The sequence below is a fragment of the Nuphar pumila genome, chromosome 7, assembly GCF_984573655.1.
Source record: "Nuphar pumila chromosome 7, dmNupPumi1.hap1.1, whole genome shotgun sequence".
NCBI lineage: Eukaryota > Viridiplantae > Streptophyta > Magnoliopsida > Nymphaeales > Nymphaeaceae > Nuphar > Nuphar pumila.
In genome coordinates, this window is record NC_143255.1 from 28,184,323 (window position 1) to 28,301,825 (window position 117,503).

General features: G+C 38.6%; 1 protein-coding gene, 1 long non-coding RNA gene and 1 pseudogene across 4 annotated transcripts; 1 reads left to right on the plus strand and 2 right to left on the minus strand.

Annotated features, from left to right (window-relative positions):
- Positions 1–2,989: 2,989 nt before the first annotated feature.
- Positions 2,990–59,820, minus strand: LOC149831660 (protein SWOLLEN 1-like). 3 transcript variants are annotated; one of them, XM_090014053.1, is made up of 4 exons: positions 59,406–59,820; positions 58,502–58,801; positions 10,585–10,687; positions 2,990–3,271 (listed from the first exon to the last, which is right to left on the minus strand). In XM_090014053.1, exons 1-3 carry the CDS (start codon positions 59,805–59,807, stop codon positions 10,664–10,666), a joined length of 726 nt encoding a protein of 241 aa, XP_089870179.1. In that variant the 5' UTR covers positions 59,808–59,820; the 3' UTR covers positions 2,990–3,271; positions 10,585–10,663. The 3 variants fall into 3 exon arrangements, with proteins under 3 accessions (XP_089870179.1, XP_089870178.1, XP_089870177.1); XM_090014052.1 differs by lacking the exon at positions 2,990–3,271 and adding an exon at positions 10,172–10,486; XM_090014051.1 differs by lacking the exon at positions 2,990–3,271 and adding an exon at positions 10,172–10,498.
- A 34,915-nt stretch (positions 59,821–94,735) lies between these two features.
- Positions 94,736–97,009, plus strand: LOC149831661 (BIIDXI-like protein At5g11420 pseudogene; annotated as a pseudogene).
- A 10,265-nt stretch (positions 97,010–107,274) lies between these two features.
- On the minus strand, positions 107,275–108,456 carry LOC149831662 (uncharacterized). Its single transcript, XR_016433045.1, has 2 exons — positions 108,285–108,456; positions 107,275–107,462 (listed from the first exon to the last, which is right to left on the minus strand). It is a non-coding gene; the product is annotated as an uncharacterized LOC149831662 (long non-coding RNA).
- Between the last annotated feature and the right edge of the window lie 9,047 nt (positions 108,457–117,503).

The window sequence follows — 117,503 nt, forward strand, 5'->3', positions numbered from 1 at the left end:
AATATGGACCGGAATTCCGATGCAAAATATATACTCTCATACTGAGTTGAGACAGAATAAATGAGCTGAGATGCAAGCTTTTTTTTTTCATGTTTACATAGAGAAACCGCCACCAGAGGCTCAGCCGTGTCGCTCTGCCTGCCGTTCTTACTATCGCCGCTAGGTGAGCTTACCTCTTGCCTTCAAAGAGTCATCACCACAAGGAATGACGTTCGTGAGATTCGAACCTAGACCGCTTGCCTAGTAGCCTAAGCCCCAATCCCACAATGCCAAAACACCAAACCAAACTTGATGGTTGCATCAAATATTATTCGATTATGAATTTGTCATATGTGCAGAGGAATAGGATCTTGAGAGGCGTCCTAATTCGACCTGTTTTACCTTTTTCACAGGAGAGTCAGTAGTTTTTTTTTTTTGCTAGGGTAGGAAAAACACCCCTCACCAACCACAAATTGGCAAGCCTCTGATTGGTAAACTCTGGAGCCTGACATTTTCAAGGAATACACTCAGCTTTGACCTTGCAGCAAGGGATGCCCCTGATGGGTTTCATACTCGCGAGATCCCATCAACTTGGTGATGTTCACAAGTTGCCCCTACCAGATGAGCCAAGCCTCTTGTAGGCAATGTCTATGGGTTTTACCCATTTTCAGGGCATCCATCACTGACTGCACAGTGAGATCACACTTAGACCTGGATCTATAACCAGATTCGCTCTTCAAAAGTTGGATCGTGTGAGTTAAGCTTGCTCTGACCCATTTTCACACCTAAACGGTTGCCCATTTCAAAATCCTTGTCTTGGAACATATCTGGGTTGGGCGATGCATAGCCAGTTGCAAAATATTCGGGTGTAACATGTTTGGATCTGGATTCAGTTTCACACCTGGATAGCCTAAACCTCTCGGATCAAATTAGCTATTTTCCCTCTTTGATTATATACATTTGCATGTAAAATGGATGATAGCATAGGCCCGGGGGGCAGGGGTCCTAGCTTTGGAGTTTTAGGCTGTCAGCACGACGACCATAGGTATGGCAGGCTGAGTCAGCACTACTAGGTCTTCGTGCCAGTTGCAGGTTTTTTTGAGTTATAAATTCAAAAAAAAACTCAAATGAATGAAGATCCATTCGGGCTTGGAGAAATTCCACTTCTGACATAAAATTCTAAAATGGGGTCCAACTCGGCAAACTATGCTTGCACCACCTAACTGATTGCCAAAGTGGTTTAAGTTGAGAGCATGGATAGGCAGGACCAGGTTTACAACAAAGATCCAATTGGATCTCTCTCTCTCTCTCTGACACACATACTCGCGTGTAAATCCAGTTAGCTATTCAAATATAAAAATTATAAGAACGGATCAGGCTCATAGCAAAACTGTCCAAAACGTCTTTTTTTATCAAAATTTTCAAAAGTAAAAAGCAAATGCCATAATGTCTTCTTAAAAAAACCAGGTTTTTTTTAATGGGAAGAGAAACCACCTTCAGGATCAGCGACCTAGTCACGCTGGCTCAGCCTGCCGTACTTACAGTCACCTTCCGATGGTGCAAAACTATGGCACAACCCTTGTCTCAAGGGAGTCGTCCGGCTTCGAGTGAGCAAGGGCTTATCCCTTGCCCTCATTAATGCAAAGGGTTTGACACTCATGAGAATGAAACCCTGACCACCCGTCTAAGTGGCCAAAGCCCGCTCCAGTGCGCCAAACCCCTTGGAGCTTCCAAAAAATCAGTTAAAACACTATGTTTTGATAGAAAAAAATTTAGAATGCACAAATTTATGGTGAAAGTTAATTTTTCCAAAAGGTCAATTAAATATTCAATTTTATTGGACCCCAGTTTTGAATTGCATCTGGATTTTTAATTTGAATCACATAGTTCCAATATCCTAACTTGACTAGTGTCGTGTTTGCAATACCCATCAATATAAATCCCCAGGTCTACCACCGGGGGCTCCACTTGTTTGGTAGGAGCAGCTAGTACACACGACCTTGTGTTGGGACGTTGCAGGTTCAAAAAAACCCCATGATATAGTTGTATAACTGGCAGGGGTCTGCCTAACCCCTGCTTTGTCTTTTGAAAAAAAAAAAAAAAAAAACCAGGTCCCCTTTTTTAATAGAGACTACAACAGCTTCAACCTTGTGGCAAGAAACGCAAGCTCAGACTACCGCTGGTGTCACACGGTGTGGCCAACGGGGTGGTTGTGACAGTGTAGAGTGGTTGTGGAGCCCCACCCAGGGTTTTTCTTCGCTTGGGCGAGAGTTTCTCGTTATATAAAAAAAAAATGAAACGCACACTCAGCTTTCAAGCTCATGATGCCCCTTCAACTCAGGACGTCACAAATCGCTCCCTGACCAAATGAACAGAGCCCTCTTGGGCTTTTTTTTTTTATCTCGTTCATATAAAATTAAAACCGAATTGAACTCCCCAAACTTAAATTTGTTTTTTCTGACTCATTCTCTTAAGCTCTGTTTAGGAGCAGAGTAGGAGAGGAGAGAAGATGGAGTGATGGGAGTGGAGAACGGAAGGGTGATGATGAGGCTGGAGTTGTTGAGATGCAATTGAAAAGAGGTCTTATCCACTCTCATCACCACTCCCGCACCTAAACAGAGCCTAAAGTTGCTTTTTCACTTCGCCCTTTGTAATGCAAAAGTTTTTCAATCATACTTCATTATTTAAAGATTTTTGTTGTTTCACACAGCGACAAAGGTGGTCAGACCATTTTAACTTACCAAGCCCACAAAAATACCTTTACCAAACCCAACCAAACAAAGGTCAGATCAGTAAGATTCCGGACCTAAACCAACATGGTTGACACCCCTAATTGCCTTATGTAGTGCAGAGGGTCGACTCATGAGCTACATCACAAATACTGCCGACGCTTTGAACTTCGTTGAAAGAAATTAACAAGACGATAATAAATCCTAAATATTTCTTGATGAACTTCAATTTCAAATATCTGTTAAAAATTGGTCTTACAGATAGCATAAAAAGGAAAAAATATGGAATAATAAGACACAAAATGAGTCTTCTATCTATTTGTTGGATTTTCAGGGAATTGTTCTCTACTGATCCACTCACAGTAATAGCAACTTTGGGTCAAAGCCCTAACACTTGGCCATTAAGAAATAGACAGCGTGGTTCATATCACCAAATGTCCAAACACCTTGTACTGTGGTAGAACCATCTGAGATGAAAAAGGATCTCCACATGTTCAACATATCTTTTATTGGTTTTAAGTAGCAGCTTTAGTAGAGAACCAGTCTGCTTCCATGAAGATGATCTGCATTTAGGTCATGCACTACATTTCTCTGTCTTAGATGTGTGAAAATGTCTAAAAGGAGACAATGTATATAAAACACCAAATCCACGAAGGGATGTGTGCACACAAGCACAATAAGAACACCCACAAGTGCACAAAGGCACGAATACACATGCACAAAGGCATACAAATATTAACTTTGTATTGAAAAATAAGAGAGAGCTTTTTGGAAAAGCTTAACCAAATACAAAGGGGAAGTCCCCAATTTATACACAACAAGAGCCAAGGAGGGGCTCCAATATGAACGTTGGAGCCCCTCCAACGGCTAGAAAACTAACCATTGGAGGGGCCCCAATCTATAGTTGTGGGCCCCTCTTGGTTAAAGAGAAAGAAAGAAAAAGAATAAAAAGAAAAAGGAAAAAGAAGAAAAAAATATTACAAACATATTCATAAGGTGAATATGCGTAAAAAAAGGAAAAAGACAAGTATACCCTTATCGGGTATTACATCAATTAATATATATATATAGGTGTACATATTTTAACACCCCCCCTCAAGCTTACAGTGTGATGACCGAAAGTTGGACAAGGAGAAAATGAAATCGATAACATAGCGCCTTGGTGAAGAAATCAGCCAATTGATATTCTGATGTCACGTAAGGCAGAACAATGGTCATCTTCAGATATTCTTCTCTGACATAATGACAGTTCATCTTGATATGTTTTGTTCGCTCATGAAAAGTATGATTTTTTGCAATATATATAGCATTCTTGTTATCACAGCACAACTTTGTAGATTCTTGAACATGAACTCCCATATCTTCTAGTAATTGTCGAATCCAGACAATCTCCATAGTGGTGATTGTCATTGCACGATACTCAACTTCTGTAGATGATAGAGACATCTTTTGTTGTTTCTTGTATCTCCATGAAACCAGTGATTCACCTAAAAAATGCAAAAATCAATGGTGGAATGACGGTTATTTGGATCACCTCCCCAATCAGAGTCAGTATGAGCAATTAATTTTAAATCAAAAAATAAAGATAGAAATATTTCCTTATTTATGAAATCTTTCACATATCTGACAATTCAAAGAACAACACTCATGTGAACGGATGTAGGAGCATGTTGAAATTGGCTTGCAACATGTACAGCATGAGAAATATTTTGTCTTGTAATGCTAAGATACATTAGTGAGCCAATAAGTCGCCTGTAAGGTGTTGAATTTTCTATAAGAATTTCATCATCAATTTTCATTGTTGTTTCAACTATTTCAAGAGTATCAGAAACTTTATCATCTGAAATACTTGACCTGTCAATAACTTCGCAAGCAAGCTTAGTTTGAGACAAAAAATGTTTTCCTAGAGAGTATGCAACTTCAATGCCCAAAAAATATGTCAGAAATCTCAAATCTGACAATTCAAATTTTTCAGTTAAGGTAACCTTAATTCTCTTGGTATCTATAGTGTCATCCCCTGTGATTAACATATCATCAACATATAATAACAAGATAACAGATCATGCACTAGATTTCTTAACAAATAGCGCAGTATCAATGTAACATGAAACAAACCCATTTTCGATCATTATACTGGTAAACTGATCATACCAAACCTTGGGAGCTTGTTTTAAACCATAGAGAGCTTTGAGTAGACATAGAGTTTTGCCCTTTGGCACATTCATTCATGGAGGTGGTTCTATATAAACTTCTTCATGTAGGTCTCTATTTAAGAATGCATTTTTTACATCCATTTGGTATATATTTCATTTTTTAATGGATGTTATAGTAATTAGACACCTAACGATAACCATTCGTGCTACAGGGGCAAAGGTTTCAACGTAGTCAATACCATATTCTTGCCCATACCCTTTGGCGATAAGACGAGCTTTATATCTCTCAAGAGACCCATCGCTTTAAGTTTTAACTTTGAAAACCCACCTACAACCTATGATTTTCTTTCCTTTAGGTAAATCTTGGAATTCCCAAGTTTGGCTTTTCTAAGGGCTGTAAGTTCATTTTTCATTGTGTCCTTTTATTCCACCATTTTCTTGGCTTCTTCGAAACTCTTAGGTTCTTCGTATGAATTAATGGCACTAAGACATGTCCTCTGTTTAGGTGAGAAGGATTCATAAGAAATAAATCTAGAAGGGTTTTGTCTAGTTCTATCAGTCCTTCGAGGAGGGTTTGAGGATGATTTACTAGACTCACTAAAATTTTCAATCGCACTTTTGAAATTGTTTTTATCTCTGTGAGTATAAGTGATTGGGCCATTAGATGTTTCTTCTTCTAGAGAACGATCAATGGATTGAGAGAAGGGGTTGTGAGTTTCATCTATTTTCTCGTGATCACTAAGGTCATTAATTATGGATTCATCATCGCTAGAGACATCATCATCTCTAGAGAGTAACTCAAACAAGAACGAATAATCAGTATTCTCCTCATGAGTTTTACTTTCTTCAAAACCACTGATGTTTTCTAGAAATGTTACACTCCTAGAAACATATAGTTTATTATTTTTAACATCATAGCATCTAAAACCCTTCTGGGTCTCGAAATATCCAGGAAAGGCACAAAGAATGGCTTTGGGTGAGAGTTTGTCATTTTTATCAGTGAAGACAAAACATTTAGACCCAAATATCCTTAATCTATTGTAATCGGGTTCTTTTTGGTATAAGATTTCAAATGGAGAAATTTTATCTAAATTTTTTGAAGGAAGACAATTTATGAGATACACTGAAGCAAGAGCTGCCTCGGCCCAAAATTTTTTAGGAATGTTTTGGAAAATTAGTAAAGTTCTAGTTGTTTCAATGATATGCTTATGTTTTCTCTCGGCTAGGCCATTTTGTTGAGGTGTTTTGGACAAGATCTTTGGTGAATAATTTCATTTATTTCAAGATAACTTTTGAAATCATTTGAGAAGTATTCTCCTCCGGAATCGGTTCTAAAAATCTTTAAACTTCCATTAAATTGATTTTTAATCATTGAATGATATGTTTTGAAAGTCATAAAGACTTCATGCTTATGCTTGAGAAAATATATCCAACAAAATCTAGAATAATCATCCACAAAAATGACATAATAAGAGAAACCCCTTTTAGATACAATGGGTGCCGGTCTTCATACATCCGAATGCACAATTTGAAAAGGTTTGGTTGTAAATATAAATCTTTGACAAAAAAGTAAGCTTCTCATTTTTCCAAGAATGCAATCATTACATGTGAAATCATCTTTACATAGATCTTTAATAAAGCGCAAATATGAGAGCTTGATAATATTGGGATACCCAAGACGTTTATGCCAAACATTTATATCTTTATGTTGGGCAACATTATAAAAAGAGGTTTTTGAAATTTGAAGAAATTTAATGTAGTAAAGATCTCATTTTCTAGAGTCTTCCTCATTCAACTTCTCGGATCGGCGATCCTGTATCCAACATTTATTTGAGGAGAATTTGATATCACACCCATGGTCTGATAGTTGAGAGACTGAAAGTAAGTTTAAATTTAATTTAGGTAAAAATCTAACTTTAGGGATAGAAAAGTTTTGACTTTCAAAATTTTTGAAAACTTTGATTTCAAGAAAAGCACCATTGGCGGTTGAAACGTATGCGAGAGATCGCACAAAAAAAATTGAAGACATGTGAAATGAGGCACCCGAATTTAAAAGCCAAACAACCTTACCGAGAAGAGAGAAGGTTGACATGGCGGCAACGGAGGTAGACCCTTTGAGAAGAGGTTGGAGGGCTTCCATGATTTGACTTAATGATAGAGATCCATTGTTGGATGTGGATGGTGCTTCCTCTTGTTGTGGTTGAAATGTTGTGGACATAGCCACCATTTTCTTCTATTTTGGATAAACCGGTTTAATGTCCTTTTTGCAAAAATGGCAAATGATTTTGCTATAATCTTCTCTTTGAAATCTTCTATTTTGACTTTCATCATTTCTTGCTCCTTGATTTTGAGATTTGAAGTGTAGAGGTTTATATGTCTTCAAATTGTTCTCCTGTCTAGATACAACATAAACTCCTTCATTTTCATCTTTAAAAGGAACAACCAACACACTTTGATTGGTTTTGTTCATTCCCAATATAGTTTATTTTCCACTTAATTTTGCAATAATATCTTCCAGAGGTGGAGATGTACAGGAGGATAAAAGAGAGGATCTGGTTTGCTCAAGTTTGGGTCTTAACCCGTTCAAAAAGTTGAAAAAATGGTCATCTTCTAATTGCTTGTGTCTCAATTCAATAGCTTCTCCACTTCATTTAGGTTCCTGGAGTGCAAGTTCATCCCAAATGGATGAAAGTTCTCCGAAATACTCCCTAATAGACATTTTCCCTTATTGAAGGGTTAATGCCTTCTTTTGAATGTAGTATTTATGGGATAGATCCCTTGAAGTATACATTCTTTCAAGGTAATCTCATACTTGAAATGCCTTTTTAAATTTTAAAATGTTGGCATTTATCCTTATTTCAACCGTTGAAAAGATCCATGAAAGAATATTTTAATTCTTCATGTTTTTTATTGTATTCCTCAAGTGCTTTCTCTCTTTCTTCTCCCTCAAGAACCTTAATCTCACCTTTTTCAAAGGTGGTGATTTTTTATTTGGGTTCGACCATCGTGCCTTTGACATACCCCCAAAGGCCTTTTCCCTTAATGTGAGCTTCCATATTTTCGACCCAAACATGATAGTTGGACCCATTAAGTTTAAAATCAAGAGAGAAATGAGAAATTTTTTCTCCCATATGAAAGCTTCTAAAGGAGAGAGAGCCTCTAAAGTTTAGGAAATATTCCACCACACTTGCAAGAGGCTTGATACTCCAAGAGATCAAGAGAGATGAGTGAGCATGTTCTCCGAGGCACGATTGAGATGATGAAGATAACCAAGTTTTTCTTCTATAAACCTCGCTCTGATACCATGTGAAAATGTCTACAAAGAGACAATGTATATAAAACACCAAATTCACGAAGGGACGTGTGCACACAAGCACAATAAGAACACCCACAAGTGCACAAAGGCATGAATACACATGCACAAAGGCATACAAATATTAACTTTGTATTGAAAAATAAGAGAGCTTTTTGGAAAAGCTTAACCAAATACAAAGGGGAAGTCCCCTATTTATACACAACAAGAGCCAAGGAGGGGCTCTCCAACGGCCCAACGTCTATAGTTGTGGGACCCTCTTGGTTAAAGAGAAAGAAAGAAAAAGAATAAAAAGAAAAAGGGAAAAGAAGAAAAGAAAAAAAATATTACAAACATATTTATAAGGTGAATATGCGTAAAAAGAGGGAAAAGATAACTATACCCTTATCGGGTATTACATCAATTAATCATGATATATATATATATATATAGGTGTACATATTTTAACAAGATGATCATTCCACATGCTTCTAAGCCCCGGAGACCATAGGCTACGAATACGTAGATATTTTTCTTTAACAAACTGGGCCCAAAGGGAGTTATTGGAGAGAAGACAAACCGATAAGCCTGATTGGCTTTGTTGATATCAAGTCGCCTCAAACCAACCCCTTTTCAATCGGGGTTTACATAAAATATCCCATCAAATAAGATGAAGATGATGTTTATGATCACTTCCATTCAGAAAAAATTGGCAAAAAATGTGTTCCACTTCCTGCAAAACAGAGTTAGGAATCTTGAACTCTAAGAGACAATGAATAGGAAGGCTTTGAAGGACATGACGAACAAGGCATAAACGGCCAGAATAAGATAAGGTCCTTGACTTCCAACTTGCAAGCTTACTGTCAACCTTAACAAGGATGTCTTGGCTTATTTACTTGGGGAGTAGACTGTCAACCTTAACAAGGATGTCTTGGCAAATTTACTTAGTGAGTAGACCAGTGAAGAAGGTAGCCCCAGGCAACGAATGGGAAAGATCCAATGCCCTATCCCAACATCCCGCTAATCTGGCCAACTTGATACTGATGCAAATGGATGGAAATAACTAGAGATTTGGTAGGGTTAACATGCATCCCAACCACTCTCTCAAATTCTGCAAAGATATCTCATAAAATAGCTATGGATTTCAGATGAGATTTAAACACAAATAATGCATCATCAGCGAAGAACAAAGATGAGATGGAGATCGACCACTGAGGGAACTTAGGAACAAGAATATCTCCCATCCTCACAGCTGTAGATATTCTACGATACAATATTTTCATAACCACAACAAAAAGGTAAGGAGATAGGGGGTCACCTTGACTAAGACCTCTAGAACTATGGAACCAATCTCCTGGAGATCCATTAAGTAAAACAGAAAAGGAAGCTGAGACACACAATATAATAAGGTTGATCCAATATTCACTAATATATATATATATGTTATCATATATATGTATGTATATAATATATATAATGTACATATACATTATATATACTTATTTTTGAATTATTTGTTATTGTGATAGGAAATACCCTTTAGAGGTATTTTGGTCATTTTGACCTTGTAATAGGATCTGACCATTAGGGGCATATATTTATTTTTCTGTATTTTTAATTTATTTTTATTGAAATTAGGATTTGAGTCAAGGCCCAAGGGCATATTTGTTCTTGACGTCCCAACGGCTACAAGGGAGCCTCTCACTCCCCTCACTCCCTTCAGTTGTATAAATATAGGGATCTTTCCCCTTTGTAATCTATGCATTTTATTGATAATAATATTTTATATTTTTAAGATTGTTGTTTAGACCTTAGTGGCCCTTTGTGCTTGAACCCATTTTGGGTTGTGAGAGTGAACCATATTGGGTTGTGATTTATGAGATTGCTCTCATTTCATTACATGGTATCATAGACTTGGTGATTCGACCCTTGAAGGCTTTCTTTGCTCGTGGGAACGTGAGCTCGTGAAGTTCTTTGGAGCATCATTCTACTTTTCTTTTCCTCTCTTTCTCTCTTGTGGCTTCACCATGGAAGATGGTCAAGAAACCGTTGTTTTAATTCCAGTGAAACTAAATGACTCCAACTATGTGATGTGGGCATCAATTGTCTTAACACTTCCATGTTTGTGACAATATGTGCAAAGAATATTTTTTATAAAGAGTACCTGCTCATTAGATCCAAACAACATAAATTAGTGGACTTCAGGTCGGATTCAGTTATCAATTTGCAGTTGGACTCGGACGCAGTTTGACTTATTTCTTATTCAAGTTCGAATCGAAACCCAACTACGATTAGTTGGATTTAGTAATACCCACAGCCGAATTGAATCCAATCTGTTTGCATCCCTAAAACATATCAAAGAAACTTAATATGAGCAGAAGAACCAAAAGGTTCAGATTTGAACCAAAAGCATGGAGAGAAGAAAATATACCTGATTAAATATTAAGAAATAAGATTAGGCTGCTGATAAGAATTGGAAGCCTGAATCCCATATTTGATCAAATTGTAATTCAGATGTCAGCAAACACAAGTACCTATCCAAAAAAAGAAAAAAAAAATCACCGAGCATATAATGCATCTCACTATGGAAGATCGAAATTTGGAAGTCGTTAGCAAATGTGAACATGATGCAAGAAAAACTACTGTAAGTACCAGAAGAAGCATCCCAGCGTCACAAGACAAAAAAACTAGTTCTGCAAGTGTGAATAAGAAATCTCTATTCATTTTGTGCAAGTAAAAAATCATCAAATACAATTATACATTTGAATGGGACTGTGCACCAAAGAGATGCACAATAATTTGGAACAGTCCCCACAAAAAGAGAAAAACAGAACTTTTGTTCTTGCACTAGGAAAGGAGGACCCAAACAGAAAGCAATGTGAAAGACAGTTCTAACACTGGATCAAGCACTTTACAATGTTCAACTAGACAATCACAAGTGCAAAGCAAAATATGGACTACACTTGATCTTTTCTTGTTTTAGGTTCCAATGTACACCTGAATGATGGTAATGATTCAGCAGAATTCTTGTTTAACATCAAACTGGGAAAGAACCATAGTTCAGAGTAAAAAGAAATAGAAAATAACCAAAACCAATAATATCAAACAACCTTGCATCTATGTCACATGGGTGCGGGTGCGACACGGGTGCAGCACAATTTTAAAATTTTTGGACACGGGGACTCGGCAAAAAATATATATATATAATTTTATTTTATTTTATTTTTAAAATGCCACGTCACAGTCTGTGTGTCTGTGCACAGTCACAGACTGTGATTGTGCACAATCACAGACTGTGACTGTGCATAGTCCATAGCTCTGTGACTGTGCGACTGTGCACAGTCACATAGTCACAGACTGTGCACAATCTGTGACTGTGCACAGTCACAGTCTGTGCTGTGACTGCAGCACTGTCACAGTACTGTGCCTCTTTTTATATATATATATTTTTAAATAAAAAATATAAAAAATTGGTTTTTTAGAGACATTTTTGGACTCAATCAAAGTTGACCGAGTCCAAAATGTGGACGGACTCGGCCTGGACTCGTTGACCGAGTCCGACTCGGCGTTGACCGAGTCCGGGCCGAGTCCGAAGCCTCACTCGAGTCCGCACCCGTGTCGGGGCGTGTCGACTCGGGTGCGGCACCTCCTTAGCCGAGTCCGTGTGACATAGCTTTGCATTTGGTAAAGGATCATGCATGAAACTACAATCAGTAAGAAGTCCTCGACACAAACAATTTTTGTGCTCAGAAGAATATGACTACCAGAGGTAACATCATTGTTTTGTCTAGTAGACAAGACATCAACATCAACCAATTCCCACATCTTCACTAATGTCAATTAGGGGCTGTTTGGTTAGACCCAGTTATCCAGATAAAGGGGATATTAGAAAAATCAAAACATAGAATTTTTTTTCTTGGTGTATGGCTAGCATAATAGGATAAAGAAAAACCAGGTTTGTTTAAAAACCCTGAAAAAGGAAAATCCAACCTGGATTTATGGAAACTGGCAAATTTTTCAAATTTTTTTTATCTTAAATCGCAGGCATGACCCACTGTGCAGATGTGCCTATACCCTAGTCCTGCCACCATAGTCCATACTGATATACCTCTCTCTCTCTCTCTCTCTCTCTCTCTCTCTCTCTCTCTCTCAGGGAAACCGGAAATCTCACCAGAGAATGGAGGGCAGCCAGAAAATGAGGTCTACGACATCAATAACGTGCCAGAGAATGCCGAGTACACATTAATGCCAATATAATTCTGGTCAATGATCTATGATTCTTCCTCTTTCAAAGTTAGTTTTAGGATTCTTCATCACCATCTCATTTGCAATGAGTTTAGAATGAAAAAAATGGGGTTTTCTAGTAGTTGGATGAAATGAAGAGTAGGCTCAAGGAGATCGAAGGTGGAGCTGGCGCTCTTCATAAGATGCAAGCAAGAGTGGAGTGGACAAATAAACTTTAATTTAACAAAGGTCATTTCTTTGAATGCTACAAAAAGTTGTATGCAGAATGAGAAGTTGTCTATTACCTGTTTGATGAAAAGTCTGAAAGAGATGCCAATTGCATCTCACAAGATAGTATATAAATTTTTTTGTATTCATTTTGACTACTGGTTTTATTGTTGTCTATTTCTTTTCTTTGTGCTTAAATTCTCAACTACCTGATTATACCCAGCTCAAACAAAAAGATTTAACATGGCTCTAGCCCTACAATATTGTGAAGTATGGTTTTAGGTTTCTTCTATGTTACAGCCACGAGATGTCCTTTGAGTGACATGTCATGGCATACAATTTATTGGCAGTCCCAAGCAAATGTCAAGAAGTTGAAAAACCAAACAAACATGCAAAAACTGGAAGCTGGATAATTCTTCCAGAATTTGAAGTACATCCAAACACTATACTTTTTAAGAAGTAAAAAGATCAAGTTTCTAAAAAACTGTATAAATATGAAACCAGAAAATTGGTTTTCTGGATTTGCAACCAAACAGGCCCTTAGTGACGTATTTTTCACAGAAGTTATACATAAACATTTACTATTTTACTTGCAAAATAAATGAAATAACTAGGTATTAGGGAATAAATGACTTAGTCCCTTTGACAAAAATAGTATTTTGCCGACATTAGTAAGGCATCTCCAATTGATATACTACAATTACCCAGGATGTATGACAGGGCCAAACCAAAACTAATGTTAGAACTACATGTATAGAAATGGTGTGATTTTTAAATGTGAAAGTATGCATGTCCCCTATGCTAAATTTGTACATTTGCACATGTTTAGGTAAAATTTCATCATTTTCTATTTGTTATTCTGACATTGTCATTTCAAACTTTTCTGTTGATATAGTCCTTTGACTAGGAACAGGGGGTTTGTAAGTGATTTGGGTTCAATTGTAAGAGTGTTTCACTAAATCAGTATATCTACTAAATTTAAATAGATATTCTAGCAAGAATACCAATCTTTTACCTAGACTGCTTGCCCCAACATGGTATAAGAACTAGGTGTTATAAACGAGCCAAACGAGCTGAGCATGGACTATTTGGGCTTGGATCGTTAAGGTGGTACACCCCTGCTTGGGCTCGGCTCATGAGCTTGCCACGAGCCAAGCCGTGTCCAAACTCATTATGAGCCAAGCTTCATGAGTTGATCATGAGTTGGCTCGTTTTCTGAAAATAAAAGTTTTCTAAGTGTTCGTTAAAGCTTGATAATATATAAAATATGTATACAATATATAATATATACATATATATTAAAATGAGCCAATAGGAGTCGAGCTTGCCATACTCCTGCTTGGCTCATTTAAATGAGCTGGCTTGTACCTCGTATTCCGGAGCTCAATTTCCAGGCTGAGGTGCAAGGAACAACGAACTGCTTGTCTCATTTTCCAGAGCTAATAAGAATCCAGGACTTCAGCTACATCTCAAGTTTCATCTTCTCAAATGTTATACGTTGTGAATCAACATTTTTGAGGTTTGCCTGGTTCAGTATTTTCAAACTGAGCTTCTGCATGTCCATGACTGTTCAGATTGCTTTTGTTACCAACTTAAAGATTTTGCAGACATGAACTGGGCATGTTATTTTTAATTTTCATATTTCAGTTATGACTAGCCCTAGACTGAATTTTTACATTTCTTGATTAGATTGACTCATATCAACTATCTTACACTTGCTAAAGCCATTTTTATTAGTCTAAGCTAAAGGCATCAAATACCATGTTTTAATGGATAACAAATAATTGGTGCATTATAGATGGATGAACATGAACCTGGGTCAAATAGGGCACCTGAGGCATATAAGGTTGACATGAACCCAATTAGATCAAGAAGATAACAAAAAAAATCAGAGTCAATTTTTTCAAAGTTTTGAGTTCTATTTTTCAATACCCAATGCAAACAATATTAGATTCAGATTGGTGCATTAGTACCTAATCAAACATGATCTGAGCATTTGATAGTGTTACACCTAGTCATCCTTATCTTGAACCTTAGTTCAAAGAGAGGTAGCTGGTCAGGCTAAGTGACAACAAGGCATACAAAGGAGCTTATTGAACTGGATGAGTATATTCATGGACTCAGTTATCCTCTTCTGGAAAACAACTGTAGGAGGCGGAGGCACTGTAAGATCTAAATTCTAACCATAACTGACATGACATGACATATCAAGCAAGATGCACATCCAAGAGAAAAATCAGCATTTGTTTGGCTGAGAAATTTCATCTTATATCAGTAAATTAAGTATAACAGCCATTCACGCCCTACTCACATTTGCTGCAATTAGCTACCAATGATTCTTAGCAGTTGAATGTTAAAAGATGATACTCGAGGAGTTTAAGAGGAAGTATGAATTCAACTACCCTTCTAGTACTAATCATACACTCTATGAAGCTTGCAAGCTACAAGCACTTTATAGTCTTAAACATGTTCCCAGAGCTTGGTCTATGAAGTTCAATTTAATAGTTACTCTTCTTGGAATCAACATAACCATTCTTATCAAAGCTGAGTCGGATTCAAAACATTTCTGAAATTACTTCATTGTTAAACATAAATAATATAGTCATTAATTAAGCACAATCTTGTTAACCCCCATTCATACTAATTGTTAGAACCAGCCTATCTATTTCTTCCGGAAGAACGGGGCAGGCCACATTGTCTGTAAAGAGCATCATGCCACTGTTAAAATATGTGTATGAGTACACATATATGTATGTTGAAATATAATCCTTAAATGTACATATATATATATATATATATATATATATATATATATATATTTTCTTCTTAAAATACCCTCAAGGGTATTTCTGTAATTTGTCATTTTACGCATATTCCAATTGGAATATGCATTGTAATATTTTTCTTTTTCTTTTTTTATTTTTTCTTTTTCGTACCATATTGGGGGCCTCCCAATAGAGACGTTGGGAGCCCCCAACGGTCACAAATGTGACCGTTGGGGGCTCTCCAACGTCTCCTTTGGGAGCCCCCAAGGTGGTCCCTTTAAGGCTTATAAATAGGGGTGTTTCCCCCTTGTGTAGAACTCTCCTTGGAGGAGCATTTGCTCCATTGTATAGGGTTTTTACCCTCTTCTTACTTTTTCTTCAATAATATTCAACTTATGACTTTAAGTCATATTTACCCCTTTTATGGGTTTATGTATTAGCACATGATGTGCTTGTGTTGTTCCATTGAGTGGGTTTATTCACACTTCATGTGCATGTGTATGGGTTCATTATTGAACCTAATATATTCCAAGTCACTTTCTAACATAGTATCAGAGCAAGGTTGAGATCGAGTTGCTCTTTGGTGCATCGAGAAGCGTGGTATTCAAGAATTTTTTAAAGAAAAATGGTGAAGTATTCATCTCTCTCTCTTTTCTTTCTTAAAGTTATTCGGTATGCATTATATTTCTTTAAGTATTGTATGAAGAGTTTAATATGTTTTTTTTATGTGTACTCTTTATCATTATGTCTTTTTATAAATTTGAGTTACTTGATACTCTATTGAATCTTTTTCGTATACATACTTTTTTGTATGTTTTTCTTTGAAATTTTTTAAAATGATAACTTGTTTGGCGAAAAATTAGATATATGATGGCTCAAAACTTAATGGGTCGGTAAAAATTTATGACCATTGGAGCCTTGAATTTATGTTTTAAACCTAACTTTGTTTATAAAATACCTTTTATATATGGTAAGTCTTTAAAGAAAGGTATGTTAAGATTAAAATGTTTGTGAGATGTAGTTTTTCAAAAAATGCTTGACATATATGAAAAATTCCTTAATAAGTTTTGATTCACTTACCTAATGTGTCTTTTTTGTATGAGCAACATTTAATTAAGAAAGTTTTTTTTTTATATAATTCCGGTTGAATTAAGTTTTAAAATAGTCTTATGGAATATGGTGATTTTCTTTGCATCTTTATACTCTTAAAAGATTTTTCAATTTGATTTAAAGAGCTTGTCTCATTATAAAATTTATGGTCTTCACTAATGTTTGTTGCAAATTTATTACATTAGGAGTTGGTAATAATCTATTAAGTCATGTTTTTTGATAAAACTTAAGAGCTTTTGAATTTTTCCTTAATAAATGTTTAATTTTATAGATTTATGCCATAGTACAATCTTACTTTATCATAAGGTTTTTTAATAAATCTATTATTCTTCTTTGTTGGGATTTCTCTCACTTTAGTGGAGTTTCCCCCTTCTTTGGGAATTTTGTGTGTTTTTTGAGCTCTCTTTAAGGAGCCTTTCGGTCCTTATAATCTTCTTGTGAGTATATACTCTTTTATGAAGATTTCATGGTTGTTGTGAGAAGATTGTTTGTGAGTATCTTTTCCCTTGCATAATATCCTTCGAAGATTCATTAATACTTGTAACCCTTTGTGGATCTTTTGAGATTGGTTGTGAGCATCATTTTTTAAGTTACAATAGTGGATTTCATAAGATTTTCAAACTTCACCATCGTTATGAATGCCTATATTGGCCTAAGTTTGTTATTTGCTCATTCAAGATTATTGTCATTTAAAAATCTTGCATTGCATAAAAGTGCATCTATTATCATTTGGTGTGCATTTTATTGCACTTTATATCTATCATAGTTGAGGCTTGTTTTTGACTTTTTGATTATTCCAAATCGGTTCTTACGCATGATGTTGCTTAATATCTCATAATTGTGTTAGTTGCATAATAAGTCTTTTTTGTATAAATAACTTCTTTTGAAGATTAAGCATAATTCGTATTTATGCAAAATTATTGTTATAATGTATATTATTGTGATTGATTATATTGGACCTTTGATTCAATTTTTAATCGGTCCTCTTTTTTTTGAAAAATGATTCTTAAAGTGTTTATTGCCTTTTTGTGGCATTTATATTTGTCCATCACATGTTTTTTAATGTATCATTGTTTTGGCCTTATTATTGTTATATTAGAGATGTTTGTTGAGGTGAGTTATGGGCACCTTGTGTTATATCATTCTAGATTGTCCACTTGCCATATTATAGATGGTTGTTGAGGTGAGTTATGGGCACCTTGGGACTCTAAAATGATTTGTTATATGATCTCTAAATTATGTGTGTGTCACTCATTTTTTCTCTTTTAGCCATTAATCTAATGGATTCTCTCATTTATATGTAAATGTGATGGATATATGGTGTTTGAAACCTTAAATGTTTTAAGGTATATTAAAATCAAGGTTTTGGGGATTATTGCCCAACCTTTTATTGTTTATGAATCATATGAGTGCATTTGCACATTTATGTTTTGTGCTTTTGTGCACAAGTGTTCTTGGTGTGTGTATATTCACACATTTATTCCAAAATGATATTGTTATGGGTATTCTTTTTGAAGAATATTATTTCAAGGTTTTATTTATATGTTTTTCATTACAAGTTTTATTGCATCAAAAGTTTTTTTCTTTTATGCCCCTTATCTAAGTGTCATCATATGTAGACAAGAATTTTATTACACCTTCGTGTGTTGGTAGCCCTTTGTTGGCTTTTGCTCTCTTGGTCTAGTAGCTGAACACACTTGTCTTGAGTGTTTTTATATGTAGACAAGGCACGTTGATTCACACCATGGTGTGTGATTTTAGCCTATGTTGGCATTTGTGTCATTGTTCTAGTCGCTGAGATGTATGCCCATGGTTGGCTTATTTCACTCATTTCAAGTGTCATCTTATGTAGACAAGAGATGTATTGTGTTTTAGCCCATGGTTGGCTTGTTACTCTTGTTCTAGTAGCTGAACATACTTGGTTTTGAGTGTATTTTTACATAGACAAGAGATGCTTTTGGTCCATGTTGGCGTGTATTCTCTTGTTCTTGTCGTAGATGTACTCATTTCAAGTATTATTATATGTAGACAAGAGGTTCTTTTGCACACCTTTGTGTGTGTCTTGGGCCTTTAATAGCATTATATTTATATTCTTGATCTAGTAGCTTATACACTTGATTTATGGGTTTTGGAGGACTAATGAGGTAGTTGCTGGTAATGAATGAACTATTGTTGAAATTTGCAAAATTTCATTCATGACTTGTGTTTTAAGATATTCAAGTGAATCATATCTTTGATATGCATATTTTAAAATCAAATTGATTTTTTGGTATTTAATCTATATATTAAGTGCTTATGGTTTTTTGGCCACTTCTGTATGCAATATGTGTTTTTTGTCAATTGAGTGAGATTTTCCTAAATGGGTAAGATTCTCTACTCAAATAACACTCGTCGTTTTGCCTCGTAAATGGATTTAAAACCTTCTGAACTCTTGTGTTTATTTTGTCTAAAGTATGCTTGGAGACTTCGTTTCTCTTGTTTGACACTTCATTACATGTTTAGAGCATGTTCATTAATGATTCCTTTAAGTATTAATTCATTTCATGATAGTATATGCATATGCTCTTTATGGCATTTTAGGCTCTCATTCAATAAAGCATATGTAACTTATGCCTCTTCGTAGGATTTCTGTGGTGTCCCTTAGGGGATCATTGTGTTATTCCCCATTATGGGGTTATGTTTGTCCAATGTTGGACCTTATGAATGCATTATGCATTCTTGCAATTCATTTCCGCATAATTTAGCTTTCGCTCACTCTTTAACATGATGTATGATTTTGAAACTTTGGTTTTCTAAATTTAATTTTTATGCTAAAATAATTATCCTATCATGTGCTTCAAATTTCTATGCATAAGTTATATTTTTGCACCATTGTTTTGCGGATGTGTCATCCGATATGGTTTCAATTAATCTTGTTAGAAATGTTCCACTTGAGTAAAGTGTAAAGATATGTTTTACTTGTTTCTTTGTTGTTATTCCACGGGATCTTGGAGATAGGATAAAAGGAAGTGCCCTGGATGAATCGGGACATATGTTCACCATTAGAAGGCAATTGAAGAAAGGCATTTACAAGTTTCAATAGCATCCTTACCGAAGCCTCTTGGAGTCTTGCGCCTTTTTCAACCTTTCCGTTTCCCCGCAAAGTTTGAGGGGGGTGTTAAAATATGTGTATGAGTACACATATATGTATGTTGAAATATAATCCTTAAATGTACATATATATATATATATATATATATATATATATATATATATATATATATTCTTCCTAAAATACCCTTAAGGGTATTTCTGTAATTTGTCATTTTACGCATATTCCAATTGGAATATGCATTGTAATATTTTTCTTTTTGTTTTTTATTTTTTCTTTTTCGTACCATATTGGGGGCCTCCCAATAGAGACGTTGGGAGCCCCCAACGGTCACAAATGTGACCGTTGGGGGCTCTCCAATGTCTCCTTTGGGTGCCCCCAAGGTGGTCCCTTTAAGGCTTATAAATAGGGGTGTTTCCCCCTTGTGTAGAACTCTCCTTGGAGGAGCATTTGCTCCATTGTATAGGGTTTTTACCCTCTTCTTCATTTTTCTTCAATAATATTCAACTTATGACTTTAAGTCATATTTACCCCTTTTATGGGTTTATGTATTAGCACATGATGTGCTTGTGTTGTTCTATTGAGTGGGTTTATTCACACTTCATGTGCATGTGTATGGGTTCATTATTGAACCTAATATATTCAAAGTCACTTTCTAACAGCCACCTGGTACGGTTGGGATGTACGGTTACTATTTCGACACTTTCATGGTACTCCAATTTTTACGTTATATACAGTGATCAACACCTTTTTTTAGGAGAGAACCATGGGCTTTGGCTTGACCCCTACTGTTAAATTGTAATATGCAATTGCCTCTTTTGTATATATATATATATATATATATATATATATATATATATATATATATATATATATATATATATATATATATATATATATATATATATATATATATATATAAACACCCGATAGGGGTATAACAGTCTTTTTACACATATTCTTTTTTGAGAATATGTTTGTAATTTGTCTTTCCTTTTTATTATTTTTCTGGGTTTTTTTTTTATTTTCCTTTTTTTATTTTTTTCATATTGGCCATGGGGAAGCCCACAACATATACGTTGGAGCCCCCTCCAACGGTTAGATTTATAAGCGTTGGAGGGGCTCCAACATATATGTTGGAGCCCCCCCATGACGCGTTGGAGGGGCTCCAACATATATGTTGGAGCCCCCGCATGACTCCTTCATTGTATAAATAGGGGTCATCCCCCTTTAGATGAAATAAGCTTTTTGTAAAGCTTTCTTTGGTGATTCAATAAAGTGTTTTTTATGCCTTTGTGCATGTGTATCCGTGCCTTTGTGCACTTGTGAATGTTCTCCTTGTGCCTTTGTGTACACTTATCATATCAAGAATATTGTGCTTTTTTTGCACATATTTTTCTCTATAGACATTTTCACATGGTATCAGAGCAAGGTGCTTAAAGAAAGAGGATCGTGTGGTTCTTCACATTACCGGGTGCCTCAAAAGATGTGCCTTTAATTTTTTTTGGTGATTGGCGTGAAGATCTCTTTGCAATCCAATTTGTGAGAAGTATATTACAACAAGTAAGCTCTAAGAACTTATTGTGGTACGTATCTTTATCTCTCTTCTCTTTTCTCTCTTCTCACAACAATAACAACAACAACAACTACGCCTTCATCCCAAAACAATTGGGGTCGGCGATATGAACCAACAAAGAAAATCATTATGGGTCTTCCACATGAATCCTTCTCCTCCATTCATTTCTATCCAATGCCATGTCCTCGGTGAGGTTCAAAGCATTCATATCCTTTCTTATCACCTCCATCCATGTCTTCCTAGGCCTACCCCGACCTCTTTTAACTAATATATTTTCCCATTTCTCCATCCTTCTAACTGGAGCATCATTAGGCCTTCGTCGAATATGTCCAAACCACCGTAAACGATTCTCTCTCATCTTATTTTCAATGGGTGCAACACCTACCTTCTTATGTATCTCCTCGTTCTGAATCTTATCTTTTATTGTATTTCCACACATCCATCTCAGCATACGCATCTCAGCTACACTCATTTTTTGAATATGATGTCTCTTGACAGCCCAACATTCCGTACTATATAGTAAAGAGAGCCTAATAATCATCCTATAAAACTTTCCCTTCAACCGCAATGGCATTCTACGATCGCACAACACTCCAGTTGCACTCTTCCATTTCATACACCCAACCTTTATCCTATGATTTACATCTCCATCAATTTTTTTCATACTTTTGAATGATAGATCCCAAATATTTGAAACAATCATCCACCGGTATTTCGTGCTCACCAAGCTTCACTACACTCCCATCACTACTTCATTGCTTACTAAATTGACATTCCATGTATTCTGTCTTACTCTTACTCAACTTAAAACCTCTTGCTTCCAATGTTTGTCTCCATAATTCTAACTTAGCATTAACCCCAGCTCTAGACTCATCAATCAAAACAATATCATCAGCAAACAACATACACCACGGCACATTTTCTTGAATTGATCTCGTAGGCTCATCCATCACTATAGCAAATAGGAAAGGGCTTAAAGCAGATCCTTGATGTAACCCAACCATTATAGGAAAATTGGTTGTCACCCCTCCACAAGTGCGGACATTGATTACTACTCTTTCATACATATCTTTAATTATACTAATGTACTTGAGAGAAACACCTTTCTTCATCATTGTCCACCAGAGAACGTCCCTAGGTACTCTATCGTAAGCCTTCTCCAAATCAATAAAAACCATATGCAAATCTTTGTTCCTCTCTCTATTTCTCTCAATAAGTTGTCTAAGAAGATGTATAGCTTCCATAGTTGATCTTCCAGGCATAAAACCAAATTGATTCTCCGATATCATGACAATCTTCTTCAACCTAGACTCAATCACCCTCTCCCAAAGTTTCATAGTATGACTCATGAGTTTTATACCACGATAGTTTGTGCAATCTTGTATGTCACCCTTATTCTTATATAGAGGCACCAAAGTACTCTTCCTCCACTCATTAGGCATCTTATTTGTCAGCCAAATCTTGTTAAAAAGATTTGTCAATCATTCTAAACCTTTCTCTCCCAAGCATTTCCAAGTCTCGATAGGTATACCATCTGGGCCAACTGCCCTTCTTGATTTCATTTTCTTCAAAGCCTCTGCAATTTCTTTCTTTTGAATCTTGCGAATGAAATCATGATTCATCTTATGAAAAGGAATTGAAAAGTCTCCAAAATCCTGAGCATGACTTTCATTAAATAGCTTATCAAAATAATCTTTCCATCTCTCCTTAATCTCCTCATCTTTGACTAAAACCCTTTGCGTTTCATCTTTGATACATCTAACCATACCCAGATCCCTCGATTTCTTATCTCTCATCTTTGCAAGCCTATAAATATCCTTCTCACCCTCTTTGGTATCCAACTTGTCATAAACCTCCTTATATACCTTATCCCTCGCGTTCCAAACTACTTTTTTAGCTTCCTTCTTTGCTATCATATACTTCTCCAAATTCTCATTATCACGATTTTTACTTAGATTTCTATAACACTCTCTTTTAACCTTAATAGCTAATTTGACATCCTCGTTCCACCACAATGTATCCTTACCTAGCGGTGCACCGCCTTTAGACTCACCCAATACCTCCTTAGTCACCTTTTTCATGCCACCCGCTATCTTATTCCACAGATTCTGAATCCTCCTCGAGACACCAATCAACTTCCTTAACTACCCGCTCTACAAACATTCCTTGTTTAGCTTCTTTCAGTGTCCACCACTTAATTCTAGGATCTATCATATGTCTATCCCTTTTGCGGTATTGTCTAATTCTAAGATCTAAAATTAAGACTCTATGTTGTGTAGCTATACTTTCTCCTGGTATAACCTTACAATCGATGCAACAACCCCTATTTCTCTTTCTAAGTAGGAAAAAAATCTATCTGACTCGTATTAACCCCACTTTTAAATGTTACTAGGTGAGACTCCCTTTTCCTAAACCAAGTGTTTGCTAAGATCATATCATAGGACAAACCAAAATCTAAAATCCTTTCTCCACTTTCGTTTCTTTCTCCTATACCATAGCCTCCATGGATACTCTCAAATCCATCCCTACTAATGCCTACATGCCCATTAAGGTCACCGCCGATGAAAAGCCTTTCTCCATAAGATATCCCTTGTACTACTCCATCTAAATCTTCCCAAAATTGACGCTTAATGAAATCATCTAAACCTACTTGAGGTGTATAAACACTAATAATATTAATAATATTTGTACCTAATACTAATTTAATAAGTAAAATCCTATCACCCTTCCTACAGACCTCAACTACATTATCTATAAACTCACGACTCATAACAATCCCTACTCCATTCATATTTATTCCTGTATACCAAATCTTATATCCCCAAGGTTCTATCACTTTTGCTTTCTCACCTACCCATTTGGTCTCTTGTAGACATAAAATATCAATCTTTCTCCTACACATAACATCTACTAACTCTACCAACTTACCAGTTAAAGATCTCTTCTCTCTTCTCAAATGGGTGAAAAAGATACACATTTTTCTCTTGGCTTTAAACTTAATGGCTCAAACTATTACGTTTGGGCTGACAACATGGAAGCCCATATCAAAGGAAAAAGGTTTTGGGGTCATGTTCAAGGCTCAATTCTGAAACCGAAGCCAAAAATCATCTTGGTAGAGAGAGGAGAGATTGTGATTCTTAAAGGAGAAGAGAGAACTAAAGCTCTTGAAGAATATAGCAAGAGACATGAGGAGTGGAAAATGAAAAATTTTAAGATCTTATCATGGATTTTTTCATCCGTTGAAACTAGAATCAACGCGAACATTATAAAGTTCAAGAAGACATCTCAAGCATGGGAATACCTTGAAAAAATGTATACCTCAAGGGACTGTTAGAAAGTGACTTTGAATACTTTAGGTTCGATAATGAACCCATACACATGCACATTAAGTGCGAATATACTCATTCAAGGGAACAACACAAGCACATCATGTGCTAATACATAAACCCATAAAAGGGGTAAATATGACATAAAGTCATAAGTTGAATATTATTGAAGAAATAAGAAGAAGAGGGTAAAGAACCCTATACAATGGAGCATAAGCTCCTCCAAGGAGTAAAGAAATATAAGGGGGAGACCCCTATTTATAACACAAGAGAGGAGCCACAAAGGGGGCTCCCAAAGGAGTCGTTGGGAGCCCCCAACGGTCACATTTGTGACCGTTGGGGGCTCCCCAATGACTCTTTGGGGAGCCTCCCTAGGTGGCGCAACCCCAAAAAAAAGGAGAAAAATAAAAAAAGAAAATATAAAATTAAATTACAAACATATTCCGAATGGAATATGCGTAAAACTGTGAAATGTCTAAACTACCCCTATGCCTATAAATAGAGAAATATATATTTTATATATATAATTAGGATAATGCATATGCATATATACAATATATGAATATGTATTATCCTATATATATATATATAAAATATATATAATATTACAAAGGTTGAATGATACATTTTAACACCTCCCCTCAAACTTTGCGTGGGGGAACAAAAAGATTGAAGAAAGCAAGAGGAATAATCTCAAGGCTTCAAGAGCCTTCAGTCCGAATGCCATTGAAAATGCAAATGTCTTCCTCCAACGTCTTTAACGATGAGCACCTTCCATGATCTATCCAAGGTACTTTCTTTTTCACTTATCTTCAAGATCTTGTGGAACAACAACAAAGAACAAGTAAAAAATATCTTTGCACTTTACTCAAATGGAACATTCCTAACAAGGTGCAAAATTATATTTATGCAAGATCACATGATAAAATAATTACTTTAGCATGAGGAAAATTTAGAAAAATCAAGATTTCAAAATCATATATCATGTTAAATGGTGAGCGGAAGCAAATTATGCGAAAATGAATTGCAAGAATGCATAATGCATTCATAAGGTCCAACATTGAACAAACATAACCCCATAATAGGGAATAACACAATGGTCCTCTAAGGGACACCACAGTAAGCCTACGAAGAAACATAAGTTACATATGTTTTATTGAATGAGATCCTAAAAGGCCATAAAGAGCATATGCATATATTATCATGAAATGAATTAATACTTAAAGGAATCATTAATAAACATGCTTCAAACATGTAATGAAGTGCCAAACAAGAGAAATGAAGTCTCCAAGCATACTTTAGACAAAATAAACACAAGAGTTCACAAGGTTTTAAATCCATTTACGAGGCAAAACGAAGAGTGTTATTTGAGTAGAGAATCTTACCCATTTAGGAAAATCTCACTCAATTGACAAAAACACATTTTGCATACAAAAGTAGCCAAAGAACCATAAGCACTTAATATATAGATTAAATGCCAAAAAATCAACTTGATTTTAAAATATGCATATCAAAAATATGATTCACTTGAATATCTTAAAATACAAGTCATGAATGAAATTTTGCAAATTTCAACAATAGTTCATCCATTACAAACCACTACCTCATTAGTCCTCCAAAACCCATAAATCAAGTGTATAAGCTACTAGATCAAGAATATAAATATAATGCCATTAAAGGCCAAAGACACACACAAAGGTGTGCAAAAGAACCTATTGTCTACATATAATAATACTTGAAATGAGTGCATCTACGACAAGAACAAAAGAATACACGCCAACATGGACCAAAAGCATCTCTTGTCTACGTAAAAATATACTCAAAACCAAGTATGTTCAGCTACTAGAACAAGAGTAACAAGCCAACCATGGGCTAAAACACAATACATCTCTTGTCTACATAAGATGGCACTTGAAATGAGTGAAATAAGCCAACCATGGGCATACATCTCAGCGATTAGAATAAGGACACAAACGCCAACATGGACTAAAATCACACACCATGGTGTGAATCAACGTGCCTTGTCTACATAAAATAACACTCAAGACAAGTGTGTTCAACTACTAGACTGTTATCATCGCAAAATTTTTACTTTTTGCGATTCAAACTGACCTTTGAAAAAGATTTTGAAAATAACTCGCCTCCGTTTTTAAAATGCAGGATAATTCCGAAGAGTGGGACTCGCCTGTCGGTACGAGATTCAACCATTCCTGTCGCCTTTACCAGGGGTAATTGAACCAAGGATCAATCAAATGCTTTGCTTTGTTCAACTTGCCTAAACCATATTCTAATTCCTAAATGCACAAAGAATCAGGCATGTGCTATGATATTTCTGAAAATGCATATTTGAAAACATGATGTTTGCTTTGAATAACTGAAGTACTTGGAAAGGATATCACATGGAAAATCGTGAATTAGGGTCGCGATGCTGTATTTGAGAAAGTGAAAATCGATTTCTGAAGTATTCAAGAGATTTTTGTGAAAATCGATTTTGAGAAATGTGAAATAACTTTGAAAAACTTGATTTCTTTGAATTCAAACTTTGAAATTGAAAATATAACTTAGAAAATCGAATTTGGAACTTGGGAAATACTTAAAATATCATTGGCAAATCCATATTTTGAGAAAATCGATTTTTGAATAAGACTTAAAAAATTTTTGAGAAAATGAACTTCTTTGAATTGAGATTTTAATTGGAATTGGAAAATGCATGAAATGAATGAATATGGATTTGAGGAATTGAGAAATACTTTTTGTATTTTTGAGAAATGCAGTGCATTTTTGAAGTTAGCCTAAGAGTGTAGGCTGAATGTGGCTAATACGAAGATTACAAATCTAGGTATCATTCGTATTCTGACTATGGCCATAAATACAAATTCCACCAAGTTTGTCAACTCCATAAGAGCTAGTGCATGTGCCATTCATGTAGACCATAGTGAATTTATAAAGAATGTGCATGAATTGGGCATACATTGCAGTTATATATCAAAGTTTAAAACTATATGCAATGCATCCTATTCTATGCAGAAATTGAAATTCTTATTCCAAATTTAATTACAATTTACATCACTAATCAAATTTAAATGTATAAAAATAAAGTCTTCAATGTCTCTGCAAAACTAAAAAACTTGTTAGTGAAGATATGTTGGCTTTTCTAGGTTTATCCAGCAATATCTGGAAATTGCTGGATTTTGCTAGATATAAGCCTTTTTGCCATGATTCCCTTAAACCAAAATGATAAGATATGAAATAAGATTGAATAAATAAAGAAGATAAGATATAAAATTTCGAAATTGGGGTCAAAATGACCAAAATACCCCTAATAACAAGACTATGGCCTTGAATTTAGGGTTTTCAGAAAGATATTTGGTAAAAATGCAAGTTTTGAAATTCAAATGAAGATAAATCAAACTAAATACGATATGACATGATTAAAAATATAAAAATTAGGGTTAGGTATTTCGAAATTGAGGTCAAATGACCAAATTACCCCTGATAGCAAGACTATGGCCTTGAAATCAGGGTTTTTCAGAAAATATTTTGGTAAAAACTTGGGTTTTATGCACTAAATGAAGTCAAATAATCATCAAATTAAACCTAAAGCATCCTAATATGATTATGAACATGATTAAACCCTAAAAATACATGCTTATGCACGAAAATCCAAGAATATCACAAATTTTGTGATTTTTGCAGTGTTTTGGAATTCTTCGGGTGCCCTGTTTTGCAATTGAAGCCATTCAAACATCAAACGGATTCTAAAAATCCTCAAAATCGGTAGCTGCACTTTTTATAACCCTAATATAAAATTAAAATTATAAAAATATTTTTTTGGCATTAAATTAATCCGAAAATAGCATCAAACCCTAAAAATATGCTATTTTTGACCTAGTTCACCAACCAGTCTCAGTCCAAGACCCAAACCAGGGGCCAAACCTCCATGAAAATATATGAAATTTTACATAGACCAAATATACAGGAAAACAGAACTTTTCTTTTTTACAGATCTAAAAAATCACTTGGGATCAGAGAGATCCTCTTCCGACAATCTGGACTTGAATATTGCAAACCACACATGAGTTAAAACAGACACTGTAGATTAAAAATTTTGGGATAAATATCAATACTATTCCAAAATATCTGAGATTTTAGAAGTGCAAAGTTGACAAAAAAATAACAATACTCATTTTTTACAGATCATGAATCGGATCTGTGGTTTGGGATTTATAAACAACACAAGTCTGATTAGGGTTTTGGTAAACCCTAACGAGTTTTAAATTGAAAATCAGATTTTCTGTCAGAGTAAAAATACTAAACAGAGATCAAAAAATCTCAAAATTTCACAGTAGATAGATCTAATCAATATGAATCCATGGCACTTTACGGATTTCAAATCGAATATCGGATGAGAAAAATATCATCACAGCAAGTCACCCTCCTGATTTTAACACCGATTTTAAAGTTTTAAAAACCCGACCTGATGTCTGATTTTTTTGACAGGGTTTCCGAATTCAAAAACCTCTAATTTTTTTACAGTAGTTCAATCACATATGCATTCATCATATATAAAAAAATCATAAATAAACAACAAGGATTTAAATCCGAAACAGCATGCTCTTTTCTGTTCTAAACTAAAAACACACAGAAATCTAAGAAACTTGAGAAAATATGCATTAACTAATGAAAAACAATAAAATAAACCATAAAACAGTAAATAAAAATTATTTCTATGCTAGAAAACGTATAATAAACATGAATAAACAGAGAAATAAATAAAAAATTAGGAATCAATGGTTGGAATTTGCTTTCACCTTTGAAATCATGGATTTAACCCATTTAACGGGTAAATCTCACGTTTCGTCGGTTAAGAACATGAAAAACGTACCTCTCATCGATTCTAATGGATTAGAATCCTTGAAATCACCCTCAAACTGAGTTAGATCATCTTCTTGGGTCGATTTTTGGGTTCTTGAATGAAATCCATGGTTAAATCCATGAACACAAGAGTTTCCATGGTGAAATTTATTGAAAAATCATAAAAACTAATAAAATAATATTAAATAAACTCACCTTGGGGTTGCAGCTGCAATGGAGAAAGGTGGAGGTGCTGGAGATGAGAGAGAGGCCACGAAAATTTGAGAGAAAAGGAGCTCCTTTGGACCTCTTGAAGTCCCCTATTTATAGGTTTTCAAAACCTCCTTAATTAGGGTTAATTAAGAGGTTTTTCATTTTTTCAGGACTCTTTCTAATAAATCCACTAAGGGCAACGATTTTTTGGAGAATTATAGCCTAGGTGGGACTCTAATTAATCCCCAATTAGCCCCTAACTAAACCTAGAAAACCCCCAAATGTGATGCCACTTGGCATCTTTCACATTTGGGTTTTTAAAAACATTTAAAAACACTAGTTTTAAAAACTAATTTTCAAAATGAGTTTTCAAAATGGTTTTGACTTTTCTAAACCTCTAACACTAACTAGGACAATGACTAACCCTAGTCTATCCCTGACTTGCTCGAATATGGCGCCACCCCGAGTGGGCCCTACTTGAGTTTAAAAAAAAAATGATTTTAAAACTTGAAATTGAGAAAGTTTTCAAAAGATTTTCAAAAGATTTTCAAAAGTAAACTTTGAAATTAAAATTTTTGAAATGGCATAGGGTCCTAACTGGGTCAGGACTCCTCTGGATATGGTACCAACTGAGTGGGCCCACATCGAGTTTTGCAAATTTTGAAATAAACACTGAAAATACCTTTGAAAAGGGGTTAAAATCAATAGTTGAAATTCAAAGTTTTGAAAATAGAGTTCTAAGCAAACTGGAACTCTGGGCTAGAGTCCTGGATTTATAGGACTCTGAGATTTTGGGTTTTAAAAGCCAAATGAAGGAGTTCTGAAAAGATTTTATCAAAAATGATGAAATAAGTTAGAAAATACTGTCAGAGTTAGACTCCTAACTCAATTAGAACTCTGAAATAGAGTCCTGGATTAACTGGACTCTACAAAATGACCTAATTTTTGAAAAAAAATGGAAATAAATAAAAACAGAGTAAAAACAAACTTCAAAACAGACTCCTGACTGGACTAGGACTCTGGGACAGAGTCCTGATCGAACTGAAACTTTCAAAAATTTGAGAAATTTGATGAATAAGAGAATCCAGAAGCGACACCACCTCAATGGGCCTCATCTGTGAATTGAAATCGATTGAAATTTAAAGTTAAAATAAATCCAGATTGTTTTCTGAGGAAATATTTCGAAATATAAGGTCCTGTGGGTTGGAAAATGACAGAATATTGAATAAAAACCCAGGTTTTGAAATTGATTTCGAAAGAAAAAGTTTTAAAGCTCAAATCTGGATTAAATATTTTGAAAACAAGAGTGTTGGATCTCAAGAACGAAATGCAATGATGTGCAATGCTATGCAATGCAATGCAATGATATGCAATGACACATAAAATGTAAGTACTGGATGAGGGTAAAAATTTGGGGTGTTTACATAGACCAAGAGAGCAAAAGCCAACAAAGGGCTACCAACACACGAAGGAGTAATAAAATTCTTGTCTACATATGATGACACTTAGATAAGGGGCATAAAAGGAGAAGACTTTTGAGGCAATAAAACTTGTAATGACAAACATATAAATAAAACCTTGAAATAATATTCTTTAAAAAAAGAATACCCATAACAAAATCATTTTGAAATAAAATGTGTGAATATACACACACCAAGAACACTTGTGCACAAAAGCACAAAACATAAATGTGCAAATGCACTCATATGATTCATAAACAATAAAAGGTTGGGCAATAACCCCAAAACCTTGATTTTAATATACCTTAAAACATTTAAGGTTTTAAACATCATATATCTATCACATTTATATATAAATAAGAGCATCCAAAAGATCAATGGCCAACATTAAACTAGTGACACACTCATATACCAAATCATTCTAGAGTCCCAAGGTGCCCATAACTCACCTCAACCACCATCTATAATATGGTAAGTGGACAAACTAAAATGACATAAAAATGAGTGACACACTCATAATTAGAGATCATATACCAAATCATTCTAGAGTCCTAAGGTGCCCATAACTCACCTCAATCACCATCTATAATATGGCAAGTGGACAATCTAGAATAATATAACACGAGGTGCCCATAACTCACCTCAACAAACATCTCTGATAAAACAATAATAAGGCCAAACAAGTGATGCATTAAATAACATGTGATAGACAAATATAAATGCGACAAAAAGGCAATAAACACTTTAGGAATAATTTTTCAAAGAAAAGAGGACTGATTAAAAATTGAATCAAAGGTCCAATATAATCAATCACAATAATATGCTTTACAACAACAATTTTGCATAAATCCGAATTATGCTTAATCTTCAAAAGAAATCATTTATACAAAAAAGACTTATTATGCAACTAACACAATTTATGAAATATTAAGCAACATCATGCGTAAGAACCGATTTGGAAAAAGTCAAAAACAAGCCTCAACTATGATAGATATAAAGTGCAATTAAATGCACACCAAATGATAATAGATACACTTTTATGCAATGCAAGATTTTTAAATGACAATAATCATGAATGAGCAAATAACAAACTTAGGCCAATATAGGCATTCATAAAGATGGTGAAGTTTGAAAATCTTATGAAATCCACTATTGTAACTTAAAAAATGATGCTCACAACCAATCTTCTCACAACAACCATGAAATCTTCATAAAAGAGTATATACTCACAAGAAGATTATAAGGACCGAAATGCTCCTTAAAGAGAGCTTAAAAAACACACAAAATTCCCAAAGAAGGGGGAAACTCCACTAAAGTGGGAGAAATCCCAACAAAGAAGAATAATAGATTTATTAAAAAACCTTATGATAAAGTAAGATTGTACTATGGCATAAATCTATAAAATTAAACATTTATCGAGGAAAAATTCAAAACTCTTAAGTTTTATCAAAAAACATGACTTAATAGATTATTACCAACTCCTAATGCAATAAGTACGCAACAAACATTAGTGAAGACCATAAATTTTATAATGAGACAAGCTCTTTAAATCAAATTGAAAAATCTTTTAAGAGTATAAAGATGCAAAGAAAATCACCATATTCCATAAGACTATTTTAAAACTTAATTCAACCGAAAAAAAAACCTTCTTAATTCAATGTTGCTCATATAAAAAGGACACATTAGGAAAGTGAATAAACTTATTAAGGAATTTTTCATATATGTCAAGCATTTTTCAAAAAAACTACACCTCACAAACATTTTAATCTTAAGATACCTTTCTTTAAAGACTTACCATTCATATAAAAGGTATTCTTATAAACAAAGTTAGGTTTAAAATATAAATTCAAAGCTCCAATGGTCATAAATTTTTACCGACTCATTAAAGCAAGTTTTGAGCAATCATATATCTAATTTTTCGCCAAACAAGTTATCATTTAAAATTTTTCAAAGAAAAACATACGAAAAAGTATGTATACGAAAAAGATTCAATAGAGTATCAAGTAACTCAAATTTTTATAAAAAGACATAATGACAAAGAGTACACATAAAAAAACATATTAAATTCTTCATACAATACTTAAAGAAATAGAATACATACCGAATAACTTTAAGAAAGAAAAGAGAGAGAAATGAATACTTCACCATTTTTCTTTAAAAATTTCTTGAATACCACGCTTCCCGATGCATCGAAGAGCAACTCGATCTCAACCGAGCTCTGATACCATGTTAGAAAGTAACTTTGAATACTTTAGGTTCGATAATGAACCCATACACATGCACATTAAGTGCGAATATACCCACTCAAGGGAACAACACAAGCACATCATGTGCTAATACATAAACCCATAAAAGGGGTAAATATGACATAAAGTCATAAGTTGAATATTATTGAAGAAATAAGAAGAAGAGGGTAAAAAACCCTATACAATGGAGCATAAGCTCCTCCAAGGAGTAAAGAAATACAAGGGGGAGACCCCTATTTATAACACAAGAGAGGAGCCACAAAGGGGGCTCACAAAGGGGGCTCCCAAAGGAGTCGTTGGGAGCCCCCAACGGTCACATTTGTGACCGTTGGGGGCTCCCCAATGACTCTTTGGGGAGCCTCCCTAGGTGGCGCAAACCCAAAAAAAGGAAAAAAATAAAAAAAGAAAATATAAAATTAAATTACAAACATATTCCGAATGGAATATGCGTAAAATTGTAAAATGTCTAAACTACCCCTATGCCTATAAATAGAGAAATATATATTTTATATATATAATTAGGATAATACATATGCATATATACAATATATGAATATGTATTATCATTTATATATATAATATATATATAATATTACAAAGGTTGAATGATACATTTTAACAGGGACTTGTCCCATAAATACTACCTTCAAAAAAGGGTTTTGACCCTTCTTCAAGGCGAAATGACTATTAGAGAGTATTTTGCAGAAATTTTTCTCTATTTGGGATGAGTTTGTCATGCTCAAACCAAAATGGAGCGGAGAAACCATAGAACTTCGTCATAAGCAATTAGAGGAAGATCGATTCTTTAATTTTTTGAATGGTCTAAGGCCCGAATTTGAGCAAATTAGATCTTCTCTCTTGTCTTTCTTCACTTCTCCCTCTATTGAAGATGTTATTACAAAATTAAGTGAGGAAGAAACTCGTATGGGCATAAGCAAGCACAATCCAAGTGTTCTTGCAACGCCTTCAAATCAATAAGAAAATGATGGAGTAAATATCATTTCTAGGCCGGAAAATAATTTAAGAACCTACAAACCTCCTTATTTTAAAAATCAAAATCAAGGAACTAATAGTGGACAAGGCGTGAGAAGGGACTATAGCAAAATTGTATGTCATTTTTGCAAAGAACCAAGGCACATCAAACCGGTATGTCCTAAATGAAAGAAATTATTGGTTATGGCCACCGCATCCCAATTGCAAAAAGAAGAAAGTTTATCTACTTCTACAAATGGAGCTCTCTCTCTAAATCAAATTATGTAATCACTTCAACCTCTTCTCAAGGGAGTCATTTTCAAAGCCACTGTGTCTACATTTTCTCCTCCAGGTAAAACCTCTTGCCTCTTAGACTCAGGTGCATCATTTCACATGTCTCCAAATGCTTTATCTCTTTCCGAATATTCAAAAAATACATCACATATTTTGTTTCAACTACGGATGGAACTTCTCTTGAAATTAAAGGCATTGAAAACTTTGAAAGACAAAATTTCTTTATCCCCAAAATTAGATTTATACCAAAATTGAATTTAAATTTACTTTTCGTCTCCCAACTCTCGGACCATGAATATGATATAAAATTATCATCTGATAAATGCTTAATACAGGATCGTCGGTCTGGGAAGTTGATTGGGGAAGGCTCTAAGAAGGGAAATTTATACTATGTAGACTCTCTCCAAATACCAAAAACTATATTTTGTAATGTTGCACAACATAAAGATATAAATGTTTGGCACAAAAGACTTGGTCAGCCCAAGTTATCCTATTTATATTTTGTCAAAAATCTTTATAAAAGTTCGTTCTCTTGTAATGATTGTATTTTCGAAAAAATGAGAAGTATGACTTTTGAACAAAGATCTATGTTTACCACTAAACCTTTTGAAATTGTTCATTCAGATGTTTGGGGACCGACACCCGTTATATCAAAAAGAGGTTTTGCATATTATGTAATCTTTGTGGATGATTACTCTAGATATTGTTGGATATACTTCCTTAAACACAAACATGAAGTATTTTCGTGTTTTAAATCATATCATATGATGATTCAGAATCAATTTAGTGGGAACCTAAAAATATTTAGGACAGACTCCGGAGATGAATATCTCACCAATGAATTTAAGAGTTACCTTGAAAATTACGATATTTTTTACCAAAAATCATGTCCTAAAATCCCTCAACAAAATGGGTTGGCAGAAAGAAAGCATAGGCATATCATTGAAACCACTAGAACCTTACTCATATCTCAAAACATTTCAAATAGATTTTGGGCCGAGGTAGCTCTTGCATCTGTTTATCTTATTAATTGTCTTCTATCCAAAAATCTAAACAAAATTTCTCCTTTTGAAATATTATATAAAAAAGAACCTGAATATAATAGGTTAAGATTTTTTTAATGCAAATGTTTTGTACTTACAGACAAAAATGATAAACTCTCACCAAAAGCCATTTCGTGCACATTTCTTGGATATTCCGAAACACAAAAAGGGTTTTGATGTTATAATGTTTTAAATGACAAACTATATGTCTTAAGGAATGTGACATTTTTGAAAAATGATAGTAGTTTCAAAAAATGTGAATCACACGAAAATAATGTCGACTATTCTTTTTTATTTGACCTATTATCTAAAAATGATGATATTAGTGATGATGAATTATTATGTAATGATACTAGTGATCATGAAATGGATGAAAACAATAATGATTTCAATCCATCTACCAACCATCATCAAGAAAGAGGGACATCTAATAATCATATCACTTATACACATAGAGATAGAGGCACTTTTAGAAGTGCAATTGAACAATATAGTGAACCTAGGGAATCTACCTCCTCTTTTGATACAAATCCTAGAATAACTTAAAGAACTAGAAAAATTTCCTCTAGATTCGTATTCTTCGATTCATTCTCACCTAAATATAGAACTAGTGTCTTAGTGCCATTCACTCGTATTTTGAACCTAGAAACTTTCAGGAAGTCAAAAAATATGTCAAATGAAAAGAAACTATGGAAGACGAACTTAGAACTCTTAGGAAAGCCAACACATGAGAATTCCAAAATCTCCCTAACGGAAAGAAAACCATAGGATGCAGATGGGTGTTTAAAGTCAAAACCAAGAGTGATGGATCTCTTGAAAGATATAAAACTCACTTAATAGCAAAAGGGTATAGTCAAGAATATGAAATTGACTATGATGAAACATTTGCTCCAGTAGCACGCATGGTCATTGTTAAATGTCTCATCACCATCATTTCAATTAAGAAATGAAATATTTTTCAAATGGATGTCAAAAATGCATTTTTAAATAGAGATCTTAATGAAGAAGTCTATATGGATGCTCCACCTGGTATGGAAATTCCTAAAGAAAAAGTTCTTCGGTTACAAAAAGCTCTTTATGGTTTAAAGCAAACTCCCAAGGCTTGGTATAACATATTTAACAATGTAATGTTAGAAAATGGATTTTCATCATGTTATACCGACACCACTTTGTTTGTTAAGAAATTTGATGCAAGAATTGTAATAATATTATTATATGTTGATGACATGTTAATAACAGGTGATGATGTCAAAGGAATCAAAAGCATTAAATCTACATTAACCACAAAAGTTGAAATGTCAAACTTACGCTTTCTAACATGTTTTGGGTATTGAGGTTGCCTATTCTCACAGAGCTTATTTTTTATTTCAAACTAAACTTGCATGTGAGATTATTGACAGTTCAGGAATTACAGATAACAAGGTCTGTGAAACTCCTGAAATAGTATGATAAAAAATGAAGATTGATGATGGGATTCCTCTGAAAGATCTCACTCCTTACAGGCAACTGGTTGGATCACTAACATATTTCAGCATTACCAGACCTAATATCTCTCATACAGTGCATGTTGCTAATCAGTTTCAACATGCCCCAACTACAGTACATATGAGCGTCATTCTCCGAATTGTCAGATACATAAAGGGAACCATAAACAAGAGGGTATTTATATCCTCTTCTTAATTAAATTTAATTGCTTATATTGACTCTGATTGGGGAGGTGACCCAAATAACCGTCACTCCACCATTGGTTTTTGCATTTTTTTAAAGGGAATCCTTAGTTTCTTGGAGATGCAAGAAACAACAGAAAGTATCTCTCTCATCCACCGAAGCTGAATATAGAGTCATGGCAACCACTACCATGGAAATTGTTTGAATTCGAAGATTGCTGGAAGATATGAATATACGAGTTCAAGGGCCCACAAAACTATGTTGTGATAATAAAAATGCAATCTACATTGCCAAAAATCACATATTTCATGAGCGTACGAAGCATATTGAGATGGATTGCCACTATGTTCATGAAGAATATCTAAGAAAAGTTATAGATCTTCCGTATGTAACATCAGAATATCAACTAGCAGACTTCTTCACCAAGGCGCTCTATTCTCTTAGATTCAACTTCCTTCTTGGCAAACTTTCAGTTATTTCACCCTAAGTTTGAGGGCGGTGTTAAATTGTAATATGTAATTGCCTCTTTTGTATATATTTATATATATATATAGATATATATATATATACATATATATCTCATATAGATATGCATATGTATCTATCTATAAATATATATATATATATATGTATATGTATAAATACCCGATAGGGTATAACAATCTTTTACACATTCTTTTTTGAGAATATGTTTGTAAATTGTCTTTCTTTTTATTATTTTTCTATTTTTTTTTTTGTTTTTTTCAAATTGGCCATGAGGGGCCCCACAACAAATACGTTGAAGCCCCCTCCAACGGTTAGATTTATAACCGTTGGAGGGGCTCCAACGTATATGTTGGAGCCCCCCCCCCCCCCATGACTCCTTCAATGTATAAATAGGGGTCATTCCCCTTTAGATAAAATAAGCTTTGTAAAGCTTTCTTTGGTGATTCAATAAAGAAGTATTTTTTATGCCTTTGTGCATGTGTATTTGTGCCTTTGTGCACTTGTGAGTGTGCTCCTTGTGCCTTTGTGCACACTTCTCATATCAAGAATATTGTGCTTTCTTTGCACATATTTTCTCTATAGACATTTTCACACCTACTAGTGCATTAATATTAATAGTCAAAGTACATGGAAAATTTTGGATGCTCCTAATTCATTTAAGTTCAACTCCCAAGAATGGGAGCAAGTGAACATGTCACAGACCGAAGGACTACGACAAAATCAAAATACAACTCGAGAATCCTAACGAACCCTTATTGGCTCACCATAAGGAAAGCAATAGACTGAAATTACAACTCTAAGATTCCAACCCTCTCCCTAGATTCTAAAGAAGGTATGGTATCTGTTGAGATTAAGAGGTTTTAAGTTTAAGTTTTCCTAGACTAGAGGTTATTTGATATTTAAGTTCAATGAGGGACTTGTGTGTAATCTTTGTTTTTGGCCTCTCTCTATTTAATATAGAGATTAGCCCTAATCAAACTTAATGTGTTATCTTATTTCACAGTCGTCTCTCTCTCTCTCTCTCTAGGTTCCTGCGCATCTCATCTAAACTTCTACATGGTATCAAAGCCATTGATCTCGGGAGCGTAATCGATCGTGATTGATCTACACCAACGAAAAGAAAAGTTGGAACCAAGTGTGCACAGTCATTTTTTTTGCGTAAGATCTGATAACAGATCTGGTGTCTGACTAAGGTCATGACCCAGATCTGTCATCAAATCTAAGGGACACGGTGGATGCGTGTCTTCAGCTGCCGTGATTTTTGTGTTTGGGAGCAACGGCAATCTCATTTCTTGTGTTGTTTTTTGTGATCGGGATATGACTGGTTTTTAATGGTGCCCTGAAGAAACAATTTTTTTTTTGTTGTCGTGATTTATATGTCTGGGAGCAGCAACTGTCGTGATTTTTATTTTCTGCGTGTGCATATTATCGTTGGTCATGAATCTGGGTGTCGAGTTCTTCTTAGATCTTATTTGGTTGTTTGATTTCAGAATATGAATATCAACAGTCGTGATTCCCTGCTGTGTCGTGATTTTTTTTAACATGTGTGCTGTGAAAGTAGCATGTTAGTATCAATTGTGTTTCTGTCATGGAAGCAGCAGGCGTGATTCCCTGCTGTGTGGAAAAATATTCTGTTTGTGGGAATCTTTTATCTACTAGCGTGGGATTTTGTGTTGAGTACAGCTGCTGGTCGTAGTATTGGTTGATGCATGGTTGTAAAACACGCTATTTTCTGTGTTGCTTGTAGCCTGTCAAGATTTTATTTCTGGTGTGGCAAACTATGTAGTCGTGGACTTGCCTGACGTGTGATTATAAAACTCGTTGTTCAAGTGAGTGAATCTGATTTTTTTTTTGGCAACTGAAATAGAATTAAATATTCAGTATGGGTGAAACTTCGAAATGTGATTCCAAAATTGAACATATTGGGAGTATAAGGCTTTTTGCAAATCCCTTCTCGTACGGCTCTTCTGTAAGGTTGAATGAAACTAACTATGCCAGGTGGTCCAGAACTTTTATGATGTCGGTATCAGGACATCGTAGAAAACATATTTTGTTGGAAGACGAACCCAATAAAAAGGTGGGAAAATATGTTACTTGGGATGAAGATAATGACATAGTTATATCATGGATCATGAATAGTGTCGAACACCATATTGCAGATGGTTTAATTTACTATAATACAGCCAAACAGATGTGGGACAATCTTCGAGATACGTACTCACAAGAGACTAATGTGAGTCGTATCCTGCAAGTCGAACAGGAGATATATAATTTACAGCAGGGAGATCAGCCCTTGGCCCAGTACTATGCCTCCGTCAAAGCTGCGTTTGAAAGACTCAATGTTCACAGGCCTCTTTGTTGTTCGAAGCAAAAGGATCATCAAGAACAGACTATGGTTGCTCGGTTTCTTACAGGTTTATCTTCAGAATTCTCTGTTGCAAAAGTCCAAATGTTGACTGGATCAGATGTACCTACTCTTGCTTATGCATACAATCGTCTGAGTAGACTTGTGATCTCTCTTCCACAATCTCAGCCTGTGACCCAGTCATCTGCTCTAGTTGTCTCATCTGGTTATGGGCGTGAAAATATTCAGAATATCAGAGGACGAGGTCGTGGATGAGGTATGGGAGGCAGAGGAAAACTTCAATGTATATTTTGTGAAAAATCTGGACATTTAGAAGATCATTGCTGGGATAAGCATGGTCGGCCAACCTCTTCTTCATCAAAGTCATATGCTCCTAAAGCAAATGTTACTACACTAGAGGCAACAAATGTACATGATAATATCTCTGCGAGTGACAGTATCACCCTCAGTCGAGCTGAATATGATAAGCTGATAGCTCTTCGCCCTTTGAGTTCCACCCCTCCTGTAGCCGGTGTTGCCTACTCAACAGGGAATCATCATCCGAATGACAGTAAGTAGATTATTGACTCTGGTGCATCTAGACACTTGTGTGGAAATTCGCTTGTCTTTTCAAATCTAAAGGATATTATTGTTCATCGAGGAGTCTCATTAGCCGATGGGAGTTCCTCACCGGTTGTTGGTCAGAGAAATATTTTTATATCCTCCTTCTTACAGTTGAAAAATGTTCTTCATGCTCCAACTTTCCTCAAAGTTTACTCTCTGTTAGTTGCCTTACAAAAGAACAAAACTGTAGAGTAATATTTGATCCGATGGGTTGTCATTTTCAGGATTTGCTGATTGATGGAGGCTATGAAGAAAATGGAGTCTACTACCTACATCATCCAGTGGGTAATGTTCATGCTGCAGTGGAACACTCATCCAGTCCTGTTCAGTGGCATCGTCGTCTTGGTCATCCTTCATTGTCAAAGCTTCATTCTGTCTTTCCTCAAATTCCTTCCACTACAGCATTTCAGTGTGAAGCATGTCAGTTGGGCAAGCATTATCGAAGTTTGTTCCCTTCGAGTCAAAGTCAGTCTAGTCATAAAGTTTTTGAACTTCTTCATGCAGATATATGGGGTCCTAGTAAGATTCCTACTAGGACTCAGTGTCGATATTATCTTGTTATTGTTGATGATTTCTCTAAGTTGTCATGGGTGTTTTTAATTAAAGAACGATCTGAAGTTCCAAGTATTATCAAATCCTTAATTCTTGAAATAAAAATTCAGTTTGAATCTATTGTTAAGATTGTTCGCACTAATAATGCTCTTGAGTTTAAATCAAAAGTTCTGTTACAATTTTACCAAGATCATGGCATTTAACCCCAAACTACATGTGTTTATTCATCTCAACAAAATGGGGTGGCTGAGCGAAAACATCGGCACCTACTTGATGTTGCCCGGACCATTATGATTCAATCCAATGTTTCTGCGTTATATTAGGGTGATGCGATTACCACTGGTTGTTATCTGATCAACCACATGCCTTCATCTTCTGTGGGTGATCAAATTCCATTACATATCCTAAAACCTAATGCCCCACTCTTCTCTTTCTCACCAAAAATATTTGGATGTGTTTGTTTTGTACACAAACTTGGCCCTGACCGTGATAAATTATCTGCTCAAGCTACAAAATACATATTTATAGGTTATCCAAAAAATCAAAAGGGATATCGATGTTATGATCCTATTTCTCGCCGAGAGTATGTCAGTGCAGATGTATCTTTCTTAGAATCCACTCCATATTTCTCTAGTACCGGTTCCCCGCTGCAGGTTGATCCAGCTGACTCTTTTCCACTACCTATACCTCCTTTTCCTTTGGAATTTGTGCCCTTGTTACTGAACCAAACTTCATCCTCTTCACGATTTAATAATCCTCCATTGGTATATGTGCGTAGAGCTCCACCTTCGCCAGTGCCTCCATCCTCTTCTTCTCCTGAGGTAAGTACTACTGACAATAGTGATCTTCATGATGATGATAATAGGCTTATCGCTCTACGCAAGGGGACACGACAATGTACCTTATATCCCATATCTCATTTTGTCTCCGATGTCAGAATTGGAAATCAGATGAAAACTTTTATTTCAGCCTTATCTGCTGAAACGATTCCTCTGAACTATCAACAGGCAGAGCTAGATAACCGCTGGAAGTTGGCTATGCAAGAAGAAATGGATGCTTTAGTGTCTCAGCATACATGGAATCTAGTTGATTCCCCAATCGATGCTGACATTGTTGGATGCAAATGGGTATATACAATAAAGTACAAATCAGATGGTTCTATTGAAAGGTACAAGGCCAGATTAGTAGAAAAAGGATATACTCAGACATATGATATTGATTTCTTTGAAACTTTTTCTCTTGTTGCACGGATGAGCACCATTCGTCTTATTCTCTTAGTAGTTGTTCATCATGGTTGGAGCTTGTGTCAATTAGATGTGAAAAATGCATTTCTATATGGGGATCTATCTGAGACAGTTTACATGCAACAACCTCCAGGATTCGAGGTTGAGGGGGAGTGTCAGAAGGTGTGTAGATTGAGAAAGGCGATTTATGGCTTGAAACAAAGTTTGCGTGCATGGTTTCAAAAGTTGTTTAAAGTGATGCCACGCTTTAGCTTTAACAGGTCAGCGGCAGATCATACACTATTTATCAAGAAAACTAACTCAGGCATAGTTGTTATGGTGGTATATGTGGATGGCATCATTCTTACAGGAGACCATGTGAAAGATATTAAAGCCACAAAGGCTCATCTTCAAAAACACTTTGTTACAAAAGACCTTGGTCCACTTAGATATTTTCTGGGTATAGAAATTGCCAAGAGCCGTGAAGGGATGGTTTTGTCTCAACGGAAGTATGTTCTTGACTTATTAAAGGAAACATGAATGTTGGGAGCTAAACCAACAAATATTCCCATGGACCATAAAGTTCAGTTGTTTGAAGAAGGGGCAAAACTGGTTGATAGCAAAAGCTATCGTTCACTAGTAGGGAAGCTACTGTATGTAACTGTGACCAGGCCGGATATTGCTTTAGCAGTAAGCAAAGTTAGCCAGTTTATGGACAAACCAACTGAGGTACACTGGAATGCAGCTATAATGATTCTCAGGTATTTAAAATCTTCTCCTGAAAAATGGTTATTGTTCAGGAAAGGTGAAACTCTGGAGATAGTGGCCTATTCTGATGCTGACTATGCAGGATCTGTAGTAGATATAAAATCCACCACAGGATTCTGTGTGTTTCTAGGAGACAACTTGATTTCATGGAGAAGTATGAAGCAAAATGTGGTTTCTAGATCGAGTGCAGAATCAGAATATAGGGCTATGGCCCAAACAACTGCTGAATTGATGTAGGTTCGTATTGTTCTTCATGATCTTCAGGTGAAGGTTTCCTCTCCTATGACCATGATGTGTGATAACAAGGCTACTACATATATAGCGAACAATCCTGTCTTTCATAGGAGAACAAAGTACATTGAGGTTGATTGCCACTATCTAAGAGATATGGTTCAAGCTGGTCATATCACTACCAAATATCTAAAGTCGGAGGACCAAGTTGCAGATATGTTTACAAAGCCTCTTGCTAGACCAAATTTCTCAAAATGTTGTGACAAGCTGAGCATGATTGATATCTATGCTCCAGCTTGAGGGAGAGTATTGAGATTAAGAAGTTTTAAGTTTAAGTTTTTCTAGACTAGAGGTTATTTGATATTTAAGTTTAATGAGGGACTTGTGTGTAATTTCTTTTTTTGGCGTCTCTCTATTTAACATAGAGATTAGCCCTAATCAAACTTAACGTGTTATCTTATTTCACAACCGTCTCTCTCTCTCTCTCTCTCTAGGTTCCTGCGCATCTCATCTAAACTTCTACAACATCAATGAGCCAAATCAGTCCAAGTACTAGGGCCCTTCACAAATATGCAACTGATCCTAGGGGAACAATACGAAAGATCCTAACAAACTCTAGATTAAATAAGAGATGTCAAGAACCTCATGCCAAAGCAGTCCACTAGGCGATTTATTGATCGAACATAATCACAATCATTAGGAGCAACATCCTTCATATAGGTCCTTAGAAACATGTTAATTATCACCGAAACTGAAGGGGAGAGCTTAAAGGGGCAAACTTCAACTAGGCTTGCTAGACGAATGGGTCGAATCCTGGTGCTGATTCAGGCACACATAAGTGTCTTTTAGGAGGCAGCTAAGAAACATGGGACCAGAATCAAGCAACATGATCGGACTGACTCTAACATAGGCATGCAGGACAAGCAGGACCACCTCATGGGCCGGTTGGCCTCTTTGATATTTGAGGCCACCGCCTAGGGCCTCAAATGAAAAAAATATATAACTTTTATATTTCACATGCTGAGGGCCTCCAATGAAACATGGCACATGCATGTGCCTCATGCTGAGGGCTTCCAATGAAAAAAAAATATGGAGAAATATGGGCCTCCAATGAAATATGCCTAGGGCCTCAACTTCTCATGAGCCGCCCCTGACCACCTCGATGCTAGTGCACGCATGAGCATTTCTTACGAGGCAGCCGAGAACACTGAGGGCAAGGCAAGCATTAGAAGCCGTTGAATCCAGTCGCGAACCACGAGCATCGATGTTGAGAGTTGGGCAACTCTAAGCATCCCACAACCTGATCTATTGGGCAACCCCAAAAAGAAGGAACAAACAACACAAAACTCTTGTTGGTAAAGATGACAATGGTGAGTGATTCCAATCCTGGTACTAGCATAAGCACACTATATGTCTCCCGAGAGGCAGCCAGGAAACACATGAGCAGATGCAAGAAACACGAACAGACTCTCCCCAAAAAGAAAGCAACCAATCATGGATAGTGGTACCAGCAGTTCCTGAACTCAATGAGTAAACACAACAGAGGGTGGTGGCTGGGATAGTAGCAGGGGACCCCATAAGGGGTAAGTACAAATGCTAACTAAGGAATATGGTTGTCATCTAGTAATCTTGTAGTTAGCTAACAAGGGACAAAGCACTAAAGACAACAAAGGTTCCCACTATCTGAGAGAAGGCAAAGGAACTAAAAGAAGAGAGGTGAACAATGTGTGTCATCTAGTTGATGAGGTGTAGTCTACTAGATGCCTAGGGTAAGAGTTGTAGATGCCTTCGATCCCGAGGCTGCAGATACCGACCAAGCCCAAGTGTCTTGATTGAGAGGTTTTCCTTCTCAATGCTCGCATCCTGCACACGAAAGTCTCTCCCAGGAGGCAGCTAGGGAAACAAAGGGCATGAGCAATTAACTGAAAAGACTCATCTCACACTCTTAAGTCGCAAGGGATGGGCACAACATTTACTCGCAAAAGCACCTTCTCAGACTCAGTTGCCAGAACTAGGCAACGTAAACAACTCACAGGGGCGGCAAAGAAGACAAAGCACCGCAGCAACCAAATGACATGCTCAACAACACCGTCCAGCGTTCAAGCAAGATTGGAACTGCAAGCCATCAGCATGAACAACTTCAAGAGCAATGCTGAGTCAAAAGTACCCCAAGATGTGTGTTGAAGTGGGGCATACTAGAGCAGCTCTAACCAAATGAAGGTAATGCCAGGTTTGTCCTTGATCTCCTAAGGGGAGAAAACGACAACTCCTGAAGTGATTTCCAATTCGACCAACCGACTGACTGCAGAAGCGTCGGAAGAGGAGCACACCATATCAACTTTGCAGTTATACTCCTCTTTTTCCTACCCGTGGATGACTGCTGAGCCCACTAGGTTCCTTAGTGGGCATAAGCTGGCAGGAAGTGCTCTCTCTTCTGGAAACCGGGGGTTCGAGGACGGTAAGAATCAGGCCAGACGGATACCCTGATGGTTTCATCCTAGGGGAAAGACGACAACTGGTGGTGGAGGGTTGAGTTCACAGAAAAAACTTACTCCATTCTATTAAGTCCTCAGCAAGGTAGTTAAACATTAGAAACTTTCCACCGAACAACTCAGCCAGGGAGGAGAGAATGTCGGCTTTCCAGTAGGACTCCTCGGAGGATGTGCAAAGCTATTCTGGCAAGGCTCTTCGAGAAATAAACTCTTGCTCCCAAAGAACAAACTGGAGGACCACTGAGCCTATCAACACACCAGGCTTTTCGGCTCACTAGATAATCATGGAGTTCAAAGCCCACTACTATTTTTGGTACTCCATCCTCCAAGGGTTAGGGAAAATCCGGCCTGAGGAAGTCAGTTGCGCCCCAAACCTTTCAGAGTTTATTTAGAAGACCAGTGCTAGAGCACAGAGCAAAAGCCATGTCGATCAACTGAAACTGGAACAATGACAAGAGAGGCCACCTTGCATCGCGGTGTTCATCGGGGACCTCCATAACATAAAGCAACAACGAGGAGGAGAAAGGAAGGAGTGACCTTTCCGCTCCCTAGCCAGTAATAAGAATAAAGGAGAGATAGTAGACTCGAGGGTTGCCACTTGTCATCCTCCAACTGATGTGACTGATGCATCGCCTTCTCAATCGCATTTTACAGGCCTGAAAAAACATCTAGGTAAATGCACTCAACTCACATATGCCCAAGATAAAAAAATGGCGTTGGACCTAAGTCCTACGTTGAAGCCGTCATGCAATCTGAATGACAAGCTATGAGTGAGGCACTTGGTGCATTGGAGAGAATGAAAGCATGGGAGTTAGTTAAGCTGCCTAAAGGCAAGAATATTGTCGGATGCAAATGGGTGTATAAGATTAAAACCAGAGCAGATGGATCAATTGAGAGATAAAGCTTCTTTAATTGTCAAAGGGTATAGTTAGCAATATGGAATAGATTTGGCAGAAACTTTTGCTCCAGTGGCCCATATGACCACCATCAAGACTCTCTTGGTTGAAGCATCTATTAGAAGATGGGATATGTGCAGCTAGATGTTAAAATGCCTTTTTGAATGGGACTTTGAAGAGAAGGTATACATGGAACTGCAACAGGGTATTACAGATAGTGAAGGCAGAGTTTGAGGCTGAAACGAACACTATATGGCCTAAAGCAAGCTCCTTATGCATGGTTCAATAAGTTTATCTATGCAGTTAAAGACATGGGCTTAAGACAAAGTTATTATGACCTTGCATTGTTCGTGAATTCATCTAGCAAGGGGCAATGCTTGCTTTTATTGTGTAGATGATATAATCATTGCAAGAGATGATGATGAGTTGATTAGGAAGGTTAAGGTCAAGCTTGCAAAATGCTTTGAAATGAAAGATTTGAGTAGATTGAGATAGTTTTTGGTGTTAGAGAGAGCCTATTTTGAAAGAGGATATATATTGATTCATCATGAGTATGCAGTTGATTTGATCAGTAAAGCTAGATTGGGTGAAGATAAAAAGTACGTAGATACTCCAATGGAAGGTAATTGTAAATTGAAGCATTCAAAGGGTGAGCTTCTAGAAGATCCTCCTATACATCGGCAACTAGTTGGGAATTCGATCTACTTGACTATATCCAGACCTGATATCACCTTTGCAGTTCATGTGGTGAGTCAGTTTATGAGTGCTCTTGGTCCACTCATTTCGCAGCAGTATTGCAAATCATCAGATATATTAGGTGTACAATGAAACATGCATTATTTTTCTCTTCATCAGCAAAGCTTGAGTTGAAAGCCTATTGTGATGCAGACTTTGGAGGAATCTCTCAAGACCATAATTCCACTACAGGATTCTGTGTTTTTCTTGGAAACTCGTTGATATCATAAAAAATAAAAAAGCAACAAAGAGTTGTTCTCACAACTCTCTACTATGGGGCTATGACCCAGGTTACTGTAGAAGTGATGTAGTTATGGTGGTTACTTGAGAATATGGAGGTTAGAGTTGACAAGGGAACCCCAACAAGGGCAAGATCCAGTGGCATGGCAGAGGTATGTGCATCCCCCATCAAGGGCAAGATCCCTCAGCACACAATAAAGAAGCATGGTAAATATGGCAAGGTATGTGAATGAAGAATTAATAAAAACACGTAAAAGAGAAGAAAACATAGCACAAACAGACCTGGGTTCAATATAAGTGTCGGCAAGACTGGTTTTGAATATACTTCCCTTCAAAGAAGAAATAAAACTAGAAATCAGTCACTGTCATCAGTGTCAACAATTACTTGCAAGGCAATTTCTGTGGAGATTCTAGCAATTATCAGTTTTTTGAGAAATCTCAATGGTGCATGAAAAGAAAAAAAATGCTAGAAAATGAAGAAAAATGTCTTTGGCTACTTTTTTCACAAATAAAAAAAAAAAGTGGAAAAGTGCCAACAAGGTTAAAAAAGGAACACTATCATAATTTTTAGATACACCTATTTGATTGAGAACCATCACAAAGGGATTAGCGCTGTTGGACAAAGAAAACACCGCCAAAGAATTGTATCACTTGTGGAGTAATTGCCTGAGAGACAGAGAGAGGACCATCCAGCTGTCTAGAGAAAGGGGGCCAGTAGTGGAGGGCAAGTGGGAGAGAGGGGAAAGGGGGACAGGGGAAGGTGGAGGGAATTTGGATTAGTTGTGGGGGTTTGGAGAGGAAGAGGTAGGACAGCCGTGGACCATCCAATCTGCCAAGATCCACAGCCCACAATCATCCACACACTGTTTATAGGGGGGGTTTGGAGAGGAAGAGGTAGGACAGCCGTGGACCATCCAATCTGCCAAGATCCACAGCCCACAATCATCCACACACTGTTTATAGGGATGATCTCTCTCTCTCTCTCTCTCTCTCTCTCTATATATATATATATATATATATATATATGGATGAGCTAAAAGTTGCTAAATTGTTTATAAGTATAAACGACTTAACAACTTAAATTCTTTTTTGTTTTTTGACTTTTGGGTCCAAGTGACCCCATGGATGTGATTCACATGCTGTTTTTAGTTGGAACCAGCCTTTGAATCGCCAGAGTCCGACTTGTGTACAGGTTTTTCCACAATGTAAAAATCAACGATTGTAAATGCATTGATTTTTTCCAACTCAAAAAAACTTTTTTTTTCATGGAAAGAACATGATCCAAGGGTCAATTCACACTAAATTGAGCATGCTGAACACATCTATGAGGTTAGATTGAGTCAAAATGATGCAAACTTGCATCATGAGATTCCAACTAGATTGTACCTACAAGCAACTTTATTAAATATATACCCCATATATGTGGGGTATATATCAGACTACAAGTTGACGTCCTCGCAGTTAACACCATCCAACAGTGCGACCCAATAATGATCTGCTGTTAGTTTAAAGACCTTGCTCAAATGTAATTTTAACATCGTATCCAGTAAACATCCTAAAAAGAAACTCTAAAATTCATGATAAAATATGGTGGGGAAGCCAAGACAAGATTCTTGTCCAGATCCAGTGAGAATAAGCCTGTCAATCTCTTGTTCATCAAGAAGTCTCTTAGACTCTACATGTTTCATGGACATGATCCAAATGAGTGCTCGCTGGTCCTAGTTTTGGCATCTACAGAAGGAAAAAGGAAAATGTCTGAAATTCAATCACCTATATCATGTATAAAGGCCTTTTATTTGAAATAAAAGCATGTGGTGGAAGCATTTGAGCTTTGGAAGCTGCCTTTGTGGATCCTTATCCTCTTCTGTCTGAAGGTATTTCAGTTCCTTCTTATGCCCTCTAACATGAGCTTTTCTAAGTTAGTTAGTAGAGTTCTAGAAAGATAGGCTAAAGGCTCCAGATTTTCATACTCTGAAAATAGAACCATAAGCTTCCATGACTCACTACAAAATGAAACTCAAAAGTGCCAACCTGCAACCCAAACAAGCATCCATCTAGCCCACAACCCACCACCTTGAAATAGCATCAGGAACTAAGAAAGGCTGAGGTTGATGCCAATGGTCAACATCATCAATGAAATTCCAGAGAATATGCAGCCTCCTATTGTACCAATTAAACACCACTCCTATAGGCAAATTGATGCAGCCCACGTCGGAGGAGGAGTGAAAACAAAGGCCCACCTTGAATCGGTGTGGCTGAACCTCTTTATTAATCTCAAATAGTTTCAATAAACAATGGGGGAAAGCAAATAACAGTAAAGAACTTAAAAGAAAGACAAGATGCAAGGTAATAAAGAATAAGAAAATGCAGGAAGAGAATGACGGCTGAAACTTTCCAATAATCTGCCCCACGCAACCCTAGGAAGGGCCTTTTAAAGGCTATTTACTGGACCCGGGTCGCGGGTCCAGACTTGGATCCGACCCACGATTCGAGTCAGCTTCTATCTGCTGCTGGTTCTGGGGCGTGCGAACTCCACCACGCCTGGCGTAGGTGCGCAAGGGTACCTCCCTGCGTCGTGGCTCCGTCCCTGCAAGTGAGTCATACACGCGGGGTCGTTCATCTGCCCTTTGTGGCGGATCGGGTGGCACGATGGACCCAATCGAGTCCTGCCCTGCATCATTCTCCCCTGGTTGGGAAGAAGTCGGCTTTGTCGACTTGTTGTTGCCATAGTAAGCATATAGATCAGCCACGTTGAAAATAGGGGAAATATGTCAATCATCGGGCAGCTCAAGGAGGTAGGCATTCGAACCCAATCGCTGAAGGATCCTAAAAGGGCCATACTTCTTAGGACTTAATTTGCTATAGGTGCCTACAGGAAAACGCTCTGGACGCAGATACACCCAGACGAGTTGACCGACCTGGAAATGGACATCACGACGACCCTGATCTACGAAAGCTTTGTAGGTCTCGTAGCTTTCAACAAGTTTGGCCCGGACTTGTCTGTGAATGTCACGCATATATTCGACGGCATCAAAGGCATCCGGAGCTGGAGCTGAGAGATCTGACACAGGGGCTAGGTCAACGACATGGGTGGGTGACCGACCATACACTACTTGGAACGGAGATTTACCAGTAGAACAGTTAATGGAGTTGTTATATGCGAACTCGGCTTGGGGCAATACGAGATCCCAAGTTTTGACATTTTCTCCCACTAGGCTCCGTAATAAATTTCCTAAGGTGCGGTTCACAACTTCGGTTTGGCCATCAGTCTGGGGGTGATACGCACTACTGAACTGAAGCTTAGTCTTCAACAGGGCCCATAACGATTTCCAAAAGTGACTCATAAAACGCGTGTCACGATCAGAAGTGATTGTGTGAGGTAGACCATGGAAACGAGCAACGTCCTTGAAATAATATGAGGCGACTAAAGAGGCATCGGTGGTTCGCTTACACGGGACAAAGATAGCCATTTTGGAGAACCGGTCAACAACTACTAAAATTGAATCAAAACGACGTGGTGTGCGGGGAAGGCCCATGATAAAATCCATGGATACGTGCTCCCACGGCCATTCAGGAATGGGTAACGGAGTATACAAACCACTATTCTGACGATGACCCTTGGACACTTGACACACATGACAGCCTTGGATGAACTTGACAACATCTTTGCGCATTTTGGGCCAAAAGTATCGTTCATCTAAGAGAGCGAACGCCTTATCATGCCCGAAATGCCCTGCTAACACTCCTTCATGTAATTCAGAAATCAACTGAAGTCTAAGGGAGAAATCGGGCACACATAATTTGTTACCATGGAAGAGGTAACCATTATGAATACAAAAACGAGGGTCGAGGGTGCGATCTGAAGAGATGCACCCTTCCCAGACTTTGTGAAAATCAGGGTCCGTGGGGTATAATTCATTGCATTGTTCGAAGCCAATGACCTGCACTGACATAGTCATCAGAAGGTTGTTCTTCCTACTAAGAGCGTCAGCCACCTTGTTCAGGGTACCAGATTGATGGCGAAGCGAAAAGGTGTACTCTTGCAAGAAGCTAACCCACTTGGCATGACGAGCACTCAACTTCTTTTGACTATTCAGATACTTCAAAGCCTCATGGTCCGTGTACAAGACAAATTCCTTATAAATGAGATAATGTCTCCAATAACGAAGGGCTTGTACCACGACATAGAACTCAACATCGTAAGTGGAGTATTGGCACCTGGCCTGAGTCAGTTTCTCACTAAAGAAGGCAACGGGTCTACGATTCTGACTCAAGACAACGCCAATCCCCACTTTAGAGGCATCACACTCAACCTCAAAGACTGCACTAAAATCAGGGAGAGCTAAGACAGGAGCACTGGTCATTTTTTCTTTGATGATCGTAAAGGCTTTGCCAGCCGCGGGCGTCCAATGAAAACTAGTACCTTTTAGGCACTCCGTGATGGGGGCCATAAGGGTACTAAAATTCCTCCTGAAACGTCGATAAAAAGTGGCTAACCTGTGGAAGCTACAGATCTCTCCTATAGTCTTTGGGGTAGGCCAATCGACAATCGCGCGGACTTTTGAGGGGTCGGCCTTGACGCCATCAGATGACACAATAAAACCTAAGAACACGACACTGGACGTCATAAACTCACACTTTTTGGCATTTGCATACAATTTTTCCTTCCTCAAAATACCTAAGACTTGACGCAGGTGACTCAAATGATCGGACAATGATGAACTATAGATCAAAATGTCGTCAAAGTAGACAACAACAAACTTCCCAATACACGGACGCAAGACTTGGGTCATCATGTTCATAAAGGTACTTGGGGCATTAGATAACCCAAACGGCATGACTAACCACTCGTACAATCCATCACGCGTCTTGAATGTCGTTTTTCACTCGTCCCCTTCGCGTATACGAATCTGGTGATACCGGCTTTTTAGATCTATTTTAGAGAAAATGGAGGCACCAGATAACATATCAAACATATCATCCAAACGAGGAATGGGAAAACGGTATTTGACTGTGATGTGATTGATCGCACGACTATCGACACACATGCGCATGGACCCATCTTTCTTAGGAGTAAGGCGGGTACGACACAAGGGCTAACACTCTCGCGAATGAAACCCTTTTGCAGTAATTCCTGAACCTGTCTTAATAACTCAGTGTGCTTAGAGGGGTTCATGAGATATGCGGGAAGGTTGGGTAGACTCGACCCTGGCACAAAGTCAATGGCATGCTGAACTACCCTTGCCGAAGGTAATCCATCAGGTAGTTCATCCGGCATAATGTCGTGGAACTCCTCTAGAAGAGGGGCAACGTCCGCGGGAATGGACACTGACGAATTCATCACTGGCTTTGCCACTAGGGCATAACAATAGCCATCTTCCTGACAATGGTTTAGGAAAAGCCGGTACGAGAGGCCTGCGAGTCGGGGGACTCGCTCAGGTTTGTCCACGGTGGGAAAGTCGGTCTCCTTGATAGGTAGAAGGACTATCTTATGGCCATTAAAGATAAAAGAGTGTGTTCTTGAAGCCATCGTGAGTTGTCTGGCGATCAAACTGCCAGGGACGTCCCAAAAGAATGTGACACACGTGCATAGGGGCTACATCACACCACACCTCATCGTGGTAGTGTTCCCCCATGGAAAACCGGACTAGGCATCGCTGAGTGATGGGAACCTCGTTTCCTTTCTTGAACCAGGCCATCTTATAGGGTTGGGACAACTTTTCGGTGTTGAGTTTCAAGGTAGACACCACACTCTCAGACACCATGTTCTCACATGCTCCGATGTCAATGATGACATCACAAGCGTGCCCCTCACAGTTGCACCGGGTCCTAAAAATGTTATTCCTTAGCCATTTCGATGGGGCCGATTCTCGGAGTGTGGTCAACACATGACGGATGGACAACAAACTTTCGACGTTGCCGTCGAACTCTATAACTCCCTTCTCATCCTCATCTTCAACTAATGACTTGTCATCACTATCACTCTCACTTGCGGATGCAGACTCTACAATTCCTTCAACAAGATGGGTGTTCCTGCTCACGGTGGGACACTTGAACGCGACATGCCCTAACTCTTGACACCTAAAATAACAAAGGGTTGAATCACTAGGTTTGACTTTGGACCGGGTGTGGAAAGTTGGGTCTGACTGGTCAGGTTTGCTCTAGGCTTTGAATCACTAGGGGAGCTTGTTCCCCTGGTTGGGAAACCCGACTTAGGTCGACTGGTGGGTTCACTACAGGTCGTCCTATATTCTTGCCTCCGCTTCAGCTTGTCCTCGATGTTCATGGCGTAACTACTGGCTTGATCTAATGTCTTAACTGTGACACAACTAAAATCATTAGAGATAGCAGGACGGAGACCCGAAATGTACCTCGTGACCTGCTGACGAGTTGTTTCCTCGATCTGCACATGCAGGGAAAGACGATGGAACTCCGCGGTGTACTCTGCTACAGTTCGGGCACCTTGTCGCAGGGTCAGGTATTCCTTGTACGCTCGCTCGGCGTGATCTGAAGGCACGAATTTTGACTGCATCAATCGTTGCATTTCCTCCCACGACTGTACGCGCTCTAATCCCTACCGCTCCCTCGATCGTTGTAGCTCCACCCACCATGTCTGTGCTAGGCCTCTCAATCGAGTAGACGCTAGAGAGACACGACGATGTTCAGCGACAGTGTGGTAGTCGAAGAAGAATTGCATGGCATAAGACCAGTCGAAGAACTGTTTTGCGTCGAATCGCCCTGCAAACTCCGGAAGATCCAGTTTCACCCCATAAGTGGAAGAGTGGTCTGGTGCTCTCTGTGGTCGCGGCTCCACCATTCCTGCAGGATGCTCGTTCCAAAAATTGTCGTCGTCCCATTCTGCTTCATTGTCCATGGTGCGGTATTGTTCGCCGGGATGCTGGTGCTGTCGAACTCTACCGGTAGGGGGTCGACGGTCGGGGCGCGCCTGTTCCTGCTGACATTGCCTCGGTCTGGTCTGCCCGTGGGCGGGCACCATCTGCGGCCGGTATTGTGGTACTGGAATGACGGGAAGTCCAAGGTAGGGTGGAGGATTCGGGTGGGGTTCAGGTTCCTGGCGGGTAGAGTTGGTATAATATGGGAGTGGGTTATGAGTGTAGTGTTGGGTCGGATGCTGCAGTGGGTTCTGGGTCAAGGTTGGGTAGACAGGTGGGTTTGGGTATAAGGTCTGGTGGGTAGGTTGATGGGTTGACTCGCCCGATGGGATATGGATCGGGCCCATTCCTACGCTATTCGTCGGACCTAGATATGGATGGGTTGGATCGAGGTTCGAGTTGTGGGGATAATAGGCTTGGTTTGAACTCGATCCCCGATCCATAAGACTATGGGTCTGGTTTTGACCCACCTCAAAACCAAACTGGAGCTCCGCTCGGGTCCGATATGGGTTAGGGTCGGCATGGGATCTAATTTGAGGGTCAAAATTACTGAGTTGGTTCTGGTTCGGGGCTGCCCGTGAACCTGAACCAACTAGGTAGGTTGGGTAAGGGGTGTCTAGACCCAAACCCGCTCCCTGAGACCCAAGGGTTGGTCCCAACGAAACGGGCATGTGCCCTGCCGTAACGAACACCGGGTTGGACCCTCTTGGGTCAGGTCCACCCCAATGGGTTTGGCCCGCTCCCGCTCGTAGAGGTACAGTCTCGGAGCCTCCCCGCGCGGGATCGGGAGGGATAAATGGTTCTCTCCTGGTTCGGACAGACGAACCCGGGCCTACAACAGGGCCCAGCGTGACGCTGGGGCCCTGCCGACCTAGCTCCATCTGCAGCACCTCTTGTGCAGTGCCCTGCCATGAGTCAGGGCCTGCAGGTGGGCCCAGCGCAAGGCTGGGGCCGTGCAGGCTCGGGTCGGCCTGCGGCATAGCCACATGTGCGCGTGACCACGAGCCTGGACCTGCAGGTGGCCCCAGTGCACTGCTGGGACCCTGCAGGCTCGGTCCCACCTGCGATCCCAACGCAGGGGGACGCTGTTTGGGGTGAGGGGTCGTTACCAAGGAGTTACTGCTCATCGGGGCTCCCTAGTGTTGCTGCAAGTTGTTCAGATCAGGGGCGATGGCTGTCGCCGGCAGGAACGCAGTGACGCGACCCTGCTGGAGTTGCGTCTACTGCAGGGGTGCGGTAGCGCTGGGAATCAAACTTGCGGTTGCGCCCTCGACGAGGTCTGCGCCCAGTATTGCGCACGGCTCTTGGGGTGATTCGAGTGTTGTTACGTGATCTTCAAACCCATCCATCCTCTTTGACAGGCCGGTGATGTCCCTACTCATTCGCAGCATGTTCTCTTGGATTTTCATCAACACGTCCATGACACGCAGTAAGGGGTCTTCACTGCCAGCCTCTTCATGTTCCTTGCCTCGCACCGGATCGGTCCCTGCTTCAAGAGTCATCTCGCTGATGAAGAAGGGTGCGGCTCTGATACCACTTTGATGCAGCCCACGTCAGAGGAGGAGTGAAAACAAAGGCCCACCTTGAATCGGTGTGGCTGAACCTCTTTATTAATCTCAAATAGTTTCAATAAACAATGGGGGAAAGCAAATAACAATAAAGAACTTAAAAGAAAGACAGGATGCAGGTAATAAAGAATAAGAAAATGCAGGAAGAGAATGACGGCTGAAACTTTCCAATAATCTGCCCCACGCAACCCTAGGAAGGGCCTTTTAAAGGCTATTTACTGGACCCGGGTCGCAGGTCCAGACTTGGATCCGACCCACGATCCGGGTCAGCTTCTATCTGCTGCTGGTTCTGGGGTGTGCGAACTCCACCACGCCTGGCGTAGGTGCGCAGGGGTACCTCCCTGCGTCGTGGCTCCGTCCCTGCAAGTGAGTCATACACGCGGGGTCGTTCATCTGCCCTTTGTGGCGGATCGGGTGGCACGATGGACCCAATCGAGTCCTGCCCTGCATCACAAATGCATAGCAATCCACCTAAATAAACACAGCAAAGATCCTCACATAAAGTATGAATCAGATATATCATTGTTCTCAACCTGAAATCCAAGTGTTTTCACGTCTCAATATTCCACCTAGAGCCCTCAACAATGTTACAAATAATTTCAATGCTCACATAAAATTAATAGCTTTTAATTTTAATCTTTCACATATGATGCACATATGAATGAACCCCCTCCCACAAGTCTTCACATATGCATAGTTTTCAAGTGTCCACATTGACATGGAGTGTTGTCTTTGTGCATGTGGTACGAGCATCTTGCAGATGTTTTACCTATACATATGCACATATGTGCCTGTGTATCTGCATCTGCTTAGATAGTGTCTTCTCAAGAAAACAACAAAGATCGCATCCAACCATCAAACAGAATGCACGCCAAGCTGAACATTTAGAACTGGTGGTGAAAATATATTTGCTAATGCTATTATATTTGCAGAGACCTTAGAGATAGTTTGTGTAGTGTATCTTTGGATCAATATCAACTGTATCAAAGGTCCAAAATGTACATGTTAAGATCATTGCTATAAAAGCAAGCATATTTTTACCAATCTTTTTTTTTTCTTAGAAAGTCATTTAATATTCCCAGGAAGAAATCCGGGCAGAGGCCAAAATCATCCATGACCGTGTTTTTGCCATCTTAAAATGGGAGTATGCCTAGATTATATATGTGAATTTCCATCAATTTTATGATTTTTATCCTGATGTCAGCAGAAAACTCCATGTTCAAGCTGACTGGGTCAACATATTGACCTTTCGCAATAGTTCCAATGTCAACACTAAGCGACACCCTCTAATGAAGCAGTGAACTCGCTGATTGGAAAAGAAATAAGATGGGCTCAATAAATAGATGAAACAGGTGAAATCCTTTAACCTCCGTACAACAGTAAGAAGAATGACACATTTACAATGAATAAAAGCCTTAAAGACATAAGGTAGGAAAGAAAAAACCACAAAATAGAGCAATATTAGTTACATTTGTTGAGTGAATTATTCTCATACCTGATATTTGACTTATCAAAACACATTCATACAGCACAAAATCAAACAGTGCAATAATCAACAGAGAGCTCATATTTTGAAAATGGCACTCCTGAAAAGTTTTATTCATTAATACAAGTATCACCCTTTTTTACATCATCACTGCAATGAAAAATTTCTACCATTGCAGGGAAAGGAATTCAAAAAAGCAGAAAAATTCCCATTTGACTTCTGATCAATGTTGCACACAAGGACATGGACAATCATAGTTCATGATCAGTTAAAATGTGCTTGAGATGAATTAAATGTTCATCATTTGAAATATTAAGAGAGAGGCGAAGATCTGTCAAAAATGCTTCCTGATCCCAATTTAAGGGACCAGAAGCATAAAATGCCCGCAAAGTAGAATGATATGCATGCATCTCTAATGCATGTACATTTACTGCTTGTTCTTCTTGGGATTCAGAGGTTGACTGAGCATCATCATCATTATTTCTCTCAAAGGGTTTCCTAGTGAGGGCTCTGGAGTTGTTATAAGTATAGGACAATGAGTGGTTAGTGCTACAGCTAGCAACAGAGGAACCACTACTCTCTTCAGTAACATTTACAGGTCTGGTAAAACAACAAGGTGTATAACCATTTAATTCTTCCCTTGCTACTTCCGTTATGTAAGATCCAAATGTTTTGCAGTTAGTGGGAGTATGCAAGCATTTCTGAACCACCGATGTTTCTAAAAAAGAAACTGCATCTACCTTGTTAAGCAATGGAGGCAACATACTTGGGACAGGCCCTTCGCATGCTCCCACCTTTTCAGTTCTTCTCTTTTTCCGTGTATGCAAGACTCCACCATTTGCCTCACCAGGGCATGGCTCAATAAGAGAATATTGCATTCTTTTTCCACTCACCCAGGAGGATCTGATAATATCCCTGGAAAAGTTATCTCCAGTACATTCTTCATCCATACAATATTTCCTTGATCCAAATTCTGATCTTAAAGAACATCTGCCAACAGTCTGTATCGCTCTGTCATCATCATTTTTTATAACACCATCCTGTATATATCATAAAAAAGCAATGTCAGTAATCAGTCAAGCAAACAACTAAAGTGAAATACATCTCATTGCAAAGAATTGACTAACATCGAAGTTATATGTATTATATAATAGTGTGTCATCCAAAGATGTAGCCAGCTATCATTATTCAAATTTCAAATACAGCCATTAGCCATTATGGATTAACAACTTCTTTTAGAATACCCTCCAAAGTAAAGATGTCACCATCTCCCTTGTGGATTGACAACATGAAGCCTAGCAACTATCTTGACTAAAGCATTGAAACTAGCTACCTTGGGTGCAAACTAATTCACAGAAAAGAAGAGATTACTACAAAAAGTTCCATAATATAATCAGAGATATCTATTATCTTAGAAAAGATCAGGCAGTAAAAGCTGCCATAAAACAAAATTTATATGTGAATTAGTCTATGTTTTGAGGCAAAAGATTAGACAGTGAATGAAACATGTTCTACTCCAATAGAGAGAGATTCTCTGCCTAAAAATAACAACTTGGACTCAAAATGCTGGCACCCGCCAGCCCCCCCCCCCCCTCAAAGTACGAAAAGGGAAAAAAAAAAGTGGAAATAAGATAATGCTAGTACCTTTCCAACATGAACCCATTTGTTGCCATGCCATGCTTGTTGAATCCGAATATTCAATTTATGGATTTGTATGCTTTTATCCGAACCACTGAATCTAACAACAAGCCAATCCTTTGAGAGCACCTTGACAATTTCCCCAATCCGCCAACAGTGGAGATCAAATGCTTCAACCATATTGCCTGCCCTCAAATTCTTTTGGCCTCCAAAACAATTACGCAATGGTCTAAGATCCTCATAGTAAACGGCATCCACTACCTGATCTCCATTGCCATTAACAAGTTTCTCATATCTGACACAGCATGTATTACCATATCTTGAAATGATCTTTGCAGTCCACCAAGAACCAGAAGCACAGCCGTCTCTTCTCCATACCTCAACCACGCCACCTTCGTTAACTTCCATGGTTCTAAACACCTCCAATCTATATATTAAGAAAGAAAAAGAAAAAAATACTCTAGTCAATTTTAGTTACAGGACAATTGAGTAAATTACAAGAACTTTTCACACACTGGATTACAACAAAGAGATATGAGACCAGCTCTTTCAGGTAAAAAAGACATTCATCACAACAATGATCTGAAAACTGAATCAGCTTTAAATTTGAAATAATTAAAACTAATCACTAGAACTTCCACGTTATGTGTGCCGATCATAACAAGATTAACATTGAAATCACAATATCAATGCCAACTTTGAAAATGCGGATGTGTAATATAATCGATCAAAAGCCTAACCGATTCTCATTATGGAACAATTAAAATTAACTACAAAACTTTCCAATCTTCACGATGAAAAGAAGCTTACACACCAGAGACAAGTTTGCTTATATAAAAATTAATCTACAAGAATTTCCACAATAAAACTAAGATTCAAACGCAAAATCATAACTCTGGAAATAAAAACAGTTCATCATATAAATGATCGTTCTCGAAACCAAACCTAAAACCCTAACTGAGATCTTCAGAATGGCAAAAAAAGATATACTATCGGTTTACAGAGAAATTCCCGTATATCAACCATTGTACAGAAAGCGCAACCATAAATGGATCAAAATTATAAAAGAACGTCCTACAAAACAACCAGAACCAGCACCCCTATCTATAGACATTAAATCTCCTTTAAAATGAGATAATCCTATACAAAATTACACAAAAACGTTGGGAAAAAAATCACAACTTTCTCAAGGAAAACCTGCGTCAAAAAACCGAACCACATACTTCCTCCAAACTCGAACAAATGCATGCAAGTCAGGCCAAATCATCGGAGGAAAAAAGAAAACAAAACTTCTTAGGGAAATCCCCGTAAGTTGACCAAAACCACTACAAATATCCTCAAAACTCAGAGAATTCTCCAAATATCAACCAAAACCACAGAAAAACGAAAAAAGGTAAGAAACTCCACGCGATAAATCGGACAAATCCATAGACAAAATAAACGATCGCGACCGATCGAGAGAGAGAGAGAGTAACCTGATGAGGAGACGATCGACGAGAAACTGGTTCCGACGAGCACAGGAAACCCTAACCCTAATTATGATTCAGAGCGCGCTTCCGCCTGAATCAGAGACGACGGTTCAAGGCTTTAGAGGGGCGAGGGAGAGGGGAAGGGTGCTTAAAAATAGACCGCCCTTGACTCGTTGTCTTAATTTTGGCAAAGATGATACCCTTCGCTCAAAAGAGACGTCCCGGTTTTAGTCGAGAGGCCTGTCCTTGTTGTAATGCATCGCTGGTTTCAAAATGAGATACATTAGCTCAGTTACAAATGTTGTTAGCCGGGTTTCCCCGACAAAGATAAATTAGGGCACGTTTGAAAGTGATTAACATATAAGAAAAGTGATGGGAAATGGTACGACTTACAGGGGAAAAAATTACCTATAAAAAGTTTTTGATATGATAGTTTTTTATAAGATAGAAAATTTTTCACTTGTTTTGGTAGCATGAGAAAAATAAAATAAAAAAACTTTAAAAAATAAGAGAGATTTGGAGGGATGGTGGTAGAGCTTCTTCGATGCAGAGGTGGGTGATGGGGGGTGTGGCGAGATGGATGGTAGTGATGATGGTGGTGGAAAATCATAGTGGAGTGATGGTGGAGAGCTTCTTCGATGCCGTTTTTTACGATAAGGGTGATGGTGGGTGGTGAAAAATCATCGTGGGTGGTGGTGGTGGAGCTTCTTCGACATCATTTTTCAAGAGGTGAGTGATGGTGGGTGGTAGTGGTGAAATGGATGATGGTGATGGATAGTGAAAAATCATTGTAGGGAGGGCGGATTGTTGAGAGGTGGGTGATGGTAGTGGTGAGATGGATGGTGGTGGGTGAGTGGGTGTGATGGTGGTGGTGATAGGGAGATGGTGGGTGGTGAGATATGGTGAGATGGGTGGTAGGGAGTGGACCACATCATTTTTTTCTTGGTAGGAAACATTCTTCTACCTTTCCCCATGGAGGAATGTTTCCTATTAAAAAGTATACTTTTTAGAAAAACTCTCTCAGAGATAAGTTTTTTTCTCATTTGGAATGGTCAAAAAATTATACGAATTTTTCATTTTGTATCACTTTTTTTACATCGGGCACATTTAGAAGAAAGGGAAACTCTCATAAGAAAAGAAAGTTTTGCCTATGAGAATTGTTTATGTAATATTTGACATTCTTTGGTGTTTTTCCCAATTCATGTAATATCATGATAATAGAATTTTTTTAGGCATATTTTATGATTTTCGAGTTTGCCTTTGCATTCATATCAAATTTCAAGAACGATCTTTGTTTCATCAAAAAATGGAGTTGTATCAAGTTGGGAGAGTGCTCGACAAGTTTTTGAGACATTTTGGTCAATTCTAGATTGTTTTAAGGGTATTTTCACTTCCAATGACATAGTTGTCCACTCTAGAGTTGACCAGGCCAGTCAATTGCATGGGGGACATATCCAAAATTAATTGTTTTGTTTGGGTGGCATTCTTGTAGTTTTATTTTAGAAAAAATGATAGAATTGGCACCTTTGGCCAATACTGACTTTTTAAGGGCGTTATGGATATTTTGTGTAACACTCTAATTTTTAAATCTCAAAAATAGTTGAATGTTTTTTTTTGAAATACTTTTAATCATTTTAGCAAAATAACAATGAAAAATCTATCGGGACCAAAACTTGGCATGCTACTTTTCGTATACATTCATTACCATACAACAATGAAATAGAAAATAAAGCATTCATGAATTGAATTTAACAGTCCATAATTATCCAAAATTTATTACAAACATCCAAGTATCAAATAAATAAAAAATATCAGTCTAGAGCAATCAAAATTGCTTTCAATCCAAAATGTCAAACGTTTGGGAAAGGTATGGCATGGTCCTCATCGCAACCTCCCGCCAGTACATGTAAATTTACTCACTTCTTGAAAAACATTAAAAACAAAGTATCAGACATACAATATCTCAGTAAGGTAGAGCTATACTGAACAAGTAAACATACGAAAGCAAGAATTTCATCTAACTTTTCATACACTTAATCAAATTAAATATAAAAAAATTCAACATGCATTTCAACAACTTAAGTAAAATGCATGAACAGTTAAAAATGCATGTACTTACTAATGAAGAAGCCATTCATATGCATGAATTGATTCTTATCTTTAATTTTATTTTCTTTCTTATATGATGCATGTCATACATATCTAATGCACAATCACTTAAGTTACAATTTTTAATAGATCCCTGTGGGTACAAACATAGGCAAAAGTCTTAGGCCAGGGCCACGACGCAGGTGGTGTTTTCAATCAAGGGGTAACTTTTATCTTGGTTGGGTACCATTCGACAATGACGGATGAGGGACGCAAAGAGCGAGAGAAGTTCTCACACTACAATTTCGATGGATCAAAATTTACTCATGAGATTTTGTATCCTTCACACTACAGTCTAGTGTGGAGGGTTCTCTTATCTTCATGGTTGGGGAGGAGCAACCTTCCGTACTTAAAACAATACCCAGGAAGTCAGATTAGTACCGCTCATCTTCTCTTAGTCAGTATCAGTCATTTAATGTTATATGTTTAACCTTTAGTAATATGTTTTACATGCAACATCCATCTATCAGTCTCAATCAATAAATTTGGCCATATCAAGGCCCATGGATGCATTTTCGAAACCTTTAATTTGAGAACATAGTAGGTATTTCATTATTTTCAAAATCGTGCATGAATGCGTAACAGGGGAATGAAATTTCTTTAGATACTAGATGCATCCATTCATTCACATTATTCATATCATTCATATCATGTACATGCCAATCATACATAAGGATTTACAACATGCTCAATAATATACGACGTTTACATTCATTACACATAATAGGCACTTAGGTCCAACCATTATATATAGGCCACGAGTACGCTTGTACCTTAATATTTTTATCAATTTGTGTCTTATGAGTGGACACTTTAATTTTACATAGCAAACCCATACTTATAACAGTTCATAGTAGATAAACATCCATTCAAAATAACATGCATTCATACGCATAGTTTTCACAACAAATAACTACTCGGGATTCAAACCGGATTCCTATCTCATAAAACTCAACTTTGTCTGACTGTTACAGAGACTGTAAATCAATTAATAGTCAGAGCTAAATTTTTCACAGTTTGTAGAAAACTTTGTCAGCTTTCTGATGCCGCAAACTGTTTATAAAAAATCATTCTTATGAGAAAGTTACGACAATTTTATGCAAGCCTATACTTTTCTGCTCTAACTGCCACTGAACAGTGCTCAGTCAATGAGCAGAGCTCAATATTTGACAATAGGTGTGCAATTTTATTAGCTTTCCAACACAACAAACTCCTTATCAAAACTCCTCCAAACAAAAGAGATACAAGCGATTTACTGATCGGGTGTTAGGTTGAAAATACGTAATACCAGGTATAGGCATTCGAATGGGACCAAAACAGGTCACCCAAATCCAAAATTCTATTTTTTTTTGCATGAATTAAACTAGAAAAATTATAAGATTTAAACTACACTAAACTAAAATAGTGTAAAATGGACAAATCTTATTTTCGCAACCGTTTGGTTGGAAAACAGACCCGTCTCTTATAGGGCGTATTTTCTTAAAAATAATTTTGGCAAATTTTATAATAAAATAAGTAAATCATGCAAATTTCCTATGAATAAAAATAAAAAAACCATGCAATAATTATAGAATATCAGCATGCGCATACACTATGATTCACAATTAAATTTGGCATGAAACTAATTAGACATATCATGGTTTTTATTAGAATTATTGATTTTTTTTTTCTGAGAAACCCGATAACACCAAATATATAATTTCTAAGGAATTCCACTATAGAAATCATTCAAATTTTTACATAGCATCTATATTAACATGATCCACTAACTCAAATTGAAATTTGCATAAAAATAATTCGATAACCTATGTATTTTGAAATTTTTACAATTATATTTTTTAAGAAACCAATTTTTTAGAAAAACATGATTTTTAGAGGGGTTTTCTTTCGAAAACCTATTCTATTTTCATACTTTGATAGACCTAAGCCAAACCCACCTGTAAGAGGAATGGTTTAGGGTCTATACTTATGAAAAATTGTTGAAATTCATGCCCACAAATTATGTTCTATAAGTAGAGCATAGAATCCCTATATCTTTGACAAAAAATGATCCTACGAGCGTAAATTGCTCTTTTCGCATGAACCAGCCATTCCACACTAACAATAGCCTTGTCCACGACCTCCTTACGCTCCCTTCACACCCATAGAAGCCTCCTTTGCTTAGCCAATGGTGAAAATACCAAGAGTTTGGTGTAGGGGAAAGGAAAAGAGAAGAGGGATTTGGGGAGAGAGAAAGGACTTCAAGAAAAATCAAAGGGGATCAAATGTGTGTGTGGGAGGGGGGGCGTGAGCCCCTCCTCACTATTTATAGACTTAGGCTAGGGGTCAAGGGCTGGAATCAATCCTAGCCCTTGATCCAAATCAAGGCTAAGTTTCCAAATTCTAAATTCTATTACCTTCCTTTTCTTTTTTTTTTATCTTTTTTTATATTAGTTTAAGTATAGTATATAACATATATTTTATGCTACATAAGTAAGGAAGGGGTGGGTCGATCCCCATGGGTTGGGCACCCTTTCCATTTTTCATAAAGGTCAACTTGCTTGCTTGGCAAGCAAGTTGACTTTGTAAGTTTTATTTATTTTTTCTTCTTTCTTTCCTTCTTCCTTCCTTGGTCTAGCTCTTTCTTAGGCCCTTCTAGAGCCCTCTAGGCTAGATGCCCCCCCCCCCCCCCTTATGGGGTTTGGTTTTGGAAAAAGACAACTTTTGACTTTTAAATTAAAGTCATTGTTATTTGGCAAGTTTTAGCTTAACTTATTTTTAAATTTTTTTTTTTACAAATTTAAAGTTTAAATTAGATGCCACATAGGATGGGATGGCCCACCAATGGACTCCTACCAAATTATTAAATTTAACTAATTATTTAAATTTCATTCAATTAAATGAAATTCTAGTTTAATTCAAATTAAATTCAAACAGAACTTTATAAAAATTCAAATGTAAAATTACATGAAATATAAATAAATGCAATTTTGATAGGCTTACATGTAATTAAAATCTATTTATAAAATTTTGAACTCTCATATATTTAAATTATTTAATTTAATTATCCCTTAAGGGTTAATTTGAATTTCTCAAAAATATTTTTTGAAAAATTTGAACTCAATAGGGTCAATCAGACCCTTGGGCATGTGGGGTATGTTTTCCATATTTAAATTTTTTCTAAATCCTACAAACCCTCTAACACAGAATGTAACATCTATGAATTTTTCTTTAATTTAACTTTTATAAATCTGTTAATTCAGGCGATATTCGAGAGTCTACGTTGACTCAATAGTGTTTTGGACTCAAACTAGGGTCCATGAGTGGCTCAGAAGGGTCACGCCCAGCCCAGTAGGGTACCAGTTATGATTAGGGTGGCTCACAGGAGTTCAGGGGTGACTTAGGGTTATTTGGATCTTGAATGGGCTAGGTTCGGATCCAAACATTAGTTTGGATTTAGTATTATTTTGAATCTCATGTTTGGATATGAATCTTTAAATTGGTTTTAGTCTTGGATCTTTTTGTTTGGTTCTTAGATCCAACCCAACTAGGTTTTTGGATCTGGATCAAGTTTTTGGAATTGGATCATTTTGGTTTTGGACCCAAGTGAGATCCACTCCAGACCGTAGAGAGTCTTTTTAAAACCCTAGAAGGCTCTAGAGAGGGTGGAATGCCCCTCTCCAGTAGATCCATAATTAATGAATTTAATTAGAAATTAAGTAAGATTAGAATAATAGTTAATTAAATTAATTATATAATTAATTTAAGAAATTAGTTAGTATAATTCTTATTGGACTCTTGGGGATCAACCCTAGATAGAGTACTGTTAGTTTTGGAACTCCAAGGAGAGGGATGCCTTCCCTTGTTAGGTTTTTATTATATAAAGAAAAAAAAAGAGGCAAGTCTCTTTATTATTCTTATTTTCTATTCTCTCTTCTTCTTCCTCTTCTTTCTTTCTGCTTTCTTGGAGCTTTTCCAACAGACATTTAAACTCCTCTAAGAATCTAAGATGGGAGATGAAGGCTGATCTACGTTTGAGAACCCATTTAAGATAGGTACATCAATCGCGTAGGCATCGATTTTTCCAAATGCATGAAATATGCGTTGGACGATTTTCAGATATGAACCAATGATGGATCAGACCTTGAAACACCTCTCTAAGATTGATTTTCAATCTAGAGAACTTTTTTTATGGATCTATGTTATCAAAGAATAAAAAAGAAAAATGATTTTTGAAACACGATGATTTACAGGCTTATAAAGAAAAAAAATGATTTGGGAAAAGAAACTTGTTATTTGTTATATCTTGTTCATTCTAGCATGTTTAATACATTAATCTTAGTTTATATTGCTAAAATATATGATTTATAAGTTCTAAAAATTCGTTATGTGCTTGAATCAATGTTCTTGTATACGAAAGATCGATTTAAAGAAGGTTTTTGCAAAAATGTTTTTTTAGGGTTTTGATGATTTTGATAAAGAAAGTTGATATGAGCATGTATGATGGAATATTTTATGTTTAGCATGATTAAACAACATATTAATGTATAAAGAATCCACATTTTCATGATTGTTTAGGGTATGAGTTGATTAAAATTCTGGTGAAGAAAAAAAAACTGATGGAGAAGGATGAGAAATTTGTGAATGGTAAAAATGGAGGAAAGAATGAGGAGAGGTGAAGTCGTGTGAGGTTGTGTGTTCGAGTGTGTTGCTGGTCGTGTGAACAAGGTCTGGACACCTTGTGACTGTTGTTTGAGAGGTCTACTTGATCGTGTTTGTGCCATTGAAGTTGAGCTGGTTTTCGTTTCGTGGCTATAAAGGAGATAAACAAACTTCTAACCTCGTTTTTCTCTCATTTTGAATATTGTAGTTTCAGCAACTTATGAATGATAATTTTTTACTGTGATTGTTTGTTTCAGATCATCTGCAGTTTTAAATCCTCTAAATTGAAAAGTGTTTATTGCCTTTTTAAAATTTTGGTGAAGTTGGCTTAACTGGTTTTTGCGTTTGCAACTTCTGAGTTTTGGGTTTGTGGTTGTGACATTTCTCAATACTCGAGTTATCAGACATGACCCCAGTAAATCGCCCATATTGGTCTAGATACTGGTTTAATTCAAATGTTCTTTAGCTTGCTGGAAAGCTAAGATGCCGACCATCAATATTGTTGTTGAATCCCTTGCATGATTCGTCCATCTGGGTCCTCAACATTTGCTATCAAGTCTTTGGCGAACAGAACCTATCTGTGTCTTGTCATGTACAAAACACTCCTGCATAGTTTTTCATATTTACTAGATATTTTTTTGTCTTTTGCATGAAATATCATGTGGTTTGATTCTTTGAAAAGTTAAGACGTGGGTCTATAACTTTCGTGTTTAAAATTTTTGCTGAATCATCACTGACATTGCTCTAAAATATTGTTGTTTTGGGGTCTACAAAACAACATGATTCCAATCCTGTTAATTTGTTCTCTGGGTAGATATTTGTATTTACTGAATATCCTGATATTCCATGCATTGTTTATGAACCTAAAAACTGCTTTGATTATCCAACATCCTGCTAGTTCTTGCTTCTGTTTTGATTTTTTCAAGATTCGAATGTTTGAATGCCCGAAACTCAACATTGATTTGCTGCATGTTTTAAACCTTATTTCACCCTACACATCTATCAGAACATAGAATATCTAAGCTTCCAAAATTCGTAGAGACCAGTAGGATTATCAAAAAATTTCAAACTCTGGCATTCTAAAAAGGTTTCAATTTGACCTTCAAATCTTTTGTTCAAAGTTTTCTGAAACTCCTTCATCAGAGGGCTCAAAACCCCTCCCGAACCGACTGTCTGTCGAGACCAGTCAGTCTGTCAAAGACAAGTCTCACTGGTCCAGACTTTCATCTGTGGACCAGACAGTTCAGATATGACTTTTATGAACTTAGATCTGTTAATAAGGTGTGTGTGTTGTGTAACTTTCTCATCTTGGCCACCTCTATCGAATCAAAGTATTGTGGCCCCGAATTTTCGTTTTCCAAAGTTCTGTTTGGACTCGTCTGCATATTAATAGCTTTCATGCATGTCGAGATCCAGTTGGATCATGGATTGTGGATCGGTCTCTGTGCTGGGTTTGCTATCATTTGGTATCAAAGCCGACCGAGTCTATATCATTTAGTATCAAAGCCAACCAAGTCTACATCATTTGGTATCAGAGCCGATTGTCGGGTTTCTTAATCTGACATTATCTGTGGGTCTAGAAGTCAGAGCGAGGGTTGCCAGATTTCTTAATCCGACACAATCCCGTTGTTTGTGGTCCCCTTAAATTTTTTTTAGGAACCATCAGCAATGTCTGGGCGAACAAGATGTAGGGGTCGAAGCAAGTATAGCCCTGAAAAGGAAATTCGCGACCTTGGGCATGGAACTCGAACCCTGCAGCATAAAATCAAAGATTTGAGTCATAGAATGGAGGATTTTATCAGAGAGCAGAAGAGGTCATCCGAGCGAAGTTAACACAATTCTCGAGAAATGCGTAAGACATATTCTTATGACTCTGATGATGAATTTGAGTCAGAACGAGATAAGAAAATTATGAATTTGGAATGTCAAGTTCTCGCTAAGCAAACACGACTTGCAAGGGTAAAATCAAAACTTTATGAAATGGAGTTAGAGGAAGAACTTCGACACAGATCATATCTGCTTTGATCCTTGAGTTCTTATAGGCAATCTGATTCCGTTCGTGGGTCTGACCCACATCAGTATTCGTACTCGTGTAGACAGATGGATCTGCCTAAAAGATCCAATTGGGAGTCTCATATTCCAAATTTGACGTCCAATTATGTGAAATTTTTTCATAGAGAATTGAGGCAGGACCCTCGTACGCCAGTCACATCTTTTATTCCCTGACCCAACCCTACCTCATTCAAGCATATTAATGCTAAGGTCAGATTAGAGGAGACCTTGTATCTGAATTGCGAAGATGAAGAGATCTATGATCCTTATGACTTAGAACCTCAAAAAATTGAAGAAGCCATAGTGGAATTCGAGGATTCAAATTTTGAAAAGGAGTCCAAGTGTGAAGAAATCAGTCACACTCATGTCATTTTCATAAAGAAACCTCCTGAAGAGCCTTTTTGTAAAATCTTTGGAGATCCAATATTCGACGAGGTCAATGAGGAGAATGAATATGAACCTATCTTCGACAAAGAGGCCAATGAGTTATCTAAAATCTTGTCACTTTTTTACAGAGATTGCCATGAAGAGCGTTCTATTAATTTTGGTAATGCTTTGTTTAATGAAATTTCCGAAGGTTGTCTCTCTTTGATCAAGGACAAATTCATCATTGATAATCTGTTCTATGACGATGTTGATGAAAACCTTGAGGATGAAGAATCTTTTGTATGTGAGGATGTCGTCTATAACTTCACGCATGTCATTAATAACCCCAACTTCGAGGAGAATATCAAAATTGAAATGATGGATTATGATATTGACGATCAACAAGAAAGGTGTGTCCATGAGCCCTTAGATGTTGAAAATTCTTCCGTTGATTCATTAGAGAATTTAAAGTCCCACTCTAGTCTTAAAAGTGAGTCCAACACTTTAGGAGTGGCTAGCATTAAAGTCTCAAATCTTGTTTATGCCCATTAAGGATTAGTTGATAATCATGATTATGCCTCATTGATCAATCTTAATAATAAGCTTGAATTACTGCTTCATTGTGTTGCTTGTGAATTATCATGTAAGTGCCCATATTTTTATGTCAAATTTGCTATCTTGAAAGACATGATTCATAGGCAAATTTTATCTGTTTTTTATCCAAATTTTATTTCTATCATTCGAGCTTTAATGCATTAAAAAGTTATAAAATATAATGTCTTAGATACTTTTGAGCTCTAATTACATTATTCTGCTTTGCATTATTGTGAATTTCATTTTGCTCAAAATGTTGAATTACTTTGCATGAATTATTATGCTCATTCTGATATAAAATTGCCTTCCTTGCATAGTTTAGTTTTTATTGCTTTGGTCAGTGTTTGCATTGATTATATTTTGAACTTGTGTAGGGATTATGGCATGGCGCTCAAGAAGAACCAGGCTCCAAGATGAAGCCTTTAGACCCAAGGGGAATGATGCAGAGCATTCTGAAGATCCGAGCTTTGAAGACGAATTAGATTCAAATCCAATTCCCAAGATCCGATCCAAGATGCGATCCATGGTAGATCCAATCATGCAGAACTATTTGGGTCCAATTGGATCTCTGCCAACACAAATCTATGTTGAATATCACATTTCAAATTCTGAGATGTTTTGCATTTATCTTCTCAGAGATTATAATTTTGTTTTTCGATTCCATTTTGGCATATTAAGGAATCATATTAAATATGTTTTTTTTAGGTGCCAGATTCTACAGATCCGGATAGTTCTGGTGCTCTGTAGGATCTCTTTTGTGGTACTAGAGGGCGTATGGGGTATTCGGGTAATTTTTATTTTTCAATCGCACTGTATTTTAATGCAATTTTTGTGCACGGTCCATATTTCAGCCAATTTAGATCTTGCCAAAGATCCAAATCCATAAGAAGACCCATAGTTGGCGCCACCCTGGTGTGGAAAGCCTTGTTTGAAATTAGCTTTTGACTCTGAGGTCAAAAAAGTTGTTAAAAGGCTATTCAAAGCTGAAACAAAAATAGTGCAAATTTTAAAAAATGCTTGGAAAAGAGGTTGCCTTGGAATGACCCTCTCTTAATGGTGCTCCTTTTTTGGAGCTTAAGAGCCCAAGGGGGGGGGGGGGGGTGGAGTTTGAGGAGCTGAGTTAATTAAAATTTTGGTGAAGAAAAAATATTGATGGAGAAGGATGAGAAATTCGTGAATGATAAAAATGGAGGAAACAAGGAGGTGAGGTCAAGCTGTGTGAGGTTATGTGTTCGAGTGTGTTGTTGGTCATATAAACAAGGTTTGGACACCTTGTGGTTGTTGTTTGAGAAGTTGGAGACGTCTACCTGATTGTGTTCATGCCATTAAAGTCGAGCTGGTTTTCGTTTCGTGGCTGCAAAGAAGATAAACAAACTTCTCCTTGTTTTTCTCTCATTTTGAATATTGTAGTTTTGGCAACTTATGAATGCTAGTTTGTTACTGTGATTATTTGTTTGAGATCATCTGTAGTTTTGAATCCTCCAAATTGAAAAGTGTTTCTTGCCTTGTTAAAATTTTGGTGAAGTTAGCTTATCTGGTTTTTGCATTTGCAACTTCTGAGTTTCGGGTTTGTGGTTGTGACGTTTCTCAATACTGAGGTTGTCAGACATGACCTCAGTAAATCGCCTATATTGGTCTGAATACTGGTTTGATTCAAGTGTTCTTTAGCTTGTCAGAAAGCTAAGTTGTTGATCATCAATATTGTTGTTAAAGCCTTTGCATGATTCATCCATCTAAGTCCTCAAAATTCATTATCAATTTTTGGGCGAACAGAACCTATCTGTCTCCTATCCTATACAGAACACTCCTGGACAGTGTTCTGTATTTACTGAATATTTTCCTGTTTGTGGCATGAAATCTCGTGTAGTTTGATTCTACGGAAAGTTGAGACGTGGATCTACAACTTTTGTGTATAAGATTTTTTCTTAATCATCACTAACATTGCTCTAAAATATTGTTGTTTCGGGGTCTGTAGAAAACCGTGATTCCAATCCTGTTAATTTGTTCTCTGGGTAGATATTCGTGTTTACTGAATATCCCAATATTCCATGCGTTGTTTATGAACCTAAAAATTTCTTTGATTAGCCAACATTCTGCTAGTTCTTGCTTCTGTTTTGAGTTTTGCAAGATTCGAACGTTTGAATGCTCGAAACTCAACATTGATCTGCTGCATGTTTCACCCTGCATATCTGTCAGAACATAGAGTATCTAGGCTTCCAAAATTCGTAGAGACCAGTAGGATTATAAAAAAATTTCAAACTCTAGCATTATGAAAAGGTCTCAATTTGACCTTCAATTATTTTGTTCGAGGTTTTTTGAAACTCTTTTGTCAGAGGGCTCGAAATCCGTCCCGAACCGACTATCTACTGAGACCACTCAGTCTGTCAAAGACCAGTCTCACTGGTCCAGACTTTCATATGTGGATCAGACAGTTCAGATCCGACTCCTGTGAACTCAGATCTGTTAGTAAGGTGCACGTGTTGCGCAAATTTCCCATCTCGGCCACCTCTGTCGAATCAGTGTTGTGGCCCCGAATTTTCATTTTCCAGAGTTCAGTTTGGACTCGCCTGCATATTAATAGCTTTCGCGCGTGTCAAGATCCAGTTGGATCTTGGATTATGGATCGGTCTCTGTGCCGGGTCCACCATCATTTGGTATCAAAGCCGATTGAGTCTACATCAAAAGGACTTCAATTGCTTGAGCTTCTAGTCCCTTTGATCTTCATTGCTTCCCTTTTGACCAGCAGGCTTATAAAAGCTACTAGTATTTTATTCTGAGGGCTCTTTTGAGAACTCAAAGAGCCTTTTGAGGGGACCTTTTGAAGACCTCAGAGGGCGCTTTAGGGGTACTTTTGAGGGCTTATCGCACGTCTAACATCTTTCCTGCAAATCAAAAAGACAAAAAAAGTAGAACAAAGCAAAGAACCTATACTGAAATCTAATATTCTAAACAAGAAAATCAAGAAACTAATCTAACAAACCATAACCAACTTGTAACAAATAACTAACATGTAACAATTAAGGAACTAACATGTAACAAATAACAAACTATGCACTAACTATGAAACAAACTAACCAACATGAAACAATAAAGAAACTAACTTAATAACAAACTAACCAACATAAAACAATAAAGAAACTAACTTAATAACAAACTAATTACCATAAACCAATGAAGAAACTAACTTAGTTACAATAAGATCTAACCAAATTTAAACTTAATCAATTAACATTAATAAATAAAATGATAACTAGCAATTAAATTAAAACTAATTAACTACAAAAAATGACAATGGAATAAAATGATTATTCTTAATCTAATTACTTAAATTAAATTTTTGAATTTAAACCAAATTAAAATTTAACTAATCGAACAAAAATTCAATCCTACTCTATTCAATGACTAATTAAAATTAAACAACTATCTTATTTTATCGATTTCAAGAAAATAAATTAAATAAATAGCAACTAATTAAAAGAAAAGCAAAACGTTGACTAATCTAATAGAATAACACAAAGACGCCTTTTAAATATTATATATTCTAACCTATTAACATAAATAAATAACTGAAATATAATGATTACTATGGTGTTTAAAATAATTAAAAAGAAAGATAACACTCTACAATAATCAACTACTTAAACTACTCTATTTTAACTCTAATCAAGAACTAAATATGAAAAACTATTTTAAACTAAACCTGAATTAAATATGTCATAAACTGAATGAAATCTAACGTGATTAAGGGAAAATATCTAACTATATGCATCGATCCAATTAAAATAATATGATTAGACAAGAAAATCGAGAAAATTGGCTACAACTAAATTAATCTATTTTATTTTTTTATTTTCTTTTGCAGTTTATAAAAACAAAACTCATCTAAACTATATGCAGTAGTTAAACTATGCTATATGCAATGATGAAATACCATTCATGTATTCTCCAAAATAAAAAAAACAAATCTAAATAATAAACTATGGAGAGACGGGGGAGAAGAAACAAACCTCACGATTCGCCTCCAATGGAGGGATTGAGAAGAAGAAACAATCTTTCCTCCAAGTTGCATGTACCTCCGATGATGGGGATAAGAAGAACCGGCGCCAGAAGAGATTAGAAGCAAGAAGAACAGAAGGGAGAGAGAGAGAGGAAGAGCAAAAGGGAGAACCAGTTAAGAACGAAGAGGAGGAAGAGAAGAGAGGGCGAGAGAGAGAGGAGGGCGTGTTTTCTCAAGAGAGAGACCCCTTCTCTGCTGAAAAAGTTGCTTTTATACTAAAAAAATTAGGTTACGATTTTTTCAGAAGAGGTCCAATTAATTTTGAAAATTTTGAAAAGCGTATTTCTAGAAAAACGTGTTTTTATAAAAGAACACTTCTAAACAAAATAAAATATTAGCTGAACACTTCTAAACTAATTAGACTAATAATTAAAAAGTTCTAAACTAATCAAAACACTAAAAAATGCATGAAAGGATTTAAATATGCGATTTTATCTTTATTTTGAATTTTAAAGTAGTTTCTCAAAAACACTAATATGAATGAGTTTTTAATGCGATTTTTTGATGGATCATGCATAAAAGTATATGTATAGGATGCAAAATATATGCATGATCATCAGCGTACAAATCAATCAAACTCTCTAGTGTCCGATTCACCTCGGTCAGTAGGAAGTGTGCTGACTTCGTAAGGCGATTCACAATCACCCATATGGTGTCATACTGCTGGCGTGTCCTAGGTAGACCTACCACAAAATCCATGGTAATGTCTTCCCACTTTCACTACGAGATCTCAATTGTCTTCAACATTTCGCTAGGTCTCTGATGCTATATCTTGACATGATGGCTAACCAAGCATCTCGATACGTACTCAGCAATATCTTTCTTCATGCCATGCCACCAGTAGTTTCTCTAAAGATCCTTATACATCTTCGTGCTCTCTGGATGTATAGTAAATCTGGTACAATGTGCCTCATCTAGGAGCTCTTTCCTCAATTGAGGATCCTCTGGTACCCAAAGCCTCTGGGTATGCCAGATGCTTCCATCATTCTTCAGATGCAAAGTTGATTGATCTTACTTGCACGCTGCAACCATCTTCGTAGATTCAATGTCATTCTTCTGCTAAGCAAGGATCTGGTCCATAAGCTCTGTTCTCACTACTGTACTAGCGATCTGAATGCAACCTGAATCAGTGTCAAACAGTCTCCAGTATATCAGGTCTTCAAGCAGTCTCCACTCATTGTTGATAAAACCCACAAGGCTTTCTACCTTTCTACTCAAAGCATCAGCCACTACGTTGGCTTTTCCTGGGTGGTATGAAATAGAGAAACCATAATCCTTTCAGAATTCTAACTACCGTCTCTATCTCATGTTTAGGTCCTTTTATGAGACAATGTATTTGAGGCTTTTATAATAAAAAAAGACCTCAAACTGCTCGTCGTACATGTAATGTCTTTAAACCTTAAATACAAAGACTACGACAACAAGCTCCAAGTCGTGAGTGGGGTAGTTCTGCTTATGCACCTTCAACTGCCTTGATGCATACGCTATCACCTTGTTGTGCTTCATCAACACATATCCCAATCTAGTACCTGATGCATCACTATAAACCATAAAGCCTCTCTGCCCCGAAGGCAATGTGAGTACGTGGGTTGTAGTAAGCCTCTTCTTCAGCTCCTGGAAGCTCTCTTTGCATTGCTGAATCCAAACAAACTTGATTTTCTTGTGAAGCAACTTTATCATTGGTGAAGTGATCTTTGAAAAATTCTGAATAAATCTTCGGTAGTAGCCTGCAAGTCCAAGAAAACTATGAATATTTAATACATTCTTAGGCTACTTTTAGTCTAAGATCGCTTCCACCTAATAAAATTTAACAGGTGAAAACAAAGTTCCAAACATTTTTTCTCAAACAAAGTTGTCGAAGTGTGTTACCTTAGCAGGGTCTACTGACACCCCATCTTTGGAAAGCACGTGACCGAAGAACGTGACTTGCTTTAACCAAAATTCGTACTTTGAGAATTTAGCGTACAACTGATGCTGCCAAAGTGTCTCGAGGATAATCCTCAAATGCTCTCTATGGTCTTCCTCACTCTCTGAGTAAATCAGGATATCGTCTATAAACATGATCACAAAAAGTCTAGATAGGGTCCAAAGATCCAATTCATTAGATTCATAAATGCTACAGAAACATTGGTTAGCCCAAAAAGCATCACCAAGAACTCGTAATGGCCATACCATGTCCTGAAAGCTGTCTTCTGCATATCTGACTTTTTGATCCTCAATTGATGTTAACCTAATTGAAGATCTATCTTGGAGAAAACCTTGGCATCCTGAAGTTGATCGAACAAGTCATTGATCCATAGAAGAGGGTACTCGTTCTTGATCGTCACCTGATTCAACATGCGATAGTCAATACACAAGCACATCGACCCGTCTTTCTTATTGACGAATAAGACTGAAGCACCTCAAGGTGAAACACTTGGCCGAATGAAGCCCTTGTCCATCAATTCTTGCAACTGCTTTTTCAATTCCTCCAATTTTGCTGGGGCCATGCGATAAGAAGTTGTGGATATCGGGGTCGTTCCAAGCACCAACTCTATGGCAAAATTGACCTCTCTAGCAGACGGTATGCCTGGAAAGTCATCTGCATACTCACGAACCAAGTCCATGTCCTTCATCGGGATTGTACTAGGGTCCATCAAAAACACGTTGGCTAAGAAGGCCTCACAACCTTTTTTCATGCATCGTTATGCCTTCATGACTGAAATTAGCCGTCATTTACTTTTCTTTTTGCTTGCCTTATACTCAAGTACATGCTGATATGGGCGAGTGAATCAGATGTATTGCTCATGACAAATCATACAAGTGTAGTGCTCATACATTCAATCTATGTCGAGGATGACATCGTAGACCACCATATCCAATAAAATAAGATTGGCAGAGAGGTTCTGCTCCGAAATCATAACATCTATATTGGGTAGATAAGTACGAGCGATAGAGCTATCACTCGATGGTGTGATAACTTCTAGAATATATCCCAATGTGATTGGTGTAATGTGAAGTAAGTTTTTAAATCACATAGACACAAAGGAATGTGTAGCGCCAATGTCAAATGAAATTTTAGCATCGAACTTTATGATAGGGATTGTACTTTCGATGGCATTTGCATCTTCTTGCAACTCCTTTGTAGAAGTCACATAGACATGACCGGTGGCTCTCCGTTGTCCCTGTGCCTGGGACTACTAGGGTCGCTACTGCTACTGCCCTCAAGGTGTAGTGGTCGCTCTCTCTTGAGTCAGCTTCTTAAGGCAGTCCTTGATGAAATGCCCTATTGCACCACATCTAATGCAAGCTCCTGTTGCCCTATAACAGACTCTTGGGTGAATCTTCTTGCAGTACTGACATACCGCAGTCGTCTGTTGTGGTCAAGTACCACCCTGCTACACTTTGACCTTCTTTGCATGCGACACTCTACTGGTCTGGGCGGCAGACCTAGGGGCTCCATTTACGTTACCTTTCGACCTGTCGAATCGCTTGGACTGAGTCTTCCTAGAAGACTCCTAGTCATCCTAAAGTACCGTAGCCATCTTGATTGTCTGGTTGAGATTTTGTGGATGGCTAGTAAGCACACGTGTCCTCAGTCTGTCAGGCAACCCATGAATATATTTCTTCGCCCAAGCCTCATCAGTAGTATAGGTATGCGACAATACTTCTTTAGGTCCCAAAATTGTGTGATGTATTCTGTCACCCTCATGGAGCCCTGTTGGAGATCCAAGAATTTTTCCAACTATAGAATTTAAACTATTTAGGCCCACACTGAAGGGCAGAGTTAAGGGATGTACTACATTTCTTGTTAGTATCTATCTAGTCAAGCCTAGATCTGCGTCGATAGAAGAGTTGAACGTAGTAAAAGAATTCCCTCATGTATTCTTGGAGGAGTTACCTGGACTTCTACCATATCGAGAAGTGAAACTCAACATCGAGTTATTGCCTATAATAACACCGATTTCTAAAGAACCATATCAGATGGCGCCAACAAAACTCGAGGAGTTAAAGAAGCAATTACAGGAGCTTATGGATCAAGGATTCATTCGGACGAGTGTATCACCTTTGGGTGCACCAGTATTATTTGTGAAGAAGAAGGACAGAACAGTGAGATTGTTCATCGACTACATGATGATGAATCAAGCTACCATCAAGAATAAGTATCCATTATCCCGTATTGAGGATCTATTCGATCAACTACAAAAGGCAAAAGTATTTTCTAAGATTAACCTTAGAACTGAGTATCATCAACTCAGAATTAAGGATGAATATATCCAAAAGACTACCTTTCAAACAAGGTATGAACATTATGAGTTTGTAGTGATGCCATTCGAGCTCACTAATGCTTCAATAACCTTCATGGATTTCATGAACTGAGCATTCTGACTTTATGTGCATACATTTGTGATTGTATTTATAGATGACATCTTAATCTACTCAAAAAGTATGGAGCAACATCAAGAACACTTAAGGATCATACTAGGAGTCCTTAGAGAACATCAATTATTTGCTAAATTTTCTAACTGTGAATTTTGGCTGAAAGAAGTGATGTTTTGGGGTCACGTGATATATGAGAATGAAATATCCATGGATCCTACCAAGGTAGAGGTTATACTGGATTGAAAACAACAAAAAAACACCAGTGGTATTAGGAGTTTCCTTGAATTAGTAGGTTACTATCGGTGATTTGTTCAAGACTTCTCTAGAATTGCTTTGTCTATGACCAAACTCCTACGCAAAGGAATTAATTTTGAATGGACTGACGAATGTGAGAAAAGTTTTCAGATCTTAAAGACAAAGCTAATAACAACTCTAGTCTTAGCTTTGCCTTCTGGTCGAGGTGGATTTGTGGTATACACAAATGCTTCTATAACTAGCTTGGGTTGTGTGATGATGCAGAATGATAAAGTTATAGCCTATGCATCACGATATTTAAAGATTCACGAGCAGAACTATCCAACCCACGATTTGGAACTTATAACAGTAGTGTTCGCACTAAAGCTTTAACGATAATACTTGTACGGAGACAAGTTTGAAGTCTTCTCGAATCACAAGAGTCTCACGTATCTCTTCTCTCATAAAGAATTAAACATGAGACAACGATGATGGTTAAAATTCATCAAAGATTATGAATTTACCTTATCCTATCACTCAAGAAAGACAAATGTCATAGCAGATGCGCTTAGTCACAAGTCTGGTAGCATCATGTCCAGTCTTGTGAACAACTAGAGGCTTGTGAAAGATTTCATCACATGAAAACAGTTTCTAAGAGATTATGGAATCATTCAATTGTAAGGTCTAATTATACAATTAGAGATCATCTCCTGAATCAAAGCAGAGTAGAAGCATGATGCACAATATGAAAAGTTGAAAGTACAAGTGCAATAGGAAGGTACATCTTTTCGTATTGAAAATGATGAAAGTATTCCTATGAGAGGGCGACTTTGGGTTTCAACTAACTCAGAACTAAGACAAGAAATTCTCAATGAAGCCCATAAGACCAAGTACACCATCCATCTTAGAGGTACTAAGATGTTAAAGGATTTGCAATAAAGTTATTGGTGAAACAACATAAAGCGAGAAATAGCAACCTACGTCTCTAAGTGCTTGACCTGTCAACAAATTAAGATCCAACACCAAAGGCCTGGAGGAACGATGCAAAGAATCAAGATTCTCCAATAGAAATGGGAAGACATTACCATGGACTTTGTGGTAAGTTTACCTAGGACTCGTAGAAAACATGACATGATTTGGGTTATAGTTGACAGACTCACCAAGTTTGCTCACTTCTTACCTATCAGGATCAATCAACCTTTGAAAAAGCCTAGCTGATCTATATATCAAGAAGATTGTGAGATTACACAAAGTACTACTCTCAATTATCTCAGACTGTGATTCAGGATTCACATCGTGATTTTGGGGACAATTACAACAAGCATTATGTATAAAACTCAAGTTCAGTATCGTATTTAAACCACAAATCGATTGTCAATCAGAGCAGATAATTCAAACCTTAGAGGACATGCTACGAACTTGTATGCTCGATTAAAAGAACGACTAAGATGTACACCTAAGTTAGGTTAAATTTGCATATAAGAATAGCTATCATACAAGTATTGGTATGGTTCCATACAAGGCGTTGTATGTAAGACCATGCAGATCACCAACTTACTGGGATGACATCAGTGAGAAATTAATCGAATCTTAGCAAGTCCAAAGGATTCGAGATAGGTTGAAAGCTGCCTAAGATAAGCAAAAGAGTTACGCCGACTAGCGACATCGAGAACTCACTTTTGAGGAAGGAGACATGGTGTTTGTGAAGATATCTCCTATCAAGCGCATATTTTGATTTGAAAAGAAGAAAAAATTAAGCCTGAGATACATTAGACCATTCAAAAACTTGGAACGGATTGACGAAGTAGCATATCGTGTGGAATTACCGCCACAATATGCTCAAATTCATAATGTTTTTCACGTATCAATGTTACAAAAATACATTCACCAGCCATCTCACATCATTGATTATGAGGATCTGGAGGTACAAGAGGATTTATCCATGTCAGAGCAGCCAATTGAGATCGTTGATAATCGAGATCATGTACTGCGATCAAAGACTATTCTGTTGGTTAAGGTACGATGGCAACACCATGACATTGAGAAATATACATGAGAACCCTAGACCAGCATGAGAGAAAAGTATCCTGACCTATTCACATAGTTTAGAGATTAGATTTCGCGGACGAAATCTTTTTTGAAAGGGACAGGATGTGAGACCTACAAATTTCTAGGTATTTTTCTTATTAAGAGAGTGCCTATCTTACTTATAGTTCATATCTCTAAGATCTAGAGTAAGAAATTGATAGGATTAATTAAACTTAGAATAACTAGTCAAAGATGAAATTTTGGAAAAATATAGCCTTGTAAATGAATTTCAGAAAAATATAACTTTGTAAATGAATTTTAGAAAAATGTAGCATTGTAAATGAATTTTAGAAAAATATAACCTTGTAAATAAATTTTGAAAAAATATAGCCTTGTAAATAAATTTTAAAAAATATTATCTTGTAAATGAATTTTGATAAAATATAATCTTCAAAATGAATTTTAAAAAAATATAGCCTTGTAAATGAATTTTGAAAACATATAGCCTTGTAAATAAAATTTTGAAAAAATATAACCTTATAAATGAATTTTGGATAAATATAGCCTTGTAAATGAATTTTAAAAAAATATAACCTTATAAATAAATTTTGAAAAATATACCCTTGTAAATGAATTTTGAAAAATGAGATCCACAACATTCAAACGCACCCGTAGGTCCTTTCCTTTTCCTTATTCTTTTTTCTTTTATCATTCCTTGATAAAATATAATTACTGACTCTCAATGGTGCAAATCCAATGACAGTGTGTATTCATTTTGTTGCATCACCATGCCAAAGGTAAATCCGTTGGCACTGCTCATGTGACCATTCATGTTTGTTAATGCATTTTTTCGAAGAAAAGAAAGCAAACTTGGGATTTTCTAGAGCCATTTTTTGTATGGAATTTGGGCTTGACCAAAAATTCCAAGGGACTGTTACGTAATTTATGATTTGTTGAGTTATCAACGATTAAATGGATTAATCAACATGAGATGAGATTTTTTAAAAAAAAAAGAGGGAGAGAGAAATGGATACAGGTGCACTTTTTAGTCAGTATAACCTCTGCTGGTCAATGCCCAAGAAGAATAGCTAGAGGAAAGATCCCTTCGTATTTGAACTCCCCGTTTGGCTTTAAAAAATCTCACCAAAGAAACCACTCTGAGCATTTCAAGTTCCAACTAAACCGAGGCCGTTATTAGAGGAAGAAGAAACGGTCTCTCTCTGGATTGGTTGCTTTTGGTTCAGACGTATGAGAGGTGGTCGGAGGACTCGCCGGAAAGGAGGAGGATGGCGCCGAAAATAGGTCATGGGTCGGATGAGCAGAAGGCGGAGAGGCAGACAGGTTGCATGGCCATCTTCCTCCAGATGTTCGATCGCAGCCAATTCCTCGGTGGGAAGCGAGTTTGCTTTGCCAAATGCCTCCCCTTCGTGGGTCAGTCGCCGGTTGGGCTCGACCTCGACCTCCTGTCTTCGCCCTCGCTGAACCACCCAACCTCCGGCTCCCTTCAGGTGGTGCTCTCTCTCTCTCTCTCACTGTCTCCTCTCATTGGTTTTTGTTTTTTGTATTGTTGTTCAATGAAATGCAGGAAGAGAAGACGGTGGTGGCTCCCGGCAGCCAATCTCCCGCGTTCACGCCGGATAACGCCCGAGCACCCGTCGTGGTATGCCGCGAGAAGCCGAGGTCCTCGCTCGACATAAGGGACGTCGTCCTCCATTCCTCCAAGTCGCAGGAGAAGCCACCGGCCGCGGTGGAGGAGACTCCGGACGACACGAAGCACTTGGAGATCAAGCAGGGGTTCCGGTCCTCTCGGCGCCTCGGGGAGGCCCCGAGGCTGTCTCTCGACAGCCGGGCGGTTGCCGTGAGGCCCTCGAATGGCCTCTTCCCACGGGAGATCCGCACGAGTCCCGTCCGGCCTGACGTCTCCGGCGACGAGTCGGAGGGCGGCGAGAGGCAGCGCCGCTCGCCGAGCATTGTAGCCCGGTTGATGGGCCTCGACGCGCTCCCGGATTCATCCGCTGCCGGCCACGACCCGGACACCTTCCGCCGGGCAGAGCTCCGCCGCTCGGCCTCAGAGTCCTGGGCCTATCGGGAGCTCTTTCCGCTCGGATGGAGGGCGGAGGCAGACTCGCAGCAGAGGCGGCAGCGTAAGAACGGCATGGACAGCGCGGAGTTCATCTGCCAGAAGGCCTCCCGACCTCCGGCGAGGGAGCCGCGGCGGTTCCAGCAGAGAAAGGTCTTCGAATTGGCAGAGATCTTCCCGGACGGGCGGCCTCTCAGCAATCTCTACGGCGACGTTGAGCGGAGGCTGAAGATGAGAGGGATTGGCGATCCTGGGAAGGACCTCCAGACGCTAAAGCAGATCCTTGACGCCATGCAATTCACTGGGCTGCTGCACTCTGCAAGATCCGGCGTGGACCCCGGTCGGAAATGCCTGAATTTCATCCTCGAGTACCGGAAACCGGTAAAGGCAGAATCTCCGACCGTGAAGCCGCTGAGTCGCGTTAGGCCTTCGCCGACTTCACCGCCGCGTCCGGTGCGCCGAAGCGGTGGAGCAGAGAGCCCGGTGACGTTCAAGGGAGACAACGGCCGGATGCCGCCTCTGGGGAAGCCGAGGAAGAGCCGGTCAGCAACGGCACCACCGATGGTCAACGATCGGTGCGTGCGGAATGTCCGGACTCCGCCTGTGGCGCCGCCGAAGAGCCCCGGCTGTGGGAGAGACTCCCAGACGAATTCGCCGAGGCAAATGCCGGCGTCGTCACCAAGAGTAGCCGGGGGCAGACATGCGGCAGCGGAGACCGGTAGCGTCAAGTCGCCGAGGAACGGGAAGCGGATCGACAGAGAGCGCTTTCCGGTGGAAATTCCGGCGAAGGTGTACGAGACGTCCGCCGTCTCGAAGAGCAGCAGGAGCACGTCTTCCTCTATCCATCCTGAGGTAAATTTCTCAAATCCTGATCTGGATATTTAACCCAAGGCTCGGATAAAAATTTTCTGGAATTTGAAGATATTGATCAGATTTTCTTGAAAAAATGATGTTTTGGATAATTTCAGATTTCCTCGTTTCTACCGCCTACAACACTAAATCTGGATTTCCGGATATCGAGAGGAAAGAAGAATGCGACACTCCGTCTCGACGCGTTAATCAAAATCTCCAATTCTTTGCAAAATTTTTTCTTTCTGCTGATTTATTTCTAAAAAAACTAAGTTTCGACGATGAAAAATTGCACGAATGCAACCAAAATTTCGAAATTTCCCTCGAGAAAAGTCGCGTCCTCTTTGGTTCCAAATAGCCAAACTCTAGTTCAACGATTTCAGACCCATAAATTCGAATTTTGGTACCGGAAATCAACGCGGGAACGCCTAAAAGTCCGATTTCGTAAAATCTAAGCTTGAATTTCCCGGTTTTGAGATACGATCTCTTCATTTTTCTTACTTTCTTCATGCGTTCTTCCAGAACTCCGGCAATTCCAAATCTAAACTCTTTCTGAAGAATTCTCAGGCTAAGAGATTGTCGACTGAGAACTCCAGTAAGGATGAGTTCAGCCAAGGAAGGACAGTTCTGGATCGGTGCGTCGCCGAAGCCAACGAGCAGCCGAGCCCCGTCTCCGTCCTCGACTCCTTCCACAACGAGGATAACTCTCCCTCTCCGGTTACAAAGAGATCCATCGTCTTCGGAGGTAAATTTCCGAAAAAAAAATCCGAAGACGAAGAATATCTCGAATTAGAGAGTTTTTTTTCTTCTGATCTTTCCTTTTTCTTCTTTCGTATTCTTTTCAGACTGTCAGTTCTTCAAGAACGATGAGGGATTCGATCCGCAATGGAAGGAATCGCTCCTCTCCTCCGCCTTCGCCGCCGGCGAGTTCGGCGAGGCCGACTCGGATGACTTCCTGTACGTATCGGATGTCGTGCTCGCCTCCGGGATCCTGCAAAGCAGCACCCAGGCGGTCGGAAAGGACTCCTCCGACGCCGTGTTCTCGCTCCTTGAGTCGCGGCAGAATCCGGGCCACCCGCACCACCGGCAGATCCACCGGAGACTGCTTTTCGACACAGTGATGGAGATCGCGCATCTGAAGCGGCGGCAGCAGCTACCGTCGCCTGAGAGGGCGGCGGCAGATGGGTTAGTCGCCGGGAGGTGGCTGCTCCGGCAGATCTGGGAAGAGTTCCGGAGAATCCGGCGGCTTGTGACGGCGGAGGACGTGTGCGATGTCGTGAGCGGGGTGATCGGGAAGGACCTGGCCGATGCCGTCGCCGGCGACGGCTGGGCGAAGTGCCCGGTGGAGATAGCGGGCACCGTGCTGGACATCGAGCGGCTGATATTCAAGGATCTCGTTGTGGAGACCATATGGCAACTGGCTTTTGATACTGGCGAGAAGCAGAGGGCCATTAAAAGGCAGCTTACTTTTAGCTAGCAAGACTTCAACTCAGTTATGTCTAACAGCAATGTTGTCTGTATGGTTGCGAATCGGCCCATTCGTATCGTATGGCTGAAAATCGATACGAAATTGAGCTGATTTTACTTATTTTTACATAAATAAAAAATAAGAATAATTTTAATATTTTCATTTTTTACACGTGTCATTTGTTGGTTAAAAATTGACTGATTCGGCTCGAATGGGCTCAGAATCAAAATCGGCTGATCGATTCAGGGTCCGATACGATACGATTCTGACAACATTGGCTAATAGAAGTCGATGCACATCAAGAATAACTAACGCAGTTAATGGGGCAAGATTTGTTTGGTTAATTTTTATTTAGTCTTTTTTTGTTTACAAATTGAACATTGCATGTGTGATCTGCATGCTTTTTTTTATCTAAAAATGAATATGTAATTGTGATGTGCAATCGGGTCTTTAAGATCTTAAAAATTGAATAGCCCACAATGTATCAAAATTTTATAATTCAAAAGAGGAATCTCTCGAGTCATATGTATTTAGGAATTATTGATTACACCTGTTAAATAATTATTAATGAGCTATACTAATAATATGTTTAAAAAAATCAAATAGTTATCTAAAGTGTACTTTTTACAATTAACAACATCCATTTTTCATATTTAAAAAGCAATTCATAATTGATCCATTAATAATTCATTAAAAAAATAGCAATTAATAAAAATCATGAAAGTCACAGCAGGTTGGACGTAGATCAAGCCTTTGATCCAATCCATGCATGCTTTCAGTTGGATCTGGATCTAGTCAGGTAGTAAACTGGTAAAACATATTTTGGTAAGGCAGTAAGTGGGACCTGGCCAGCCCACTTTTAAGATGGTTGAACCTATGAAATTAACAGGTGTGACCCCTTTGCTTCAATCAAATGACAGTCGTGGTTCAGTTTTTGGACTTGGACTTGACCCTAGATCCAAAGTTCATGCTAATCATGTCAGATAGATATCCAGAATGAAGTTCTTTTAATAAGATGACCATGTAATGCCTTAGTCCAGATTTGAACATTGTGCCAGAGATCTAAGTCTGGACCCAAATTTGAAGAGATGACAAAGTGAAATCTGGATATGGATTTAACATGGTTATTCTAGCATGAAAAACTGTCCCGCTTGTTATTCTGGCACGAAAAAGAAGTCAGGTCTGGTGGTGCCCACCCTAAACGGATCTCTCATTCGGTTGTAGTCTGGTCAGGGTGGGCACTGCACACCATGACTTGACTTTGGCTGGGTTAGGGTAACACTGCCCACCTCAAAGTGGCTCCACCGCTGCTGTTAGTAACATACCCTTGATAGAAACACCTTTAGTTCAACATTTTCCTGACTTTTATTGGAGTCCACGTCCTACATATTAATTAGTATATATGTTTTGAATTGTCACATATATATATATATATATATATATATATATATATATATATATATATATATATATATATATATATATATATATATATATATATATACTTGATGGTACTAAACCACCATAGCTCGCACTTATTTTATATAGATTCAAGCTCCAAAAGCAAGATCTAACCATTGGATCATAATTATTATTTTCAAGTGTTAAAGTTGACTCAAAAATGATATTTTATATCATTTTTTAAATAAGCCTTATTTTCATAAATTGTGAGCAGTTGGTTTTCATTGTCTTAAAAATAGAATGGGATGATATACTAGATATAATAAAACCTTCTAATATGATAAATAAACCATGCTAAACACATTTGTACGGTTAGATTTATCATTTGATGGCTAAATCTATATAAATGAGAGTATGTACTAGGTATAGTATCATGGTACAAAATTACCATACACTTTCCCCTCTCTCTCTCTCTCTCTCTATATATATATATATATATAGAGAGAGAGAGAGAGAGAGAGAGAGAGAGAGAGAGAGAGGTTACCATGATCTTCAAATAAGCTTTTTTCTTCATTTTTTAATTGTTTTTTCACGAGACTAACTTTACATATGCAATCTATATGGTTTGATTGGTGAGAATCCACTATTAAATCATTTGATCATGATTACATGGGCAAGGTTTTATGAGGCTTCAAAAATCAACGGCCAACAATGTCTAACATTTTCTTGACTCATAAAATCATGTCTTTTCCATAAAAAATCAGCATTCAAGAGCTGATCCCTAGCATGTGAACCATGCTGAATACCTCTATGAGGTAAGATTTGGTCACAATAATCTGCACCTATGATTTCCACCTTAATTGGACCAGTAGGTCTCGATAACCAAATGTTACCCTTATACATGTGTAAAAAACACAAAACCATGGGATTTAATCCGAATCCAAATAGGAAGTGACAGAAAAGGTTGATTGGAATCTGAAAAGAGTCCAATCGATTAAGTCCAGATCAGATCCAAAGATCATTCAGATTCTATTTTGAAATCTGTATCGAAAAATAACATCACAGATTCGGATAGAAGGTCCTACTGCATCTCAACCACTTGAGAGCCCCTAAGCTTAATGCACTGATGCACCTATGGGAAGACCCTTTCAAGTAATCCTGATCTTAAGTTTTTCCACATTCTTGAAAGAAAAGATTTTTGCTTAATTGATTTGGACCCACTTCAGGTTCAGTTCAGCTTCCGTTATGGATCTCCAACCCACTGAAAAGGCAATCTACCTTCAGGAAGACCATAAATGAGAGCACAATAATACAGCTAAGAACAAGGCAGTTGAAGCCACTAAGGATCCTGGCTGGTACCAAGCTCATATTTTCATGTGCACAAAAGAAACCAAGAAGAGCAACACCAAGGGATGTCTCATTTTGAAAATACCCAAAAGAGGAATTTCTCTTTTGTATTTATCAATCAAGATAAAAAAATGTAAGAACAACACAACAAACAAGAAACAACAAAAGAAAGTGAGGCAAACTAGTGAAACAAAAAAGGATTTACAAAAAAACAGCCTAAATTATGGGGTATTTACAGCAAAATGCTAATTTTTTGGTTATTACATTTAGCCACCTGTTTTTTTTATCAATTTCAGAAAACCTTCTTAGGGACATGGGTCACTTAATGGGCCATCTTTTTACGAAGTACATTTGTGTTACGAAGATACACTTAATCCTAAAATCATTAAGGCCCTGTTTGAAAACTAGTAGCTGGGATAGGAAGTGCCATTTGAGGAAGTGGGAACCAAGGTTGTTAAATGCGATGAGGCGAAGCGAGGCGTTGAGCCTGCGCTTCACCTCTGAGGCGTACGCCTCTCACAACTGGACTGGAAGTGAAGCGGTGGGAGGGGAGTCAGTAGGAGAAGGACCACGCGCCCAGCTGGTACGGAAGTGAGGGGGGGGGGGGCGTCCGGTGGTCGGAGAAGACTGAGCAGCCAACGGCGAAGTTCGCCACCGGGGAATTTGTAACCGGGGAACTGTGATGAGGGGCAATTTGCGCATCACAGCAACGCCTCAGTACCTTGAGCGTGCGCCTCGCCTCTGAGGCGTACGCTTCACGTACTGAGGCGTACGCCTCTCACAACACTGGTGGGAACTGCCAAATCCCGAGGTGGTAGCTGTGGATTCCATTCTTTAGTGTAAATATAAAGGTGATATGACCTCACTTCCCATCCCAAATGCATAAACACCCATCCCAGTTGCCAGTTTCCAAATGACCACCGCAAGCTGGTTTGACCAAAGTTTTGCCAAATGCATTAACTTCCATCCCAGCTCCTAGTTTCCAAACAGGTTTTAAGTTCACCTCCAAAATGGCCAACGGTCAGGGTTCGTTCAAACAGGAGAAAATGAGATGGTCGTTATACACTTTAAAACGGTGTGTTTGAAATGGATACAGATAAACCAAGCATTTTAAAGGTAATATCTAAAATATTGGATGCTTTTTTGTAAATAGATGATAATTGAAAGCGTTCTGTAAATTACCAAATGCGGAAAGGACATGAAGTTTTATGCTGCCAGGACAGGGATCGTAAGTACACAAAAAATGTAAGGAGAAGTTTTTGCCTTGCCATATGAATTGATGCCAATAGAGGCTTCTCTGAAACCACATCGACCAACAGACCCCCTTAAAAAGTAGGCTTAACCGTGAGCTGTGTTTGACCAGGTACGACCTGATCGGGTCCGGTGCTGGACCTGGCACGTTGGACCAGTGGGATGGACCTGACAGGGCATGGCTTGGCATCATATGACATGACCATGAAATACACGGCATGGAACATGACAGCCTTTCATGAGAATCCAAATCGGACACCACCGACACCCAAATGGGTGGTATTAAACCTAAGTCTACTGAGCTACATCATTCCTAGGTGCAAGTTGTAACTACTCAATCTGATCACATAAATGTGTTCAACATGCATAGTTTTTTCTTCATATTTTTTATATATTTATATATTCTAAATTTTGTATATATTTATGTTTTCCTGAGATTTTTCGAAGAAAAAACAAGTTTTTCTAATACCATGAGATTTTATTTTTTGCAAGATTTTCCCAAAAATGTGTGCATCGCTTTAAACTCATTGCAGGTGGATCTGAGTGTGTTCCACATTTTAAGCAATCTTTCTGGGACCAACCGTGTTTGATATATATTGTTAAAATGGGCAAAAAATTCTATTGTGACTTGGATCCTATGAACCTAATTAAGACGATAGGCCCAATGGGACACCCTTAGTCAGGTCCATATCCATCAGAATCAGACAAGGGAGAGTGAACTGATCCCCTTGGAGTCTCTCCATCAGCACAAGTTGCACATTTAACGCATATGTGTTAACTTTTTCATAGGTGCATTGACTTGGATGGTGGTAGGTAGGGCTGTAAGTGATCCAGCCGTTAAACCCAGTCTGATATCATTTTATGTAAGAGTATAATTTTGGTCCTAGATGAATAATGGATTGGATCAGTAACAGTGAAGATCCAGACAAGATCGAGCACAATAAGCAGCCTTTTTCTAGGGAGAGTTAGGTGGGGAACTTTGCAAATCTGTAACCGGACCCATTCATAAAAAGTTGGCAGGGTATCGGTTCAGTCTAGATTCGAACCTGATCCAACCCGTTTGCAACCATATAGAGTGCCTTGGTGGAGCCCAAACCGAACACTAGAAGCTCTTAGCGGTTGTGTTGGTCCAACTCGGTGGCGCCACAAACATGGATCTGATTAGAATTGGACCCAAACTCATAGCATTAGAGACTACAGAGGTTTTTGGCCCTACCAATTCCAAAATGGTGTGTTGAAATGAGGGGCCTGGGTCTGGGGCATCCTAAACCCTAATTGAAAGCTTTAAATTGTCATATTTTTTTCAAAAATACAGTCACGATTTCTGGATCTCAGTAGTTACCAAACATGACAAGGACAAAGGTGGGCCATTCTAGCATTGAAACTAGTTGGGCAGTGGTCCAATCAACATATATGTATAGTGCCCAATTTTCCCAATTCTAATATCAGAAACTTCAACGACACATGTATGCCTTTAGTGTGTGTTTCAGTGTGGCAAAATTCATGAAATCCTTTGTTTTAACAACCAGCAGAGATATGATGAACTTTGGTCATGTTTTAAGTAGGGCCCAACTTACCCTAGATGCTTTGAAATTTTAATTTCTTTAAACCAAATCATATTTATAAATGGGGCTTTATATCTATCCCCCACAAGAGGTGTGGTGTGAAAATATGCAATTCATATCAATCAACTTTTAGTAAACTCGTAACATTGATCTAACAGCATCCATTGACATGTATAATTCCTTTGGTTCAACTTGGTCAGTGGCCCCACAGCTAGACCTGGGCCAACCTACACAAGATCCAGAACAGTCTTTAAGGATGCCTCATGGATGGGTCTTTCGCCCAGCCCATCTGGTCCAGTCATTCCATTCATTACAAACTTTTTTCTCTTGTATTGGGAACATCCTATTCATAGGCTTCAGATCTACATCTATGAATTGAACGGTCGAAATCATCAACTCGGACAATCTGGTATTCAAATCATTCATTTGATAAATCTAAGCATTTCTTATTTGATGATTATGATACTTTCTAAAATTGATGATATTTACCAAAAATGGGTAACGGGTCCTGGTGCAGGTAAGAGATACTGATGCAGGTATGTGAAGACTTTAAAAAGTTTCAGGTACATTTTTAGTTGAAATGCATATTGATACAACTCCCAAAAATATTGAGAAATTTTTCTAATAACTATTGATATTGCCTCAAACAAAATCACAAAATTTACAAGAACTTCCAACTTTCTGCTATCAGTAGGAATTTCAAAAATCATGAATTTCAAAATTATTGGTGACACAAATTCAAGTTCCTTATAAATTGTCTGACCTTCCTACTAGTACTAGATAACTCTAATACTAGAAATTTTTGGTTGTTTAAGGCATCCAAGCACACTATAATTGCACATTTGGGATCATTTAAAAACATGACCCAGTTCATCAGTTCCCAACCAAGAAACTTTGGTGTTCATGAACTTGGTCATGTTTTGCATGGTTCCACACATTTGTATTTTTGGCTAGGACAAGGGTAACACCCCTGAATCACCCACAGCACATTAGCAGGATGCTTGTTGGTAAAACCATTGAGCTCTTACTGCTTATGGGAGAGTAGAGCCAGCTTCGACATTGTGGCAAAGGACGTCCTTTGTGGGTTTCAAACCATGCTCACCTCCTATCGGTGTCAAACAGGGTTGGATCCAGGGGGCGAAGACGGGCTCGAGCCCCTCCTAAAGTTTTGAAAATTTTTGCCCTCCCTTTAAGTACAAGTTTTGAAATTTTTTGCCCTTCCTTGCACAAGTTTTAAAATTTTTTGTCCCCCCCTTTAAGCACAAGTATCGTAGTCATCCACAGGTTTTGAAATTTTAGTTTTATATTTTATTTATTATAATTTTTTTGCCCCCCTTTAGGCAAAATATAAAAGTTTATGTTGTCCCCTTTTATATTTTACTTTATTATAAAATTTTTTGACCCCATTTAAGCAAAAGATAAAAATTTATATTGCCCCCCTTTATATTTTACTTTATTATAAAATATTTTTTGCCCCCTTTAAGCAAAATATAAAAATTTATATTGCCCCCCTTTATATTTTACTTTATTATAAAATATTTTTTGCCCCCTTTAAGCAAAATATAAAAATTTATATTGCCCCCTCTTTATATTTTAGTTTTATATTTTACTTTATTATAAAATTTTTTTTTGCCTCCCTTTAAGCAAAATCCTGGATCCATCACTAGTGTCAAACACAGCTAGCCACCCAGTGCGGATCAAGTGAAATCACATTGCACGTTTTGAGCGTGCTGCTGCACCTGACCACCCATAATCTCTGGGGTTCAACCTGTCAACTTTGGGGCCCAACAGAAGATGGCGGAAAGATCAGGTGCAGCAGCACACTAAAGTGTGCAACGGTGATTGTACCTGATCCACGGTCCCCTAGCCATGAAGCCAGAGAGCCCTTGTGGTCCACGTGGCTCAAAATTTACCTGGAAATACTAAGCAAATTATGCCTAGAAGTTAGGAACTCACCAATAATGCAACTTTTTAAGCATTAAAAAAATACTATCAAGAAATTTCCTATCGAGTGTCTTTCGAGTTTCAAGGCTAATTGTTGAAGAAGTGACGTCATGCCTATGAATCCGGCGAATCATAGCATGTGCATACACATGCATTACTATCATTAATAATTAAAAGAAAAAAACTAATATCTTTAAGTTCGATTAATTTTTTATAAAGGATTTATGGTTCATACCAAATAAGCTCCCCTAGTAACAGCCTCATCTAACGATTGAAGTGTCTTTAGGATTTTACCTCACTCAAACAAGATTTACTTCACAAAGTAATTTTTTTGATATTTACCTGGAGAAACCATTCCCAGGATCAGAGACCTAGCCACACTTGCTCAGCTAGCCAGACTTATTTATGATCATTGTCTTGGCAGCATATAAAGCTTTGTGGGCTTAAGCAAGGAATAAACCACCCCTAGGGAGTCGCCATGCTTCAGCTTGCTCAAGGGGTGATGTCCATGGGGTTTGAACCTAGTTCGCGTGCGTAGCTGCCTAGGCCGCCATCAGGCGGCGCAAAACCAATCCCCTTTGGGGGCACCTCACAAAGTAATTGAAAACAATTGCACACTTTTCATGAAAATTTCAAATTTGACAAAGATACTCTTCCACATTTGGCTATCTTTCTAACTGGTTCCACAGCTACTTTAGCAGAACTTTAAAAAAGGTTTAAACCATAGTTACCAGAGCAAGAAGCTGGTGGGAATAAGGGGAAGCAAGTAAACAAATGACATAAAAAGAATATTCTTTTTTAAGACCTATGGTCCTAGCTTAAAATGAATTTTAAGTATTTTAATTAATAATAATCATTAAAATTGTTTTAACATGAGAAATATATTTACAATATCAAGGAAGTTGATGATCATTTCTGTACTGGGAAAAGCATGCTTTCTATTTTTCTGAAGCAAGTTTCTCATAAGCGTGAAAGAAGTGTGCATGGTTTCATGCTTGTGAGGGCTTTCAAAAAGTTTCTTGTAACTATGGTTTAAAGCTTAATAGGATCAGAACATGTTTGGGTGGATCAACATTTGATCTTATCGGGGGCCTGGAAGAGGGGTTCCTTGAAAACTTGGGGAACATTTCAAGATCCTGATCCGACTCATCAGATTCTAGCCCAACTTGTAATTGTTTACATCCTTACCCTCATAACAACATCAGAGAACCAACCTTCTACTTATTTTTTACTTATTGGGAAGCACCCACATTCAAGAAACCCATGTTCTTGCTTCCTTCCCCTTTTGTCTTAATTAAACCGCAGACCCACATGCTTCTTTGAAAAACAAATAGATAAAAAACAAAAATATCATTTGTTTTCTGAGAACATGAAACATAACAACAAGAAATCATTGGCTTCCCCCCTCCTTCCACGGCCCTTCACACTTGTATAAGAACATCCCCACAGCCTCAAGCTTCTTGCACTTCACAGCTCAAAAATGACACTCTTTTCTTTACAGGCTTTGGCTTTACTCCTCTGTGTTTTCACCCTGACCAGCGCATTCGCCTTCACCGACGGTAAGCGGCAACGCCTTCTTTTTTTTTTTCAATCTTCTTTGCTCCCTTAAGGACTGTCCTCACATCTTTTCCTTGTGTCATCTTATAAACTGAATTCCTAGCTAGGCTGAAGAGATTTTATCTGGTTGGTTTCACACATTGTGTGAAACATGACAAAGTTCATGAAGTCCAACAGGAGAGTTCATGAACTTGGTGGTGTTTCATGTGAGGCCAAACGTGACATTGGTTACTTTCTAGGAACAGGGGTCGCATTATGGGGCGGGCTCCCCTCCTAGAAAGTAAACCGTGGGTGAGCGAGCACCTTAGCCCGCAAAAGACACCCACCAGTGTGATCCAGGGAGAATCTATCCCGGGTAAGATAGTGTTTCATTGTCTTATCAAGCACTGCCCTAACCACTGGGAGTAGGGTTGTCAACGGGTCGGGTTTGGTTCGGACCAAGGTGGAACCAGACCTGGCCCCGAATTTCAAGTATGGTATCAGGTCTAGACCCAGGACCCACCATAAAAGAAACCATACCCGGACTCAATATGAACTATACATGAATCAGACCCAGGTAAAATAATATTTTTTTTTTATCATTTTTACATTGAAAAATTCTGGGTCTTAATCGGAACTCGGGTCGAGCCCAGGTCTGGTATAAAATTTCACAAACAATACCCAGCTACATGTATTAATTGGACCTTCGGGTCCGGACTGGGTCTTAATCTGGTATTCTTATTTATCACCATACCCGGACGGTATAGGGTTTGGTACAGGTCGGGTCAGGTTAAACCCGATCCGTTGACACCCCTAACTGAGAGACTCAGGCGGGCTATGGTCTATATATGACTACTATATTTGGAAATACTGGAGACTTCTTAACCACTAGTCTTATTGTCTACCAAATTGTGTGATTATGATCATAATTTGCTGCTTTGACTATAGGGCTTTTACCAAATGGTGACTTCGAGCAAGCGCCTAAGACCTCACTGTTGCGCGGCACGGAGGTGATTGGCCGTAACTCGATCCCGCGTTGGCAAACAAGTGGGTTCGTCGAGTACATAAGCTCGGGCCAGAAGCAAGGGGATATGGTGCTGCTGGTGCCGGAAGGCCAGCACGCCATCAGGCTAGGAAATGATGCTTATGTAAAGCAAAGGATGTCAGTGGTCAAGGGCCAAACCTACTCTATCACGTTCAGTGCTTCCCGGACCTGCGCCCAGGCGGAGCAGCTATACGTCTCAGTCCCTCCGGACTACGGTATCCTTCCTATCCAAACAGTGTACAGTAGTACTGGCTGGGACGCGTATGCCTGGGCATTCGTTGCGCCTAGCGATGAGATCGATGTGGTGATCCACAATCCAGATGCAGAGGATGATCCAGCTTGTGGCCCTATTGTGGATCGAGTTGCCATGAAGCTACTAGGCTCAGCAAAAGCACTTAGTGGTAACTCTCAAGTTGACCTTCACTATGATCTATTAAGCCTTCACATTAAGAATGTACCTAGATAATAAGTAAACTAGGCCACAAGAACAGACTACTAGGGAGTTCCTTGTCTAGGTGACAGGACACGACACGGCATGTGGATATGCACATGACACTTTCAGGCATTATTTAGTTTCTTTTTTGGTTGTTTAAAGATATTGTTTAAGATTAAAATGATCGTTGTGGTAATGTGGCAGGAAACTTACTGAAGAATGGTGGCTTTGAAGAAGGGCCCTACTTCTTCACCAATGCTTCTGAAGGGGTGATGATCCCCCCTATCACCGACGACGACGATTCACCGTTGCCCGGTTGGGCGGTCAGGTCGCTCAAGTCCATAAGGTACATTGACTCAGACCACTACACCGTGCCGGAAGGACGGAGAGCCGTGGAGCTGCTAACTGGAAAAGAAGGTGTGCTAGTACAAGAAGCTAGGACTGTGCCTGGCAAGTTGTATGTGCTGAGCTTCATGGTGGGGGATGCAAACAACAAATGCAAGGGACGAATGGTTGTAGAAGCATATGCAGGCATGGCTTCTATAAAGGTGCCCTATGAGTCAGCTGGGCGGGGTGGGTTCAAGCGATCCATGCTTAGGTTCGTTGCTAGATCTCGTGTGACCAATGTGGTGTTCTTTAGCTCATTCTATGGCACTAGAAGCGATGACATGAGCACACTGTGTGGGCCGGTCCTCGATGATGTCCGGCTCATCAGTGTGCGAAGAAGGTCGAGGCCGTGACACATGTCAGCAAGATGTCTTGGCAGCTTAACCATGGAGGACTAGTGGTGGACATGTGAATCCTTTTCTTGTTTTAATTTTCTCCTCACAACTTTTGTGGGTCCTTTTTAGTGCTTATATGCATTTGTAAGGGGAAGGCAACACTCTTTGGATGTGTTTAAATTTGATTACTCTTCAAGGACATAATGTGTGTGTGTGCGCGCAGGCGCATGTGAGGACACATGTTCAAGATAGAGCTCAATATCAAGGTCTAGAAAAATGCTAATCTCTAATAAGAATTGGGTTAGATAAAATACCAACTCTAGCCCGGTCAATAGGGTTGTCAACTGGTCGGGTTTGGTTCGGACCTAGGTAGAACCATACCCAAGCTTGATTTGAGATGATGGTACCGGGTCTGGATCCAGTCTCAATTGGATCCACCATAAGCGAAACCATACATGGATCCTATAAGGATTACATGAACCAGAACTGAACCATACCCGATTAAATACTATTTTTTAATCTTTTTTACATTGAAAAATTGCATATCTTAGTCGAAACTCGGGACTGGTATGAAATTTTGCAAACCCTACCCAGCTCCCACTATAAGAAAACTGTTAATTAGCGATAGAAATTTTCCGTCGCAAATTTGCGACAGATTAGCTAGAGAAAACTTTTTTCATGAATCCGTCGCGAAGTAGCGACGGATTAACGACAATAATTTTTTCGTCGCTAATTCTCAATACAAGAAAACATTTTAGCAAGGAATTTAGGGAGAGACTTTTTTTGTCGTTAATCCGTCGCTAATTAGCAAAGAAAACATTCTGTCGCTAAATCCCTCGCTAATTTTTTATTTAAACCGAGCGCAAAATTTTCCCTCTCTCCCCGTTTGAAATTTAAATCGACCGCGCTCGATTTAAACCGACTTCAATGATGCAGAGTGATCGCTGTGCAAGTCAGTTCATGGTGGACGACGATGATGCAGAGCGATCACTGGAGGACGGCGACGCCGGTTCACGGAGGACGACGATGCCGATTCACGGAGGATGACGATGCCGGTTCACGAATGACGGCGACGCCGGAGAGCATGCCAGTTCGCGGAGGACGGCAACGCCGGTTCACGGAGAACGATGACGCCGGTTCACGGAGGACGGCGATGCCGGTTCACGGAGGATGACAACGCCGGTTCACGAAGGACAGTGACGCCAGAGAGCACCGGTTCACGGAGGAAGGCAACGCCGGTTCACGGAGGACGGCGACGCCGAAGAGCACCAGTTCACGGAGGACGATACAAGTTCGGCGACGAGGCAGAGCGATCGTTCTGTGCAATGCCTGTCGGGCACGGTATAAGTCCGGCTTATTGCTGCCGGAATACCGCCCGACAGGGATCTAATTTTTTTTTTAATTTAGCGACAGATTAACGATGGATAATGTCCGTCGCTAAGCTGTCACAAATTAGCGACGAAATTAACGACAAATAAGTTTTTTCGCTAATTAGCGAGCAAAAATTCGCGATGGCCTCTATCCATCGCTAATTCATCGCTAAACAGTTTAGCGACGGATAAGCGATGGATATAGTCTGTCGCTAATCCACAATTTTCTTGTAGTGTCCATATATTAATCGGACCCTTTAGGTTTGACCCACAGGTCAAACCTGACCCATTGACACCCCCTAACAGCCACCCAATTGGATAGGAAAAGCATAGTGTTTTAAGAGGTCCCAAGTGTCATTAGTTTGAATAACCCTAGCTAGGATCAAACCCACGACAAGTATGATGAACTTTTAGTGTGCTGCTTTACCTGATCACCCTCCATTATTGTTCTGACAGCCTGTATCCCAAAGATGGAAGGTGATCGGGTGCAGCAACACACTAAAAGTATGCAATCACATCCTCTCCCCGACAAACATGGAGCAACACTATGAGAAAGATTTACTCTTTTCAGGTTTGCTACCATAGTGTCATAAGCTTACTTTTTTTAATAAGTCAGTGCGGTACGATGGTCCTTTTTTACCGTCGCAAGCCTTTCTATCGCTTTGTCACAAGCATAGAATGCTTCACAAACCCGCAATGCGCCAAGCTGGCTCACCTAACGACCAAAGGCCGCGTACCAACACTTTTTCATGTGTTGAATCATTTTCATTGGCTCTGCACACCACCCTGTGCGCAACTGCCTAGCAAGAGCTGATCAAGTGCATTTTCAAATGCACATTTCATGTAGTTCATGCTGCTTAGTGCATAGTCATCCCATACCAACTATCACTTTCAAAAGAGGCACAAACTTTGCCTTAGCCTTGCGTGCCATGAAGCGTATTGCAGCTTCATGCGCACGATGTAGCAAAACCTCGCCACTGAAGGAACAAGACCTTACAACCCCTATCCAAAGATGAGTTGATGATTGAACATCATAGCGAAGAGCACCATCCAGACTCATTCGTCAGTGCCTAGGCATTCACTCACCAAACCTCGAGTCACCATACTCAGTTGAAATCACCTAATGTGATCCCTAGGGGAATTAGTCCTAACACATACGCACTCCCGTGCATCCAACCGCTACGCGTGAAAAACTCTTGCAAGCTGAGAGGTCTTTAACCAAATCTCCAAAGGCAATAGCCTCTCATCCGCTGGCACTGCTTAACTGAACAACACTCCACATCTGTGCAGCCACACAATGATGCACTAATGACGATACTGATGTCTATCGCTTGACGTGCTACCACCGCACATCATCGATCAAGCGAACGCCTACCGTGCATTCCTACACTAGAAGTATTTTCTACTCGATAGAGCTCCGCACTACACGTCTTATTCTGAAAGATCGGCCTGAGACATTTTCTCTCACCCAAAACCATTGTTGTTCTCAATAATGTTGGTATAGGTAAGAACACAATCTTCATTGATATACCAGTTTTCCTTTGTACTTATCTTTGGTTTACTTTTTTTCTTCAGCCTACTCAACTTGTTCTGGTTTACATCCACCATCGCCGCAACCTTTAACATGTCAAGTCTCATTTCTTAATGTGCCTCTGATAACTTAGACAACAGTTTTCTGCTATATCAACATAGAGCATTCTTTGCTCGTGAGATTTCAGTGTAGTATCAAATACAAACGGGTCATCCTCGCCCGCACGACAAACTTGCTATCTTCATGCTCATGGCTGTGGTGCCTTCCAACCCCAATAAAGGCAATTTCAAGCCCTTCATGGTCCTCACAGAGAAAGATAACTACCAATGCGTGGCACATGAATATCAACTTCCTTAAGCACCAACTTGTGGTTTTCTAATAGTCCAAACTAGTCTTCAAGTGGAGAATGCCTTCTTGCGTATCACTCCAAAGTGGTCATTCAAAGCGTCTTCCTGGGCACTCATCCTCACATGGGCACCTTTGGCCTAACGCTGAAACTCCTCTGTCAAAGACAACATGTTGCAACTCTCTCTTAGAGTCAGCAAAACATTTTCATAGGAGCCAATGAGCATTTTGCTCAATGTGGTCACTTCGCTAACCCACAATCTTGTGAAAGAATCTAGAAGTTTAATTAAGTCTCTCATACCCAAAGGTGCAAATCCCTCCAGTCGAATCCAATGTGCATTCTCTGCATGCACAAGACAAACGTCACACTCCACCTGTCAGCCTAACACACAAATAGTAAGAATCTTTGGCTTATCTATGTTTCTTTAGCTAACTGAACAACAACCTACAAGATGTCTCATAACATCCTGCCAACATCTTGCTTCTTTGTTCGGTCAATCACACTTCAGTTGCAAAAATTTGCGTAACCAAGATAAATCATCATTGTCCTCTTCAGTGTTTTACACAATAAACAAGGTCTCCATGAATCTTTCTGCTCTGATGCAAATTTATCACGAACTTACTTTTTTCAATAAGCCAGTGCAGCGCAATGGTCCTTCCTTCCCGTCGTAAGCCTTTCTATTGCTCTGTCACGCGTATAGAATACTTTAAAACTCGCGATGCGCTAAGCTGACCAAGCTAGCCAGCCTAACGACCAAAGGTCACGAACCAATACCTTTCCATGTGTTGAATCATTTTCATTGGCCCTGCACACCACCCCATGTGCAACTGCCTAGCGAAAGCTAATCAAATTCTAAATATGTATTCCATGTAGTTAATGTCACTTAATTAGTGCATAGCCGTCTCATACTGGCTATGACTTTCGAAAGATGTACAAACTTTGCCTTAGCCTTGCATGCCATGAAGTGTATTGCAGCTTCATGCGCACGACATAGCAAAGCCTCACCACTAAATGAATAAGACCTTGCGGCCCCCAGTCCAAAGTTGATGATTGAACACTATAGCGAAGAGCACCACCCAGACTCATTCGCCGGTGCCTAGGCATTCACTCGCCTAACTCCGAGTCACCATACTTGGTTGGAATCACCTAATGTGATTCCTAGAGGAATTAACCCTAACCCACATGCACCCTCATACATCCAACCACTACGCGCGACAAACTCTTGCAAGCTGAGAGGTCCTTAAACCAAATCTCCAAAGGCAACATCCTCTGATCTGTTGGCACAACTTAACTAAAAAATACTCCACGTCTGTGCCACCACACAGCGATGCACTAACGACGATACTGATGTCTATCGCGTGCCGTGCTACCACTGCACTTCATCGATCAAGCGAACACATACTGTATGTTCCTACACTCGATGCATTTTCCACTCGATAGAGCTTCCACTACAAGAAAAATGCTAATTAGCGACGAAAATTTGCGATGAATTTTTTCTATCCCAAATTTGCGACGGATTAGCTAGAGAAAACTATCCGTCGCTAACATTCGAATGATTTGTAGAATTAGCAACATAAAAAAATCCATCATGAATCCGTCGCTAATTAGCGATGAATTCACAACAAAAAAACTTTCATCGCTAATTTGTCGCTACTTAGCGGCAGATTCACGATGGAAAAATTATGTCTCAAACTCCGTCACAACTTAGAGATGGATTAGCGACACTATTTTTTCGTCACTAATTCCTAACACAAGAAAAACGTTAATTAGCAATGGAAATTTGCGATGCAACTTCATGACGAATGAGCGACAATATTTTTCTGTCATGAATCTGTCACTAATTAGTGGGGGAATTAGTGACAGATTTTTTCTATCGCTAATTAGCGATGAAATTCACGATGGAAAAATTATGTCGCTACTTTTTTATTTAAACCGACCCATCTAGGGTGCAGAATTTTCCCTCTCTCCCCGTGCAAAATTTAAACCAACCCAAAAGCCGTTCGATTTAAACCAGTTTTTGGCAGGACATTCGAACGAGGACGACTTCGTGGTGGAGGAACGCAAGAAAGAAGAGGAGTTAGAGTCATCAGCGCTAGAGGACCAAGCCGGTCTGACCTCTTTAGTCTCGAACAACTCTTCTTTCTCCGATTTCGCCGACGTTCTTAACGGCAACGAGCTTTCCGTCCCGGTAAGTGGTTTTCTTTTTCGAGCGTGGCTTTTCATTCTCGGCCTCTATTTTTTTGGCCTAACGATTATGTTGGGGGTTCTGGTTTCAGATCGACGAACAAGAGAGGGAACTAGACAAGCGAGAGAACCAGGTCGGGAGGGCATCGGAGAGCACGTCGGTTCGGAGGTGCACCCACTGCCTTTGTGCAGAAGACCCCGCAGTGTCGGGCCGGTCTGGACAAGCGGGGAACCAGGTCGGGAGGACAACGGAGAGCGCACCGGTTCAAAGGTGCAACCACTGCCTTGTGTAGAAGACCCCGCAGTGGCAGACCAGGCCGCTCGGGTCTACAACCCTATGCAATGCCTGTGGGGTGCAATACAAGTTCGGCCTGTTGCTGTCGGAATACCGCCCAACAGGGAGCAGAATTTTTTTTTTTATTAATTTAGTGACAAATTAGCGATGGATATTATTCATCGCTAATCCGTTGTTAAATTAGCGACAGATAATATTCATCGCTAAACTATCGCTAAAATAGCGACGGATTGGCGACAAATCATGTCGGTCGCAAAACCAAATCGATGCTTATTTAGCATCAGACTCGCGACGGATCATGTTCGTCGCTAATCTGTTGCAAATTAGCGATGAAAGTAACGACAGATCCGTTTTGTCGCTAATTAGCTACCAAAAATTTATGATGGACGCTATCCATTGCTAATTCATCACCAATCCGTCGCTAAACAGTTTAGCGATAGATGAACGTTAGATTAGTGATGGATAGCGTCCGTCGTTAATCCATGATTTTCTTGTAGTGTTCGCACTACACATGTCATATTCCAGAAGATCGGCCCAAGACAATAGAGTGGGGCCAATTAAGGGCACAATCTTAGTGGAGTGGTCGTTGAATCTAGCTAGCACACACTATGATATTTATATTATCTCCCATTCCATGTAAGTTGTCGCCTGAAAGAATCAGGCACCATGATTTCAACCAAAGCAAAAGAGCAAAAATGTCAAGAGTAAAATGGCCATGTTTGTTATATTTTTTCGTTTGCGATAAGTTATGGTATTGTGCTAAAAATTAGTGTCATCTATGTCATTGTCCACTTCTTGTACTTGGACACCTTTCACAAGACCCTGCTGGCCAAGCATTCTCCATCTAAGGGGTAATTTGCGCATATATATATATATATATATATATATATATATATATATATATATATATATATATATAGCTTTAAAGAACATTCCATTCAGGCTTCAACCTTATGAACGCATTTTGGTAATTAAAACTTAAAAGGAAAAATCTTCATATTTGATACCAGGTTGATGTGCCACAACCTTATATCATTTGTGTTATATTTATTGATTTTTAACATCTTTAGCATGCAATACTCATTATGTGTCTGTATATGTGTGACTGCATATGTTCACATTGATAAGAAATATGAGGGCAGTATGTGTCCATGTCCTTTATTTATATGACCATAATATATGACATTAAGAAGAATATATGTATGGATGTACGTACCCATGGAGTATTAGAGCGAAGCAGGTTATATGTTCCCCCCCCGATGATTCACTGAATCCCACGTCTGTGTTCGGGGCTTTGAATGAGCACCACGTATACAAGCACATGGGGCTCGTATTCCCGTGTATGTTGACATGACTTTGCATCGGACTCTGGTGTTGTTGCAAAGACTTAAGTACCCTTTATTGCTATTCTTCTCATAAAGTGATGGTTTGAGAAAATGACAAAAATGCCTTTCATTCAAAAAAGAAAAAACAAATAGTTCAAAAAAAGGACAAACATGTCCTCCATCCAAAAAGTCGAGGATGATGTTGACTCTTCAAAGTCTTCTTCTTTTTCTGTTCAAAAAAAGGACAAACATGTTTTCTTCTTCTTTCTCCGTAAAACACTGTAAAACCCTTTCTCTCTCTAGAGAAGAAATCAAGGGAAACAAAGAGTTCTTCCTGAAGAAGGCCATGAACATCAACCCTCTCACTCTCTCTCCCTTCTCTCTCTACTTCTGTGCACATCCAACAGACGATCCTACATTGCTGCATCGTCATCTTCTTCTTCTTCCTTCTTCGTAAAACACTGTAAAACCCTCTCTCTCTGTAGAAAAGAAATCAAGAGAGGTAAAGGGTTCCTCCTGGAGAAGGCCATGAACACCAACCCTCTCACTCACTCTCCCTTCTCTCTCTACTTGTGTGCCTGATTTAGAGTTTTTGCCCTTACAGGAGGGGGGTCCGGGGGCTCCCCCCCGGCGCGGATCCCTCCGGACCAAAATTTTTTTGGGCCTTCCAACAATGATTTGTAGTATTATCGGGCTTTCCTACAGCAATTTGTAGCATTTGTAGTGTCTTCCGTAAATCACGAAACGCTATAGCGATTTGTAGTGTCTTCCGCAAATCGCTATAGCGATTCACAAATCGCTATAGCGATTTGTAGTGTCTTCCGCAAATCGCTATAGCGATTTGTAGTGTCTTCCGCAAATTAGGACCAACTTGTCAGAGTCATATCTCCCTAACCGGAGGTCATATTCCAAATCCGCGATTTGTAGTGTCTTCCGCAAATCGTTATAGCGATTGTAGTGTCTTCTTCAAATCGCTATAGCGATTTGTAGTGTCTTCCGAAAATCGCTATAGCGATTTGTAGTGTCTTCCGCAAATTAGGACCAACTTGTCAGAGTCATATCTCCCTAATCGGAGGTCATATTCCAAATCCGTAAAAAGTGGTGTCTTCGTTATTGAGTCTAGTTTATTTCTGTAAATTTTCAGCAATTTCTATTGTCATTTCATTCCCCATTTTAACTTCAACGATACATTGCAACCACAATCATCAAAAGAAAGATTGCCCAAGCTAAGAGTCACCGTTCTCGCCCTCCTCCTCGACAGCAACCCAGTCGGTGCAGTCGCGCTGAGGATGGCCAGCAGAAGCTCCACCACGTCGTCTTCTTCTCCCTAGCGAGGAGGTCTCAGCGGAGCAGTCGTTTCGGTGACGGGTGTTCATCTCGTTCCGGTGACGGGTGTTCTACGAAATGTAAATCCCCCTTCTGTAAGGGCAAAAGGCCATGAACACGCTGGGAGGAGCCCTCAGACCCCCCTTCTGTAAGGGTAAAAGCTCTGAATCAGACTCCATAACTCTTCAAGTTGAATGATGCTACCCACATTGGGAGGAGCTCTCAGACCCCCCTTTCTGTAAGGGTAAAAACTCTAAATCAGACTCCACAACTCTTCAACTCCAGGGAAGATTTCTTTCTCGGATAATCCTGCAGTGCAGAGACTGGGTCTTAAATAATCATCTTCGGGGCACTTAAGTCTTTACAACCACTCCTTTTCAAGAACCGTCTTGATATATAATTTTTGGGCCTTCCAACAATAATTTTTTCTTTTTTGAATAAAAGGCATTTTTGTCATTTTCTCAAACCATCACTTTATGAGAAGAATAGCAATAAAGGGTACTTAAGTCTTTGCAACAACACCAGAGTCCGATGCAAAGTTATGTCAACATACACGGGAATACGAGCCCCATGTGCTTGTATATGTGGTGCTCATTCAAAGCCCCGAACACAGACGTGGGATTCAGTGAATCATCGGGGGCGAACATACACAACCCTCTCGTATTAGAGGCTTTGCTTGATAAATCAGCTGGTCAGGCAGAACAATCCACATTGTATATTTGCCTTGTTTTACATGCTAAAATGATAAAAGCACACGTCATTTTTTTTTCTGGTATCCAATATGAGAGGTTAACAAATAAAACAAGCATTGGCTGGTTTCGCTATTTATTTATTTATTTATTTATTTTGGCTTTGACGTAGGTTGAGCCCCAACTTCTCTCAAACCATTCTCAACTTGAGCAACTCTAAATAAGTTGATCACCATTAGAATGGGCATCGGGTCAGGTACCCGCCCCAAGATGCACTGGGTTTGGGTTGCCTACTACAGCCCGAGCCCGTTACAAGTCAGGCCTCGCCTAGCCAAACTAGTAAACAGATCAGGCTCGGGTGTGGCAAATAATGTCTCAATAGAGCCGGGCCTGTTTGCTGGTTGGTTTTAAAGGGCCAGACCGACCCACCTGGGCTTCACCGACCCACCTGGGCTTCGGACAAATGAGATCGGGGTCTGGCAAGAACCCGACAAGAATCCTTAGTTCAGTGATCTTAGGATCTCGTATTGCCCGAGTTAATCAAGCACACCCTATAAGATGTCACAAGGGTGCCAACAGTTTGGGTTTCCAGATGGAACCAAACCAGGCCTGGATCCGGGTTCAATTGGACCCACCATAAGAGAAACCATACCCGAATCTTATAAGGATTACATGAACCAAACTTGAACCATGCCCAGTAAAATAATATTTTTTAATCTTTTTTACATTGAAAATTGCGGTCTGGTATGAAACACTACAACAGAGCAGTAGATTAGCGACGACCACCTTTCGTCGCTAATCCGTCGCTAATCCGTCGCTAACCATGTTAGCGACGGATTAGCGACAACGCGGCGACAGTATGCTTACGTCGCGAATATTTCGACGCTAACTGGCGACGGAATTATTCCGTCGCCAAGTCCGTCGCTAATTGCGACGGAATAACGAGCGCTATATTCCGTCGCCAATCCGCCGGTACTAAACGGCGACCACGGCGTGGCGACGGATTTAATTCCGTCGCTAAGCCGTCGCTAGATTAATATGAATAGCGACGGAATCATCCGTCGCTAATCCGTCGCAAAAACGAAAAAAAATCAAAAAAAATTTATTTAAAAATTAATTACGGAGAACTGTACAATTTATATTTCCTGTACAATTTATATTTCCTGTAAATAAAAAACAAACCACACAAAAAAATTCATATAACAAGTATCTATAATAATTAATCGTTCCACCTTAAAACTAAAAAGTTTAATTATTTACAATTCAACAATTACAATTAGGAAAAATAAAAAAAATAGAACTTCTTCAACACAGTCCTCTAATCATCGCCAAGATTTTGTGCGTCTTCTTGTTCATTGTCTTTATCTGTCCCTTCAGCTCCACTACCCTGATTATCGCTAGCAGCCTACACAAGAAAAGAACAGTCAGTATTGATAAACAAAATATAATGAAATAAATTACACACTATATGTGATTCTATCATGTGCTCATGTGTGATCTAAGGCAATAAAAAAACTCTATATGTGATTCTATCATGCTCATATGTGTGCTAAGGCAGTCAAAAAATTGAATATGTGATTATAGCATGTTCATATGTGTTCTAAGGCATATAAAAAAACTCTATATGTGATTCTACCATGCTCAGATGTGCTTTAAGGCAAGCAAAAAACTATATATGTGATTCGATCATGCTCGTATGTGTGCTAAGGCAGTAAAAAAATTGAATATGTGAATATAGCATGCTCATATGTGCTCTAAGGCAGGCAAAGCCAAAAATTTTATATGTGATTCTATCATAAATGATATATAACATGTTCATATGTGTTCTAAGGCAGTTAAAAAACTCTATATGTTATTATAGCATGTTCATATGTGTGCTAAGGCAGTCAAAAAACAGAATATGTGATTATAATATGCTCATATGTGTTCTTAGGCAGTAAAAAAACTGAATATGTGATTATAGCATGCTTATGTGTTCTAATGCAATCAAAAAAACTTTATATGTGATTCTATCATGCTCATATGTGCTCTAAGACAGACAAAAAGTTAAATATATATATATGTGATTCTATCATGCTCATATGTGTGCTAAGGCAGTAAAAAAATTGAATATGTGATTATAGCATGTTCATATGTGTTCTAAGGCATCTAGAAAAACTCTATATGTGATTCTACCATGCTCAGATGTGCTTTAAGATAGTCAAAAAAACTATATATGTGATTATACCTGAGAGGGACCTGGAATCGAAGATCCCCTATCCTGAACAGCGGCCTTGATCTCATTTCGGAGAAAGGGGGCGACGGTGTATTGGAAGTAGTTATTCAGTGATTCATTAATGATCTCGCGTACATCATCACCGGAAAGAATAGTCGGCTGCTTGGAGCTTATGTCGGCGCAAGAAGTTGGTGAGCCGTAACTGGAAGAACCAATAACTGGTGAAGTGTTCATATTACTCCCAAACCCGAACACGCGACCTTTTTTGGGTTCACCTGCTGCAGTCACCCATGCTGTAGGATCAAATGATGGATGCTGAGTAGCGTCTTCACCATATCGCTCTACCATTTGTTGCTCATATGCCTCCTACAAAATAATGTTTAAAGTATTCATTAATAATTAATGATAACATTATGATGACTTGCATATATATTGCAATGATTATTAATAGAATTAATACATACCGTTGTCGTTCTCGCCTTCTCTGATACGAAGACTCCCGTGGTCTTCCGTTTATGTGTTTCTACAAACACATCCTTATATGGTACACTGCCTCCTTTTTCTGCTTCCTGCGAAGTTAAATGACAAAAGATTTAGTGCACAAATTTGCAACTATACTTATAAAATTAATATTATATATTGATGAGTTACCATTTTCTTTAGGTGGCTCCCAAATGTCTTAGATCCACCTGTGTGTAGATGGGCTTCGGGCATCTTCGATCGATTTTGTGAAGCCTTCGCAGAGCGATTTTTAAATGCATCTCCCGCCCACATATCGCACATTTCATCCCAGTAATCTCTCCTGATAGTAATAGGACCATGGCCCTTCCACAGTAATGGATCATCTACTACGCCAGATGCTTTTTTTGCTGCAGTCTTCATAGTGTGCAGCATGTCTGCAAATCGATTGGCAGCCACCTTCTGCCACACCTTCCTTGCATCATTTTCTTCCACCGTAGTTGCAAAGCGATTCGAAGCCTACAAATATTTTCAGAAAGTTAGTAGACATTGCTTAAATAAATTAAATATGAAACACATTAACTATGAGGAACAACTGTATACCATGAATGAGGACCACAATCTGTCTAATACCTCCTTTGGGTACTCTTTCCATTGAGCAACTGGTCCTGGTAGATGTTGAAGAAGTGAATTCCTAATCTCCCGTACTACTTCTTGTGGCTCAAACCTCGTGCTGCACATGAATTGTTACACAGTAAATATCAATATAAAATATTTAAAAGATATGCAATAATTGAAAACAAAATACTTACGGTCGATTATCGATATACACTATTCGAATGAGTCTTCTTGTGCCAGCCTGTGAAGACCCTGTTTCCTGTGTTGGCTGTTGACTTGTGCGATCAACTGGTGTAGGTGGGTCGTATACAGGCGCAACATCATCTGTAAAAAAATACACACCAAGTTCTCAGAATGTGCATTTGAACTAATCAAGCATCTAATTAGTTATATGATATACCTATCACAGGAGCCCGTGAAGATGAAGGTTGAGCCTGGCTACTACTGGATGAGCGACCACTATAACCTCCACGAACCATATTCTAACAAATAACATATGTCATACAATACATTCAAATAATTCACATCAAGTATTACAATGCATTCAAGTCATTCACATCAAGCATTGCAATGCATTCAAATAATTCAAATCATTGACATCAAGTATTGCACTAATTCAAATCATTCGTTAATTGCATAAATTATAATACATTCAGATAAATTACAATGCATTCGAATCATTCGTATCAAGTATTACAATACATTGAAATAAAATTTTTAATCATTCACACCAAGTATTGCAATACAACTCACATCAAGTATTACAATGCATTTAAATAGAGGTTTGTAGTATAAGATTTTTTTCACTAGCTTGAGAATTCTTCCTCGTCACTAGTTTGACTTTCTTCTTCTTCTTCTTCTTCTTCTTCTTCTTCTTCTTCTTCATTGTTTGCCCATCCACTTGGTACATCATTTGGATCACATTCCTCTATGAATGTTTCATCAGCCAATGGAGATATGACATGCATATCATGCGCAACATCGTGACCATAAGCGAAGTCACAGACATCATCTGATTGATAGTAATCACTGTCTTCAGCTAACTCATCTTCTTGTAACTGATCATACTCGGGGTATAGTTTGGATTTCACCTTGCAAACTGCCCACCATTCATTTCTATCTGACTTTTTTATACTCGGATATGAAGTATAATAAACTTGTTGAGCTTGCGAGGCTAATATGAATGGTTCATATGTTCCAAACCTGGATTTATGATTCACCTCCACAATGCCTGAAGCTTTGTCGAGTCTTGTTGCAGTTGGATCAAACCAATGACACTTGAATACCGTAACCCTGTTATTCATGCCTAAGTAAGTCAACTCCATTATTTCCTCTATAACACCGTAGTAATCATGTTCATTTTCACCGTAGCTGCTACCCTTGACACACACGCCACTATTTATCGTTGATTTGTTTATACCGTAGTCTTTTGTATGGAATCGATAACCATTTACGATATACCCGTTGTAGCATTGCACAACTTTGGTCGGACCATTTTCTAAATCACATATTCCTTGATCTTTAACATCACCATGGCGAACCTACGCACAGACATAAACAATTATTGTGATCACGATCAATTAAGTAACTTAGTGTTGTTTATAAGTACAAAATTTATGTTAGCTTCTTTACCAACTGTTTCAACCACTCCACAAACTTAGTTTCACGTTCTTTTTGTACTTCTGCATTAGTGAGATGTGAAACTTTGCTTTGCAACTCCAGATCAAATCGTCTGCAAACCACAAATACTTATATTACCGAGCCATGTATCCACATATAGAACATAAAAGGATTTATAATTGAGTTGCATATACATATACTTACTCGATGTATGGGTCGATCGCTGAACAATTAAAAAGAATATAGATGTGTGCTGCATCTTGCTCTCGATCTGTCAATAGCCTTGATCGGCAACTACCAAATGCATGCCCAAGTCGTTGAAATATCGACAGCTTGTCAGCTACAGTTACTTGTTCTCCATCATCGTTACGGGGCGGGCATGTGTAACGTGTTGAAATATGAGGTTCGAAGTACATAGATGAGAAATTTGAAATCTCTTCTAAAGTGTACGCCTCACAAATAGAGCCTTCTACTCTTGCTTTATTACGAACCTTTTTTTTTAGGTCGAACATGCATCTGACAAGAATATACATTTCAAATTTTAAATATCTGTCATTAAAGAGACAAATATAAAAAAACATATACCTTTCAAATGGGTACATCCATCGATATTGCACAGGGCCACCAACCCTTAGTTCATATGGCAGATGTATGATCAAATGTTCCATAACATCGAAAAATGCTGGCGTAAATATCTTTTCTAACAGACAAACAGTGGTGATGACAGAGTCCTCGAGATTCTTTACATCTGATACAATGACCTCCGATGCGCACAATGTTCTGAAAAATCCGCTCAACTCAGACAATACCCCCCATATAGGTTTGTCTAACATATCATGGAATGCTAGGGGTATCAATCGTTGCATAAAGATATGACAATCATGGCTCTTCAACCCATATAACTGTCCATCGTCAATCTTCACAGCCCGAGCAATGTTAGAGACATATCCATCTGGAAATCTCAGTTGTCTCAACCATTGACATACATGTTTTATTTGATCAGGTCCGAGCACGTACTTCGCCTTTGGTTTCAGTACTTTGCCATTATACTCTTTGAGTTCCAATTCTGGTCTTTTACATATTAATTTTAAATCCATACGGGCCTTCGGATTATCCTTCGTTTTTCCTTTAATATTCATTACTGTATTGAACACATTATCAAACACATTTTTCTCTACATGCATCACATCCAAATTATGTCGTATCAATAGGGTCGGCCAATACGGTAGTTCCCAAAAAATAGATTTTTTCGTCCAATTGTGTTCCTTCCCAAATCCACGGAAGGGTGTAGGACTGCGGGCATCTGTTAATACATCTGGAAAGTATCGCAATCTTCTTAAAATCTCTATGCCAGACAATCTTGAGGATGGACCTTCCATTTCAGTTGTGCCTGCTGTAAATGCATTCTTTTGACGTCGGAACGGATGATCGCTGGGTAGAAATCGACGATGGCAATCAAACCAGCAAGGCTTCCTTCCATGCCTCAATCTAAAAGCTTTGGAATCCTCCATGCAGTACGGACAAGCCAACCTCCCATGTGTGCTCCAACCAGATAACATACCATATGCAGGGAAGTCACTGATTGTCCATAGAACAGCGGCCTTCATGTTGAAATTTTGTTTTTTGTGGGCATCATACGTGGTAACACCGTCATCCCACAGTACTTTTAATTCATCAATCAATGGCCTTAGATATACATCAAGATTTTGGCCAGGTGAGGTCGGACCAGGGATCAACAGAGACAAGAAAAGATTTGGACGTTTCATACACAAGCTTGGTGGAAGGTTGTATGGAGTTACAAATACTGGCCAACATGAGTATGGAGTTGATCTACCCCCAAATGGATTAAATCCATCTGTACATAGACCGAGTCTAACATTTCGCACTTCCATTGCGAAGTTCTGATGAGTACGATCAAAGTGCTTCCAAGCTTCAGCGTCAACAGGATGCGTGATCTTGTTTTCATCGTGTCGAACTTTATTTGCATGCCATCTCATGTGTTTAGCTGTCTTTGAAGACATATACAATCGCTGCAATCTAGGAGTGATAGGAAAGTAGCGGAGCGACTTGTATGAAACTTCCTTTGATCTCGTGCTACCATTGCCTCTTGTCTTTGGCTTGAACCGAGGATGCCCACATGATGGGCATGATATGTCGTTTTCCTGCTCCTTGAAATACAACATGCAGTGATTTGGACAAGCATCAATCTTTTTGTAACCCATACCTAGAGCGTTGACCATAACTTTCGCACGATAGAAATTTTGTGGCAATTTCTCATCTTTAGGCAACATACTCTTCACAATCATGCACAAACGGTCAAAACATGATTGACTCAAATTATACTCGGACTTCAAATTCATTAGTTGAAGAACTGCAGACAAGATAGTGTGACTCTCACAACCGTTCCAAAGTGGCTCATCAGCATCTCTAAGTAAATCATAAAATCTACTAGTTGCATCGTTTGGTGATTCTTCATCTACGACAGTTCTTACATCACTAGAACTCATAGCAGAACCCAGTTCTGTTCCTGCAGCATCAAATATCAAATTCGTATATGGATTATCGTGCACCACATTCACCCGTGCATCAAAATCGTTTCTAAATTCTTCTCCATGAAACGTCCAGTTCTGATAATCACTCACAAAACCCTTCCTGTATAGGTGATGTCTAACGCCATGAGGTTCTACAAATCGATTATTCTTACAAATCTTGCAGGGACACCTAATCCGACCTGTGGGATCTACCGTACTGACACTTGCCGTTGCAAATTCAATAAAACTGTCGACACCATCCATATATTCATGCGATAACTCATTGTCTACTATCCTACGGTACATCCATTCACGGTTTGCAGTCATTCTGTCGTATGATGTTACGAATAGTATCCTAACCAGTTAAAAGAGAACCATCAGAATACTATGATGAAGAAAATATCAAATTTATCATGCAATATATGATGTCATACAATCACAAGAATTATGATGCATGCATTGATAACTTAATATTTTCATGTGCAAACTATTCATGACACGATACATTCATTTGAAGCATGCTTTCAGTATACAATTTCACATGGAAGACATAATCAAATTGAAAGTAACTACATGTAAGCATGGATACAATCACATCAAACATTGCAATACATCGAAATAATTCATATCAAACAAATATCAAACATGTACCTGCAGCAAACACACTTCAATATCCCACTAACTACTACCATGCATAGCATGGACTCCGTACTCCAAAAATAAGAACACTTCCATATTCATACATTAAAATCATGCTCAGCATGATCTCCGAACTCCAACAAAGTAGTCATAGATATCAACAACTAAGTGAGTGTGTGAACAATAAAGTGTTATATTCAATAAATTAAATAACATGTGATGCGCTTGCATCACTTACTCACCACGGGTATTTACCCGATTTGCATTGTTTTTGTCACTTACTTACCACGGGTGGCGGGGCACAAGCAAGTTCTGTTGAGAAATCTGCAAAAAAAAATGATGTTTTAAAATGAAGTCACCATGAAATTATTCGACCATATTAAATCATAAAACCTTAAAATACAAGAAAATAAATTATAAATAAACCAAAACATCATAAACTATAAGAAAAATAAACCATAAAATTAAATAAAAAAGCCACAATTTAAACCTTAATCAAACAAGGAAAAAACCTGCCAAAATCAAATACAAAAAAATCCTTCATCAAATTAACTAAAAAGTATTAATTAAAAAAATGTGATTTAAATCCCTAATTATAGAAAATAAAAATAAAAACTCTAAATAAATAAAAAAAACCTAATCAAATTAACTATAAAAGCCTTAATTAAAAAATTTTGATTTAAAGTCCTAACCAAATTAACTAAAAATCCTTAATTAAAAAAATTATGATTCAAATCCCTAATCATAGAAAATAAAAATAAAAGCTCTAATCAAATCCAAGAAAACCCTAATCAAATTAACTATAAAATGCCCTAATTTTTAAATTTTGATTCAAAGCCCTAATAAAACAAAATCAAATAAAAAACCCTAATTAAATTAACTACAAATAGCCTTAATTTAAGAAATTTGATTCAATTGCTTAATAAATGAAAATCAAAATAAAAAATCCTAATCAATGAAAATCAAAGAAAACTAAACAATAAAAATAAAATAAAAACCCTAATTTCTGAAAAAAGAAAAAAAAGAGCAAGAAACCAGGGGGTCGACCCCCGGCCGGACACGGCAGGGGGTCGACCCCCGGCCGGACATCAAAAGGGGTTGACCCCCTGCCGGACAAGGCAGGGGGTTGACCCCTGGCCGGAGACGGCAAGGGGGTCGACCCCGGCCGGACAAGGCAGGGGGTTGACCCCCTGCCGGACATCAAAAGGGGTTGACCCCCTGCCGGGGTTGACCCCCTGCCGGACACGGCGGGGGGTCGACCCCCGGCCGGACATGGCGGGGGGTCGACCCCCCCCCCCGGCCGGACACGGCAGGGGGTCGACCCCCTACCAGGGTTGACCCCCGGCCGGACACGGCAGAGGGTCGACCACCTACCGGGGTCGACCGCCTGGCAGAGTCGACCCCCTGCCGGAAAACGCAGGGGGTCGACCGCCTGGCAGAGTCGACCCCCTGCCGGAAAACGCAGGGGGTCGACCGCCTGGCAGAGTCGACCCCCTGCCGGAAAAAGCAGGGGGTCGACCTCCAATCCATTTACGTACCTGCGGTTGCTCCGGGCAGCGACGGCGGCAGCGGAAGGTTGACGGAAGGAAGAGGGCGGCAGGAGGGAGAGGGCGGCGGGCGGGAGCAGCGAAAGGAGAAAGGAAAAAGAGGGCTGGGATTAGGGGTAATGCGACATATAGCGACGGCTTAGCGACGGATTAATTCCGTCGCTAAGCCATCGTAATTCAAAAAACAAAAAAGGCGACAGAAAATATTTCGTCGCCTAGGCCGTCGCTATGTTGCGACGGAATCTTAGCCGTCGCAATTCCGTCGCTAACTGTCGTATTTATTGCGACAAAACATTCTCTCGCAAAATCCGTCGCTACTTAGCGACGGATTTTGCGAGGGAATGTTTTCTGTCGCTAGTTTCGTAAAATTCTACAAATATAGCGATGGATTCATTTCTCTCGTTAATCTGTCGCTAAGTAGCGACGATATAACTCCGTCGCTAAATTCCGTCGCTAATCAACTATTTTTTTGTAGTGAAAATTCACAAACCATACCCGGATCCATATATTAATCAGACCCTTTGAGTCGGACACGGCTTCTAATCAGACCTCATTTATTACCAAATGCTGACCTTATTGGGTTTGGTAAGGTTCGGATCTGGGTCAAACCCGACTGGCCCATTGACATCCCTACTCATACTTCTGGCGCCAGTGAGATTATTAATTGAACTTTAGATAATCACATGGTGAAAACTACCTCACCCACTTGCAAGCTCATTGGTGTAAAAGCACTAGGTCACCCTTCCTACCAAGGAATGCATCCAGTTTTGGCCTCGTGTCAAGGGACACACTGGTTGGGTTTCGAACTTGTGACGTCCCTTCGAATGGGTGACATCCACGAGTGCTCATACCAGATGAGCGGGGATCTTGTGGAATATTGATTGAACTTCTATTTCAAAGCAAAAGCAGCAAAAATTTAAAAATAAAATAAAATGGAGAGGCATAATGATTACAGAGAGATTTGAAGCATGGCTGTTTAGGATCTGGATCATCCTGCTGCCCAAAATAAATATCGCAGATCATATCATCAAAATCTGCAACTGAATTAATATTAGAAAAAGATATAAAAAACACTACATTTTTTCTTAATTTGCATAAATGTGGACATAACGAGAATTAAAGATGGGAGTATCAAAATGTGGAACTAGTAAACGCTTGGGTTGGACTGGGTCCGGAAGATCCGAACTGAACTGATTAGATCCGACCGGACCAGTAATTAATTCACACATGGGTGGGGTGGGGTCTAAGATTTGGATCCCTTTAGAAGATGGATCGATCCTTGTCTATGCCTCACATTTCCATACTCAACCCTGTAGATTCTTTATAATATGCATTGAACTTGCATTTTTGCCCTTTGTTGATGACTCATACTTACATTCTTATATTTTTTCGTTAAAGAAATAAGTATTAAGCAATGTTTTCAGTATCGGTTTCGGAACAAATCGATTCGAGACCGATTCATCTGAATTGGCCATTTTTACTTTTTAATATAAAAGAATCACTAGAAATTAAAAAAATGTTATTAAAATATTTATAAAAAAATATTAAAGCAATTGATACAAATACTAAAATATTATAAATTGGCTGAGGGCTGAATCGACCCTTCGAAAGTTGATTTTGGGCCGGTATGATACTGGCAACACCGGTATTAAGCATGAAAATGAAAGACACATAATAACTAAAAACTGGGGTTTGGCTTAGTGTGATAGGGCTTAGACCCTTAGGCAGGCCGTCTAGGTTCAAATTTCATGAGCGTCATTCCTTGTGCAGGCCGAAGCATTATGTTGCCAGGATAGCGATCATAAGTAGGACAGGCA

Excerpts from the sequence above, each read along its gene's own strand:
- LOC149831660 (XM_090014053.1), bottom strand. The coding sequence starts at position 59,807 with ATGGAAGTTAACGAAGGTGGCGTGGTTGAGGTATGGAGAAGAGACGGC. Across the intron at positions 58,802-59,405 it reads AATGGGTTCATGTTGGAAAG|GATGGTGTTATAAAAAATGA; the intron begins GTACTAGCATTA and ends TGATATATACAG. Across the intron at positions 10,688-58,501 it reads TGCCTCCATTGCTTAACAAG|GTACTTGTGTTTGCTGACAT; the intron begins GTAGATGCAGTT and ends TTTTTTGGATAG.